We start from the raw sequence: 140766 nt of genomic DNA on the forward strand, positions 1-140766 counted from the left end.
TACTTCAGCGTGAGAGTTGTGAATTGGATTAGAACTAAAGCACAACAAGCAAGCAAACATATAATAGGTAGTAGGAGAAACCAATAGAAATATTGCCAACGGGTTTTTTCTTCCCCCGCTCTCTCTCTCTTCGCGCTCCTTTGACCGCCACTCAGTATTAAAAAGCAGTTTCTCCTATCAAAAGTCCGCACTTTTTTACCAAAAAAAAAAAAAAATGCTGTCATTTTCCACAGTAGGATAAGGCATCGGACTGGGCAGAGGGCGGATTCCCCAACTACACCGATTTGTGGAATAAGCAGGATGACCTGTGTAAGTGGCGATAAATTCATCCTGAATGTATTCAAGAAATCTTATTGGACTTCACTGAAACTAACTACTCCGTATTTAAGACGCGAGTGATCGAAATAAAGAAGATACTTTTCATAAAGAAGAGAACTGGGTGCAAATGCGGGGGCGCGGGGTTTCAACCAGCCGTTACAGGCGAGGTTATCTGGCCAGAGATTTGTTAAGTGCGCTTATAACAGGCTGCGTTCCCATGGTCAGTTTTTGGGTAAACTGGTCAGTTTAAATGGAAACCATTTCAAACTTGCGTTATTTCCAGGACTTGTGTTTTAAAAGAGATAAAGGCAGGGAAGAAATTGGCTGGGATGAGTTAGAAAAAAATTCAAATAGCATTTAATTAGGAAATGATTTGCATAACTATTAGATTAGGTCACATATTCGGGGCGGGGGGGGGGAGAAATGTGACTTGTTCTTCTAGAAGAAATTATCTCAACTTTTTCTCCCCCCACCCCACCCCAGCTTTGCAGGAAGCCCCTCTCAGTCGGTTCCCTGGGTGCCCAGACCAGATGCAGCTGAGAAACTGTTTATTCTGATGTTGGCCGCGCCATTTGTAAATGGAAAATGTAATGTAGAGATGATGTCAGCTGTACACACATTGACTAAATGCCAATGGGGAGAGAGAGGAAAATAATTCCGAAAACGTGCTGTTGTGAATCAAAGGGTTCCAGGGGTGTGCCCCTCCCCCGCGCACTTTCAAAGTGGACAGTCTGGTTAGAGAAGTTTGTTTTGGGAGAATGCCTCTCTCATTCTCGCCCCCTTTCTTGGGTTGCTTAAATCCATAGGGTCATCATGACCTGCCCTTCTTATTCCATGTAGCAACGACTGGTGAATCAGTCCCGAGACGGGGCTGATCTGGAAAGCCTCAACTGAAGTCGGAGCGCAGGTTTCGCGCACATTTGAAAGGCAGCCGAGTGTTTTTTCTACCTTAGAAAGCTCGTTTGCCTTGTGAGCTCATTATTTTGATTCCCATTCGCAGTATCCTGTCCCAGGCCAGTCCCGCATTTCTAGACACCTCACAAAAATGGCCTCATTATCACCCAACGAAAACTGCTGATCTCAAGCCCTCTTCGAGTGTAGCGGGCACTGTCCGGCAACGGGAGACTCCAGCACATGGTGGAAAGCTTGCAGACCATCGCTGGCAACTTGCGATGATAGTAGCCAAAAAAAGCAAAGAAACGGGGCGCTGAAGAGGATGAATCGAAATGAGAAGGCGCGATCCAGCCACAGTTCAGCACTTTTGAGCCCTACTGATTTCAAAGGAAGAGTATTCATGAGGGCTGGAGGGAGCACTCCCAAGGGTGCGGATTGCATCTTTTAAGGCCTGACTTTGTCTGGATCGCCCTCATAGCACGAAATCGTCTTTCTTACTCACACTTCTGGGGAGGAATGGATGTAGGTTACACAAACACCTTGATCCCATAACGCATAAATCCAAGTAAGCATTTGCAGGGTTGCAGCTTGAATGCGTGGGTATGGAAACAGTATTCTGTTCTGATATTTGTATTACTATTACAGGAATATCTCCGAATGTGAAAGGTTTCCAAACGGTGTGCAATTAAGTGAAAAGAAAAGAAAAGATGGAATTCAGCTGAGTAGAAGAAAGAATAATCCTCCTCCCCCCTCCTTTACTGATGCCCTTAGTAACCACTTCCTAATTACCGATTGGTTTACACGTCCTGGAAACAAATAGGAACTGGGTTAAGAGAGGAGCGAACTGCGTGACCTTTGTCAGTTTCACTCACTGGCCTGCTCAGTTGATTAGGGACGATTGGTAGTAAGTTAAGTAAGCGATCAAGGCAAATGAACGTGAACTTGTGTTTGTTGCCGGCCTCTTGCTGTTGTCGTTATTGGCACTGCTTTGTCATTCCTCACTCTGTTCTAAGAAACTGCCAAGTGTTATTAGGAAGACGACAAACCACTAAGAAAAGACCTGCTATTATCCGGGAGGCAGGGTTTTGTTTTGTTTTTGTGTTTTGCTACCGTTTCGTCCCCCAGGACTGAGAAGGCCCGGCTGAAAGTTTCTCCTGTTGCGCAGCGACACCGCAGCACCCTCGGTACGAGTTCCATTTGGATCCGAAATCGAACCGGATATTAATCTCCTAGCAGGGAAGCACCCCCGCCCCCATCTTTTCTCAGTCCCCTTAAGTGTCTCAGCCTGCCTGCTTGGATTTATCACGCCTCTTTCCCAGTTAGAGGGAGAGGAATCATATCTGTATCATCGCAGTGGTTTTAAAGACTTTATAAAGGACTTGGCCGTGTAGATAGAGAAAATAGAATGTTTTTACACACACACACACACACACACACACACATTCTGGGATTCTTTCTTTCAGTTTTATGTCCAGCTGTTAACTACTAAAGTGAAAAAGTCCATACATCAGAGGAAATATGAATATACAAAAAGTTTTCTCCGAATCTAGGCACTTCTCTTCAAGTCCCAATTTCAATACCCTGGCGTTTCTCTGCTTCGAAGGATGTCCCAGCGATACCAGGGAAACTCGCCACCTAGGAAATGGACGTAGGATCTCCTCTAAAAGGTGGCGAACTCCGGTTCCAGGCCAGACCGAACTTGCTCGAGGGTTGAACTCACTGGGAGATAGCCGCGAGATAGGGTCACATTGCATGACTACAATCTGGAGCAATCAATGGGACCAGCAGCCCGATGGGGGGGGGGGCAAGTCCCATGGGGGATTATAGCCTTTCTTTCTGAGGAAATACAGTTAGGATGGAAGTATAACCCCTTTTGATTTTAAAGAGCCCTTGCTCGCTTACGCAGCTGAAATAAACTGCAAAGTCTAGCAGTGAAATGTCTGAAATGTCACCTCTGAAATGTCGCACGGATTTGTTCTACCTTTTCAGAGCACCAAAGTCTATGCGCCAATATGAAGGTTTGCCACATGCTAGAATATTCACCCGTCCGAAAGCGAGGCAGAACAAACTGCCCGGCTCGGTAGAGCGACCTTAAGTGGAAAACCAAAGGAAGTTATTTGGGGAGGGGGCGGACGCATGAATCGCGGCACTGATGGCTAATACTTAGGCCAGAGGTATATCTTCTATTACATGGGTCTGCGTGCCTGCATTAATTATGACAGCAGTGTTCCATAGAGATTTGGGTGAACGGAGATGGGGGATACCACCTCTTCTCACTCACGTTCACATTCTTAACCGTTAACTTCTGCTCTAGCCCGAAGGTTCATGACTTGAAAGTAATTAGTGAAACCAGGAAGCGTTGGCAAAAATAAATAAAATCACTGGGGCTTCCTTCGGTGTGTAAATGGGGACAAAGCATAGAATGGACAACTTAGATGGTTGTGCACCCGTGTATGAGGGAAAGGGAGGCTTCGGGACCTCTAGAGCTGACGCCACATGGAATTGTTTCCGTCCAAGTCTCAGAGCTTGGACTAGGACGACGGGGCTGTGATTTCCGATTATCGCGTGGCCCGATGAGAAACCACCTGGAGCTGCACGAGCGTAACAAAAGCGTCCAGAGGAAGCTCAAAGGAAGCTGCAGGGTTTTCTCTCCTGTCTCAATTTCCTTCTTATCAATATATTCTCTCTTCCTTTTTCCCTGTCACTTTTTTTTTTGGGGGGGGGGAGGTCTGTTTGCCTTGCAGAAGAACCACCAGTTCTTCTGAGGTGGTACGCAGGGCTGAAAGGTGAAGCGCGTATGTTTGCGCGTGTGCGTGGACGCGCGCGCGCGCCCCCGCCTGTATATAGGGTCCAAAACTGAAGTGTTTGGGGTCGGCTTCTTTCATTTCTTCCTACGATCTGGTTCGAAATGTATGTCACTCCCTCGGTCCGAGCTTTTCAGAGAGAGGTGGGGGAGGGGCGTATATATTTATATCTTCCTATTTCCCCCTCCCTCTTTTTCAAAATTTCTTTAAAAAAAAAAAAATCCAAAACTTGTGCAACTCTGTCGGAATAGTCTCGTAGAGCTACGTAGGAAATAAAGTTGAGAGGGGGAGGGAAGCGAGGCGGGCAAGAGTCTCTCTCTCTCTCTCTCTCTCTCTCTCTCTCGCTGGCTCAGTTTCCCGGTGGCCGGGTCAGGGTCACGTGGGCGGCGGCGGCCAATGCGGGCCCCGGCTGGGCTCCCTGCGAAGCCAGGCGCCTCTCGCCCCCCACCCCCTCCCGCCACCCCTCCCGGCGTGGCCTTGGTTTTTATAAACCATCCCGGGCGCCCGGAGAGGGAGGCCGCCGCCAGTCAAGCCCGCCGCCCGGCCCGCCGCCCCTTCGGTCTGCACGCCATGAGCGCCTGTGGGCCGCCGCTGGGCCACGCCGGGGCGGAGGAAGGCCGGCAGCAGCGCCAGCAGCAGCAGCGCCAGCGCCGGGGCTCCGTGGAGCGGGAAGCATGAGCCGAGCAGCGGGCGGCTGGGAGATGGAGGCGCTGCGGGGAGGAGACGGCGGCGGCGGCGGCGGCGGAGCGGCAGGCGGCGGCGGCGGGCAGTGCCGCAGCTTTCTGTCCCCGCCGGTCTTCGGGGCGGCGCCGTCGGGCCGCCCTGCAAGCTCGACGGCCGCGGGCTTCGCCTACGAGCGCTCGGGCTCCGCGGCGGCCGCGGGGGCCCGCTCTTCCTCGTCGTCGTCCGAGGCGGCCCCCTCCAAGGACTGCTCCGCCGCCGCCGCTGGAGGCAGCGGCGGCGGCCCCCCGACGGCGCCGCCCTCGGCCACCGCCGCGGCCGCCGCGGCCGCCGCGCTGGGCTACCACCCGGGCTACCACCCTTTCGGTAATGGCTACTACAGCTGCCGCATGGCGCACGGCGTGGGGCTGCAGCAGAACGCGGCGCTCAAGGCCTCGCCGCACGCCGCCTTCCCCGTGGAGAAGTACATGGACGTGGCCAGCCTGGCGAGCACCAGCGTACCCTCCGGCAGCGATGTCTCCTCGCGGGCCAAGGAGGTCTCCTTCTACCAGGGCTACGCCGCGGCCGCCGCCGGCCCCTACCAGCACGTGCCCGCCGGCTACCTGGACGTGGTGTCCACCTTCGGCTCGGCGGCGGCCGCGGCGGCCGCGGCCGGCGAGCCCCGGCACGAGACCTACATCTCCATGGAGGGCTACCAGTCGTGGACTCTAGCCAATGGCTGGAACGGCCAGGTGTACTGCGCCAAAGACCAGGCCCAGGGCTCCCACTTCTGGAAGTCGTCCTTCCCAGGTACGCACCGGCCAGGTGGCGACCACCACCACGAGGAGAAGGAGGAGGTCAACTGGACAGGAAGCGGACATTTGGGCGAAGGAGCTGCCCACTTAAACCACAAGGGGGGGGGAGGGGAGTTCCTCCAGCTGGTTAGATCCATACATCCCAGACCTGCCAGGACTCGGAGAATGGGCTGCCATGTTTTGCCCTGCTTTGGAATAAGACACCCAGACCCTGAAATGCTCAAGGTGAAAAGAAGCCCCATAGAAAGCCATGGGGCTTGCTTACACCTTGAACGGTCCCTGTCGGGTCTTTGCTCTTGGGGCTCTAGTCCTCAGCGCCCTTGTTCTGCAACCCTTCACTCCGCCCTATTACTAGTGAAAGAACCTTCTTCTTTCAAGCCAGAGTGCTTAATATTTCCCGCTGGGGCTGCCGTCCTAAAGCGACGCTAACCAGGCGGGAAGTTCCACTCAGCTCCCGGCAAGGCCGCTTTACCATCGGCTGCCTGGTAGAGAGGTTCCATCGAATTCTGTGGGACTTAATTCTGCATAACCTGTCGAGGTGTAATCAGGTCCCCCTACCCACCCACCCCCACCCGCAAATCAGGCTGCGTTCATCAAACACGAGCATCTCTCAAGTCCTCGAAAGGCATCCAGCCCTCATTGCTTTGGCATGAGCTTACTTCCCAGAAAGGTCCTAGACACCTTTACTAGCAAGTAAGATCCACTCAAATACAAGCAGCGTATTTATGAGCAGAGTTGGCCAGGATCTCAGCTCCGCAGCCCGATCCTACGCATGTTTCCTCTGAAGTTGTGAGATGGGGGAGGGGATTCGCTCCAAAGAAAATATCCCCACTGCTGCCTTCTTTCCTTTCAAGTTACGTCTGCTGGAAGCAATCGGAGGAACGTAAACTTCAGAGGAACAGAGCCGAGGATCAGGTTGCCTGCTTTAATGAAGGGAGGCCTCTCCGAAGCTTGTTGTGATTGTTTTATTATTGTTTGCTGTTCCAAAGTTGCCCCAGAGCGCTCGCGCCCCCGAGAGCGCTGAATACCCCAACTTGCCCATCGCAAACCACATGCAAGTCACCCTAGGCAGACTCCCGCAGAGATTACACAAGTGTAGGTCGGAAGCCGAGGTGCACCATCTACATTCATTCCAGTAATTTGCAGCACAATCCTAGGCACGTCTACTCAGAAGTAAGCCCCATTGAATTCCATGGGATTTACTCCCGGGTAAGTGTGTATAGGACTGCAGCCTTATTTTCTTTGGAACAATATGCAAAGGAGAAGGCAGGGCAAATAATAATAATAATAATGTCCCGTCTTTTGGAAACTTTACAGAGAGCTTTGGCTATTTGGAGGTACAGAAATTGAATGAATATATGAATAGTCCTGAACTGATGCCGCTTATTCCAAAAGGCCTTTAGCTAAGGTTGAAGAGAGCCGTGTCATCAAATGCTAACTTGCCACTTCATGTCTTTTGCCGTAGGGGACGTTGCACTAAACCAGCCGGACATGTGTGTCTACCGGCGTGGGCGAAAGAAACGAGTGCCTTACACAAAACTGCAACTGAAGGAACTGGAGAGTGAATACGCCGTTAACAAATTCATAAACAAAGACAAGCGGCGAAGGATATCTGCGGCCACTAACCTCTCTGAGAGACAAGTCACGATTTGGTTTCAGAATCGCAGAGTCAAAGACAAGAAAATAGTCTCCAAGCTGAAGGACAATGTCTCCTGATCGGGGCCCAAGTCTGTTGGGAATATATATTCATTACAAGCCATTCACTATCAGCTCAAAAGACGTTTGGAAAGACTTGAAACATATTTAATATTTTCCCCTCACCCTTCTAGTAAGGGGCGAAATTTTGTGAAGTGCTTTTAGCAAAGGTTCGCAATTTCTTCTTGGATTTAATGGAATACTGCCGGTTTTAACTTCCTTCCTTTCTTTTTTTTTTTTCTTTTTTTTTAAATATTATCTTTCCTTGTATTTTGGTAGGTTCTCTCCCCCTCCCCCTCCCCAACCAGGCCTATATACTGTGGAGCTGTTAGTGGTCATGAACTTCTTAAAACTACAAACTATACTAAGAATAAAGGTGCTAAAATGAGATGGGATTTTGTGTGTGTGTGTGTGTGTGTGTACACCCACCAGAGAGCTCCTGCGAGAGACACACACACACACACACACACACTTGTATCAACAAACTCCTGAATTTGGTAATGTATCCGAAGACAATAATTTGTACAATGTAGCTGTGACGATGACGTCATTGCCCAGGTAAATGAAGTCGGGGCTGCAACTGACCTCTTACTCAGTAAGATTTGCTGTAATGTGAAATACTTTGAAAATGAGTCACTTCTCCTGCAACCTCCTCCAAAACTGCTTCCACTTTGATTAATTCTGAATTAGTGGTTCCAGTTTTTGAGGCCTGCCCTTCTAGTCTTAAACACAGTGCCTTACAGTGCGATCCTATAAATGTCTACTCAGAAGTAAATCCTGCTGAGTTCATTAAGGCTCACTCTCAGGTAAGTGGGTATAAGAGCACAGCTACAGTCTTATACACACTTACTTGGGAGTAAGTCCTACTGAACTCAATGACACTTCTGAACAAACATGATCAGGGTTGCGCTGTTAGAAGCAAGCTCTATTGAAATAAGTATGACTTACTCCCATGTAAACATGTTCTGAGTCAGGTTGTCTACTTACAAGTAACTCCTATTTTATTTTACTTTACTTCATTGTTAGTGCTATTTGAGGTTGGAATTGGGTTGCCTGCATTCCACATCTTGCTCCTACGAGTAATCTCTTGCTTCATGTACTGTTTAAGAGATTCATTTCTCTGCAGTAGAGATTAAAGACATGATCTGGCCAAAAATTAACTCTGTGTTCCCTGAATCCTGTGCACGTTTACTGGCAATTAGATCCCACTGAGTTCAGTGTGACTTACCCCCAAATAAGTGTGCACTGGATTGGAGTTAAGAGCATCCTGGAATCTGTATTGGAGTCGTGGGGGTTTACAAGAGCTTCATTTTGGCTGGATCCCGCCTCCGGGGTTTTTGTTGTTCTACCACACAGGATAGACAGCATCAGGTTGACACTTTGGTGCATTCACAAGCTCTTTTTCCGGATTGTTGTACTGAGAGCTGGGACGCCTCATGAATCAGCAGCCTAGTACGAAAAACCACAGTGGCCTGGTGGACTGCAGGGGTTTAAAGCCGACTGTGCCTGTATGTTTAGTTGTATAAAGGTGTGTATAAATCGATGTGTATTTTTGTATAAGTATTGGGCACCCTGTTGTTCTTTTGTCTCCCCAGCGATCACAAATGCCTTCATTAACCCTTTCTGGCATTGGGGGGTAGGGGACAGAACAAAAAACACCTCTGGCCGAAGGCGTGAACATTGTTGATAGCTTTCGTTACTAAATGAAACGGGTGTTGGTGAAAGAAGCAATAAATGCCAAAGACGTCCCACTTTAACTACCCCAAGAGTTTGCTGTTTTATTTCCGCGCCCTTCTATAATGTTAGTGTGCATGTTATTCAGTAAGAATTAAAACACCCACGCCCCATTGAAGACAATGGCAAGAGATCTGTTCCAGGGAAATAGCAACTTCGTTTTGTTGTAGCAGATTCAACAAAGCCTCTTCTGGCTACAAGGTAAAGACTAAGGGTAGCATCCAGAGTTAGTCCTAGGTAGGGTAGACCCATTGAAATGAATGGGACTTCAGTTAGTCATGACTTCAGTGGGTTTTTTCTATGCAGGACTAACACTGCAATCCTATACCCACTTACTGGGAATAAGCCCTATTGAACTCAATGGGACTTACGTCTGAATAGACATGTATAGGTTTGTGCTATAAAGCTGGAATCCTATACACATTTAAGCCCCACTTAATTCAAAGGGATTTACTTCTCAGTAGACATGCGTGCAATCCTACACATGTTTATTCAAAAGTGTGTCCCACTGAGTTCCCAAGTAAGCTGGACACGTTTATAATTGCATGTTTGAGGGCCAGGGAGAGTACCCTCGATTGGGTAGATGCAAAAGGTATTTTGTGGCATTTAATCTGAATCCCAACTACTTACTTTGTTCTCACCTCCTCAGGTCACTGCTTTGAGTACGAAACTTGCATGCAACGAACTTGCATGCAACTTTTTGTCGTGATTCTCTGAGACTTCTAAAAACTGCCTCTTTTTCTTTACTCTTTATTTATCATGATACCCATTGACGGCCAGTTCTGCTGAAGAAAACACACAGGGTGTGATCCAGCTAAAGCAAATGTAATTGATTCAAATAGGCGAGATATAATCATATGCTTAGGACTACCATTCTTTGCACTCTTGTTTGGCCAGTAAACTCCATGGAGTCCAAGTATAAGTGTCAAGCATCAGGCTCTGCCCATAAAATCAATGGGACAAAAGTACTTAACTTGGTCTTATTTATTCCGTTCGCACAAAATATTCTCTCACCCTCACGTGCAAATTCTTGTTTAACTGTTAACTTTTCTTTTCCTTTTTCCCTTTTTACTTTCATCTCTGTTTGTCAAAAAGCTTGATCTTACAAGGTGTTAACGATTCCTCCCCCCACCCCCCATTACTTCTAAGCAGCCTCGAATAAAGCATTTATTTTGAAGGACAAGAATTGAATTAAATGTCCTGTATAAGTAAAGTTCTGTATATGTAAGAGTCATCTTAAAAAAAAAAAGCTGTTTTTTATCATAGGAGGGCTTTTAGAAGGCATGAAGAGTAATGTATATATGAAGTGAAAAGTTCGTAAAGAGTTCAACTCAGAGACAAGGTAAATCTATTTCAAGGGAGGAAGCTGCGAAGGATTTTTCTTTCAGCCTTCCATTTATGTTGAGATTTTGATGACTCAGATCATATACAAAGCACATGAAATGCGAGTATTACATATCAAACACCCTGTTCCTGAATTTTAATCCATTACAATTTTCAGTTGTTGGAGGAATTCCAAGATCATTGAGAATCCACAGTGTCTATGTGTTCTTGTTCTTTCTTCCCTGTGGATCTGTTGGAATAGATGTAATATCTCTCCCAATATTTCAGGGGTGGGAAATGACCACCACGCACTTTTATGCAGCCTTCTCTTCCTTTTCTCCCTAGATTTGAAAGCCTACTTTTCAGTTTAAAAGCAGACACATATACAAGGATTGAATGGTAGGTTCCAGGATGGCCTGAATGGACAAATGTATAATAATAATAATTTGCAGAAAGGTAAACATACAGATTGGCCTGATATGAGGTGTTTTTTTTCCCTGAAAAAATCACACTGTAAATAGCATAAGAATGTTTTATTATACTTTAAACATATAATACTAAATGTTACAACAATAGAAAATAATATAGGGCAGATACAGCCTCAGTTAAGCACAGAGAGCTTTGGCTATTGGGTGGTATAGAAATGAAATGAATAAATAAATAAATAAATAGCACTTCAAAGACAACTAAGTAGGACTTTGCATGGATCGTGTCCATATCAGGTAGTAGTGGTGGTGGTAAGGGTAACCATTGGTAGTGAAAGTTAAATATGGCAGAACTTTTTCTTTCCCTGCCTCCTCCTTTGCTTGTCTAACACTGCCCCCCCTTTTTTACATTCTAAGCCCCCAGCTTTTAACAAAACAAACCTTCCTAACGTTTTCAAATGGGAAAAAAAAAACTCCTGTGGATTCAGCTTTAGTGATGCCTGGCTCTTATTTTTTATTATTTTATTTTATCCAGACGTCATTTGTTCTAGCCAGTTTTCCTTCCTCCATCTAGGTCCTAGTCACAATTACGTGGAAAGAAGCTCCGCCAAAGCCAAGGGAACTTACTTTCACACAAGTCTGCTGGGTGCTAAACTGACTTTCCCCCTCGCTACTTGGGTGCGGGTGGGGCAGGCCTATGACTGAAACAGGAACGGTCGCTGCGGCCCTAAAATCGCCTACTCAAGAATCATCCTGCACCAGTCTTCGGGACGACTCCCGAGTAAACAGACGGCACCAACCTTTGCCTTCTGCTGCGAAAGTAAGGAGGGACCTCTGGGGAGTGAACTTTGAACTGGCTGCTGAATCAACATCCTAGAAGAGGCTCGTGCACCCGACTCGTCTTTCCTCGTAACTGAACCCAAAGTGTAGAAAACGCCGGGTTTAATTATAAGAACAGCAGGAGAGGGAGCGGGAGCGCGCACCAACGGGTTAAATCGAGCCCCTATATGAACGGTGTAGAAAGCCTAGGGCCCCTTCCGAATAGACGACGCTGCAGCTGGAGAGGGACGTGTAACCGCAGCCCATACCACGCTTACTCCACGGCAATTCCTTTGGCTTGAATAAGATCACAGGTGGACTAAGCCTTAAAGAGCAAAGCGGATGCGTTGAGGCCAACGAGAGGAGGGCGCCGCGAAAGTCCACCATCTTTCTTCGGTTCTTTGACCACACCGGCACCATTTCCAGATCCTTGAAAGCTGGCTCAGCTCGTATTATTCGGGAATATGGCGTTTTGTGTTAAGTGCCTGGGCCGTTAGCACCTCGCCACCCCCAAAAAAGTTCCTGAAATGCTTGGTAGTTATCAACGGCGTCGGGGAATACGCTGGGGCGCGATTACACAAAGGCGGCCATCGTAGTTGAGGGTCGCTCCGGCTTTCTCCTAGCAGCAGAGAGAGAGAGGCTGCGCAATGCGTAGATCAATACTGCCATCTGCTGGAAAAACCGCACCTCAGACCTTGGAGCCGCGGAGAAATCCCCGCCGCAACATTCCAGAAATGCATTCATTTAATGAACAACTTTTATCTTGTAATTGAAAGGATATGTCAATAAAGGGAAAGGGTAAAGATCTATTCATGTGGAATGTTCGCTCTTTGTTTCCTCTTGGAACCATATTTTAAAAGACAGTATTAATAAACACTCTTAACACCCAATTATGAGAATCTTTAATCTAAAGCAAGCCCCGCAGAAACCACCAAAGCTTTTAGGCACCCGGAGAAATTTGGAGAGGAATGAGATGGTTACAGATGATCTGGCCACGATCCTAAGCAGATTTGTTTTCATTGGAAAGTAAACTGGCTTTCTTCACATGCATGGTGTTTACGTTGAGAGTTCCAGCCTAATTCTCTAATCTGGGTTTGCACATTTTGCTGCTGTTTCCAACTATACTTAATGTTTCAGTATTGTCGATGGCCCAAAAGTGGTTCAAATAACTCCTTAGGCTTTCCTCATAAACAGTCCCAACAGTGAGTCCCATTGAACATACTTTTGAGTAGACTTGTATAGGATTGTATGGTCAATCTTTCTTTCTTTCTTTCTTACATTTTTTTTTAAAAATCTGAGTTCTTAACTAAAAGTTTATTGAAACTTTAAGGCTTATGCTTTTGTAGGCCCATAAAAAGATAGTTGGAAGAGTGAGTCACTTATCTTCCTGATAAGTGAGTCCATTGTGTACTGAAAATTTTCGTTTTATTTATTTAATATATGTTGATACCACCCAAAAGCCGAAGTTCGAGCTACTCACACGTACACACACACACAAGGAAGAAAAGAAAGGAAAGGAAAGGAAAGGAATGGAAAAGAAAAGAAAATCTCTCCTTCTCTCCTCCTATGTCTTAGGCACCCACTATCTGTCCACTGAACTTGGAACCTAATTAATTAATATGGAACAAGGCACGCTGATAGCACTGGGAAGTATTTTCACATGAACATATCTGAGACCATACCTCAGGATTGACAGCCAGAGCCTAAACATGGGTAATGGGATCTAAACCCTACTGAATGGGACGTACTCACTAGTACACGTTTCCAACTGCAGCCTAAGGTTGAAATCCTAGGGAGTAAGGTCCTCCGAAGTCAGGGGACTTATTTCTCAGAAAATATGCACCGGATTGTACTGCACATCCGTGATTCAATGCCCTATGATTTGGAAATGAGTGACATAAAAAGCAAGGTGATTTCTTTCCTGGTAGCTATAAGAACCTCTGTCCAGCTATGCAAGCTTGCCAGTCATACAGGACTCTTCATAAGGCAGAACCGGAACTTGCCATTTCTCAGCTGCCAAGAGCAGGATCTATTCGTACTCACTTCTGATGCACCTCCACCCCACCCCCACCATCAGATCTCTTTCCTTCCTTCCCCACACTCTGCACACGTCTGTGTGTGTGTGTGTGTGAGAGAGAGAGAGAGGGGGGATGCAATCCTACTCGCATTTACTTGTGAGTAATACCAGTTACTGGGGAACACTAGCGCGGGGGCTGCTCTTGAGCGCATGTCCTGCTATGGGCTCTGCAGAGGCACCTGGCTGGCCATTATGTGACCAGAATGCTGGACTAGGGAGGCCTTTGGTCTGATCTAACATGTGATCCAGCATTCTGAGTGAACGTGTTTAGTACTCCAGTGTTAATGTGGAATAGTACAGTATATATTCCTGTTCTCCGAGTTTTCAACCGTGGCGGAAGTAATCGGTCCTGAATTAGAGTTCTCTTCTGCCAAAGGATTCATCAGTATTTTTTATAGAAAATCTCCTCAGAATTCTGAAGTCTCATTGATTTCAATGGGAGGATATCTTAATGGGGATTCTTAGGGAAGTGCTCAACTTTGCTTCAATCTGTCCCCAAATCTTCAACAAACGCATCAGCTATAAAGTTGGCCGGCTGTTCATTAATTCTGATTAGCTTAAAGTTTATGCTTTAAGCAAGGATGTGTTGTCGAAGCATAAGACGGGTGTCTGCGTGCACATGCATCCCTAGAATCTTAATTTCACAGCTAAGCAACATGGGCCATTTATTGTTGGGAAAGCATCTTAAATGCACTTCAGGGGTCCATAAAGCCATGGACACCTGACACTTCTTGGCAGGAAGGGGCACTGATGTGAACTACATTTGCAGACCTATCCAATACATGTCTACTCAGAAGCAAGTCCTCCTGATTGCGATAGGAAATGTAAATGTGCGTGGCAGGAAAGCCCAAGGCTGCAATGTTTTGAGAAGCCCTGTTGAATACATTCGGATTTACTTCTGAGGAACCATGCACGGAATTGGGCTGTGAATGTGCTAATCCTTTGAAATATGTCACATTGCATAAAGTGGGATTTACTCCAAGTATGCATGCAAAATAACAACTGCTCCAACACCATCGGGCTGTAGGATTTAAAGATCTATAGTACTTTCCTATCGAGGCACAGAGAATATGACTTGTCACAGAACAATTTCTTTTAAACCGCGCAATATTAATAAGTGGGCGTAGTAGAAGCCGGTGTCAGAAACTTTTCCTGACCGTTCGGTGAAACCTGCTGGAGAAAGGCAAAGGCCCGACTTAATAAGGGACTCTCAATTGGTAGACATAAGTCAAACAATAATAATTAAACCTAGTGGTGAGCAATATCCTCCGGCGGTGCTTGTGTGGTCCCCAGGATCATGTGGAGAATAATGATTTAAAGATTTCTTTCAAAGCCAAGAGATTTTTTTTGTTTGTTTTGTTGTTCCTCGCAGGGAACATTGGGCGGGGGACAGGGTCGGGAAGCGTTGCCATTAAAGAGAAAAGGGCCCGCGTCTCCGATTGCCAAGATGAAAACCCAAGACTGCGAAACACAAGGAAGGAGGAGAATGAAACCTTCGATGTTCACCATATTAGGTCATTTCGAATGTCACCCGGATGCAGGCTCTCTCCTGCCTCAGCCTGGAAAGGAGACCGAGGCTGCAATCCTGTACACACTTTCCCGGGAGTAATCACTATTGAATACAGTGGCCTTTGTTGTTGTTGTTCAGTCGTTCAGTCGTGTCCGACTCTTCGTGACCCCCTGGACCATAACACGCCAGGCCTTCCTGTCCTGCGCTCTCTCCCGGAGCGTGCTCAAGTTCATATTCATTGCATCGGTGATGCTATCTAGCCATCTCAACCTCTGCCGTCCCCTTCTCCTTTTGCCCTCAGTCTTTCCCAGCATCAGGGTCTTTTCCAGAGAGTTTTCTCTTCGCATTAGGTGGCCAAAATATTGGAGCTTCAGTATCTGTCCTTCCAATGAGCAGTCAGGGTTGATTTCCTTTAGGATGGACTGATCTGACCTCCTTGCAGTCCAGGGGACTCGTAAGAGTCTTCTCCAGCTCCACAGTGGCGTTTATTTCTGAGTAAATATGAATGGGATCGCGGTGCGAATGTACTGAGTGTTTGAAATGCGTAACACCGGCGGGAGGGATGGCTGCATCTCAGCCGATGTTACTCCAACAAATCGAGGCGGACAGCAGAACTGCGGGTAGCGCGGTGAGCAGATTCGCTGGCCTGGCCAAATGATTTTGAAGCCGATGTTAATCCTTGAGCAGGGACCACCCCAGCTCATTGCGGTGGCCGAGGCCAACCAAATAACTATGTGCAATTCGTTAATAGGGCCCGAAAAGTGTTGCGTCTGCCTCAAGAAACGGAAGACCCTGGCTCCCCCGTCCTCCCATCGCAGAGATTTCGGTTTAGAATCCGTTCACACGCCCCGCCGAACAGACCCCACGAAGCCCCAAGCGCTGGAATCTTCTTTTCTACGGTCCCATTGAGTCCAGTGGCACTGGGTGGCGGCAAGGTTGTTTATACTCAGGTCTTTTGAGGGCAGTCTCCTCGTCCCACAGCTCAGCACCCTGAAATGTAAACGCGAAGAGCCTGGTGCCAAAGGCGGTTGCAAGCGGCTCGCCGAGGATTTAAGAAGCTGTCCAAAGCAAACCTCGTCTGTGTTAAGGAGCCAGTCACAAGACAAGCTTCTCTTTTTTGATTTCTAAAGACGTGTTATTGTCATTGGTACGATCATCTGTATTCTGATGATCTCTGCTTAAAAACGCTAATTAATAAGGCATTGAGGCCAGTTGAGTAAAATTGTCCTTCCAGCACCAGCTTGGGTGCAGTCCATAAAATCATTAACCATGCAATCCTACACGTGTCTACTCAGAAGTAAACACCATTCAGTTCAATACGTCTTACTCCCAGGTAAGTGTGCATAGGATTGGAGCCTTAATATACTTCAGGAGTGTGACTTGAGGCTGGGCAGACAGTGAGAAAGAGAGAAATGTTCTGCCTTTTTCAAGACTTTGGCAAGAAAGTTTCTCCCCCACACACACAATTTTTATTGGCTTTGTCCGCAAAAGAAAACCAGTCCAAAGGTTCTTTCCATCTCCCCGCTGACTAGACAGGATTTACTAATTCTGGGGGTGGGATTGCCATGGAAATTAGTTAAGTCAATTAGGGGGTCATTACTGAAGGCTCGCGATAGCCGTTGTTAACCGTCCTCAGACCCATTTGCCAAACCTTTTAAGCTTTTCCTGGATACTAGTATTAAGTCGCTTTCAAAACAAGTAGGCCCCGATCTTGACGGAAATCGCCCCGCTACTGGCCTTGTCTTTTGGATGCTACGGCTGCAATCCTAGACACCCACTTACCTGGGTGCAAACGCCACTGAAAATAGTGGGACTTACTTCTGAGTAGACACAGATAGCGAGGCGCCCGCTTTCTCATCTACAAACTAGCTGCAACGAAACCGAGGCACGGCGCCTCCAAGTAAATCCCACTTTTATCTATACACGACGCATGGAAATTTGGTGTGTAGGTTTCAAAGGGAGTTTGCGCTTGTGAGCCTGGATGTGTGTTTCAGTAAAATAATTTTCTGGGAACTGATTTTTAAAGGGAGATTTGGAAGGGCTTAAAAAATTAATAAAGCACATCGAATTTGTTGTAAAGAATGATGCCCAATGAGTCAGGCAAAACGACCATACATCACTTTTAATGGAAGTCCTGGAAGAAAGAGGCGAAAAGTTGCAATTGTAAGTAGGGAGGCATCTCCAAGTTATGGTGCGATCCTATAGTGTCTACTCCGCAGTGAGTCCCATTAAGTTCAATGGAACTTACTCCTAGATAACATGAGTATAGGGACTGAAGTTAATGTATAAAGAAATGTGTTAGGATTTGTAATCTCCATCTACCTTGTCCCTAAGTAGGTAGGAATATGTTCCATTCAAATAAGTAGAACTTATTTCCACCTAATATGTACAGAATCGGGATGATTGTCTATAGACAATAGACAGATAGGTGGACAGAGTATTTGCATGCATGGGGAATGCTGATAGTATGCATTTCTGTGTGTTATACATTCGAGATATATGTAATACATACATTGCAAGATATGCAAACTATAAAAAGTGTTAATTCTCATGCCGGATCTACCACATAAGAACTGTTGAAATAGCGTTTGTCCTTGAGCACAGGTAGAACCTGCGGTCCTCCACACACTTACCTGGGAGAGAGCCCCTTTAAAGTCCCTATATCTCACTTTTGCAAAAACATGCATGAGGTCGCACTCCACGTTTATGTTTACACCAATACATTTGAGTCAAGTTCAAATCTTCACTGATCCAGACTGCCATTAATTCCCCTGACTTGCTGGACAAATAGAGATGCGCAATTCTGCTTATTGCACAACTCACAATAAATGGCGATGCAGAATTCTGCTTACTGCGCATCTCAAACAGAGGTGTGAGCACAAATCATACAGCAATCTCCTTGCCTGTGTGACACGACCCCATTTCTGTGCATATTACTGGCACAAATTTTATACAATGTTCGTATTATCCTTACCCCTTGTATATACATTCGTGTGTGTGTACTACTGGGGGGCGGGGGCGTCATACGTACATGCACACAGGCTTTTTTATACCGCCCAGTAGCCGAAGCTCTCTTTCTATATAGCTCTTTCTCTCTCTATAGGCCTGCAGATCACTAGGACTTAACTAACTCTTGGAAGAATTAAGGATCACGAGGGAAGCCATGATGGAGGCAGAAATGTAGAACCAATCTTAATCGACTCTGACAAGGGAGGGAGCAGGAAACGGCTCTGCAGGTTGAAGTCTTCAAATGGGGGGAGAGGAGGGGGGTCTTCTAAAACTTTGCCACCAGGGCATTCCCCGTCCAGTTGCCCTCGGTGTTCCGTGACTAGAGACTATCCCTTTCTCTCCCCCTCCTCTTCTTCCTCCTCCTCCTCTTGCTGTATGCGCTGGGTCTCCCTCCGTATTTCGAGAAGTTCTCCTTCTAGCTGGGCTGGAGACGACGGCGGCGCTGCTGGAAATGCCGGCCTTTGAAGAACGGGCGGCGGGCAAAGGAGCCGGCCTCGTCCGGGCGACTCAGGCGCCTGGGCTCGATTCCCGCTCGTAATGCAGGACCGACGTGAAGCCCCTCGGCTGGAGATGTGCGATCGGAGCCTCTGTCGGCCCGGTTACGTGGGCTCCCTCTTGAACTTGCCCTCGGCCGCGACGGACTCCTTTTACTTCCCCACCCTGCGGGCGAACGGCAGCCCTCGGCTGGCGGCCTCTTTGGCGGGCCTCCCCTACCCGAGGAGCTCCCTGGCCTGGCCTTGCGCCCCGTCCTGCCCGGCTCAGCCGGCGGCCAGCCACGCGTTCAGCGGCTCCTCGCAGCCTCCGCCTTACCTCGCGGCAGCGGGCTCCCTTCCCAGCAGCAGCAGCAACGGGCCCTTGGAGGGCCACCCCACGCACTACGCCCACGAAGCCGCTTCCAAGCCGGATGAGCGAGGCCGGCAGCGGCAGAGCAGCCGGGAGGCCGCCCTGGGCGACGAGCCCGGCGGGATGACGCCGACGCTGCTGCCGCCTCGGACCAAAGCGCTCAAGTGCGAGCCGAGGAGGCGCTCGCCAGGCGCGCCCTCAACTGCCCCCTTGGACGCGGATCCTGGCGGCGCCCGGGGCTTTAAGGAGGATCTGAAGCTCGCCGTCAACTTGAACCTGACACTGCCGCCCGCGGCAGCCCCGCTCAGCCTCAGAGCTTCCCTGCAGGACGGTATGCCTTAGAGCTGTGTGCGCCCTCGAGCCAATCAGCCCCAAGCCCGGGCTTCTGACAGACGCCAGGAAGACTCCCCCGAACCCTTTCCACGGGATCCAGGCTGCAGGCTCGCCAAAGAGTAAGCCCCGGACACGCTCAGCGGGACTTGCCTCCGCGGAAAGAGCTTTCAGACGGGCCGCGTGTCCTGCTGATTTCATGGGGGCTCGCTTCGAAGGCAGCCTTCCCCAACCTGCGGCCCTCCAGATGTTTTGGAGGACAACTCCCATCATTCTCAATCCTTGGCCATGCTGGCTGGGGCTGGTGGGAGTCGTAGCCCGTAACACCTGGAGAGCGCCAGACTGTTCCAAAGAAATAAGGCTTAGATCCCCGCCCCACCATCCGATCCCTTATATGTTTAGTGGGGAGAAAGTCCCGCTGGGATTTGCTCCTAAAGGAAGCGCGTTTAGGGGTCGCGGCGGATCACCCAACTGGGCTAACTTGGGTCACACGCCTTGATCGTCTTCCTAATCCACTTTCCCAAACTAGGCTGCCTCCCTCCCCGCAACCCCTTCCCCTGGCCGAAAGCGGCTCCTTCGGGGCTTGCTCGTGGCTCCCTGAACCCACCCAAGAGCAGCGGAAGGCCAGCTCTGTCCAAAGCAAAACAACAGTCTCGCCGTGTCTGTTGCAGGTTTGCCTTGGTGCCCTACGCAAGGGAGATCGAGGAAGAAACGGAAGCCTTACACGAAACAACAGATCGCCGAACTGGAAAGCGAATTTCTCCTCAGTGAGTTTATTAATAGGCAGAAGAGGAAAGAATTGTCCAACAGACTGAATCTGAGCGACCAACAAGTGAAGATTTGGTTCCAGAACCGACGGATGAAAAAGAAACGGGCGGTGATGCGGGACCAGGCGCTCTCCCTCTACTAAGAGACACCGCCCGAGGGAGGGAAGGGGCTGCGGGGCTGGGGGGCTTTTCCTCCTTTTTAATCATGAACTTGCATCTGTATGTCTGGATTGCAAAGGGGCAACAACAAAAGCTGGATTCCAGGGGAAAGCTCAGGCACAGTCTGGCGGGGGAGTTCTGAAAGGGGTCCAGTCCGAACGATCAGATTTCCCTCATAAACCTTCTGGGGCTTTGTCAATGGGGAAGACGCTTCCTTCTTGGCTGAAGGGGTAGGAAAATAAGACTCGGAGAAATAACGCTCCAGTCCTATACACACCCACCTGGGAGTAAGCCCCATTGAACTCAGTGGAGCGTACTTCTGAGTAGACATGTACAGGATTGACTTCGATTTTTTGCTCTTTATCATCCGCTTTCTATCCCGCCTTTGGTCTTCAGGAGAAAAGGCGCTCAGCTGCCTCGAACTGTCTAGAAATATCCATTTGCAAAAGGATTGTGTGTGTGACACGGGTTTGATGGGAGATGCCCTAAGATCGTGCCATTGCCACTTAATCCTTATTTGTGTCCAGTCCGTTTGCAGTTGTCTCCGTGTGTGTCCGTGTCAGTGTCCGTGTGTATGTGTGTGTGTGTGTGATGTAGTTAACAACAACAAGGTTAAGACAAAAAAGAATCTTAAAGACTAACACATTTATTTTGGCATAATCTTTCGTGGACTATATAGTCCACTTCATCAGATTCATTTGATGTAGTGGACTGTAGTCCATGGAAGATTATAAAATAAATGAGTTCGATGTTAAGGTGCCACAAGACTCTTGTTTTTTTCTGCTGCGAGACACTAACATGACTATCCAAAAAAAAAAAAAAAAACCCAAGAACGAAAAGAAAAGAAAGATAGTGGGGACCAAACTTCTTTTTTTAAACGTTTCACAAATAAAATGTATTTTAAAAAATAACAGTGTCTTAGTTTATTTATATTTTTTAAATCTGCCTTCATTTCAGAGAAGGTACATGACCTTTCATTCAAGGTTTGGCTTTAATCTGCCTCCATTACTTCTCAAGGGCACCCAAGAGTTTTCGCAGCCTTGCCTGTGTCTTCAGTATGAGCATGACCCCCTGCGATTGATTTTCAGTTGCTCCAACGAATCTCCCTTCTAGAGACTTAAGGGTTGTGCCTTAAAACGGGGGGGGGGGGAGAGAGAGAGAGAGAGAAGTAGAAGGAATAGAAGGTATCTCTTCAGTAGAGAGTGGCTGTAGAAAAGCCTTCCCCAACCCGGAGCTCTCCAGATGTGCTGGAACACACTCCACAACCCCCGTGCTGCCTGGGGGATAATGGAAGTTGCAGTCCCTGAACGGTGGCCAATATTTATTTTTAAAATAAATAAATTAAATAAGTACATCTGGAGGGCAATAGGTTGGGGAAGGCTGGTGCAGAAGATGGAGAAGACTCTGGGACTTTCTCCCAGCACTCAGTGGAAGCAGAACCTCTCACTAGTCAACCCTATGTTTGTCTGCGCAGAAGCAAGAAGCCCCTTTGAATGGAAAACGCGCTTGGGTTTTGGCTGCTGCGATCCAGCCCGATCCCCGGACTATTATCTGTCACACCAATGCCCTGGCGTTGAAGCTGAGTGGCATCCATGGAACCTACGAGTAGATCTTTCGAAGATGGGGATCGGAAATGCGCTGGACGGGGTGTGGGGTGGGTGAAGGCCCTTTGCCTCGTGGGACCCGTTGAGGGGGGTCTTTGTCCCCTTGTTAACTACGAACTTCTTTTCCACTCCTGCCTCTGGAATCTGTCCCCAAAAGAGGCCCACGTGAGGGCTTTTTGGGTTTCCCACTGCCCGCAGCTGCGTTCAAAACGGAAGGAGCCTCTGGCAGAAGTAAATTGGGGGGGGGCAGTAAAGGACATCTCTATGTGCCTCCCGCCATTCTTGACAAGGAAGAAGCCTCCAAAAAAGAGGCCTTTTCCTTCGAGTCCAAGTGCAGGAGGCTCTTGTCTCTTTCTCTTGTAAGGAGGACACTAAAAGCTCCCTGATTGTTGTGTTGTGTCTGTGCGTGGCGTGCCTTCCATTGAACAGCCGCCCCCTCACCGCCAAACGCGAATCCAATCTCCTCTCCTCCACCGACCCACACCCCGCTGACTGCCAAGGGGGTCCCGCCGTTTGTTTCTCTGCAAATCGCCTCTAGCTTTCATTGCTGCCCTTGGCTCTGCGCTCCCTCTCCTCTGTTTCCAGCCTTCCCTCGTGTTTAGCTTGACTTTGGCCTTGCCCAAACGCAAATTAAAGGACGAATGGCACAAAAAGACCAAGGGCGCGACTGAGTCGAACGTCCTCTAGTTTCACGGTCGCCTCTCTCTGCAAATCCCCACCGCCACCTCCAAGTGAACAGCTTAAAACACCATTGGCCAAGAATCTAGTTGGGGATGCCTTTCGTTTGCATCTTTACTCTAGGCACACAGAAACCAACCAGGATTCATAGCAACGGGGTTCTGGTGGATATTCGTATTCCTTTCATAAACTTGTAGACAACTCTGTATCATTTTCTAAGAGAGAGAAGCACAACGATAAGATTTTTTACAAAGCAAATACCCCTAATCAAAACTAGCTTTCTCGTTAAGGAGAAATTAAGATGTTGAGCCATATGATTTCATCCCCAGCCCTACAGTGTTCAAATAAGCATTTGTTCAAGAATTATTTTGATCTCATCTGCTCCTAAAATGGGAAATTGTCATCATAACCTATGAAAACTGAGAAATTAGAATGGAGCTTTTGTTTAATCTCTGAATGGTGAGCGTTAATGGCAACACTGGCTTTAATTTTACATTTTAAATCCAAGTCAAGAGGTTTCTCAAATATGGTTTTGTGATGATGTTATTTAAATGTCATTTAACTGTAAATTATTATTATATAATAATGCTAATTTACAGTTAAATAACATATTATCACACAACCATATCTGAGAAACCTCTTGAGTTGGATTTAAAATGAAATAATAATAATTTCAAACATGAAAACTATTTCTATATTTTAAGGAAGAATTATAGCATTCAGACTATAAAAGTTCAGTTTGTTGCCTTAAAAATGAGTATCTAAAAATCCAATTATTCTAACCCAAAAAAATGAGTCTTAATGTAAACAATAACCATTTTTAAAAGACGTGAAAGTGGCTGGAGATAATCACTTAAGAGATCAGCTTTTTATTTCTTGTCATCATTATATGATATATATATATTTCATGATTCTTCAAAATATTTTTTTTAAAAACTAGGCTTGGAAGGTGATGGATATATTTTTCAAGGATAAGGCAGAAGTAACATGTAAAAAAGCAGACTAGTTTTGTTTCCATTCTCTATTATAAAATTTTATCTTCCATAATTAAGGACACACACTAATAAAAGGTAATAACAAGGAATCTTGGGACACTTTAAAGACTAACATATTTAACCAAGGGTGTAATATAAAAAAAATAGGTGGAAACTAGTAAATAAATCTTCAAAAGTTAGTTTGAATTTATTAAAACAATACAAACAAAACAAATTTTATTTCATATTAAGATTCTTCTCCATAACATCAGCAAACAATTTATCTATCAAATAATATTTATGTCCAAAAGTGAACAGCAAAAAGAAAAAGCCTGGTTTTATATCTCTTCTTCATCCCCCCCTTACTATTTTACCTTCTCTTTTGCTGATTTTTTTCAAGTGTTCAGTTATTTGGTTTTGCAATATTAAAGCATGCCAGTTGAAAATGAAGAAATGGCAATGCATTATTTATTAAGTTCAATTACTGTGCAATTGTGAATTATTGCGGACTTACAGTTTCATCACTGTGAAAAGAAATAGAATGAGAGGGGTGGGAAGGAGGGAGAACCTATAGCTAGTATATACATATAGTCACTACATTGTAGTGTATCTGTGTGTGTGTAAACTATGTTAGCAAATGAACAGTCTTTATGTGTTCAAAAATTCGATAATTTTAAGGGGTTCAAACATACAATACATACAGAGGCAGGTAAACTGTTGTACATATATAGTTGTTTTCGATAACTGTACTGCCACGAATGCTACTCGTCTCTGATACTACTCATCTCTTAGTGTAGTCTCTTGGTATAACTACTATAGGTAGACTAAATCAAATGTAATTGTAGTTAGATAAAAGATAATAAGGGGTAGGTTGGAGGTAACCTGGAGATCAAGATAGACATATACAGATTATATATAGAGAGAGACAGAGACAGAGACAGAGACAGAGAAAGGTCAGCCTCTCCACTATATTTGGAATGGTTATGGTTATTCTGTAACTGTGAACAAAAACGAAACGTTTTAACAAAATATACACAACTATTCTGTGGAATGCCATACATACACACATTTGAATCCATATATCTGCACATCTGCATATATATGTGGATGCTGTCCACACACGTTTGGAACCCATGGCAATCCTCCTCTCCCCCCCCCCCCATTAATTTTGAATACTTTTGCACTCAGTTTCTATAGCAAATATATTTATTTGGGAGTAAGTCCTCTTACAGCTCGATCTAATGCATGTATACTCAGATGTAAGACCCATTATAGTCAATAGGGCTTCCTCCCAGGTGCCAAGGATGCATTGGAACTTGACCCTGAGTTTAATTTGCGTAGCTTCACCTCCGCTTTCTCCGTGAATCTCCGCATACGTGATGCCCAAACGTTAAGATGTTCGCTATAATATAGAAAGAAAGACGGGTGTAAGCCGATGTTGCTACAAAATGACTCTCATCGATGCTCCTGAGTGAGTGAGTGAGTGAGTGAGTGTGTGTGTGTGTGTGAGAGAGAGAGAGAGAGAGAGAGCCCTCTGTGTGTCTATAAAGTGCTTTCTTTCTCTCTCGCTCTCTCACACAGTCTCTCTCACACAAAAACACGCCCAGCCATGATCGCACGGCTTCATTAGGGACACACACACATGTACACACATCTTCTTCCTGGAGTCAATCCCAAATGCGCATTTTGTTGGCGTCGGGGACCGGTCCTTCGCTCTGATAGGCTAAGCCGGGGCGCTTTTGCAGTGCCTGCGAGTTTGATAAGGCAAAAGGAACGTCCCTCTGATTGTTTTTAACGGCTCCAGGCGCTTTTGTGTTTCCTTAAAGAGCATAAATAATTAAAGTTTGGCAGGGAGGAAAAGCTTTCTTGCAGAACTGTAGTGGCAATAAATGAAATGACTCAGAATCGCTTCTCCAGTCAGTTTTTACGAGAGCTGCCAGACAGTGTCTGTTCACGTTCTCCAGATACTAGGGGCGCCATAACAAAGTTAAGGTCAAGTTAGTGTCTTATCTTGGGTGGCACAAAAATACCGCACCTTCTCCGGTCGGACCAGGCATATTTACTCTCTCTCCCTCCGAATGCTCCGCGAGTCGTCCTAATTTTCCACGAAGGCTTTTGGGGATGTCACTTGGAGCAGAAAACCCGCTCCGTCAAGGAGGCAAAGACTGCGGCAGACCTTACAAGACGCCAAACGGTAAAGTCACCGGATGATGTTGGGCATTGCGAGTCGTGTTTTACAGCGAAGGCAGCGGATAGGATAGGATATCTATATTTTGATAGGTCGTGCACATATATTGAAAAGTCCAAAATTCTATTAGCCTCTTATTCCAGCTAGGAATGATTGACCAAGCAGAGAACCCCAGATTCGGCGGTTTTGCCAGCAAAACCCCTATTCGTATTGGGGTCCGTTTAAGAGGCATTTCCAGGATGTGAGTGGTCTTTTGCAAGCATAGTGGAAACTATCCCTCCCTCCTTTCCTGTATTAACAAATGGTCGTTGCGTCCTTGAACTTGAAATGGTGGAAACGAGAGGACTCCTACCCAAATACGAAGTTGATTCGAGGGGTTCTGCAAAGGAGAGGGACCACCAGGATGCTGGTTGTTAGCTTTATGTTGGTTTCCTGTGGTGTGGTTACTAGGCGGGCGGGGGGGGGGGGGGAGAGAAGAAGAAAGAACGGTGTTAGAAGGGTCTGTTCTTCTCCAGGATCATTCCTCGCTTGGTCTGTATAGTTCTTGGGGGCACCATCCAAACTAATGTCTTTCCTCGCTTCCATTGCGACAGGAGACACAGGGGCCATTTTAGCTGCGCAGTCAACGTTTGGGAGGGAGGGAGCCCATTCACTGCAGCAAAAGCAGAAACGAGAACAAGCCAAGAATGAACATTCCAAAGAAAGGAGGTGACACTGTATTTCCTTCGTTGTTATGGGTGGGATGGCTGGTGAATGATCCGATCTGATTGTGTTCATTCGATGTTAGTTTGATGTTTTTCTTGACCGCGCCCTAAGGCAACCATGGTCAAATGGTAGACCCTTTAAGGAGGTCTGGATAGTCTTTGGGTTTATGATCTTTTCCCTCCTTCCTTTTCGAAACCAGGAAAGGAGGCTCAGATCTGGAATTCGGGTTGGTTAGACTTAGGTGAAGGTATCTTGCAAGCAGCGATGCTCTGCCTTCTGCGGTCCCTTCCTAGAGCTGAGTACAAAACATAGTGCGTTGGTCACTGCGATGCCAACTCAGATGCACCCCCCCCACACACACACACACACACACACACTGCATACCATATACTAGGTCATTCTCGATTATCTGCGACAGCAAATGATTCCGTGTTTTTTATATGTTGATAACTCGATATAATTAATATAATGTAATTAATATAATCTCTTGTTCTCTCTTCCCCTTCGTGTGTGTACGTATCTTGAATTTTCATACATACATTTTAAGCTGCAACTTCGCACATTTAACCAACTAGGAATCCTATTGATTTCAATACGACTTTTAGAGCAGTCTAACTATGAGCAGGACTGCAACCTTAACGTTTTAAGCCGCAGTCAAATTGGCAAAAAAAATCTTTTAGACGTTAGAAGGCCACACAGATAATGTTTTGTTTTTTCTTCTTTCCTCCTGAAGTTCACATATGTGGTCTTGAAACCCACGTTTTCCTTTCTTTGATCTCTCCCCACCCCCTTTCCTGGATACTGTTCATAAAATAAGAGCAAGAAGCGATCCCATGGTACTTTCAGTATTCTGGGTAATAAAATGGAATGTCTTATTTTGTTTTGTCTTATATTACTGTATTAACTGGATCCTGTAGTGGGGGCTGGGGAGAAAGAAACGTGAATTATCAGCTTGTTGTCTTTAGAAAAATGTCGTGTTTGGCACCAAGTGTGTTTTAGATTGAGAGGAGAATCAAAGTCTTGGGGTTAAACTTGACATTGTAGTGATGGGAGAAAGAAACAGACTTCCAGAGACTAGATGTTTGAATGTTACCTGTTGTCAGAAGGAATTTGTCTGTTCTTGCTTGATTGGATATTCTCGATGTGTATCTTATTTACTTATTTTTTTTGACGCTTATTCCATGTGCCTTGAATGTATGGTTGAAGGAGCATCAGCGGGGCGAGGGCTGGGAGGGTGGGAGATTAAACCATTTCAAACACACAAGTGTGAGGCTAAGGTGGGATGTGTGGCTTCTGTGTTCAGAATTTGAAATAACTCTCAAATATTGTCTTTCCCGCCCCTTCCCCTCCAAATGACATTGATGATAGCTACTCAGAGTGTGTCTCTGATCAGATCTTCGGCTTCCAGAAACAAATCGCTATGCTTTTGGTTTAGTACGCTCCACCCTAAGATGTCTGATATTATGGTGTGTATTCTGCCAGCCCAAATGCGCTCATAAAGGAGCTCCATTTGGTGAAAAGGAAAGTGATACATAGACTCTGGGTCTAATCAGCTTCCCATCTCTCTCTCTCTCTCTCTCTCTCTCACACACACACACACACACTAATTTGTACAGTGCTTGTAATCTAGGAAAGCTCCCTCACCCCCTCAATTGCGTCCAAGAGTTTGGAGATGAAAAAACAAAACAAATGGATTTTTAAAATCAAGTAGGAAGAAACTCATATGAGGGAGCAAATGCCTTTCAGTCGTGAGGGCGTTGAGAAAGGTCCTCGTTTTGTTCCATGAACATTTGCCAAATAGCCATGATGTGTGTGTGTGTGTGTGTGAGAGAGAGAGAGAGAGAGAGAGAAGGTGGGGTGAGAGCCAGAGCGAAGCCACAAGCCAGGAGATGTTGCTTCTAATAAGGAGGAAGGATACCTTAATCATGGCAAATATTGGAGGTGGCCTTGAAGAGCGGGGAGGGGAGAGGATTCTGCTCCCTAAGACCTTCCTGGCCCTTAAGGCTTCCTGGCCGCATTTCCGGTGAACTGCTTACATTTTAAACACACACACACAAAATTCCTAGTTGTGTCTGAAAGGAAGGGATGGTAGCACAAGCTTTGCTCCCCTTTTCTCTCCACCCCACCCCACCCCTCTGCCTGCCTTGGACGATTCTGCTGGGAGGATACTGGGGCATTTCGAGCAGTGCGTGTCTAGGAATCCGGGCAGAGATGGCATTCCCAGGTGACTCACCTCCCTGCCTATAGCTCATCATCTCTCCTGGTTGGGAAAGAGGGGGGTTAAGGCGGGGAGGAGAAGGAGGGGAATCAGGAGTGGGGGGGGGGGACGCTAGAAATGGTCTATTTGTCCAAACGTGTGCCTGGTGTGTAAGTGCGTGCGTGCGTGTGAACTGGGAGGCTCAAACTGGAAGGGCTTTTGGAGAGAACCTTTGGCGACGGCGAGCACGGCGGGCGGGCGGGCGAGGGGAAGCTGATCTCGATATCGAGACATTTCTCCGTCGCCTCCGTCACGTGACATAATCACCTCTCGAATCAATCAAGATGAATTGCACGTCAGCACGCGGCGGGGCTTTTCCCCCCTTCCGCGGGGCTGCTCCTGCCCAAAGCTTCTCCTCGTGCAAATAGATGGGGATCCCATGCGCCCGGCTTGGCTGCTGCTGCTGCCTGCTCGCGATCGCCCGAAGGCGGCGGCGGCGGCGGCGGCGGCGGCAGGAAGGAGGGAAGACATGAGCGACTTCGACGACTGCGGCAGCCACGGGGCCTCCAGCATGTACCTCCCCGGGTGCGCCGCCGCCGCCGCCGCCTATTACGTGTCCCCCTCGGATTTCTCCAGCAAGCCCCCGTTCCTGCCCCAGTCGCCTTCCTGCCAAATGGCCTTCCCCTACGCCTCCAATCTGCCTCCCCGTGTGCAGCCGGTGCGCGACGTGGCGGCGTTCCGGGACTACGCGGGAGGCGGCGGCGGCGAGTGGCCCTACCGGGGCAGCTACGCGCCCAGTTACTACGAGGAGGTGATGCAGGGCAGGGACTTCCTGCCGCCGGCCACCCGCCGGAGCGACGTGCTCTTCAAGAGCGACCCCGCGTGCGGCGCCCAGCACGGGGCCGCCGCCGCCGCCGCCAACTTCTACGGCGCGGTGGGCAGGAACGGCATCCTCCCGCAAGGCTTCGACCAGTTTTACGAGACGGCCCGCGGCGGCGGCCCCGCGTACCCGGAGCAGCCGCCGGGCGGCAAGGGCGACCACACGCCCCCGGGCAGCGCTTGCAGCAAAGCCTCGCCCCTGCCCAGCCAAGAGAAGAAAGTGACAAGCGAGGGCGGCGCGGAGTCCCCTTCGGGGCAGGCCGGCCCGGAGAAGGACAGCAGCGCAGGTAAGAAAGAGGCGTCCGCCCCGGGACCCCGGCGCCGCCGCTTTTTCTTCCTCTCTTTCGTTTGAAGGGAGATGTGGAAGCCAAACACTGAGAAGGGTGGAGTGAAGGGAGAGAACGAGAGAACACAAGGGCCACCACTTTGTCAAGCCCCGGGCTGTGTGTGTGTGTGTGTGTGTTTTTATGTGCGATTTTATAAGCATCCAAAGGGCTTTTATATATCCTATAAGGTTTCCTTTGCCGTTATAAAGCGTGTTTACGATAGGAAACCCATTGAGGTGGGCTTAAAGGTATTCTTGGAGGAGGATATTAATTGTGACGAAATGGTTGATTGGGAGGCGGGGGGGGGGGTTGCCATGTGTTGCGGGAGGCGTTCCAAGCAATTGAAAGAAGTTCAGATAATGTATTTCCTTGTTAAATGGGGATCCTGTCTGCTTGGGTTTGGGGATTATTTTGAGAGAGGGGTAGGATTCTTTCCCAAGGAATTTAACTACAAAATGGGGGGGGGTCCCATTTGGATGGTCCTAGGGGTGTTTTCGGAGCGTAGTTTCAAACCATTCAAAACACCTTTCTCTTAGTACTGCAAATGGGGTGTATCTTTCAAGGAGAATGTGGAATTACGTTTCTTTGGTTTTTCATTTTATTTTCTGGTTTCTCTTCCCAAACCACCTTACCAAAGTTATCTCGAGTGAGGGGGAAACTCCATGGATCTTCTCAGAGTTTGGGGGGAAGAAGGAGGCAGTTTTTCACTGAATAAGGGTGGACTCCGGTACACGTCCTTATTATTGAACATGTTTGAGTGAGTTCGGTCAGCTTCGTTCTTCTTCTTTTCCTTCTTTTCTGAATTTTCAGCACTTCCCCAACGGTCCCGGAAAAAGAGATGCCCCTACACCAAATACCAGATAAGAGAACTGGAACGGGAGTTTTTCTTCAACGTATACATAAACAAAGAGAAAAGACTCCAGTTGTCTAGAATGCTGAACCTCACAGATCGACAAGTTAAAATATGGTTCCAAAATCGACGGATGAAAGAAAAGAAACTGAACAGGGATCGTCTGCAATACTTTACGGGGAACCCCTTGTTTTGAGAGGACAAACAGGGAGTGGGGGGAAGGAAGGAAAGATCTCCCTTTCTGTCCAACCTGCCATCTGATTGCAAACATCAAGAGGTTTACAGGACATCCACCCTGCGGACATAGCAAGTTTCTATTTTTTCATGTTCAACCATTCTGGTTCCTCCCAACCGCCCTTGTCTACAGGAAGCCTCGGGGCTTGCCAGAGCAGAATCGTCCTAAGGGGAAATAGGGTAAATCCAACAGTCCATTCTAATGTTATTGTGTGTTGTTGTTGTGCGTGCTTCTTTTTTTTTTTTAAAGGAAAACCATCCATGGCGTTGCTTTCCCTCCCTTGCCCCTTTTTCATGGTTGACCACTGGACCTCAAATGTATAGGGTAGTTTAAAATGAAGCGCGTTGTTTGCTCTCCCTTATCCTCTTGTTAGTTCTGAGATGGGAGTCGCCTTCTCTCCCATTTTGTTGAAAAGGTGGTAATGTATGTTGGATATATAACTATACACAGGTATAGATATATCCCTTCTTTCTATTGCCATATAAAAGCATGGGGCACTGTCTTGTTCATGTGAATAAATGGTTGCTAGTAAAGTTAAAGTTGTACCTTCCGTGTGCATTATCTGTAAGGCCATCTCTGAAGAATCACAAGGTTGTCCCTGCTAGTGCGAAGTGAAATAGACGAACAGCAGCGCATGGGTCAGGCCTCCATTATTCTCCATACATTTTCAAGAAGGACCAGTTAGTTCATGTGTCTTAACTTTAATAACCCTTAAACAGGGATAAACTCCACTGCAGATTTATCCACTTTTTAGGGGAAACTTTAAAAGCACCACTTCAATCCATCCCAAAGTAAGTCCCATTTCAGACTGGGGGAGTTAAACATGTGCATAGATCCATCCCATTGTAATCAATGAGAATTAAAACAGTTTGACTGTCTGGATCTTACCCTAAGAAAAGGACTCATTAAAATATTCTGATCAGAGTTCCAGCATGTAGCCATAACATAAAATCCCATTCTAGTCTGAAGTTTGAATGAACAGAAAAGGCAAACCAGGTTGTGGACTTTGTACCGTTCCAGTAAGAGGAACTTCCCCCTCCAAAACTTGAACTTATTTAAGGGTGGGTGAGGGGAATAAGGCTAAAGAGAGCTGATGTTTTAAAAGTCACTTCTTCTTATTCCATATTATATATACACACAGACAAACCAATGGAAAAAATCTAATTAGCCACTGAGTTGCAACTCTGCATTTTTCCAAGAAAAATTTGGTGGAGTTGTTCTCTTCACTTTATGCTGCGTGACCTGGCTAAGCTGTTTACAAAACCTTGAACTGTCTAGACAACACCATAAAAGCTCAGGGTCTAAACAGCTTAATTGGGTTATATTGTACACCTTCTGGTGGGCAAAAAAGAGATTTCCGCAATGTGCAATAAAGGAGACGAGTGAGAAAAGAATTTGGCTTTTAAAAAGCAAAGAAAAAGAAGTGGGTCTCATTCTCTTTGCATCCATTAAAGGTCAAACTGGAGGAATCAAGTGAGGGGGAAACATACAACATAAGCCTTAAATCCAGAGACTTTAGGTAGGTATGGACAAAAATTTAAATTTGAAACTTTTAAGCAAGAAAAACATAAGTGTATGCCTTTGAACTTCCAAAATGTCAAGGTCATCACCTTTAACCTTTCTGAATAATTAGGACCCTTAAAGGTTCCTCTCTTATTTTCAACCACCACCCACTCTCTTTGCTTCTTTCCCCCTGTTTCTCACTTCCCGCTTTACCCTCCCTTCTCTTTCTGACACACACACACACACACACAGAGGAACCAGGCATGCACACACACAAACACACTTCTTACTGCATAGCAATCCACATCAGTGAATCAATCACATAGTCCTTAGAACACACATTTCAGCTTTCATTATGATTGTCTTCCTTTTATAAATACTTGCCTATAAGGATAGTATCAGAATGTTCCCTCATTTAACAGGTTATTTATTGTGAAACCTTTTCTAATTCATCTTTAAACCAATTATTTTATATATATATAATTCTTCCCACTCACCTCTGAAAGCATAAAAGATTATTCTTTCCAATAGGATTGTTCTTTCTCATTCAGTTTGGCAGTAAAATACAAAAATAAAAATAAAGTAAAAAGCGACCCTGCTCCATTAGAATAAATGACAATTAATTCATGGATTTCAATGGGATGTGGATTACACAAAAATGACATGTCTAAGTACTGATGTTGGTCTAGGTCTCATAGGCAATCCAAATAATGCAAGTTCTTGTATTAAGACATGGGGGTGGGGGAGCCTCAACTCTTTATATTAAGAAAAAGATCTCGAACTTCTCCAATGCCTTAAACAATTGTGAAAAAAAGAGTGATTTCTCTATCAGATAGATGCAGTAATGGTAGATTTCAGCAGTACTGGTAGATTTCATCTACCAGTAGTATAGTTATTCTTCAATCAGGAAAGGACCAGAAGTATTCGTACTAAAAAATAAAATAAATCAAAAATTTTCCCACTATAGTTATTGCTTTTTATTTCTGTTTCTAAACTTGTTTTCTTTCAAAGAACAGAATAATGTATCAGAAATGCAAAAAGGATGCAGACAGGATTTCCTTTTTTAAAAAAAAAAATCCGTAAATACTTTACTGCTAAATACCACAAGAGGGCGCGCTCATATTCCAGAATGGGTAATTGTCCTGATGTTCAAGTGTATTTCCCTCCTAATAATCCTGCTACTAATAAAATATCTAATATATAAGAAACTATAAGATTTCAGGGCTTGGAAAATGAGAAAATAGAGCATAAATAAGATTTATTAAATAAGTAACTCATACCCATATGAACCAGACATATTTCATTAAAATATATATTTTGGATGATAATATTTTACAACAACATGCATAGGACTTTTTTTTTTAAGTTATCATTTTAAGAAAGGGGTTCGTTTATTTTCTGAATTTCCTCAAGGTAACGAAATTCTTATAGTTTCTTCTTAAGTGCAATCGCAACATCCAAAGAACACCAAATGCTATCAAAGACACCTCATATTTAGGTCTTTTCTTGAGGAAACGAATGCGGGCAGATAACCCAGTTTCAAAGAATATATTCTCTTAATCAGTGGCAAAATGAGCGGCTGAGTTTTTGGGGAGTGTTTTTCTCTGACAATACCATGATTTACCAGTGAGGAGAAGAGGATTTTTTTTCTTTGTTCCTTTCTATATAGTCATCTTAACCAGTTATTTAGAATCTAAATGTAATTCTCATAGAAAGAACAGAGTGGTATGTTTTTAAAGGACACCTCTAAAAAAAAAATCTTTTTCATTTCCCTCCGAAATTGTCTGCTGATCTGGCAAATCTTAGTCTTCTCTAAAAGCACTTTTAAGTAAAAACACCAAAGATCAGAGGTGGATTTTCTCTGCCTTTCCTTTCTACAGAATAACGACTGATAATTAGCCAATGTATAACCCAATAAACGGAATACATTCAAAGTCATCCCTGTTAAATGAGAGAAGGGGATTTTCTTTTCCAGGAGATCTCGCTGGCTTCCCAGCTCTCGCTCTCTTTTTAGAAGTTCATTGTTACTCCAGTTACCTAGAATAGTATTTCAGCCTTGAAATAAATACAGGGATACTCCAGAAAGAATGTGAGATTTTGGAAGATAAAGGAAATGATCATTTGCCAATTCAAATCCAGAATAAACGGGGCCGTATAATATGAATCTATTTTGAGAAATAATAATGTAGAAAAGGTTTCATGTGTGTTTGTTTGTTTGATTTGGTTTAGTTTGGGTCTTCCCCCCCCCCGCTTCCCTCCCCCCCAGCTAAATTAACGCACCTCGAATGATGACGGAACTACACTGTTAGATTTTATTCCACCACCACCAACCTCCCCTCCCATTTATATAAAGGCCTTGTTCAAAGAAATGTAACGTTGTGGTTGGAGCTATATACGTACTATATATACTCCGCTCATTAAATTAGCTGAATATTTAAGATGTTTGCTTTGTCCTTTTTGGAGCCTTAAAGCATGTGTGATGGTTCTGGGGAGACTTACCGGATCTGAGTTATGTATTCATTTATGTATTTATCTCAGCAGTTCTCAAATTCTTTTGGTTAGTGAGTTTTTAAATGGCCCAGAAAAGACATGCGGCCATCCATCCATCCATACATCCATACATCCATCCATCCATCCATACATCCATCCATCGATCAGAAGCAGGCTGTAATCTAGGGAAGATTATGTTGGCTATTGGTACGTGCTTCAAAAGCTGTTTCTGGATCCATATTTTAAACAACTGTAACCTAAGGCTACCCCAGTGCTATTATATGCTATCTCTCAAGAGCTTCTGATGAATTGAGAGACTGAGGGATTTGTACTATAAGGGACATTAACCTGGCCAGACCCTTCCTCCTAACGGCTTGTAGTGTCTGAAATTGCATGGCCGTGCAAAAAAGACCTCTGATAAACACTAGGCAAAAACGTGAATCCTCAGAGGGGAATTTCGTTAGGACATAACATTTCATTTATGGATATACACACACCGAGAAAAATTAAAACAGAACGCAGTTGAATTATCCTACAGATGTTATCCAGCCATTGTTAATAATAATTAAGTTATGCTGTGCATGCTATCAAACGTTATGATAACATAATGATACGGTTATGATAACATAGTAATGCTTGATAACACTGATCTTTCTCCCACTTTTAATCCAAACATTTTGGACATTGAATAAGAATGTGAGGCACAGAAAGTGGAATAATTGAATTGTTATGTTGCTGAGAGAAGAAAAGCCACAATATTGTATGGAATTATGTCACGTTCTTAATTAAAAGGAATTCCCATACGCCAGCTCTACAGCGGGTGAAATGAAATACAGGGAATCTCCTTGTAAGTGCCTCCTAGATTAAATGCTTAAATGAACCGACCAAGGCAATATTTATAAAGTGTTCCAGGATGTCTCTCTGTTTCTCAAAAATGCCACTCTTTTAAGCAATATTTTCGGGTGCAATATTTTAAGTTTTGTTCAGTTTAGTGTTTCCACAATTTAGTGTCTCCCACTTTTGGGTAGCCTCTTTCCACTCCCCCATCTCCTTAATAAGAGGCAAAAATAAAACAGATTGCAGTAAGAATAGTAAAGGGTGGGAGAAATATCTTTAACAACAACAAGGACAACAACAGCAAGTCACCCAGTCACTAAGTGTGGAATACATTGAAGGATTAAAATTAAAGTTTAACGACTTTCCTCCAAGGTTTAATTTTCTATTATTTATTAAGACAGAAAAGGATAGTGTCAACATATATTTTACTGCAAATAGTAATCGAGTTATAAATGGAGGGGTTTGGGGGAGGGTCCACCCCCTTTGGAGAAAAAATATGGGACAGTAAAGAGAAAAACCTTTCAGTAACGTAGAATGTATATCTCATTTATGACACAATATTGATTTATTTGTTAATGTTAATTACTACAATTCCATCTTAATATGATTTAAAACTGAAGTGGCATTAAGCACAGAGGTCTAAGTGACCCATTTCCCAAAGAGATGTTTATTTAATCTCTAGATGTGTCACACAAATTTTAAAGTTTGGTTTTCATCTCCCTCCCCCTCCTTTTTAAACATCTATTCTTGTTCAAATCCTTTTTTTTAAAGTACTGATTGGTTATGATCAATGGGTTCCTTCGAAACTGTAGTGGATTGGCCCTGTAGCGAAATAATTAGAGATCATAGATATCTGCCACCTCAAATCTAGCAAAAAATCCTACCTAAAGGGAGTTTTCCCGAGTCAGTTCATCAAACAATGGAGAGACCCCTGGGATGTAAAGCAGGGGGAGTCTGGCTTATTGTTTTAAGGTTACAACTGGGCGACCCACACACCCATACAATAAAATAAAATAAAGCTCGGAAGATGTTACTATTGGGATATTTCTAGGACACTCCTTAAAGTGTAAATAAGGATTATGAAAGGCTATTTGATGGGAATAAAATCCCTGATTAGATTTCACGGTTAAGTCTCAAACTGCAGACCAGGGGGGGAAATAGTATTGGGTTGCTTTAAACTCGGTGGGTTGTCTGGCGTCTTGTTTTGAGGGGAGAGGGAAGGGGGGAGGTGGGGGAGAAAGGGAAATTGCTGGAAAGCACATAAAAAGCCGGCCCCCAAAGAGGGTGCATCATGACCTCCACTTTTGTTTGTTTCCCAGCTCAGACAAAATCTTAGCAATGGCTCTGATAATGATCTTAAATAGGAGGAGGGGGGACAAAAATCCTCTCTCTCTCCCCCTCTCACGCGCTCGCGCGCGCACACACACACACACACTACGACCACCAACAATAACAAGAACCTTCTTGTGGCATCCCTTATTTATAAGCCCACATCCACGAGGAGGGTGAGGATATACCCAGGATTTAAAGGGGTTCAGAAAAATCTGGGGTGTGAGTGTATGGAGGGGGAATGTTACGAAGGTAAGATTTAAACACTCCAGCAGCAACACAGAAACTGGAGAGGGAGACTGGAGCCGTAAAAGCCACTGGCTCTCTTAACCTGACAATGATGTTGTATTTGAACAGCTGCGATAAGCTTTTAAAAGGTCTGTCTCATTGCCACCGCGAGATTTTTTGAACAGGGGAATTGTTTTCAACAAAAGGATATGGAAACAATCTTCTTTTTTAAAGGGGAACATCCCCTCCCCCTCGCCAAGTGCCAAAGATACGGTATGAGAATGAAAAAAAAAATAATGCTGGCTAAGTTGTCCTTTCCCAACAATAGCACGGGTAACAGGGTGCTATTTAAAACATCCTTTATATGATTTGTTTTGGGTTTCCTGAGGTTTTCTTTTAAAGGGGAGAAGGAGAGAAGAAGGATGAGGTAATAGGGGAAAACTCGAAATCCCAAATAAATAGACGAATCTAAAGCAACATTTAGCCACAAGTACATGACGTGTGTGTCTGAAAATCCCTTAATAAGAGAGATATTTGAAAAGAAAAACAAACCTGACAAAAAGAGGGGGACAGGCGAGGAATCTAAATTTTTAATAATTTTTTAAAAACAGTCAGTACTTTCACACTCACTTGAGTTTTAACAAAAGTTGGTGATACGGAGGTAAGCATAAGGAGAAAGCGAAAGAGAAAACACTAAACTGAGGAAATATATCCTAAAAGAAATATCCGAATTTCCACATAGGCAGTAATACTGTTGATGTCTATGTTCATGAATTTGGGATGGTTGTATTCATGTATTCATCACTCTTTTTAATATATAAAGTTGGGTCATTGACAAATGTAGCAAGAACTACCTATTCTATTATGTATGCATGTGTCTATTTTTTAAAATGTTCAACAATATTATATAAGAAAACTTCACCTTTTTCCTGCTTCCATGTTTGTGGACAAAGAAATTTTCTTCATATGTATAGTAAGAGAAAGGGCTGTGAAAAATTTGGGAGGGGGCGGGTCTTGCATAACTATAAAACTAAACTTATGACAAAGTCTAGGTTTTAATATTTGACAATTTGTATTAAAACAAAAATTGACCTTCTTGGTTAGTGGCAAAGAGGAAAAATCAATAGTATAATTTTCAATAATTCATAACGCGAACACCATTATGCTAAATCTTAACTATTAATCTTATCCTTTACAAAGTCTCGATTGATTTGTTAATAAAATATCTTCCCGTGTGTGGCAACAGAGGGTATAACTCTTGAAAAAGCTTCAGAAGCAAGAAAATTACCAAGTGGCCCAAGAATGTAGATGAGAATTTTATTGATCGCCCTGATTCTTCTTAATCTGTATTAATAAATTGCACAACCTTTTGTACCTTGCACTTGTCAGGAACCAATGCTTTTACAAAATCCATAAAAGGAAAACATTATTTCCCTCCCTTTGTATCCTCCCCAAATTATGAACACTTTCGGAGATCACAGGCACAATCAGCTGTGTATGTGTCCCCCAAAACTTTTTGGAGACTATTATTGGATGCTGTTTCTTTAAAAAGAGTTTGATTATGATGGGAAGGGGGGGGGGAGAAAGAGAGAAGGATGCATTTTCCTGGGCTGAGCTTTAGGAACTGTTATTCTAGGGACACAATTGCTGCCAATTAATGAAACTGAAGAGAATGTTGGTCAGTCATGAGGCTGGAGGGGGAAAGACGTTTATTATTATTATTATTATTATTATTATTTACAGGTGGGGGAAATGAGAAGAACGCCCCACTTTGCATTGTATGATGCATGCTTCTGTGTGTGCGTTGTGCGTGCGCGCGTGTGTCCCGCTCCCTTCCCTCACTTTAGCCTAGCAAGGTTTTTGCCGAAGTACCCGTCTTAGATTTCTGGAGCAAAAGAGCAGGAGCGGCTTTCAAGATCAGGCTGAGTTCGGACAGTAACTCGCTTACGGCGTTTCTTTTATTTTCTTTTTAAAGAGGGTGTGTGAGAGAGGGGCAGATGAGTTCCATGCATTTCCTTGTTTTAAATCAGCGCAGTGCGCCAGGACTGGCTTTTGCACACACAAAAAGGGAAAAAGAACGGTGGGGGGGTTGGTCCTGCCGCTGCCGCTGCCGCTGCCGCTGCTCGTGCTGGAGGAGCGCGCGCGCTTTCTCCTGGAAGTCCTAGATGTCGCTGTTGACCACCTTTGCGCGGCAGTCCGGAGTGTGCCGGGGAGCACGTGACCGGCGGGGAGGTAGCGGCTCAAGGCCATTTTCAAATCTCATTGGCTCGGCTGTCATGTGGTTGTGCAGAGGCATCCACAATTACACAGGGAATGTTTTCGTAGAGATGTCAGCCTACAAAGGACACAATCTCTCTTCTTCAAATTCCTCCCCAAAATGTCCTTTCCCAACAGCTCTCCTGCCGCTAATACTTTTTTAGTCGATTCCTTGATCAGTGCCTGCAGGAGCGATAGCTTCTATTCCAACAGCGCCAGCATGTACATGCCACCCAGCACAGAGATTGGGACTTATGGGATGCAAACGTGTGGACTGCTACCGTCTCTGGCAAAAAGAGAAGTGAATCATCAGAGTGTGGGTATGAATGTTCATCCTTATATACCTCAAGTAGACAACTGGACAGATGCAAACAGGTCCTGCCGAATAGAGCAACCTGTTAGTCAGCAGGTCCCCACTTGCTCCTTTACTGCCAGTATCAAGGAAGAAACCAATTGCTGCATGTATTCCGATAAGAGGTCGAAGCTGGTGTCTTCCTCCGAAGTTCCTTCCTACCAGAGGCTGGTCTCTGACTCGTGTCCCATTGAAAACCCCGAGGTGCCCGTCCCAGGCTATTTCAGGCTGAGCCAGACCTACGCCACGGGGAAAGCCCAAGAGTACAATAACAGCCCCGAGACGAGTTCGACAGTCATGTTACAGCTCAACCCTCGCGGCGCTTCCAAACCGCAGATAGCTGCCCAACTTCCGATGGAGAAGAAAATGAATGAAAACCCCAGCAGCAGCAGCAGCAGCAGCAGCCACCACCACCACCCCCCTCACCCAGACAACTCCGCCAAAGTCTCTCAAGTGGAAAGTCCCGAAGCCAAGTCCACGCTGCAAGACGACAGGAGCTGCCTGGCGGAAGCGTCGGTGTCCAGCCCAGAAGCCCAAGAAAAAGAAAGCAAAGGTCGGTATCGTTACGAAGCTGGGAGATGCTAACGTGGTGGCAGGCTCACTTGGGCACTAGTCTCGTAAACCACAGGAGCTCCGGCTTAAGCGCAGCCATAACTGCTCAGCAGAAAGGGCTCTCTCTCCCCTCCCGGCTCCCTCCTTCCCCCTGTTCGCGCTGCAGGTGCTAGGCTCTCTGCAGCTTCCAGGCAAAGACCCGCGTGTCTAGGATCTTGCCCACGGTGCTTACTGTATCCATCTTTTCCACACCCTTGGAGGCATCCAAAGCTCGATGCATGCAATAGGTGCTTTCGTTTCCCTTTGCCAGACTGCTACATGCCCTGCCCAGTAGTCCCTTCCAGGGGGCTTTTTCCATTAGAGGTTGTTAAACTGCCGCCAGTTCCCCTTCCCCTCGGTCAGGTTGAGATCAAATGGTTCGTGTGGCTCCTCTCCGTGTCTAAACGCATCAGTTACTAAACACGATGATCAGTTACTAAACATGATAAGTTTGTGTTATTTTATTTACTTTATTGTTTTGTTTTGTTTTTAAAGGAGGTGCCGCAGAGCTATATAAAGTTTGAAGGAGATGGACAATAGGAAACGGGCCTCTCTTTCATAGATCAAGGGATCTAAAATGGGGATTTGGTGCCTTAGACAACCTAGTTTAGGTTTCCAAAGGTTTACTACGATTTGGAGGTTGCTATGAAATAACTGAAGGGTGTGTGTGTGCATGTTTATTTCATTGTCCTTTAAAGGGGATAGGGGCGCAAAGGGGCTTCGTTTGGAGAGGGGCTAAGATGGTGGAACATCAAAACCAGAAAACCAAAACTGGAAACCTGCCTTTATTTTTTTTAAAAAAAAAAATAAGTTGGTATCCTCTGGTGTAAATTTGACCTTAATTGTGTATATACCAAGTGTAGAACATTTGCAGGCAATCAGTATTAAGCCTAGGTCAAAATTTGCCTGTGATGGGTAAAAATCCTAAAAGGGGAATGAAAAATGTCATTGCTGTGAGATATTCATATCCCCCCCTTCAAATCTTGGTGTTAGTCGAAGGTAAAAAGGCCATCTTTGTTTTCCTGGCTGTTTAATGGCATGAGTGATGTAGATGAATCTCCTTCGAAATGCATGGGGATAATGCTGTTTTTAAGCGTGGCATTTTCTGAGCAAGTGGCTGATAAGGTTTGGGTTAGTTTCTACAATTCAGGTCCAGTAAAATGTGACCACTGGAAAGTTACCAAGATTTTTAGAAAAATGTCCCAGATGTCCTCCACTAGTTGAAATCTGCATATTAACACATAGCATGTATGAAGATAATGTATCGAAAACCTACAGAAATAATCCAGAGTATGGTATGCGGTGTTGCTTGGCATTGTTTAATTCGACTCTGGAAACCATTTTTTTTAACCCACCCCATTTCAGTGTGTACACCTCTCTTTAGCAATGTTTAATACCCACAAGCCACCATATCTGCCAGACACAATGGAGGTGGGTTCATGGCCAAGGCTACACTATAACAGACTGAGGTGTTTTTTCTTTCTTTTATTTTGTTTTTGTCTTCCTTCCTTCCTTTCTTCTCCTTTGATTTTGCTAGAGGAAATCAAGTCTGATACTCCAACCAGCAATTGGTTAACTGCAAAGAGTGGGAGAAAGAAGAGGTGTCCATACACTAAACATCAAACACTGGAATTAGAGAAAGAGTTCTTATTCAATATGTATCTCACTCGAGAGCGCCGCCTAGAGATCAGTAAGAGTGTAAACCTCACTGACAGGCAGGTGAAGATATGGTTTCAAAACCGCAGAATGAAACTCAAGAAGATGAGCAGGGAGAACCGAATCCGAGAACTGACCGCTAACCTGACCTTCTCTTAAACCAGTTAACCTGCGGGTTGGCCGCAATAACTGAGATATAGGCTCAGTTACTACCAGTTGCTATGTATGTAGGAAAGACTTTGTGGGGAAAGAGGGAAAATAAAGTACACCCCTTCATTTTCCATTTTTTTTTTAATTTCTGATAGAATGTGACCTTTTGTCATTCTTTTTAGTGCTGCAAGTGTCTCTATGTATGTTCCTATGATGAGTATATATACATATATATATATATATATTAAAAAAAAGTCTAGCACGTGTAATTTATTTTTTTTCTCATCGTAATGCAGGGTAAACTCTAATTGAATATGATCATTTGGTCTTAACTTATTGGAGCTGTCAAACATCCAGACAATGTGACTTTTCATGTTTTTAACTAACCACGTGGTATTTATGTGGGGGCTATTACACGGGCCATAACATTTTGAATATATAAAATACTTTAAGAATTAAAAGAAAAGGAAAAAAAAAGAACCTTTTTCGGGGGTGGGGAGGCAATTTTTTTAAAAAGAAAGAACAAAAGCACATTTTACGATGTAACTATCCACTCTCCCGTGTGCATTAGACTTGTCCTTGGTGCAATGGAATCTTTCATCCTCAACTGTAGACATTTTTTCCCCTTGTGGTGCATACGTGGAATCGTAGTGGTATAACAAGCAATATGTCTTCTTCTTTGTGCATGTCCTATTCGCATGTATAATGCAATAAACTCTGTAAAGTCACGAGGTTCCTTTGGTCTTTCAAGAACAAAACGAAACCAGAAACATCACAACAGACTACTGTTTTGCACGTCTTTCCTTTATGCTCAAGGTTCTTTCTTTCCCCCTGGAGTGGGACCATGTGGAATCCAAACGGAAAGGGAGAAAAGTTTGTGTCAGTCTGGTTAGTTAAAATAAAAACCCAAACCAAACAACTGTTCACTGTAAGGTCGTGAGGAAAGAGTAAAATATTGTGCGTAAGGGTCGCTGGAGTCTGATGAACTAGCGCTAAAACGCTAGTAAAACATCACGACCTACGCGGGATACCCTCAACCCATCCACCCATAAATGGTAAGTCGACTCGTTTCTGGGGGGAAAACAAGAGCAAAACCATAATAACTACAACTCTAGGGCCGAAACTGTCAGGATAAACATGCTGTTTCTTAGCTTTTTATTGCTTGTTGCAAACCTAAGTATGTGAGCGGAATATAATTGGTATGTGCGTTTTAATTTCGCCTTATTTTCCTTGAATACATTCAGCCAAATGCAACACACACACACTTTTACATATGATGTAAGATATAGATAGATGTTTTAAATAAAAATGAAAATGAAAATCCCCGCATTGGCTCTTACTTAAGAATCTTCTGAAAATAAGAGAGGCCATTTTGCCACCTATATGTGGCCGGGGCCTTCTCCTTTTTCACCTCGGAAAAACTCCCCCTTTGCGCTACAGGGTCAAAATCCAAGCCTATTCGGTTCCCCCACAATTCTGTGTTGTTGTTGTTGTTGTTCCCTTTCTTAGTAGCAGATATCAAGGTAATGAAGTTCACGACTCTTAACCCTCCCCCCGCCCCCGCGCCCGGACATAGCTGCGAAATATTGCCAACAGCCACTTTATCTTGAAAGAGGAGTCGGGAATGTGTGTGAGGGTTGGGGGGGGGGGCGAGGGGGAGGGGGAGGAAAGGAAGAAGAGACCCGGGGAAAAATTCGCAGCAGAAACTGTTAAAAGGGGGTTTGCAAATGAACATGACTCCCAGATGAAGTCCAAATGCTTGGAAATTGCTTTCACCTTCAAAAAGGGCTAGAAAGCGATGGGAAGCCGCCGACCTCGCTTCTTGAGAAGTGGACTCCTAACTAACCGCAAAACGCCCCTTCTTGGCTGCTAAATCAGGAAATTGCTTTTAACATGCTGAAAATGTTTGCTTGCCTAACGACACCCAGGCAGTTCATAAAGGAAACAGTGACATCACATTCCCCCCCCCATTGTTCTTTTAGATGAATGCTTGTATGGATACGTATCAATAGTTAGTAAACTGTGTGTGTATCTATACGCAGGGTGTGTATATATGGAAGGCGCCTGGATTACACATTTATATTTAAAAATATGTGGGTCAGTGTGTGTGTGTGTGAGTGATCCGTCTCTGTTTATCTGTGCTTACACCACATCATGGGGCATTGTGAAATGGGTAGAAGACGATTATGGGTGTGTGTGGAGGGGAAATGTCTGCTTTTGTTTTGTTTTTGTTTTTTGTGGGGGTGGCGGTGGTAGTATCAATCGGTTCAGTCTCTTCACTACTATGCAAACTACACATATTTGGATCGATTTTTGAAAAGAAGGGTTCCCGTTCACCACCCAAAGATGTTGCCACTAGGAAATGGCATTGTAAGGCTGCTGTTCTAACCCATGTCACTTTGAAAGTGAATTCTGCTAGAACCTAGGAGTAATGGTTTTCGCATGGTTATACTGGTTAAGATGGGGGGGGTATGAATAATGTGTAGGTGTGTGTGTGCACTGTGTATACACACACACACATATGTGAACATGTAACGAACAGGGCGTATGTTTCTTTGGACATAAAGACCGTCGTGTGTGTGTTACAGCAAATAAAACCTTAACATACTAATGTAAAAGATATGGTTTCCAGAAAATCTGCGAAAGGAGCGTTAAGAGAGCAATCAATCATGAAATAACTAGGAATTTCAGCCTTTCTCTGGTAAAGCTCTGCTTAGGAAGTCATGTCTTTGCCCTGTGTGTGTGTATTGCAAGCAGAGATCTGGATTTGAACTAACCCTGTGTACATTCTCTCCACATTCAAGCACACCCATTTCTAAGCCTGTCTGAAGACCAAACAGCAATACAAGAAGACCAATAAATGGGTCAATTAGCTTTCAATAACGGCGGGATGTTTGCTCCAGGTCCAAAACCCACGCCGGAAACTTGGCCTTTGCAAGTAGATAATAAAGGTGGTAAAAGCAGATTGGATCTCCTTGACTCATTTGGGGGGGTGGGAAGGAGCAGGGGGAGGAAATGTTTGTAAGGGATTGGAAGCATCCTGGAAGTTTAAAAAGAAAGTGAAGGGCGAGAGACTGCAGGGGTGTCTGTCCTGTTTGTTACAGAATATTTGCAAAGGAGTCTTGATTTAAACTACTGTTTTCCAACGGGCTGCGTTGAAGCCGCCCGGAGCGCGTTCAGTCCTTCCTTTTATTCATTCATTTTATTTCCCCGCTCGGCAAACACGCACACACACACACACACCCCTCTGAAGTGCCTGGCAGTGATTCAGACCTCCGGGTTTGAATCCAAAAGTTTCAAGCCCTCTGCTAGTGCGGACTGCTGCTCAGCTTCACGTCAGTCGTGGAGGCGAGAAGGTGGCGGGGGGAGGGGGGAGGAAGGCTTCTTCTCGTGTGCCATCAGTCCATTTTATTAGAAGGACACATTAATCTATAATCAAATGCACCTCATAAAATTTTTATTGAAAGGCATAAAATCATTGCAGAGGTCTTCCACCTGTTTTGAAACAACGCAATGGGCAGCTCTTTCCTTTTCCGCTCGCCCCCTCTCCCTCTTCTCTGCTCCTTTCTTTTTCAGTCATTCTTATTCTGCCCTATTTTTATTTTTAAAAGGAAACGACCCCCCAGCCTTCCTCTGGAAAGATGGCAGTCTCCGCACTGTGGGCTTTTACTGTTAACATTTCCCTGTTTTATGAGGAGTCGTCGCACACTCCCAGCTTTTGGCAGTGTTTGTTTTCACAGGCAAGGATCTCCCATTGGGTGGTGGTGTGTTTCCCTCCCACCCCCACCCGCGTTTCCCTCCTTCTCTCTTTCTTGCAGTGGGGTGTTCTCCGCTGTTTTCAGGGGCAAGGACCGGCCAAAGCCTGCCAGAACTTCCCTGCGTGTGGCTGGTTGCAGAAATGAATGGCAGAAATCACTCAAAGAAGGTGAAGAAATAGTCCTCCAACTTGGGGCTGCTGCTGTGCTACTGAGCCACGCCCGCTTGGAGTCTTGGCAAGGCAGAAGGGGGGGAAGGTTTTTCTCCCCCCCCCCCCCGTGCATACTATTACATTTTGGGTTTAAAAGAATTGAGATGGGGCGGATTTGTTGCCCTTGTTTGTGGTTGAGGTTTTCTTTTTACATCACACCAACCCCAGCCCCCCAACCTCACAGTTTAGCGGATTGATTTACTCCAAGTATTGGTAAATACGATCACGTGGGCGGAGGGACCAATGGTAGGAGCTGGCAGTCTGCAAAAATACTACGATTGTTCTCCGAGCAGGGCGCTCCTCTACAGTTAAGCAGAGTAACCTTTTTTGCCTTCCCCCCCTTATGCCCTGCTACGGAGGGAGCCTGCGAAAAATGTCGTCGAGCGGCGCCCTCAGTAACTACTATGTCGATTCTCTCATAGGCCACGACAGCGAGGAAGTGTACGGCGGCGGCGGCGGCGGCGGCGCTGGCCGGTTCCTGCAGGGAGGGCACCATTCGTCCCCCAGGCCACCTTCAGGTGTGGTGGCCGAGGGCTCGGATTTCGCCTCCTGCAGCTTCGCGCCCAAGTCCGCCGTCTTCTCCGCCTCGTGGTCCGCCGTCCACCCGCAGCCGTCGGCGGCGCCCATGCCCGCCCTCTACCACCCGTACCTGCCCCAGCCCCACTTAGGGGGGCCGGGCGAGGGCGGCGGCGGCGGCGGCGGTGGCAGATACGTGCGCTCCTGGATCGAGCCCTTCGCCTCCTTCCCCAACAGCCCCAGCAGCGCAGGCACCAACAGCGCCAACCTCGCCGCCGCCGCCGCCGCCCTCGCTCCCGCCGGCTCAGGCGCCTCCGCCGGACGCCACTACGGGATCATCAAGCCCGAGACCGGAGCCGCCGCCGCCGCTTCCGCGGCCCCTTCCTCCTCCTCCTCTGCCGCCGCCGCGTCTCCTTCCACAAGGACTGAGTGTTCCTCGTCCCGGGAGCCCCCCGGGATCGCTGGGTCCGAGTACACGTGCAGCCCCTTCCTGGCAGAGCCCCGCGAGAAGGCGGCGGCGGCGGCGGCGAGCAACGGGGCTCAGCCCCTCGCCAGCGCCGCCGCCACTGTCGCCGCCGCCGCCGCCGCCGCCGCCGCCGCCAGCAGCAGCGCCAACCCGGCCCGGCCCGCGTCTGGCTGCAGCCGCAATCCCAGCCCGAGCGGCGATCTGAAGGAGGAGAAGCAGCAGCAGCAGCAACTTGACCCAAGTAAGTCTTTTTCAAAGCGCGGGAGAGGGAGAGAAAGAAAAGAAATTGCAGCCCGCTTTGATTTATTGCCCAAACCTGTAAGGCTCCAATGTGCAAAACTGATAGTTTTACTAACCTATAAAAACGTCTAGACGCCTACCCGAGCTCAAGCAGCAGCAAGCACCCATAAAAAAGGGCTCCCCATAACCACCTACCACTATCAAGAAGACATCATTTGTACAGTAAACAGACTGGGCCATTCAAGCTTTTATGATAATTCCGCCTCGATCGTGAAAAGAGCAGGCATCCTTCGTTAAATTAATTTAACGACCTTTCTCCTCCCTCCCCGCTACCCCCCTTCGGCGTCTGCCCCTCTTCCCCCTCCAAACCCTAACCTTCCCCCTTCTTTTCTCCCCTCTCTTATGTTTTTCCCCCCTTTTCCAGATAATCCTGCCGCAAACTGGATTCATGCTCGTTCCACGAGGAAAAAGCGATGCCCTTACACAAAATTCCAAACTCTGGAACTGGAAAAGGAATTCCTCTTTAATATGTACCTCACCCGAGATCGCCGTTACGAAGTGGCTAGGATTTTAAACCTTACAGAGAGACAGGTCAAAATATGGTTCCAGAACCGAAGAATGAAAATGAAAAAGATGAACAAGGAGAAAGGCAATAAAGGGGACTAGCGCCTTAGTGTGTGTGTGTGTGTGTGTGCGCGCGCGCGCGCGTGTGGAAATGCACTGGGATTTCTATTAAAACACTCATACATACATACAAAATTATAGCTACTAATTATTGTTAATATTGTTAATATTATTATTATTTTCCCAGGTGCATTGACCCAGAACTTTCAGTCCAGCTGGTGGGGTTTTGTTGTTTTAGATACCAGTGAATGTGGTCTGTTGTCAGGATATTTTGGAGAGGAAAATATGTGGGGGGAGTCCTTTTCTCGCTGGAGAATGTGTTACTTCTTTCCCCTCACCTCCTGTTTGGTTTTAAGATATTGTGAGTGTACGTCTAGTTTGGGGGTCTTTATCTAAATATTAAATGTTTGACATGCTCCTTCCAAATGATCTAGTCTAGAGAAGGAGAAGGAGATAGAGAGGCGGGGAAGGAGATAATTTCCCAGAGTGAAGTCAGAAAAATTCGCTTTTTTCAGAATAAAGGGAAAGGCGACTTTTTGAATGATTAGGAGCCTCCCAACGGTAAAGGCTCGCATATCCCAGACATGCAAAAGAAAACCCAGCCGCTGTCCATCTCCCTCCTCCTGCCCGTTTTGCTTGGCAAGAAACGTGCCAGTTAGAGGGGTTTCCTTCTTCGGCGAACTGTATTAAGAGTGGTACTTGAAACAGTATTCACTTTCGTAGGCCCAGCGTTCTTCGACTTAACAGTCCTCAGCATCCGTCCATATTGACTTTCGCCTGTGACAGTACCTAAGGACTTTCGTGTGTGTGTAATTGTCATAGGTTATGTAATAAAGACTGACCTGATCATGTGAAAGTCCCCGAGTTTAGAAGAAGAGGGGAAAGGGGGTGCGTGGGAATGAGCTTGTGCTGCGTGTCTGCATGCGCGCGCGTCCTCAGGCCTTTGACTTCTCTTTGCATGGCTAGATATTTACCTTTCAAACCATCCTAAAAGTCACTGCTCCTAATACTCTCTTCTGTAGGACACACCACACAACTCGCAGGAAGTCCCTATAGAGACAGGGCAAGGGCTCTCCAGCCATAAAGGCTTATCTTCCACTCCTGAGTACTGTACAAATCGGATCCGACACAGGAAGGATTCAAGCAGATCTTCTAAGCGTATTGCAGGTGTACTGTGAGCATGTAGGTTCCCACCCCCACCTCAGATGAGATCTTTCATATTTGAACCTGACGTGTCTGCCCGTCCACAGCAGCGGAGCAGCAGAACAATCTAAGGCAACACGATAAATGTGGAGATGCAGCGTCCCAGTAATTACCCAGAGAGTCTAGTCCGAGATCATAGCCTGCGACCTTCTCTTCTGAGAAGGACACCGTGAGCTGCGATAGGAATTGTACATTGTGGATACGCCTAGTTTACGGCCGCTGGAGGTATAAGGTTGGTTTCCTTTCTAAAAATAAAACAAAATAAAAATAAACATCTGAATAACAAACAATCCGTTTCGCAATCTCATCTCAGTGACATGTGGGGGGCTCGTAAGACAAACCGAGCTATCCATAAAGAGGACTGAAGTTGACTTATTTATCATTGTTGCCTCTGTCTCCATGTCCCCCATTCAAACTCATGCGCGTTTGGAAAACTCGAAAATGAAAATACGTTTGAAATAGATAGATTCCACTTTGGCATGATCAGCTCTGCGCCAGTGTTAGCGTGTAGTTATTTAACAATAGCGCCCCCCCCCCCGTTGATCAAACGTCAATCGAAATGGCTTTATATGAATGCGTGTATGTGTGTCACATACATATACAAATATATCTAGGCTAAGTACTTTTTCAGAACGATTTTGAAGTCCCATTGGCTGATTCTGAAGTCCGTTGATTTCGGTGGGAGAAGTTTAAGCACATGCGTAACTATGTAATTGCAATGAATGCAACTTCGAGCTGTTAAAGTTTGACTGGATCCTACCTTGTGTACAGGCACACACCCTACACAAAGTAGTTTATATATAGTAGGGGGAGAGAGAGGATTCTGGAATCTTTTAAAGAAGGAGAAGGAGATCATTGTTCTGATGTGAGAAAGCATTTAAATTCAGAATCTAGAAATAAACGTGGCCTCTTGAGCAATTTTAAAAGATTTAAGATGATGGAAGTCGCAGAGACACATGTGTGTGTGTGTGTGTGTGTGTGTATGTTGGGTCTGTAGATGTTTGTTAGGTCACTTCCCCCTTCCTCCCCCCTCCCCCCCAAAGACGCATAGCGATAAAGGCCTAGGAAAAGGTGCTGCATTTCGTCTCCATTCATTTTCAACCCTATACCTATAATTCGTTTTTAAAACAGGAAGAGCAGAGGTATAATAAAGCCATTAAGAAGGCTAGACGTCTGGACCTAATGAGTTTACGATTTGCACTGGCGCTTTTTTCTTTGAGACCATCTTATTTTGATGTTTGTGTTTGTTAGGGTAAAACACCAATGCAGACAAAACCAGGCCTTAAAATCCTGGACTATAAACGTCAACAGGTCACCCGATGAAGGGAGACAACAGGTTTAGACAGCGAAGTCTGAGGACGGGAGACGATGAAAATGGATGAAAATGAATTTGGTTGTGTTTGCCGGTGGACGTGGATCAGAAGCCATTAAAAAAAAATCTAGGGATCCTATTGGAAGAGACACGGACGGTGTGAGCATTTGTGTACAGAACTACTGGGTTTGGGTTGCAGACCTGGAAAAAGGCACACCTTCCTGCAGGAGAACCTTTGATTCCAGTCCCTTTGGCTAGGATGGAACAGAATCTAAACTTGCCATGGTCTGACCCAAGTCCATGTTTATTCATTTCAAAATGGCACCACAACCGAGGTACGTGGCTTGAACTCCTTGGAAAAAATATGAACCAGCACTCCCTTTCAATCAGCAGGTTAATATTTGTTAAAAGTCCAGTTGTTTTTGTTTGTTTGGTTGGTTATGTTAAGTTTCTCAATAAAACAAAAACATTTGATATTAAAAACCCAAGTGTAAGCGTGATAAACGAAATTGACCAGTTCTCCAACAAGGGCAGTGTGAGAAATAATGAAATAGACAAGTTCAAGGCAGAATGGTTATGAACATGAAAACAAAACATACCCCCCAAAAAGCCTAGATGAAAGGTTTGATTTCATACAATCTCCATCAAAACAGCCATGGACTTCTTCTGTCATTTTAATATATTATTCCAACTTCATTAGGCTAGAAGAAAACATCTGTTTGGTGAAGGAAAATCACCTATGAATTAAATAAGCCTATCCTCTTGCTAAGAAAAGGCAAGATTGTACATTCATTGAAATGATTTCCCCTTCACTCAAGATGTAGGACTGCGCATATATGCAATGGCCCCTTCTTATTGGTGAATATGAAGATTCTTCTTTGAAAAATACTGATCATTCTTTGTAATAATTGCACGCTCCTTGGATTTTAATTTTTATTTGCATGACTTTAGTAATCTTTAGCCAACGGAAAACATACTTGTGGGCGGCGGCGGCGGGGGGGGGGGGATCTATAATTTATGGAAATTAAAAGCCAATACATTTCTTTCACAGTCATTGTAGAAAAAGCATAAACATGTGACATGAACCTGGATTGCTGGCCAAGCTTTCATTCCACCACTAGAGGGCGGTGTTGCTCCATTCTCTGATAATTTTCTGTATCTGACCAGGATTATGTATTTATTAAAATATGTATAGGCTGTGGTTGTTGTTTTTAAATCCATAGATTTGGTGTTTGTAGCCAAAAATAAATGAACATGACCATTCTTTACAATGATCGAACTAATTACACTGGGAGTTCTATGCAGTCACCACCTCTAAAAGTATACACCATGTCACCCAACTTAATTATTACATAGATGTGTAAAAGAAAAATCTGTGTCTTCTGGTGAGTTCTGGTGATTCTGTTATATTTAAAATTCCAACAGGAAGTCCTTGGGAAACCCCATATATAGATAGATAGATAGATAGATAGATAATCTCCTACAGGTTTTATATAACACGAAGGATTCATGTTGTTCCAACATCTGATGGAAACAACAGGAAACAACTTAATTTTGGGTTGTTGTTTTTACCATCAGAAAATATTCTACCTTGGTTTTCAATGTGTCTAGCTATTTCTCCTCTGTTCCTGTGATCAGTTTTCAAACTCAGAAAATATAAAGTCTTATATAAACTGTTAGACAAACATTAGACTCAGGACTAACCCAAAGTAAGAGGAGAATCATCATAAAGGCCTCTCTGTGAATGTGGAAACTGTATTTGGGGGTTCTATTTTTTTCTTAAAGGGGTTCACAAGAGACAAAAATCCTCTTTTGCATTGCCATTAACCTTGTATTTGACAGCCCATCCCCACTTCTGGGTCCTACATGAGAGTCAGAGTAAAAATGAACACACCAGAGGGCTGCTACTAACTATGGTTAATAAACAGAAAGGGACTTGCTTTAATAGCTAGGTTTAATGTATTTATTATTCAATCCTATGCATGTGTACTCAGCAGTAAATCCCATTTTCAGTTAGGCTTATTCTCAGATAAATGGGGCTAGAATTGCAGTCTTAGTCAACCCAGAAAAGCACATTCTCTGAAGATAGTGGAGGAATCATATATTCCAGGAAACCATTCTAAGAAGGTGCTGTGTTGGGTCTTCAGTTGTGTTTCTCGGTTCTTACGGATTTTAGAGTTTGGCCAGAAATATCCCAGTTGTTATTGCACTGGAGCAGTCTGTCAACAGTGGGGAAAAGTTTATAAAGCTGAGGACTGCGTCTGCAGATTAAAAAACAAAGAAACTCACATTCACTCTGAGTCTGGAGCATGCCAATTTTACTGCACAGAGGAACCATACTTTGAGCAATGCAAGTGGCATGGTTTGGTGGTCAATCGAACCGTGTCACAGCATTGAGGAGCAAGACGGCGAGCTGCAGACACGCTTGGTGGTCCTCTGTGGTCTTCAAAAGCTGGAGGGAGGGGTGGGGAAGTTTCCCAGATACCTTATCTACCTCCCCCACCCCAACACTGCGTTTCAATATTTTCCTTCCCTCGGAAAGATTCTCCCTTGCAAGCCCGCGTCTTTCCTTAGTAATTCGAATCCTCCTTAAAGGAAGCCACAGAATAAATTTTATGCCACGGGAAATTCAGTTGGGTTACCCAAACAAAAGTGTCGGGGGGGGGGGGGGTGTAAAAAAAAAAAAGCCGAGGAAGCGAGAGGAATTGATGTGGGATGGAGAGAGAAAGAGAGAGAGAGAGAGAAAGGAAGAAAGGAAGAAAAAAGAAAGAAACGTGAGGTTCTGTTGTGTAGCCACAAATACTGTATGTGACTCACGCCAGACTGCCTAGCATGCTTTTCTATTTGACTTTTTGTTATAATTTACCCATATCGTTTTTGTAGTGGAGCCAGATCGGACTGGAATTGATTACATGTAATCTGAAGGTTGGAACGGCCGCCCGCCCGCCCCCGCAAAAATAAATGCATAACCCTCCACCACCACTTTTCCAGCGATGGAAGGCAAACTCTGTTAGTGGATTGCACTTCGGAACCTGTCTAGATCACTGCAGTCCACGCGGGGCCACGGCTTCCCTCTTCAGCCGTTGTTCTGACCACGGGGACCCCGCGCATGCAACCTAGGGACGTCTACTCTGAAGCCCTGTGGAGCGGCTGGGATCCTCGGGATCCCTTCCACGACGGGATCCACCCGTCTGCCTCAAAAGCCCGGGCCAAGGCGGAGAGCCCCTCCCTAGCCGCTGCCTCCCCGGACAGAACAGCGACGCCAGCCTGGGCCCAAGCCCGCCTTGCTTTCGGAGAGGACAGGCACCGCAGAGAGGGCAACGGCGCGTACGGAGCAGCCAGCAGTGCAAAAGGACGGCGCGATCCTGCGGCGCCTCCCCGCTCCGCCTCCCTCGGGGGCGGGGGGACGCAAGCCTCGGTTTTGGATTCCGAGCTGCAGCTATCCCAGGGCTGCTCAGCCAGCCGCTCTCGCTCCGACCCCCGGCCCGCTCCCCTCCCCTCCCCTCCCCTCCCCTCCCCTCCCGCTCGCTCGCTTGGCTTAGCTAATGACGTCCACCGAGAGTGAAATGATGGAAAGCATATTCATGGGCATGACTTCCATTAAGTATCAATTAATCCGGGATCTGCAGCCAGGCTCGCGCTGCGTCAAGGGTAAATGGGCATTTCATTTGCAATCGGCCTACTAACCGGAGACCCACTTCCGAGGCCCCGATTTGACTTGGTTTGATTTGCACTTCCCCATTCCAACCGCCTCCCCAGCTCTTATGGGGAAATACGTCGCAGCACACGGCGGTTGGACAGGAGCAAGGCAGCCTGTTGCGCGCACTGCCCGGCTGACGTCCGCACGCCGCTGAAATCAGCCGCAAACGGCCACTGAGTTCCCCGAGATGCGGACTGAGCCGACGTCGCTGTCACTCCCCTCTGCTTTCCCTGCCCCCCCCCCCCGCTGCCCTTGTCCCCTTTGATGGTTTATGACCTTCTGGGCCTGCACTTTACCCGCACCATTGGATTTGAGCGCGGGAAACTGCACCCTCCCCCCTCCAATGCCGCTGGTTAATGTGCTTTTTAAGAAAATCTCCCCAGACCACCACAACAAACCAGTGTCACCGCTCCAGCTTGCCTGAAAGTCATGCCCTTTGATCCGGAAGCGGAGGCCCTCTTCCCTGATCCCACATGCGAGGGGGAGTTGGTCGACACTTTTCACATGTTCAGAGGCACTGGCTTCTTTAGGAGGCCTTCATGTTTCCGTGATGTTAGGATCTAAGGATCGCTTAACCCTTGGCCTAGAAATCGGCTCAGACAAAACCGACAACCATTCCTGTCTCCCTCCCAAGCTTCCGCCACTGGTTGTCCCCAAAACACCTCTCTTGCGCTCGGGAAAGTTCTCTCTCCCTCTCCGCCTCCCCCTCATAAACTTGGGCTTTACTCTGGCTTTCCTGGCCAGCAGCTCAAACGGCACCCTTTATCTGCCCAGATCTCTGTCTCTCTCTCTCTTTCTGCTCCGTGAGTTCCAGAGAAATATGCGCTTCCCAATCAGCGCTCGCACCGCCGGGGGGAATGGCGCGGGCGCGGGCGCGGGCGGGGGCGGCTGCTTGGCGGAGCAGCCGCTGGGCAGCTTCGGCGGCTTGGCTGGCTGGGGTCTTCCTTTCCTTCCTTCCTTCCTTCCTTCCTTCCTTCCTTACGCATTCCGGGGCCCCGTTTTGCGCCTCGGGAGGTGCGCGCGCCAAGCGAGGCCGACCAGCCCTCCCGCTGCCTTGCCCTGAACTCCGGCCCCCGTGAGTGCGTGGCGGCGGGGCGGCCTGAGTGCGCCTAATAGGAAATAGTGAAAGCACTGAGGCAGGTCAGTCGCGAGCGGTCCGAGCCCAGCTCTGGTCGCCAGCAGCGCGTCCGCCGAGGCAGCCGCCGGAGCGAGCCGGGCCCAGCAGCCGGGGAGCGGCCGCGGCGGGCAGCGGTTCCGCGGGCCTCCCCTGGCCCGGCGGCGGCGGCGGCTCCTCCTCCCGCGGCGGCTGCTCCTGGTGGCTCCTCCGCTCGCCCCCCGCCCTCCGATGAGTTCCTACTTCGTCAATCCGCTCTACTCCAAGTACAAGGCGGCGGCGGCGGCGGCGGCGGCGGGAGGGGGCGAGCCGCCCATCAACCCCGCTTACTACGACTGTCATTTTGCGCCCGCCGCGGCCGCGGCCGCCGCCGCCGCCCTGCTCTACGGGAATAGCGCCGCCGCCGCCGCCGCCGCCGCCGCCGCCTCGGGCTTCCCGCCGCCGCCGCCGCCGTCAGCGCCCGGCTCGGGGGGCAGCGGGCCGGAATACTACCACTCGCCCCACCAGCACCACCTGGCTGCGGGCAGCCCCTCCGCCTACCCGCCGCCGCCGCCGCCGCCGCTGGTCCCGCAGGCCCCTTGCGCCGGCCTGCCTTGTCCTGGGGACCCGGCCAAGTTTTACGGATACGATAACTTACAGGGACAGCCGATCTTTACGACGCAGCAAGAGGCCGAGCTGGTCCAGTATCCTGACTGTAAATCGTCCAGTGCTAATATTGGCGACGACCCAGAGCACTTAAGTCAGGGCGCGTCTCCGTCTCCAATGTTTCCCTGGATGAGACCACAAGGTTGGGCGCAGGCGAAATTCCCTTCCCCTCGCTTCGCTTCTCGCGGCTGCGGCGACCCAGGGCTCCTTTCACTTTCCTTCCCTTCCCTTCCGTCTTTCTTTCTTCTTTTCTTTCGCTCGATCTTTCTCCCTTTCTGTTCGTTGAAATCCTATGTGTGTGGGATTCATGTTTCCTCCACAATAAGACACAATCTACTAGCCATCAATTCAATTTCTCTTTCTTTGCCTTTCTTTCCTTCTTTATTCTTCCTTCCTTCCTTCCTTTCTCCTCCCTTCCCTCGATTCTTTCTTCCTCGCCTATAGTTGCACAATATTACTCCTGTTGTTATTATTTCCCGTTAACAACACACTTGATACAAATCTTTCCACCTCTCCGATTAATATTATTTCACGATTTACCGGACAGCCCAAGCCACGAATGTTTTGAACGGGGTGGGTGTGGGTGGGGATTGAACAAACCATCGAACAGATAATAATACTGCAGAAGTAGAATTAAGCTATTCGAGCTGGGTGTTAGAGTGGCTTGGGCTCAAGCACCCCTTCTGGTCTACTTGGGTTTAAACCGACTTGGCCTCAGTTAAATTTCTTAGCTGAAAAACAAGTAGGCTTTGAAGAGACCGGCCCAAGCCTATGTTTGTGCACTGGAAACTGTGTCCAGTGAGACTTATTCCCTCGTGCCTCAGAAAGATCCTCTGGGACTTGTTTCCAGTAAATAAGTTTAGGATGTTCTGCAGATCTCTAAGCACCCGGGATAGTGCGCTGGGGGGTGCGCGTGCGTGTTGTTGTCTGCTGTTGTGGTTAAGAATTGCTGCACTTTTTGTTCCAACAGCAGCTCCAGGTAGGAGGAGAGGGAGACAAACATACAGTCGCTTCCAAACTCTAGAGCTGGAAAAGGAGTTCCTCTTTAATCCCTACCTGACCAGGAAAAGGAGGATCGAGGTCTCCCACGCGCTAGGACTCACCGAGAGGCAGGTAAAGATCTGGTTTCAGAACAGGAGGATGAAATGGAAAAAAGAGAACAACAAGGACAAATTCCCAGCTGCCAGGCCAGAGGGAAAGGAAGGAGAGGACGGCAAAAAGGAAACCCGCGGGGATCTAGAAGGAAGAGTGGAAGGCCCAACGAACTAAGGTTCTCCTCAGAACCTTGGCGAAAGACAATGGAGCATCCCAAGGCGCTTCTCCGGGCCTCCTTCACTACTATTACTACTACTGCTACTCAGGCACCTTTGTTGCAAGGGTCCGACCTTGTCTTTTAAGCTACCTTACGACATTTCTGTACTAGGTGAGAGTCTATTTTACTTGTTACTGCACGGGGCACCCTAGGTGGAGTCCCACTTAGTGGCTGCTGCATCTTTTCCCCCTGGCCTTCACCTGGAATGTGATAGTGGGGCAATTTTGTGCCTGGGCTTTCTGGGGGGTGGGGGTTCTTTTCTGTTTCAAAGACAAACAGCTCAGACCTATCCAGTGCTTCAGGAATCAAATCAACCAAGTGCACTTGTAATATCTCTGAAATTTTCCTTCCCCTTTATTTCTTGTAAAGTAAATTAAGAAATTGAATGAAAAAAATGGGGTGTAGAAGGAAAAAAATAATTAAACATTGATCTTTAATTATCAGGAATTGAAATAAAAAAAAATTCCAATGTTATATTCATGTTCAGGTTTCTTCCCTCGCCTCTGCCTCTCACGCAGAACTATTAATGGGGTCAAACTGACCTCCTGGAGCCCAGAATTCAGAGTGACAGCTGGGAGACTTGGCCCAAGTTTCTCCAGTTGAGTTAGACACAGTTTTGTTAAGTGAGTGGCCAAATAACCGAGAGACTATGTTGTGGAAGCATTCAAGGATATAGTTTCTCATCTTCCCATTGATAGTTCTAGGATTTTGCCTTCGACATTCAGAGTACAGAATCTAGATACAACCCGAGTGCACAGACTCATCTACATATCTGCGGTAGAATTCCTTGAATGCCCCTAACTGTACCTTATGGGAGTTGGCTCCTCTACTGAAAAAATAACAATAATAATGTTCAATTACATACTTTGAAAGGCTGACGCGATCGGCCTTGGGAAACCCAGTCCTGTAGACATTTACCTGGAAACGGAATCCTATTGGTTTCAATGTACTTTACTTCCATATCACATGTCTTTTGGATATGGAGACTGTGGGTCACCCTTCAACAGCCCATCTTTTGAGTAAAGGTGTTTAGGTCTAAACCTGGGAAATGGATGCACACTTAATGCAGAATGAAAGCAGGATCAGGTCATGAAAGCATCTGATGCCCGTATTCATGATACAGCATGGCCCAGATCCAGGGGAAGGGACTCACCCTTACATCCAAAAGAAAATGTTAGGTAACTATTGATTTTCATGGCATGTATGGGTGACATGATTTTCAGCCTCTTGGAGCACAAGGGCTGCAAGCTTGTGGCTACCCATATTGATGGCTTGAAAAGGGGATTGGACAAATTCCTGGAGAAGGCTGTCAGTGGGCTACTGGTCCTGATGGCTGTGTGTTACCACCAGTCTCAGAGGCAGTATGCCTACGTACTCCACTTGCTGGGGAACATGGGCAGGAGAGTGCTGTTGCTCTCATGTCCTGCTTGTGGGTTTCCCAGGAGCAGCTGGTCAGCCGCTGTGCAAACACAATGCTGGACTGGATGGAGCCTTGGTCTGATCCAGCAGGGCTCTCCTTGTATTCTATGGACACTTGGGAATAATGAAGCCACTGTGAACATAGTGGGCCTTACTTCCCCGTAAACATGGAAGGTGTTGGGCTGCACCAGCAAACCCATTAAAATGACTGGGACTTCGCAGTCAGCCAGATGTTCAAGATCTCGCTCTGCAATAATGGAGCCTCTGTAACCAGGAGCTGTAGATCCCCAATACTACCTTACTAGACAAGCATCAAGTGCTGCCTCTCTCCCTCATATCCTTGCTTGACTGACCACTCTTGGAGACAGAATGCAGGACTGGCTAGTTCCAGCAAGGCAATCCATCTATCCTTCCAATGTGCTAACATGCTGCCTAGTTCATAAAGCCTGTGTGCATGTGTGTAGTTTGGGTTAAAGATAAAGTGGAAGCATAGCGAGGAACCTTCTTTTTCAGCTGCCAGTCTAAACTTCAAGGATTTTCCAGAAATGCTGGTGCTATATTTATAAACAGAATCATTAGTCATCCTTGCTACTAATGCTGCTGCTGCTGCTGCAATAGTTTTTAATTATTTTGGCAGCAATATTTTACTTGTATTCCCTAGGTGCGATTTCTCATCTCCATCTTGGCCAAACTTCAGTCAGTTCAGATAAAGCTAATTATACAAATCAGAAGAATTATTCAGATGAGTAGAGCTGTGGCAGATAATAAGAACAATAGCCGTACTGTTGGTGGTGCTGATAACATTAGCAGTAGTAGCAACACACCGTATATCCACACAACATCCCTGCAAGACAGGCCACAATGGGGGGCAGTGTCCCCCCCCCCTGTTCATAGGGTGATCAGGTTTTGCATTTCTCGCTCTTCCCCACTGCCCCCTGCCCCCATGTAAGTAGCAAACTCTAAAAACCCTTGCTGATGGGCGGAAGTGAAAAAACAAGGAGACAATCTGTGTTCATTAGTTCATAGCAGCCACAGATCTTGGAGACCTATACAGAGTTAATGGCTATGGATCTTCAATCAAGGGGTATAACAGTGCCTGATTCTCCCCTGGATGACCACTTGTGGGTTATGGGCAACAGCTTCCTTGATTTCACAGCAGGGGTTTCGCGGTGCCTACATTTCTCTAGGGTGTGTCCAGTGCCTGTGTCAGTTTTTTGTTTTGTTTTTGCTAAGGATGTAAGCAGAAAACAGATTTTAGAAAAATATCAAAACAGAAAAATACTATAGAGAATTGAAAACATACCATGGAGGGATAGAAAAATAACCAAAGTCATTACAGGGACTGTCATTCTCAATAACACGTGAAATCCTGTTTTTGCTGGCTTGTACATGTATACACACCAACCGCTTAGTTTTACTTTATTCTCTGTAAGATTTTTTTCTGCAAAAAAGGCACACAGACACGCGCACACACACTCATTAAATGAGTGACAAATAATGAGAAGGGATTTTCTTCTTTAGTTTTCAAGCAATCTTGCCTGCAGTTAATTCTATTAAATCCCATTCACTTCAATGGGATGTATTAAGCAGCCTAACCCAACCCTGGTTTGCAGGCTTTTACTCATCTCCACATCATAGTACAAGGAAACGACCAGAATTCTCCTGGCAATTTTAAAGAGGTGGCTCATTCTTAAATCATGCAGATCATGAAAATAAAAAAGATACTTCCCTGGCAAGCCTCCGGTTGACTGTTTTGATGGAAACAATACCCTTCAGATGCTGTTGTTTTTCACACACGCGTCTACTCCAGGAAAACTGTGTATGAAAATGGCCCAGAGGAGGACATACTCCAAAAAGAAAGAAAAAGTCTAAAACTGCCTTCCTATACCCGTTTACCTGGGACTTGAATTTCATGGTACTTACTTCTGTGTAGACATGCATAGAATGGTACCGTAAATGACTTCCATCCCTTTGAAATCAATGGCATTTCGGTGGTTCGGACTAATTCCTACTCAATTGTTTACCATGGGAGTAAATCGGGGGGGGGATTTTTGCTGGGTGGGGCCCAGAGTGGGCAGAAGCCTTGAAAGACGCCCCCCCCCCCAGCAAGAAGAGAACAACTTCTTAACATGCATTATATATATATATATATATATATATATATATATACACGCACACAGTGATATCACTATATATTCCCCTTCTCCCCCTGCTCTTCCTCTCAGGTTGCACTGCCCTTCGCTGTCTTTTATCACTGGAAAACATTGCTGCATTTGCTATACATCACCTGGCCAAAATTAAGCCCCTTTAAGTCTTATGGATTTCAATGGGGTGGTAAATCAGTAGCACTCAGAAGTGCTTAATTCCCGCTGAATCCTGCCCCTTGTCATCATTTATTCCTAGTACTGGCGGCGGCCAGTGGTTTGTTTGCTCGTCTCAAACCCCTTGAAGCAACCTGACGGCCATCCTGCTCCCATGCTCTGAACAGGAAGCCGACGGGGACGCAGAATAACGCTTTAGTAAGGAAATATACTAGGTCGAAGTCTGTTCTCACTTAACCAGAATTAAATCTGAAGGATCTCTTCTTAACCAGTGTTTCCCCCCACCCCGCCGCCGCTTTTGTTTTGTTTCTTTTAAAAAAACACGCACACACGGTCCGTTCGAATTATTTTCTTAATCTATAGCCACACTTCAGCAGTTATGAAATACAGTTGTGAAATACAGCAGCTTAGAAAAGAGCAGAATCATATCTCAGCAACTCCTGTAATTGTCGAGGCTCTTTTCGAACAATCCCCCCGCCCCCCGTCCAAAACACATCCCTCGATTGCATTCCGTTGCCCGCGCCCTAGTGGGCTGGGACTTCGTTCACGTTGTAGACGAGGGACTGCGGCAAAAACCCTGAACCAAACAATTTGGTGCATGAATTTGCATAAATGCGGCAAAACGTGGCAGTGGTCAGCCTGTGATTAGTTCTGCAGATCTAAGACAGGCGAATCTCCAGAGCCCATATAAGGGAGGGGTTGTGATCCCCTCGTCCACCCCCATGTAAAGATATTTAAACCCCTTAAATATCTTTACAAAAACTCGATAAAACACCATTGCAATGAAAGGCAAGTCTTAGTTGACTTACAGTGCCACCCTAGGCCTGTCTATTCAAAAGGAAGTCCTATTGAGTTCAGTGGAACTTACCCGCAGGTAAGTGCGCATAGGATTGCAGCCTTAAGGCTACACAAAGCTCTTCCTAGGTGAGGGAGAGGATATTCTGAAGCGTCTTTCAAAACAGACCAACGCTCCCACTACAAAAGAGAGAGAGAGAGAAGACCCGGTATTATGCAGTGTTGATTCGAAAACTGAGTTAATACTTCTGAAGACATATGCGCTTTTGGAGGAGGGAAGCCTCTATGTTTGGTCCACACATGTTCTTAAGAAATGTATAAGCGCAGTTTATACCGTATTTAATCAATAGAGTCACCCACAAATCGTTGCTTCTCCTCGATTCCAAGTCTAATTAATGCCATCAAACGTCACACCGCCTAGAAGCTGTCGGTTTTGTTTATTTCTAAGAAAGCGGCCATTTTGGGAACGGGTTGAAATTCGGCGCCGTGCTGTTTGGTCTACGTTCCTTTAAGGCAACGAACCGGAACTGTAGACATTCAAACCGATCCTAATCACATTACTGAATTGGAAACAAATTCCAAGCAAGTCTGAACCTGACAGAACCCATCCCTTTAAAACAAAACGCACTTCCAAACTAATCCCATAATATGGCCCATAATCATCCAATCCCCCGCCGTTTTTAAAGGAGACCGTTGGTTTATACGGAAAGGCAGCAAAAAATCAGGTAAAGGAGATTTTGCTCTCTTGTTTTCCTGGACCTAGGGGCGAGTAAAAATATCCCTGGATCCTACTAACCCCCATCTTAACATCCCTTCGTAATATCTTCCTTGGAAGAAAGTGTCATCGATTTCACACTTTAACGTCCAAATATAGTACCTGGGTTGAAATAACTCTGGGGTGGTTTTTCGCACAGAAAACCAAGGGCCATCAGCAAATGTCCAGGGCGTGATCTTACACGCGTTGACTCAGTTGCAAGTCGCGGCTCGGAGTTCAACGGGACTTCTTCAGAACGATGAGGGTTGCAAGTGCTGTGTAAGATGAATAAACCGGGATCGTGTCCCTGGTGCGGGTAGAGAGATACAGCGCACTGGGTGCACGTCTCTCGGCTGAGGCTTGTGAGGCCGCAAGCTAAAAGTTGGGAAGAGTCAGTTTTAACTTTTGAACTGACGGTTTGTCTCCCGACACCGACACCCCCGCCCCGCCCTTTCCAGGCGTAGATCCAGTTCAGCGTGGTTACTTCTTGGGAACGCAGAGTTCTACTTTTGCACATCAATGGACTCCAGCCAAGGCGGGTCCTTGGTCCTGCTCTTCAGATTCCAGCCGCAGAGTCAGAAGATCTTGCAGGAGGGCTTTTTCTGCAACGAGGGAGAGATACCCAGAAAGGTGGCGGGTTTATTTGCTCGTCCGAACCGAGTCGTGAAACAACACGGTGACATGTAGATACGAACAGAACGATTAGAAACAGCCCTTCGCGAAAACCATGTCATGAGAACCCTTCCACGAGCGACCTCTGCCATTACAAATGAGGCTAAACGTGAGATTTCGCCAAGGTGGTGTTGGTTTGTTTTTTAAATTGAATCACCCAGCCGCGCCTACCTAGAAAACTGGGCAGAGACGATCAGAATGAGGCAGGCCACAATTCTAACTCGGGGGCCTAGAAGCAATGTGGAAATAACACGTCGAGAAGTGGGCAGCGGCGGGGGGGGGGGCGTGCTCGTCCTTTTGTTCTGCTCCAAATAGGCTTACACACTTCGGGGTAGGTTTTGCGCACACGCAGACCCGGGCTGTCGTGCTTGGGCCGGGCTAGGAGAATAACCTCAGACTCGCATTGCGGGCCTGTCTCTTCCGCCGTTACGTGTCTCCCCACCCGCCTCTCTAGAAACGTCTCCCCTGGGGAATTTTTTGACTTCATAACTCGACCAAATTCAACAGATACTCTAGGTCAGGTCGAGGAAAATGAACGGCGATGGTGCTGAGGCTGATAATGTGGAAAGAGAAAGCGGGGTGGACGGAGGGGAGAGAGAAACACACGGGGGAGGGGCAGTGCGTTTGTATCCGTCTGTGTAAAAAAAAAAAAAAAATCCGCAAGGAATTGCAGTAAATTCCTTTTTGTTTGAAGAAAATTTACAACTCGGTAATAGACCTTTTATGACCTATTTGGGCACGTCATTGGCTGCGCCTAGTCATGTGGCAGCGCTGAAGGCTCGCACGGCCTCCCTGCCGCCCCCCAATCTTTCCCCTGCCTGATTTCCCTGGCGACTTTCCCCTCTGCATTCTGCCTTTCCCAGAGCCTCGACCGTTCTTTTTCTAACCTTTGTCTCCGATGAGGTGCATGACGCTCGCTAGGATGTTTGGGTACCGACCCATTCGAGTCCAAGGGTCGTAGAAACCGCACACTCACACGCGCGCGCCCACACGCGCGCCCGCTGCCTTGTCAGTTTCCAGTTGTAACAGAGCGGTGGGCGGGGAGGGGGAGGAGGGAGGGGGGGCAGAGCTTCCTTGTCTTGGCCAGCGAGGCAGTTTGTTTATCTATCTGGCGAGCTCGAGTTCCTGCAAGCCCTACCTGCCCCGTCGCCTTTTGCTTCTCTGATGGGGAAGGGACTCGGACCGCCACTCGCTATGGATTACCGGGATGCGTCCGGCCGCCTCGCCCTTCCACCGAGGCAACGAACGGGTAAGGAGTTTCCTTCCATTTCTATTCCCGGCTCGCCTTCATCGCTGCAGGGCTGCCCTTTCGCCTAGGCGCCGGATACGGGACTCCAGAAGTCATAAAAGCCAGTGAGGACGAGGACGCCCGTCGTAAGCGCAAGCAGGCTGCGGGGCGCGGGGGGGCGCGGGGCAGGGGAGGTCCTGCAGAGCTCCCGGGCCACCTGTTTGACCGCTGGGGCTGCCATGCCGTTCAGCCCAAGGCGGAGGGCCACTGCGCAGAAGGCGCTTGGCGGGGAAAAGTGGCTGTTTCAAGACCCTGAGGGAGGAGAGGTGTCGAAGAAGTCCAAGCATCCTCTCCTCCTTAGAATAGCCCAAACGAACCGAAACACCAGCAGAATCATTTGAGCGGAGATGTCACTCCGTTTCTAGCGGCGCTCCCATCATTAGACCCCCTCCCTCCATCCCTCCGTGGTCGAATTCCACCCGCACGCCGCTAATTACCAACAGGTGGCTTTTCCTCCCTCATCCGGGTCATTAATAATGAGCGCCGCTACACCCAGGTTTGCTGCAGGGCGCGTCTGTGGGTTCTATGCGAGGGGGAATAAACACCCCTTTGCGTGCTAACGCGCAGGGATGCGAGCTTGGTAGCCGGTCCCTTCCCGTCTGCCTAACCACGCCAAGATGTCTGCACAGACCGAGCCTGCTTTGAATTTTCGTTGCCAGCCAGACAGAGAGACCAAAGGTTTGCAGTGATCAAAGCATACGGGTCTCGTTAAGCCTCTCCTTTGGGGGAGGGGGGCGCGCGCTTGTGTGCTTCTCTCCGACCATGTAACGTTTCGGGGATGTCTCGCGTGATTCCTCGCCAGTTTTTATATTGTGACAGATCTTATTTTGCTTTATTTTTTAAGCAGGGCGATTAAAATGTAGTGTCCATTGTTCTAACGGACAGATGCATGTGAACGTGTTCTGGCGGCAGCTAATGCGTGTACCATCTGAACAGACAGCAATATGGCTGCAATGGAACAGGCACTGATACTCTGATAGTAATATAACTGATTTTGGAATAAATGCTCTGTGCGTTACTGTAGTCTAGCGGGAGGAAGTAGTTGTGACACATCAGATTAGTGCTCAGGCATTTTGTTTATCTTAATAGCAATAATTCTTGCGGGGGGGGGGAGAACATTCTTTCTGCTTACTTCTATGCATGTTTACTTGGCAGTGAGTAAATTATTTCAGCGAGACTTACTGTTAGGTATGCTAAAATGGCAGACTATATATGTATATATAATCTTTTTGAGGTATAGTGCCTTAGCTTTAACATTCTTCATTTCTTGCAATTTAAAACATGACTCGCCATTATTCTCAGTAAGAAAAGGACAGTAGACACATTTATTAAAAAGAAAACTATCTGTTTCAGGAAGGTCTGTTATTTTATTATCTCACTGAAAATGGATTTGCATAACGTGGTAGATAAAAATGTCTATGTTGCTTCTGTACCCATTTTGTGTGGTTATTCCTACATAAGATATTGTAAATTATGGAGTGGTCAAAGAAGTTATTGGAGATAGGATTATGTCTCCATCTTGTTAGTACATTCAAAAATTATGCTGAAAAGGAGTGGATACTTCATTCTGTCTTTCTCATGAGGTATAAGTCATCATATAATCGTTTGAGCCCCACTTTTAATATTTTTCAGTCATCTCTACAGAATGCATGTCTCTTAATTATTAGCAACCAGTATAAATGGGAGTGTAAAACACCGCTACCCAAGACTGCAAAGTGTTTGAATGACTACAGTTTAATGGCTACAGTTTAGAATAGAAAGTCGCAAAACATTCCAAACAAAAATATTCATATCACTGAAGTCCGCCCACTTTTTCCTCTAGTCTACTGTGTCTCCCCTCCCCCGAAACTGTAGCCATTATACTACGTTTATTATTGCTAAGTTGGAAGCACATTGCAGACTGTAGATAGGTGTGTTTGAATTCTTAAAATCTTACTTTTCACACCTGTTTCACAACAGGATTTATTCAACTGCATGTCCATCCCTATCCATAGCCCAATTAAGATAAAGTACTTGGATGTAAAGGTGTTTTTTTTTTAAATCCCCTATACAAATCTAAGTGATTGAAACAGAATATATCGAAGTTATTAGGCTTAAGTGAGTAGAGAACTGGATTGAAAAAACCCTGTGCCTAGCATCCTTTTTCTGAATACATTCCATTCGTTGAAAGAAAGTTTCGTTGATTTCAAGACAATATTTTTCCAGCTTAGACCTCAATCCTAAACACACTTATAGTCTGGCCATCTTGCGTACATTCACTAGGAATTAAGTACCCCCAGTTCAATGGTACTTCCAAGCTCCACTGAAAACCCACTGAATTTGCGCAAGGGTCGGGGTTCTTCTGTGTGCTAAACTCATTTCATTTTTAAAAGGGGATTCATAAAATTAACGCATCAACTCAAACCCCGTAGGACCCAGTTTTACTCATCCAGTAAGGGAAATGTTCCCAAGGACCAACGGGAATAGTTTAACTCCTCCATTAAAATGGAAAATAAGGCAACAGCTTGTGTAAGGGAAACATAGCCAACATGTTGAGGGTAATTTCACTGGTGGAAAACCACAAATTCATGTGCTGATTATGTGTTCTGCAGATCCTTTGCATATAACGGGGATAATGCTCAATGCTATATATATATATATATACACACACACACACTCACATATATATATATTCCTCAAAGCTCTGGCATATTTTTAAAAAAAGTTCACTGTGTTTATTATTTAACTGCGTTGTGTGTGTGTGTGTGTGTTTTTCCCAGTGAACTATATTTCTTATGGGCTGCTTTATGAGGTCCTGGAGCTGGGGGTGGGAGAGAGAATCTGAACAAAGACAGTATTTCACTCCTTGGCTGGCAGGCAGCTGTTAAAGGTATTTACAGCTCTGCTGCATTGCGGCACTGAATGCTCTCACTGCCAGTGTTAGAGCTAAAAACAGGAAGTGAAGGGGGGAAAGGAACCACCATAAACGTTTCGTCTGGTCTAGGGGGTAGAGCTTCAAGACAGAGCAGCCCATCAACCTAGAGATAATATCTAATTAAGATGCCTCGCCCTGAGCCACTTCTGAAAACGTGCCTGTCTCTAAAAAGGAACTATCATCAAATAGCTAGTTTAATAGGATGGATGGAGGCTGGTGTCTTCCTGCTCCAAACCTTTCAAATAGAAGCAAGACAGGCAGTCTCCAAGAAACACTTGTGAATTGGAGGAGGATCTATCTACTTGGAGCAACAGGGGCTTCTTCCAGCTGTCATGGGGAAAGGGGAAATAAGGGGGGACGGTTGAGGAGCTTGCAAAATAGTGGAAAGAGGAGGAGTGTCAGGTACTTAGGAGAAGGAAAAACTACCATGGTTTCAGAGCTCTTTCTGATGAGGTCACGTTACCATTATTGTCCCACAGTTTTCTCTTGTTTACATATATAGAGTGAAGGATGGATGGATGTAAAAATCGAGGTTGGGGGTGGGTGGGTTTGGGTTAGGATTAGCTTCTTGGATAGTCAATAAATCTGCCCAGCGAGCTGACAAAAATCTATATTTTCTGAATGAATTAGCCAAACTGTGGGATTTTAAGATGATGACGATAAATATGATATCCTTTTATGCCAGTCCATTTCAAAGCATCATACGGGGATCCTGGCACTGATGGGGATGAGGTTTAGAACAAAGACATGCTGCAGCCCTTTCATGGTTTTTGAAGTCCCTGTCAGTAGGATTTCCCAGCATGCAGGTGGGTTTGACGCTGCAGCAGCAGCCCCTGACCACAATCCCGTGTAGTCAGACCTGGTTTAGTGCGAATGGCACTGGATTATGACTCTTAGCTTGGAGGAGTGACTACTTCCTGCCCACAAATGTGGGCTTCTGTGTTGTTTGCTGTATCAGTTCTTTGGTTCTCTGTCAGACTGCATTTTAAAGGCTAATCTGCCCCTTTGGCCCATTTCAAGAGTCAGAGAAGGGCAGACAAATAGGCCTTCGTTCGCTCTGAGTAGAACAGAGGAGTGTTGCTGGTGGAGTGTTCTTGAAGTCAATGGCACTGCTCTAGGGGCCAGCAAAGGACCAGTCAGGATGTCAGAGTGTGGTGACATGTCTTGATTGGAGTTAGAGGCCCGTTTTGCCTCTAGACCGGCACCCGCGTTTCCTGCCTTCCTGTTTGCTCCGTCATATATTCCTCCTTTTATTGTGTCCCTTTGCAGTCCTGTGTTGGACGCAGCGTGGCCAGGGTGAGGGCAGCTCAGTGCACCCGCAGCTCTACATGCCTACCTTCAGTCCTACCCCCGCCCCCATGTCGCCCTTAATAATCGCAGCTGCATTTTTTCAGAACCTCAGCGGGGCATCAGGGTATCAAGGAACACAACCACTCACCAATGCGTTTCCTGCTCAACACTCTGTTGGAGCAAACCTATTCAAAGGAGAAGCGGGCGTGTCTTTTAGTGAACTGACTCCTCTCTTTCAACAGTAAATAGTATTATTTCAAGTTATATGTATGTACTTTTCCTTTTTACCTAAAAGGGAGGCTGAGGGCAAGGGCGGGGTGGGGGAAGAGATCCCTTGAGTGTTAATGCTGCCGTTCTGCACACAGACACATATGACTGGGCTCAGGATGGTAGCTTTTTTTTTTACTCTGAAGTGACAGTCTAATCACCAATCTTCTGAAGACACTGATTTCTCTAGACAGCCTTCCCCAACCTGGTGCCCTCTAGATGAGTTGAGGGGGCACAATTCCCATCATCCCCAGCGATTGGTCGTGCTGTCTGGAGGTGATGGGAGTTGCAGTCCAAAGCATCTGGAGGGCGCCAGGTCGTGAGGAAAGCCGGTCTAAGAAGCCCTAGACTCGAACGCAGTTTCATCCTCGAGCTCCTACTTATTTCCCAGATGGGATTCCCTCCTGTCTCTAACAATCGCCCGTTTCCTTGTTTCCTTTCGTCTCCCCTCCCCTCTAATCCTGTTACATCTGATTTGGGAACCTGTCGCAAGGAGACTTTCCCTGTCACCGCCACTGCCTTCCCACCCACCACCCACCCCGCCCACTCCTGAGTGTGGTCGGGCCACTCGTCCAGGAGAAGGCGCTGTAGGACAAGCCTCGCAGCTCTTGTGTCTTAAGACCCTGCCCTCAGACGCAGAGCGAGATCTTTCACAATGCAGGGACCCACCGTCTTTATGACGGTAGGCAGAGCATTACTGTCAAGGACATGGACTCCCCCTGGAAGCCTCTCTCCCTCCCTGTCTCAACTTTTCAGCTGCTTCAAAGAAGAAATTGACGTGAAACCATAGATCTCTGGACTAGAGGACTTCCTTCTCTCTCTCTCTCCCTCCCTCCCCACTCCCCAACCAAGGGTCACAGAGTTCAAAATGGGCGAATTTTGGAAAGATGGTCCCTCTTTCTGGTCAGAGTAGTCGCTTGCTTGCTTAAGCTACCATTTTAAACAGTTACAAACCTGGGAATGCTGGGAGTTGTAGTTCCATGAACAGGCTGGGACTTCCCTAGCGTTCTCAGAGAACTACCGTTCCCACACTCCTTTTGGGGGAAGGGGAAAAGCCTAAGCAGATGAAACTAAAGTCAAAACATTCTACTTTTCTTGGTTCTGATCTGGAGAAAGTTACTGCGGCTGCAATCCTACATACATTTATCTGGGCGTGTCGTATTGAATTCTAAAAGTAAAGATACCCGTGCTGGTCTATGAGGGGGGGAAACCACAAAATCCACAGTGAGGCAATACCTTTATTAGGACCAGCCAAAATTTCACAAAAATGTGTAAGCTTTTGAATTCTCCAAAACTCTTAGTCAGGCCAAAAGGGGCTTTTGGTACCTTCCCCAACTTGGTGCCCTCCAGATGTTTTGGGCTACAGTTCCCAGCATTCCTGAATATTGGCCAGTCTGGCTAGGGCTGATAGGAGTCAAAGTTCAAATATCTGAAGGGTAGGTTGGGGAAAGCTGATCTAGCCTGATGAAGCGTTCTGGAGAACTTTGAAAGCCTGCACATTTTTGCAGAATTCTGGCTGGTCCTAATAAAGTGCCCAACTGTGGATTTTGGATTATTGAACTCTGTGGGATTTACTTCCGAGTACACATGCACAGGATTGTGCAGCAAGTCTCATTGATATTGATAGAACTTACTTCCGAGAAAACATGCATAAGATCATGCAAGGTTGCCATCCTGTGTAACCCTCCTTTGGGAGCAAATCCCAACTGAAATCAGTGGAACCTCCTCCTCCAAATCAATGTGACAGGGTTTGCCTGCACATTCTTTGGACAGAGTTCGCAGGGTAGATCTGCCAAGGCCACCCTGTTGAGGTCAATAAGGACTGCACCTCCGTTCATCTGCCAAGCCTTTAGGAACTTCACAGCCTCATCTTTAAAAGCAAATCCCATTGACTTCAGTAGGACTTGCAAGTTGCATGCAGCTGCGCATAGGACTGCCACATCACTCCTGGTGCTTCTCCACCCACCTGCCTGCGGGTGTAGCGCAAAGACCTCGGTAGACCAGATGAAGGGTGGATTACAGCTACCCATAAAACTCATCATTGGAATGGGCCCTAATCCCACACTCCTCCCAGGTTCTCCCACTGACCCAGTGCCCAGAGAGCCAGCCTCCTCCACCCTCAAGTGCAGCCCATTTATGAGGCTGTATAGATGGCCTTTTGTGCCGTGGCAAACAAGTGGTCACAGCTAGTTACTCCACTGGGTCATAATCTGTCTGGGCTTTGATGTTGTTCTGCTCCTGCTTCCTTTGCTTTCTCTTTGATCTCTGTTGGACCCCGAAATGGCAGCCATTCCTCTCAAAAGTTTCTTTTTCCACACTGTTGAAAGGCTCCTGGTCCGTTGGCTTGCGGTCTCCCCAAAAGGAGGTGATAAAAACAAATTGCCCACCTAGCCTTTCTTTTCCGTCTGTCTCCCCACCCGAACCTCATTCATGTGACTCTTTCAAGGTTCACCTTCCACAGTCATGACACAAGTACTTGTCCGAGAGTGACCTTCTGTGCCACACAGCCATCCTGTCCTTTCTCTACCTCTTCCTTTCTTCTGCTTAAGCAAGTACCATTTGTACCTGCAACGCCTGTTCTTCGCCATCCCTTGCAACGTTTCCTCTCCTCTCCTGGGTCAGAGCATCTGACTTCAGGATCTTAATAACCACACATCCCGTGCTGCTAGCTTTACTTTCGGGCTTCATTTTTAGGTTCTCTGAGTAGGTCAGGCATAGCTATATTTCTCAAACACCAAGCATAGAGTTAACATACCTCTGAGTGTCAACTGCTGGAGAAGTTCCTGAGGGACAGTCTGCCCCCGACCTGGTGCCCTCCAGATGTGTTGGACTACAACTCCCATCTTCTCCAGCCAGCATGGGCATGCTAGCTGAGGATGATGGGACTTATAGTCCAACAACACACCCAGAAGGCACCAGGTTGAGGAAGACTGCTGGAACATAGGAAGGCCATCACTCCCATGCCCTGATTGTAAGTTTTCAGAGCCTAGAGTTATATCCAGTGTTACTCCTACTTAGAGTAAACCCATTTAAATGAATGGGGCTAACATTGATCTGTTGGAGCCAGAATGCTAGTCTAGCCTTCCCCAACCTGGTGCACTCCAGATGCTTTGGACTTCAACTCCCATCAGCCTCTGCCAGCATTGCCAGTGGTTAGGAATGCTGGGAATTGTAGTCCAAGCAGCCAGTTTGTTCTCATAAAGTGGTCTTGGTCGATACAAATGCTGCTGCCGCCATCAAGCATATGAATCAATAGGATCCACATTCCAAAAGAAATGCCAGTTTTTATTAGAAACACAAAATGGGACCATCAGAGCAAATGTCTGTTGATCAAAGACGATACTTTTGGGAGCTCTACCCGGATCTCATCACTAGCTCTTGGAATGAGGAAGAGCTTTGTGAAACTCGAAACCTGGCTAGCATTTCCCAACGGAATTTCGTCCAATATGAAATCGACGTACCTATTGCCTGTCTCCTGCTACAGAACCATGTCCGATCAATCCTGCACCTTTCATCAGAGGCGAGCCCGATTGATTTCGCTGGAGCTTATTTCCAAGGAATGGCAGTCGTGGGAACATTCCTCAGAAAAAAGCCCCAATGAGTTCAACGGGATTTACTCCCTAGTAATTGTGAGCAGGATTGTGGTCTTAAGTCTATCGAGTGAATGTGTATATCTGTAAAACTGGATGAAATTAAATGACCCAGTTTAAAGTAGGCGGGTGACAGATCCTGATTGGGGGGCAGCGGCGGCGGGGAACAATGCTACAAAGGAAATCTAAAGAAATAAAACAGACTCAGCAGATTATGGACACACACACACACACACACACACTCGTAGCAGTTGTGCAGGGAATACACCAGATTTCCAGAATGTAGATTTTGGGTCTGTAGTTTCTCTTCAGGCTGTGATCCAGAAGCATCGGTGCCATGAAGCAGTTTGTACTGAAAACAATTGTCCTTACTTCCAAGTCAATGTCTATATCAGCCTTCCCCAGCCTGTCTTACACCCGACTTTGATCATTGGTCATGCTGGCTAGGATTGATGGGAGTTGTAGTCCAAAAGCATCTGGAGGGCACCAGGCTGGTGAAGGTATTGCCTTGCTGACACACTTCCTCAGCTTTGAATCCCGTTTGCATTAACCCAAAGAGTTCAACCGCTTGATTTTTTACTTGATCTCCTTTTTCGAGGGTTTCGCTTTTGTTCAGCCCCTTTGGAGGGAAGCGGAATAAAAACGCAGTTGTCCTGTCCTTTGCACGTGCCTTCTCGGCGGCCGGCCCTTTTTAAGGCTTTTCAGTACACAATTCGCTTTGAACCGAACCATTTTTCAAAGCTCTAATTTTTCACCTGAGAACTCTCTGCGTTTCCTCTCCGCTGATGTATTCTTGACCACATTAATGAAAGGCCACGTCATCTCCTCCCACAGCTCATTTGCCTTATTTCCTCCTTTTGTGGTTTCGGAGCATTAAACCTCTTGCCAATTTCCACTGGAGGCATTTATCCTGAATTGTGTGGCTTAGTGCAAAGGAGCTGAACTGACTTCTTATGCACTCATCGTTTTGAGAAATAACCAAGTAATTTGTGCTGGCATTCTGATCACGACCTAGTACGAGTTTATTTTGATTTAGCAGAAAGCTTGCGCAGAGAAAAAACAAAATCTCCTTCCTAGCACCTTTCTTTCCGCCTCTCAAAGGAAGCTTCTGAATTGGATCTCAATTCTCAACGTCCTTTGTGTACCTGTGAGTGGTCCCCTCTTCTACTCTGCATCTCATACTTTTAATCTGAATTTCTTACTACTGATTAGATTTACACTCCCGCCTTTCCTCCAAAGAACTCAACTCTGTGTACACGGTTCGCCCCAGCCCACCCCACACTCTGTTTTATCCTCACAATAGCCCTGTGGGGTAGGTGAGGCTAAAAGACTATGGCTGGCTCAGGGTCACCACGTAAGTGACTGAAAGTAGGAATTTGAACCTGGGAACTCCCACTTCACCGCTCTGTCTCTTCTGTGAAAATCGTCATTACCGAACCCCAGGATGTTACCTTTGGTGGCTGCTTAGTTCATGGCTCCTCACTTCCCCAATTGTAGCCCTTTTTTAAAAAAAAAAGACAGATAAAAATCAAATTTTTAGTGTCTTCCTCTAGAAGGCAGAGATACAACTAGCACCTATTCCATATTCACAAAGCATTGCAGTGAAGTGCATTTTAGGCAGAAATCAACAGGGATGACCAGTGGAATTTGTTTGTTATGCCAAGAGTCGGGAAAATAGAGACACTCTGAACATGTACAGAGTGCCTTTTCCTCATTGCTGGGTACCAAAGTCCCTAGTGCACATCTGAGATCAGGGGGAAGTGATTGCAATGAAAGGGCAGCAAATCACTTGTTATTTTATTATATTTTTACTGCCAGAGATGGGGAGAGGTGCTCATCAAAGTTTCTGTCTCAGGTGCCAAAATAACCTGGCTGGCTTTGGGTACTATGCATCTTGACTTTGGGGGAGGGGGGGATTTTCTGCTCTGTGTCAGCCAGCATAATGTCTTGGGCCAACCCTAAATTAAGACATTCTACTGCGACCTATATGAAAAGTGTATGAAGGTGAGATCGCAAGTCTAAATGCTCACCTTGTGCAAAAACAGGAGACAGACAGGCAATTTGAGGTGCAGAAGGGAGTGTATGCTAGATGGTGCATCCTACTGGTTCTGCATCTCAAAGCACCAGTGGCAAACTTTCTTGGCTGTTCAGTTTCAGAGACTGCATGATAGAATGCACCTTCCTACCAACAGAATTCCCGGCATTAAACAAACAAACAAACAAACACTAGATGTCATGGAGAAGGGTTCTAGATCAACTATTTAAATTCATATATGCAGGATTTTTAACATTTTATTTTGGCTGGAGGAGGAGCTTTCAGTCATGTGACTGGGACAACAAAGTGGTACCTTGGTGACAACTAGGCCAATAAGGCAGGAGCCAAGCACCTCTCTTGAGTCTTGTTAGCATGGAGAGTTTACATGTCCACATACAACAGTTTTCCCCAACCTGGCACCTTCCAAATGTTTGGGGCTATGACTCCTAGGATTCCCATGCTGAATGGGGCTGATGGGAATTGTAGTCCAAAATTTCTGGAGGGCACCATGTTGGGGAAAACTGGCCTAGAACTCTGATGTCATTGAACCTGGGGACCACTCCCAGAAAGTCCTCTGGCCGTTTTTTCTCTGAGTCGAAGGACCTTTGCCGAGGGGTTGCTACACAATAGACTCATCTCCAAATGAAGATCCGAAAGGGTCACTCACTGCAGAACAGCCTTCCCCAATGTGGTGCCTTCCATATGTGTGCAATGCACACATATGCAACCCCCATCGTCCCCGATCATTGGCCATGCTGGCTGGGGATAATGGGAGTTGTAGTCCAAAACATCTGGAGGGTGCCATGTTTGGCAAGGCTGCTTCTGAACATATTCAAAGGGTGGCATCCAATGTTAGTCTAACTTAAGTCCCATTCATTTCAATGGGTTTGCTCTAAATAGGAGTAACATCGGGTACAATCCAAAAGTGCTAGTGCTGGGAGTATGTCCCCAGGATTCAGTGTCGTAGTCCTCAGGATCAACAACCCAGTTAAGTGGAAGTACTTGGACTGAAACCAATTTTTATGGGTGTGTCATGGAAGCAAGCCACATTGAGAGCCGTGAGAGATAACGTCCAAGCCTGGAATCCTGCATGGTGTCCAATTGCAGCTTTCCAGCCTAAAAGTGTTTCCAGATCCTGCTACAAGTCCCACTGAATTCAATGGAGTCAAACTACTGCTGTAAATCCTGTGGGTTGGATCCCCCATATGCCATGCATATGAGGGGGTAATAGATCCTTCCATGTGCACCTTTGAGCCTTCCTACCACGTGTGAGTGCTGTCCATGCAAGATAGTGGAAAGGGAATATTCCAGTGTATTTTAGCCATTTGTTTTAGATTTAGTTTAAAACTATTTAAACCTCACGTGTGTGGTGGGGGGGGAAGCTCCAGGATCCTAGTCTTATCTTGAGATCATTCTAATATGATGTTCCTTGTTGTTGTTGCTGTTGTTCTTTTTGCGGGGGTCGGGCGCACAGGTCACAAAAATAATCCCTTTCACAAACTAGTTAATCCAGAGTGGATTTTCAGCAGGTTTAGCTTCTATTAAATTTGTTGGCTGAAAAAAGCTACTGTAACTAGACAGACGATCCCGTAAGCTTATCTGAAAGTACAACTCTGATTCCATACAACTCTAGTCAAATCGATCAGTGTCAGTCAATCCACATAAAGTGGATCGTGTTTCAACGGGCTTTAACGCAAGTAGTATTCCAGATTATTAACTGTATAGGTCACAGTGTACCAACGGTCTCGCTTACTACACAGCTTCGTTACAGTTTCCTGTTCCGAATCCATGCCCCAGGAAGATTGGTTTGTATTTGGGCTTTTGTGTTCCCAGTTGCTTGGGAAATTTTCTTCGATCTTCAGTTTTGCATTGTTTGAATCTTCATTTCCTTAGACAGGTTCTTTTATTCGAAAATAATGTTATTTGATCATCTTGCAAAACATGTAGAAAGAAACCCAACATAGCCAGGCTTCTGAGCATTTATTCCGCAGTATTCCTGAAGGTGTCTCACAGAATAAAATGGGATATGAGAGGGTCTACTTAAGAGTAAGCGGCTGATGGACTGGAACCTGCCTTCTCTTCATTGAAAACGGTTATACTTGGGTTTAGAGCCAGAGCCAGGCATCTTTTAAAGTCAAATATTTGGACCAAACCTGGGTTCTGTACACATGGGGTTGTAGCCAGACGTGGTTGCGCTTAAAGTAGACCCATTAAAATCATGACTAACGTAAGTCCCAAGCATGACAACGTCTGGATACGAGCCATTACAGGAAAGTAACACCCCTGCCCCCTTGATGTTAGTTCACTTGCTTCCATTGGAACTTTTGAGTAATGTGTCCACGATGGCTGAGTGGGTGTTCCTTTAAACGAGGAGTAGACAGCCTTCAGCCCTCCAGATTTGTGGACTACAACTCCCATCACCCCAGCCAGCACTGCCAATGATCGGGGTTATGGGAACTGTAGTCCAAAACATCTGGAAGGTACCAGGTTGGCTACCCCAGTCTAAAATATGTCAACCTCCACACATTTTCAAGTGGTTCCCGGGATCCAATGCTTGTCAAGTGAACCTTTAAAAGAAGTCAGTGTTGCTATCAGGTGAAAGTCAGCCCTGAGTGACCGTTGATGCTTGTCCTGTATTCAGTCCTGACCTCCGCTGTGAGTGTTGACAAAAGTCCCGCTCACCTAAATGGTCCCTCTGAGCTTAAGCTTTATAGCTATGCATCTATTCTACATCCGTACTTGGAATAATGTTCATAAATCATTTTTCTGATTCATGGGGAAGTCATTTCCCAAATAACGAGATCAATTCACGTGACAAGAGCGGGAAGAGGGTGCGGGATCTTCTCCAAACTTTTAGCCAGTGTGGTGTAGTGGTTAGAATGTTGGACTGGGACTCGGGAGTTCCCGGTTCTAGTCCCCACTAGGCCACGAAGCTCACTGGGTGACTTTGAGCCTATCACTGATTTTCAGCCTAACCTCCCTCACAGGGTTGTTGTGAGGTTAAACAGGAGAGGAGGAGGCCTATGTAAGCCGCCTTGGGTTCCTTGCAAAAAGAAAAAAGGCAGGATATAAGTGTAATAGTAGTAGTAATACTTCTGTCCGCTCTTTTTAAATTACAGAAGGCTCTTGTGAGGGTTTAAAAAAATGTTTTGAAGTATTATTGACATGAATTCAGTCAATATTGCCTATGGACCTACACAACTGGAGAATCATTTACCACTATTTTAAGTAAATAAACCAATTAGCAAAGCTTTTCAAGCAAAAGGTTGATCTCGCAGGGACATTTGACTTGCTCTGTTTTAGAAAGAAGGCTCTTTAAAATCCGCTTTGGCTCGCTGACCCCTCCTTCTCGCTCCCCCCCCCCCCGCCGCCCTACCTTTCTGTTCACACCAGACTTCTTTTATTGCTTTATAACCCTCCTTAAAGTTTCAGCCATCAAAGTTTTCGGGAGGAGGGGTAGGGGTAGGGGTGGCGACAGGAATCGGGCTTCGCCATCTTGCCACTTTTACAAGTCCTGTTCCCCCCGCCCCGCGCGCGCTTTGAAACAGTTTGGTCTGTTGGGGAAAGCCCAGAAGAGGCGATCTACAATAAGAACCTCAAAACTGGTTTGCGAGATCCCTGTCGATCAATATTCTGCTCCCAACAGCGGCCAGCCAGATCCCTTCAGGATGCTGCCCAGGCAGGGAAGTGACAGCCTCCCTCCCGCTTGCACCTACCCAGGGTTTACTGTTCAGACAGATACACTGCCTCTGAACATGGCGGTTCCAATACCTGCTTCATCGTTTTTTCCTTCCTCTGAGGGACCCACTTTCAGCAGTTGCTTAGGAAACAGAAATCTGCACGCTCTGCCCGCCTCAGCAAGCCACGAACCGTTCACACCACAACCATTAAAAATCATCATCATCATCCTATAGACTTGAATGTGGTCATTTTCGAGTAATCAGAGTGTGCATCACAGCCCCCTAGACTTCCAGCCAAAGTGTCCAAGGCCTGACAGTAGGAAAAAGTGGGGTGGCGGGCGGCTGAGAGGATCTCACAGATTTGATGGACTTTCAGGGTTACTTAAAATGTCCTCCCCCCTCCCATACGTATTCATCCAAATAAACTTTGAATCGGTACTCACTCACAGTGGAATTCACACGTTTCTTTCCTCAAATGCAATTAAGGGGCGAGTTAGACTGCCAGTTTGGCTGCTTTCTTCACACAACTATTTTTAAAAGCCTGGCCTAACCGCTACACACGCACGCCCACACTCATGTCTCCCGTGCATGATCCTTGCTATTTTGGACTACTGAAATCCCGTAGAACACAGAGTCGTCACCCCCCCCCCCTTTCTCTTTTTCTTCCAGGCCCTCTTTATTTAAGTGAATAAAAGTTTAAAGCTGGAGGTTATTTATTGTTCCGTCGAGATAAGTCCTGAGTGGCTCTTTCGAAGCACGTGATTCCAATAAACTTTGTTTTATGGCTTGAGAGTTGACAAGCCAAAATATAATTCCCACCATAAATTAGTTTAAGAGCATACAAGTGCAGATGCTTTAGTTCCTGGAAGGCAGTGACAGGGAAAGTGCTAGGCAAGAGCCCTCTGCCTGAATCCAAGCGTCAGGAGGTCCTTTTCTTCTCTCGGGCTCCTTCCTCTTCCCTTTGGGAAAGCTTACAGTAAGTCTCTTCTTCCTCTCAATCGTGAGCTAGTTTCCCCAGTGACTTTGCTGTGCTTTTGATACATGAAGGATTAGAGCAGGGAATATTATAGGAATAGCTTTGAATCGGATTTGCTCCATGCAAAACTCCAGACACGGTTCAATTGCTTAAGCTAAGAGTTGCGTTGTTGTTGTTGTTGTTATTACCAACCCGCTAGATCATTATTCAATGTTTCACTGTAGAGATTTCCCCCTTAATGGCCCTGTTATTCTAGAAAGAAGCTGAAGGAAGGCAGGGGAGGGGAAACCCTTGAGACAAGAAGGTACAACAAATTATGGAATTATGGCTACCCACTTAAACTATCCTGTGTGTTTATACAGCCCTTCTCAAAGAGAATGCAAGCCACACAATGGATGTTATAAAGGAAATGGTTTTTTAAATGAATAAATTAATTAACTTGGTAATACTGTTTGAAAACTTTTTTAAAAAAAAGAGTATGTCTGCCTCCACATAGGTGATTATGTAGAACTTACTTGTTTTTGAAAAGAAAAACACACAAAGAGAAAAGGAAGTCCTATTTAAGTAAGCCTTATAATTAAATATATAATTATAGGGTCATGTTAAGAAAATTGTGTTGACTTTTAGGGCATGAATCTTAAAGTAATCGAGATACGTGAATTGATAGGTGGTTATGAGGCTTCAGGAATTCTGTACACTAGAAAGGGTAAGATTTCTATCATGTTGGGATGAAGCCAGTGAAGATGGCCCTGTGAAGGCTGACTGCCACAGATATAATGTTCTGTAGAAGTAGAGATGAAATTGATAGTCAAAAAGATCCTTTGAAATAATATGATATATTTGACTAAGACATTTAATTTGGCTGGTTCCTTTCATATCCCTCTCCTCATCATTATCAAAATAATAAGTAAACATAAACAGAAGGGGAGAGTCACCAATGAGAAAATGTGTGCTAATTTTTTGCCTTTAAAGGCAGTGCCTCTGTTCTCAAAATTGCTCATGGATACATGGAGAGAGAGCTGCAAAATACAGGTTTTCCAAATCACAATCAATATCCTCAATACACGAAATAAAACACTATCAAAAATGGGTGTCTTCAATTTATTTTCTCTCTTTTTAATTGCAACAGGTTCGGAACGATGGAAGGACATCTACAGTAAGTGAACTCTTTCCTTTTTGCAGAATTTGCTGGGCTTCCAAACATTACTTTGGAAACACTGAGTTTGTAAACAGAGACCATTTTATTCTTGATGTTCCTATGTGGTTGTTGGTACTGGATGGCTCTTGGGGCTTCAGCTTGCTTTCTTCCATCCTTCTCCATGTCTACAACTACAAATAGCAGCAAACGCTGATCGTACAGTTTCTAGGGAGATAATTACAGGACTGAACAGGTGCAAGTTGTCATATTCTGCCTCTCACAAGCACTTTCCAACTAATGAGCAGGATTAGCATTTTAACAGGATAAAGTTATGCTGTGTCTCCCTGTGCAAATGTTGAATCTATCATGTATAGAACTGTTGGCCGCCTTTTTCCTGTAGATTCAAAATGCAGTTCTTATTTGTGGTCTGATCCTACAGCCTGTGAGAATGAATGGATGTTCTAATGGTGCGTCATGGTCTAGAGATGTTTGTTTATCTCCTCCCTTCAGCCTAAACAAGTTTATTTGGGAATAAAGGCCCGTTTGTTTCAATGAAGGTATCTTCCAAGCAAATAGGCGTAGGATCGCAACCAAGGTGTTATAATGATGACATTGCTACTCTGATTCAATGATCTTTTCCAGAGATCGAGTGGCTGACATTTATATGAATTGTAGGAGGAAAGGGGATAGTATTACCATCTGAACACAGGGGAAGTGGATTAATTGTGAGTTATTTTGGAGGAAGAAATAATTTGGGAGATAGAGGGAAGGAGGGAGGTGGTTCCATTTCAACAAAGGAGAGAGAGAGGAGAGAATACAACTAGTTCAATGGTTGTGACTTTCTATGGCACAATAATATGTATTAATGTATTTTAGCCTGATGTTTTCGAATACAATGTATTACTTTCCTATTTAGAAAATGAAAACCACTGGCTTGTTAAGTTCCTCAGCCCTCTAAATGCGATTCTTTTCAGCAAAGCTTCTCTCTCCTTCCCTGCACCTCCCACCTTCCTCTTGCTCTCTGAGAAACTTCTCTTGCTACCTTTACGTTCCAGGCTGATATATCGATCTCTGTTTAAAATTGCAATATTGCTTGTGTATGGTTTTTTGATGGCTTTAAACCACTAAGGAGAAGACAGGATTTCTCACATCTTCTTTCCTAGATAAACCCCTATGCTCTTGGCTCTTGATTCAGCTTTCTTTGGCCAGCCCTTAAAACTCTCTTAAAGAAAAACCCACCCTTTCTTTTCTATTCTTTCTACTTCTTTTTTTAAAAAAGGAAAAAAAAATCTTCCTTAAACTTAGCTCTAGCATACTGATTATGAACCAGAATACAAAAAGGCCTGCTGGATCAAAAGAATTTGTATGGGCAGTTGAGCAGGAGGTGAATATTTAACGCTTTTGTTCATCAATAACTCCTTTGGCTTTGACCTGTCTGAGCAAGTCCCGCAATAAGGTGAAACACAGGTCACAGCGTCTCACAAATATGAAAATCTGTGCTATTGCACAAAATATTGGGGTGATTTTTATTTTATTTTTTTTGCTCCCTTGGACGACTCCTGCTCCATGCATTCATGGTTCTCCCCCACCCGGAAAGTAACATATTTTGCTAAACCTCCCCAGAAAGAGTATCATCTGTAGAGTAGGCTGCTTGGGTACATTCAGCATTTCTTGGTTAAATACTTATTAATCAAAAGGAACAAGGGTGTCTAATTAGAAATTATCCTTCTAATTAGAAATTATAACACCCCTTCAGTAAACTCAGAAAATACGTATGGAACGGATTCCGAAATTTCTTAAAGAGAGCCACTTGCTTTCCTCTTTTTGCCATAAGATGCAAACGCCACCCGCCTTCCAAGGAAAGGAGCAGTTCTCTTTTTAAGAAGCTATTTACTCACAAATGCTTAATGTCCTACACTCTCTCTCTCTCTCTCTCTCTCAAGGTTTGTTGGTTAGAACGGTAGAGGGAGGGATCTGACCACAAGACAGTACACAGGAATCGGGTCCGCCACAATGAATGAACTTCTGGATTCTACTGTGTTGTTGTTGACAGAGTAGAAATATGAAAAAAATGGGATGTTTGTCAATGATTTAGAATGACCTCCCGCCCTGCCCTTCACCATAAACGCTACTGCATGAAAAACAGAAGATGGTGCTTAAGGTTTAGATACTCCCTGCTTTTAGGAGTTATAGCTTAAAGCTAGTGGCATAAAAGTAAAAGTCTGTTTTTTAAAGAAAACGAATAGTTCTCTTTCTCCTGGAAGAGACAGTCACTTTGTACCAGAACTTTTATTTTGGTGTTGAAAGATGATTATTTTACAAAAATTAGTTGAAATCCCTTCCTTTTCTTGCAAGTAAACCCCTAGCATTTGAAATGTTAAGTGCAATTTCATTTCCTTGAGTACACATTATTTAAATGCTGAAGCATCCAGAGCATTTCTCGCACAGGCTCTCAGCAATCCGTTGTTAGAAATCTTGAGACACCGTGATAGAGATCAATGTCACAATAACACTTTTAATTTTTTGGTTTGTTTTCCTATGAAATCGTTACATTCTTCCAATCCATAATTTTCAGACCTTTACCCCAACAGAGAGTAGTATGCATTTCTTCGGAGAGTCAGAGGAATCCCAACCTTACAGTGATGCTGCCTTTGTTCCCTCTGTAGATGAAAACAGAATGTTATTACGTTGTCTATATATACCCTGTAGAACCGAATTTGTGTGGTATTTACATAGTCACAGATTCGATTCTAGGGGAATATATGGGCGATGCAAAAACTTCACCTTTCTGCAAATGGTTAGAAGTGTTAAAGGTAGAAGATATCCAAAGAAACATGTATGCTGGATTATATTGCCTTACACTGGTATACTATGACAATTTTTCATAGTTCCTTGTTTGTTGTTTAGTAATGCATCCCATCACAAACCTGTTCATAAAAAAATAATTAGTACAAAGAATCTGGAAAGAAAATGCTAGTTGGCCAGTGAAAATGCTTGGTAAAAAAAAGGATGATGATAATGATAGTAATAATTAATAATAATACAGTGGGTGGCCAGAATAACTGTGATATAAGTGATCCCCCACACACTTAATTTCCCATGCTCCAATGTTCTCCAGATTTTAAGGCTAACATTGGATGTCCCTGGAAACAGTAACATCGTTTTAATTGTTACAAACAATTGGCTATTGGAATGATCTGATTAAACTTGATTTTTTTAATGCCTTTTTAAAAAGAAAAGTTGAACTTCACAGTTCTATGTTTCTTGTTATCTGTGTGTTTTTTAAAACAACAACGTTTGTTTTGACACTTACAAAGCAAATTCGAACCTAGTTACTCATTGCCTAACTTTATTCTGCCCAACTAGATTCTGGTAACTTTTGGTTGACCCCTACCAAACAATGGCAGGGCCGATCTATTGTACGTCCTATTGCCTCCTATTGCCGTCTTGTTTGATGTCTTCTTCTGGTTTCCTATCCTTTCCGTGATGTTTAATGCTTGCTTCACCCTTGCTGCTTTCATCTCTTTGGCACTTCTTTTGCTGAAATGTAACCCACTAATGTTTTCATACGATTGCCAAAAATGTAAGCTAAAGGGCATCAAAGGTTAGAAAAGTCAGGGGAGACAAAAGGCTTTGATTTACCTGGGGGAGGGGGGGAAGAGGGCAGATGGGGTGGGGTGGGCTGGGGGCTGGGGATGTCACTGAACGGGCCATCATTTGATGAATCGTGTTTTATGGCATTCATATCTCCTTTGGAAGGAGGGGGGGGCACGATTCGGATAGCATGTGGGTCCGTTTGATTACCCGTATATTATTTAGTGAAATTTGTGGAAATTATGAGGTGCACACACAAATCCAGTGAAAAACCTCCCTGCCTCCGGATTGGCTGAGGCGGTCACGTGGCTGCCTAACTTTATTCAGTTGACAGCAAGTAGGAGGGCTCTGTGGAAGGAGAAAAAAAGACAACACGAGAAAAATTAGTATTTTCCACCTTCCGAAATTAATGGCCATGAGTTCGTATATGGTAAACTCTAAGTATGTGGACCCCAAATTTCCCCCTTGCGAGGAATATCTGCAGAACAGCTACCTAGCTGAGCAGGGCTCAGACTATTACGGGGCTTCCCAAGGCTCAGACTTCCCGCATCAGGGAATCTATCCACGGCCAACCTACAGCGAGCAGCCCTACAGTTGTAGCAATGCCCAGGGCTCTGCAGTGCAGCCGCGGGGTCACGGGCAGGAGCAATCCGACCCAGCGAGCCACTTTCCCGGGCAAGCTGAGCACTGCCCGCCGCCTCCAGTGCCGGCCACGAGGACCTGCAACCCGCAGCCGAACCTCAAAAGCCCCAGCGGGTCACCCGCGGCAGCAGCAGGAGCGGCAGCAGCAGCAATTAAGCCGCCAGCGGTGGTTTATCCCTGGATGAAGAAAGTCCACGTTAACTCGGGTAAGCCGCAGCTTCTTGTGTCCATCTCTTCCTCCCCAGGCACCCGACACACACCTCTTACCCGCCCCCGCTCCCTCCCCACCGGCCCGAAGTCTTCTCCAGATTCCACGATGAGAGATATGGAGTTTAAATCGAGGTAGCCAATTACACTCGCCATAAATTTTTATGACTGAGGAAATAGGCCTCTCGGCCATGTGGCTGAAATAGAAGGAGATTCCATTTCAGAAAAATCCTGGTGATTTTTTTAAAGTCCACCATGTGAGCGAGTGAATGAATGAGAGAGAGAGAGAGAGAGAGAGAGAGAAGGAAAGAAGGCAAGCCCATCTGTTATAAGCAGCAAATGTAATGGTGTATATAATGGCTTCATAGTCGCTCGTGGGTCTCATTTTGCTTTCGCAGTGTCTAGTGAGCAAGTCAAGATAGCTTGTGAGTTTTTTGGGGGGTCGCTGTTAAGTCCTGCCTATTATTTTTCTCTCCCTCAGTGAATCCTAATTACACCGGAGGAGAACCTAAACGCTCCAGAACAGCCTACACGAGGCAGCAAGTCCTTGAACTGGAAAAGGAATTCCATTTTAACCGGTACTTGACTAGGCGCCGCCGGATTGAAATAGCTCACACTTTGTGTCTTTCTGAACGCCAGATCAAGATCTGGTTTCAGAACAGGAGGATGAAGTGGAAAAAAGACCACAAACTGCCCAACACGAAAGGCCGATCCTCTAGTTCTTCCTCTGCCTCCAGCCAACACTTACAGACGGTTTCCAAGGAGCATCAGACTTGACAACTTTGTAGAAAACTTGAAAATGGTCTGTTTCAGTGATTTGAGTCGGAATTAAACTGCCCAGGACGCACACGGACGGGGACACACACACACACACACACACACACACACACACGATACAGCTACCCAAACACAGAGAGCTACAGAAACACACAGGCTGGCTAAGCAGAAATCTGCATGTAGCAGCTAACTCCCAAAGTGTCCTGCTCTTACTTTAAGATACTGGAGACAAACCCAACGTTCTTATGGACCTCAGTAGGAAAAACGCAAAACTGCACAACCATGCAAACAAACTTTGCATCCAGGTGGTGAGAAAGTGATATCTATATCTCTCTCTATATATATCTATATATAAATATAGTATTTTTAAAAAATAAAAGTCCTTTGTTGAGACACCATTGCAAACCAATCAGGCATTTGGTGCTGCGCCTGAAATCTGCAAGGGAAGATTTGGGTGCTTGATTCCGAGTTGTTTTCTTGTTTCCCCATTCTGTGCCATTCCGGGTTGTGGATTTGGGTAAGTCCAAATCTGGAGTCTGCGCTGAAAAACATGTGAACTCTGCCCCACCGCTGCATTATCATTAAAATAAAATTAAAAGTTTACCCGTTCCTCTAACTTTTTTCAGAAATATTTTAAAACTATGAAGTGAAACGGGTTGTTTTTTTATTGTATTAGTGTATTTATTTATTTGTTGGTTAGGTAAAGTAAAAGAAAAGGGTTAGAGAAGAGTCAAACCAAAAATACAAAAGAGGATGAAAGCGAGTATTCCCCCCACCCCTCCACCCAATGTTTCTGAGATGTGGTTTATGAAAGCAGAGAACTTTATCTCCTTCCTCTCTTCCTCCTTGCCTTACCCCGTTTTCGGATTGTTCTGTATATAGGAAAACGTTTTCTAGCTTTTAGAGATGAGCAGGAACCATGAACCTTTTGAAATTGAATGGAATAAAAACGTTTCCTTTTGTTCATGAGTTGTTCTTTGAGCCAAGGGGCGGGGGAGAAAATAAATTGTAAACAAAGAAGGAAAGAAAACAAACAAAAATTGTAGTGAATATTCCAAGTGATCTGTGACATCAAAGAAAATTATTTTCTAATCAGACTAGGTGATGTGTTTTACTTTACATATATTTTGAATTCAACTGTTGTGTTAGTTTAAAAACGTAATGGACTGGATGTTTTGGCTGGAAAGGATTGAGTTTCTTTTGATTCAAACCCTAATGTGAAAACTCGGATATATCTTAAGGTAATTTCTGAGAAACGGGAAATCCTTGGTGAGGGAAGACTAGGTCCTGATATAGTTTGGCATAAACCCCCATGCCTCTTGGACCGATGTGTAAGGGTGTGTGTTTATTATTTGTTTTTAAACAGCAACCAGGATTTGCGGAGAGTATGTTAACCGATCAGATCGTAAAGGAAGCTAAAAGAGTAGTTCCTTCCAATTACACTTTGGGAAAGGTGCCAAACCAAGATTCCACCCCCCACCCCACCCCCACACACTTGCTGCCCAAACACATAGGCAAAGCTTCTAGCAACTGGAAAAGCTGGAAGGAGGCGATGGGTTCGTTTGTTAAGTCCGCATTCCCCTCAGATTTATAGTCCACGTTTACTCGGAAGTAAATCACCTCATTTCGATGGCACTTCGTCCATAGTGCGTGTGCCTAGGGTTTGCAGTTTTCAAGTGCATTCTGAATTCCAAGTACGGAAATATCTGGACCCCAGGAATGGAATGTAGCATCCTCTGTGTTGGTTTTCAAAGGGCAAAATCGCGTCATTGGATTCGTCTTATAGTAGACCAAGTTCTGAAGGCTTTCCTCGATCTAAAAAGAGAAATGGGCGGTGGTGGTGAGGAGGAGGGGGGGGATCTGTGTTTCTACTTTCTGCACAATACTACCAGGGATTCATAGCCTAGCAGCTCGTTCTGGCCGCTGTGTTTTCCCTGAGGTAAGGATGCTTATTTGGAAGTCAGGCCCGAGGATCGGGACCTCCGAAGACGGGTCCTTTTGTGTCAGGCCTTGGAGCTCCTTCTTTGTTCTCCACCTCCTTCTCAGGCTCAGACCCGTCCAGGGCTTCCCTTGAATATCCGCCCGTCGTGATATTAAAGATGGATATTCCTGCATTCTCCGCGTCATTGTCTCTATGACAAAAAAGCGCCGGGTTCATACATAGTGAAGGCATCTTCTTTTCTGACGCCTTCACGTTGAGAGGCTGAAAAGGTGTTTTTTCCCCCCGCTGTATTTTTTTTTTCTTTTTACTGAAGTTCGGCTAAATTGTAGGACCAGGTTCATCCAGAGGACAAATTTTCTATTCGATTAGCTGTATTTCAGCCTGGAGGAATGACCTCTAAACCCTTAACCTCTTGGACCTGGAGGAGTCCCCTTTGCCTTTTCTGCAGCACAGAAAAGCAGCGAGAGGCAGCCATCGGGAAGCCCGGGCCTCAGATGCTGAGATTAAAAACCCTAAAGTCCTTTTAAAAGAAAAAGCAAAAGTACAAGCACCAGTCTAACCCCGGATGGATGTTCACTATGCTCAGATTTCATCTAGTCCCTGTCAAGAACCTTGTCTCAACAGAAGCTCTGGATTAGTTTGTTTTAAGAAAAGGGAAGCCAGCCCTTGCTGACTTAAGGCATGTGTTGAGTCGTTTGTGTCCCTGGCAGCATGTCGTTTTGGAGGGGAAGCCAGCAGTCCTGGCTTCCTTACAGCCATTGAATCGCCTCCTACAACATCCTCACTAGGATGCCCGCCCTACTAAATTCGTTGGGGTTCAGTTAAGTGCCTGTTCCTATTCCATATTTATTCGGAAGTTCAATGGGCATTCCCTAGTAAGTGTGCATAGGATGCCAGACCAATATCTTGGAGGGGGGGGGGCAGCAGCACGGCGCTCAGAATCTGCCAGGGGATAAGGCAAGAAAGGAGAATTTCCCTTTGTGTGTTCAGCATTCTCTCCATCCTGAGCATATTCAGTAGGAAGTTATAGTCCAGCGACTTCAAGGGACCTGACTTGTAACTTCAAATGTGTTTGGGACTGAAGACATGAAGCCTAGTCGATAGATAGATAGACAGACAGACAGACAGAAGCAGATCTATCTATCATCTCCAGAAGTAAGTCCCGCTGATTTCAGTGGCATTTAGGCTATGGGAAGGGTGGGCAGCTGAATAATGTTTGGGGTAAGAGAAAGGCTAAAATGCTAAATGCACTTACAAGGAAATAATCCCCCATTGAGCCCAGTGGCCCTTACTTCTGAGTAAACATGTTTCGAATGGGGCTGCCAATGGGACAAATTTGACTTCACAACGTGCGAAGAAAACAGAACTGGCCCAAGGTCCTTTTGTAATGTTAATCTCCTCTGGACAAATGTTGGGTTCAAACTCTTAAAAGTCGTGTGGGGTGGGTGGAGGAGAATTCCCTTGGCGGGGGAGCGGGTTGTTTTCTTTTTTTGAAAGTCTTAAATCTTCATTGCATTTATGTTGGTCAACCCTTGAAAGAGAATGATGGAAGTGGCAGAGTATCAAAGGGTTTCTATTTGATAGGTCTGAGATGTAAACATTTGGCCAAAAATGAATTAGAACACACCTACCCACACCACATCACCCCCTTCACTTCCTACCATCTTTTCCCACATGTAGGGGGAGGGAAATGACTACTATGATGGTAATGATAATTCTAATTATACTTGTTCTCAGCTATGCTGAAAGTGGGGTGGGGGGTATCTTCCCCCCCTTACAGATACAAAGTTGTATATTCCTATGACTTTTGTGATGAAGCTGCATTGTCCAACGGCAGTTCTCTGTGGTTACCCTGAGATGTTTTATAGACTTTGCCAATGTTTTTGCTGCCTCTGATTAAAGAACTATTTATACAAATTATTTTGGTCTAAGTCCTCCATATGTGTACATGTTTTTGACACAATAAAAAGCGTAAAGATTGATATTCTATTTCTTGACTGGAACAAGGTAGAATGGATACCTACCAAAGATCATTCATAACATAGAATATCCTCCCTTATATAAAAAAGGAAGAGACATGTTTGCCATCTCAGAGATTAAGTCCACATATCCAATTGTGAAAAGAACAGATTATTATTCTCTGGAGTGTTGCTGTCTGTATTTCAAGGCCCTGTTCAGTTTGCAGGCAGATCCTATGCATGGCTACTGAGATGGAAGTCCCGCTGATTTCAAGTGAGGGTGCAAAGGATTGCAGCTTTACGCTCTACTCCAAGGGATGTTGACTTGGAACCAACTGAGATCCATAGGCTTATTCCCAAGTGAACTTGCATAGGATTCACTTGGGGGTTGGACTTGATGGTCTTATATGCCCCTTCCAACCCTACTATTCTATGATTCTAGGATTGTACCTTTATATTTCAGACCTCAACATATGTATTACTCAGAAGTACATTCCAATAATCTCAGCCGCAGTTACTTCCAACTAGATTAGCATAACAGCCAGATTTGGAATTAAGACTTCAGTCCTCTTCAGACTTACCTGCAAGTAAGAGCCAATGACCACAGTGGGACTTGCTTTGGAATCAACATGAATAGGATATTGCTCTAAGTCCCACTGACTTCAGTGGAGCTTATTCCTGAGTAAATGTGACCAGGATCAAGGGCTGTGTGCGTGAAAAGTAAAAAGAGACAAGGCACTGATATGCATGTCTTTATTTTAAAGATGTCTCTGTTGCCCTTCAGCGAAGCTTTCAGGGCGGTATACCAAACAAAAAACAAAAAACCAGGATACAAACTCAAATAACATGTAATCGGTTACAGAGCATGTCACAATATGCTGTGGTATTACTCATTTGCTTTGCCTGATATCACTTATTTTCACTCTTTTTTGGTGAACCTTTAATACGAACTTAAGCATTTTATACATGCCTTAATTCCTGACCCTTGAAGTCATGATTTGGCAGTGTCCCACTCATTTCCATGGGACTTACGCCCCCAGTTTTGGCCAGGATCCAAAGAATCTTGTCACTAATTCTGTCCAAGTAGAGCTTTGGTCGCTTTCTTGGGCAGCAGATCCCTTCAGATCTCTCATGATAAACTGGTTTAGAAATGGAGAGGAGTTTCCAAGGCAGTGTGTTATGGCGCGCGCACGTGTGTCCACCCCCAGGTTAAAACAACAACTACAATCCCACTGGGTTCAGCAAACGCTTGGATGGGATTAAAGTAGTTCTTTGGATCCAGGCCAACTTTGAAGGTCAGGGTGCCAAACAATTATTAACCAAAGCCTTTAGTCAGTTTTTAGTGAGTTTGTGTGCTTGAAAACTACAGAACAATATCAAGCAGTCTATTATATACAGCATTTTAGAGAGTTCACATATATTACCCCAGTTCTTACAACAAGCCTGTAAAGTAGGCCAATATTATTCCCATATTACAGAAGGGAGAGGGGAGGGGGTTGGTGTCATGCCTAAGGCCTCCTGGTGAGTTTCATGGCTGAGATGAGATCTGATAGTTACACCACTCATGGCTATGCTATATTCAGTGGAGGCTGGTGGTTCCCATTTCAGTGGGGCTGTGAATCCATTCTGGGTTTCAGTCAGAACCAGCCAGAACTCTAAAGAAGCTATCCAAGGTGCTGAACCCATTTTGGGACTAGGGTTCAGCACCTTGGATAGCTCCTTTAGAGTTCTGGATAATTCTGACTAAATGCCAGCCCCACCCAAAAGGAACCACCAGCCTCCACTGGCCTAAGGCCTCCTGGTGAGTTCTACTCATGGCTATACTACACTTCTCATATTTGATGTTAAATGCTGCCCTGATAGACACAAGCATACACAAACACACACTAGACCACGACCAACCCATCTACAGGGAGAAATCTCCCCCCCCCCCACGCAGTAAAGTTGTCCATCCCTGCTTTCCCCCACCCACCGACCCACCCTCAGAAAGACACTATCATGTCACTATCATATGCATTTTTTATTCTCTGGTAACTGAGTTCAATGGACTTGCTGCTTCCACCAGGGAAGTATGTTAAGGCCGACTTCCTACACACACTTACTTGGGAATATGTCTGATTGAACTAAATGGAACTCATTTGGTTGAGAATAAACATGCATAGCATGTATCAGGACTGCATCCAGAGCTCCATCTGTTATGTATTTACTCTGAATTTTTACACATTTAGCCACTGATTTTGATGGGATTTACTTCCAAGTTTCTTAGGATTGCAGGCTTAGCCAAAAATCCACAAAACCTTGAGATGTAATCCACATCCCACTGAAATCTACTGCAAAATTCCCATTGGTTTTAAGGGAGCAGGGTTGCATCCTTTGTCTGGAGTAGTCCCACTCACGTGATTAGTGCAATAATTCCAGCATGAATGTGCACTGGACTGCAGCCTAAGGTTGTACTGGAAGTACAGGAGCCATGATGCCACATGGAGAGCTCCAATACATTGTACTGGATGGCCTTCTATATTAGGTCTTCCACCACCACCACCATCACCATAATGATGATGAGGGATCCAGACAGTCATACTTATTGATTTCTAAGTATATATAAGTCTGGATCCAACCTACTACTATCGTGATGAGGAGGAGAAGGAGGAGGACGAAAATAAGGTCAATTACAATCAATAAGAGTTGTTTCCAGGGGAATGTCTTTGGGATCAGGGTATTATTGTATACATCATAATCAGTATGTGGGAGAATCACATTCTAGACTTGGTGCTCCAGATCAGAGGTGGGCAGAGTTTATTTACATGATCGAACTGGAGCCTAGTGGAAAGGACATAACACTTAGAATAAAAGAATTCTCAGTCCAGGAATTTGTTCTGAGTACCAGAACTGAATAGAACTCACAGTCCTTCCACATAAAAACCCACTCCTAGTTACTCTAAACTTTCTTCACCTCAGCAGTACAAATAATGTGTGTGTGTGTGTGGGGGGGTGTATTTTGTTGGTACTACTGTTAATCAAATGGGAGTAAAAAATCCTTGGTGATCTACTGAACCCCCCTCCCGAGATCTACCAGTAGGTCCCGATCTACCTTCTGCCCAGCCCTGCTCCAGACTCTAAAAGAAGGCGAGCCATTATCTTCTGTTGTCAGTCATTATCTTCGTAGGACTCAAGACACAGTGAGGAGGACAGCTAGAGTTTCTGTAGACTTTTACTAAGAATCTTTTACCAAGAAAGACTCCTCCTTCCTTCCGACATAAACACCTCTGACAGCAATAAAACATTTCTCTTTCCACGAGGTCGATGGCGCTATTTTTATCGGAGATATTTTGATTCTCTCCCCCCGCCACTCCCCCTCTCCACTCCACTCCGCTTTGCACATAGTAGCTTGTATTTTCTTGAAGAGCAGCCAAGGCTGAAGTCAAAACCAAAAGGATCCTGTCTGAGAACGGAACCCCATCAACATATGGACACGAGACATGATCTCCCTTTTATACAAGAGAGGCTGAGGAGGGATTCGTGTGTGTGTGTGTGTGTGTGTGTTTGTCAGTACAGCAGCAGCAGCAGCAGCAGCAACAACAACACAGCCACGTCTGATAAAGATGCGGGACACATTTTATGATGAGGGGCTTCCAAGGTCTTCTGCTAAACAGCTCCTCCCGTTCCCAGCAATCCCATTTTGTATATTGCATCGCCGCTAATAGTTATTGTGAGGACGAGGAGGCGAAAGGCAGAATCAAGAACAAATTCTCCTTCCACTTGTACAGTACAGTAAAGAGGGACTTTTAAATGGAGCGCCTCGAATAGCTTTCAACGGCCATGTTTGCCACACCGTCTCCCTGATTTTCTTTTATTTTCTTCCTGGGGGGGGGGGTGTATGTGTGATGGTGGTGGTGGTGGAGGAGGTGGTAGAGGAGGAGAGGGTTAAATATAACCATGTAGACCCAAATAATCTTGCTAGGGAAGAGTCACAGCAGACAGCAGACAGCCTCTCAAAGTGCAAGGAAGATGATAAGAATAGATTTTTCTCCAAGTCCTGACCACGTGATGGGCGAAATAATTAATTCAGCGCGTCCCTTAAGAAACACGGAGTCGTCATTAATCTGCCAAGCAAAGGACTCTATCAGACTTGAAAACTGAAGAGATCCCAAGAATATAATATACAAAGGGGCGCAGGCTCCTTCTATGCACACCTAGCAATTTGGCTACAGCCGAAGGGGGGAAAATTACCAATAATAAAAGAAAGAAAGAAAGCGGACCTTGGTATGTACACATTTTCTTTCTTTTCTTTTATATTTCGAAATCCTTAATGAACTTAGCTGTCAAATGTTTGACAAATAGGGCCCCTTCCCTTCCTGATTTGTAACTCTGCCCTAGTCAGAAGCTGTTCTAGGCATGGGGGGGGCCCCCCCAATGTTTACTCTTTATTGTGAGATATTATGGGACTGTGTAAGGTACGGATCCTTCTGTGTTCCAGCGCTGGAAGAGAGAGAAAGGGGAAGGTTTGACCAAAAGCTGCATGTGTGGGGAAATGGGTGAAGATTTACTGGTTGTTTATATCTTACTGGGAACAATGCTAGCTGTCAGGGCATCTGCTGCCCATTCTTAACTGGTGAGAAAAGGGCCCTGAACTTCTTTTCAAGCGAGGGTCGTAAATTTTTCTTTGCGTCATAATGAAAGGCTATAAAACGGAGTTGAAATTTTACCCAAGGCAGACTTTAACCAATAGATAATGAATTCTAAGGGTACTTCACCAACACCCCCCACCCCCGCGCGCTCCAGACCCTGCTAGGTTGTAGTGCGGTATATCCACTATACAAAGACGTAGTGATTTTGGATATTCCGTTTTATAATATATTTGTGGCGGGGGGGGGGGGAGACGGAGGTCTGAAACGAGAGACGGAGGAAATACCTGTGAAAGGGATATCCCACTGGAGTCAGCATTCAATTCATTTTGTAGAAGACACAAACAACCCTTTTTTATTTGAAACTGGCTTAGTGAAACGGGAATTTTGAACTGCAATGTATGTGTATTGTCTGTGCACTCGTGAGTGTGTGAGTGTATGTGTGTGAATGGATATAGATATACATAAATGCATAGACACACATCTATATACGTGTGTGTGTATCGCAAACCTATGAAACTTTCCTTGTAAGTCTCTGGCTCCTTGGACATTTTTGTTTTGTTTTGTTTTGTTTTTGCAAACTGTGTTGTCTTTTTTAAAGCCTCAGTTGGAGACCTTTCTTTAAAACACACACACCCAATCAGATTGTTGTTTTTATTACTTCCATGGCATGTCAGGACATAAACAGAGTTTTCTCCGCTATGAATTATACATTCAAACAACAACACATTAATTCAATTATTTAAAGATGGCAAATGCTTATCGTTTGGAATAGTGGCTAAGAAACAGAATCCGCATACACGGATTCTTTCAGAATCCGTACACAGAGACACACAGTTTGCAATCTTTCGGCTTACCCTGGCTCCCCAAAAGAACCCAAAACTGCATGAGAGAGAGAGAGAGAGAGAGAGAGGAGAGAGAGAGAGAAACTCCAAACCTAAAAGGAAAAGTTCCTTTAATGATAACGCTGATTCCTGCATATCGCCCCGAATATTTTATCAGTTTGACAATTGCCGGGTTTGTGGTTATAAATCATCGTAAGTAATTCCTGGAAGGGTGCGAGGCTGCTCGGTGGTGTGTGTGTGAGAGAGAGGGTGATGGAGGGGTCGGGTGTGGAGGGAGAGAAACAGAGGGAAGGAGGCCCTCCAAGGACTGTAAATCTTTCTATTTTATTGCTCTATGAACATATGTTTAGACCGAGAAAGCCTTAGATCCTTTCCCGAGACGCATCTCGGCCAAACCGGGAGATCCACGCCCTCGCCTACCTTCACACTTGGCTCCAGCATTTCCAGTCTTATTACTCGCTTGTTTGCTTGTTTGTTTTTTGTTTTAAAGTTAAACACACAGTTTATAGGTGGCCCTCCCGGGAATGCGCGATTTCCTTTTTCTCCCGCCACCCACCCCAGAGACCTTTACAAGTTCTTTCTCTGTGGAGGGGTATCTGACTTCTTCCTTCTCTCCTTCCTTGATCTTTCCTGGATTGGTTGTGGTACGCTTTTCAGGGTCTGGCCGAAAGAATGAGGAAAAGACATGTATGTATATTCCGCCTCCCCCCCGCCCCCAAATGTTACATTTCGCACAGAATCGCCCCCTTCGCTTTCCGACGGCGAAAGGTTTGACTGACAGGAGACTGCAAACCGGGAAGGACCAGAAGGAGCAGAATATTCCCCACACGCTTAACTCCCATTGAAATCCGTTGGATCAATGGGATGCGATCCTCCTAAACCCATGTAGGCTGCGATCCTACGAACACTTACCCAGGAGTAAGGTCTACTGAACACAGTGGGGTTTACTTCTGAGTAATCATTATAGGATTGAATTTGGGAGTAAGCTCCACATGCAAAGGGGCTTACTCCCCTGGAAGTATGCATATAGTCAGACTACAAAAGAGCTGAATCTTGGCTGGATCGTGCTCCCGCAGGTTTCACGTTTACAGAAACACCACCAAAAGTTACAGATCTCCGAATGAGAGTTCCTCCCTGAACTTCGATAACTGGACTGCAATCTTCTTCCACACACCCTGCCTCAATCCCCGTGTTTTAATGACCCGTTTGCAAAGTCAGGAGAAAGCAGAGTAATTTAGATAAATGCAACCACACAGTTATGGGGAGTATTGTAAGGCAATACATTACTGTCAGATCTCCATGCTTTGGATAGTAATGAAATCTTAGGAGATTCTAGATTAGCTTGGACGCTTTTAGAGCTCCAACTTACTTTAGAGACATCAAACCAAGCGGGCGGGGAGCTGCAACAGTAAGGCTGTGCCGAATCTGACTTGCTTGGGATATTATTTTTGTGAACAACTCGCGCGGTTCTTGTATGTGAAGATGGTTTGTATTCAGAGTCCTACAAGGGGGCGTTGCGATAAAGAAGGGACAGAAAGAAAGCATTCTCAAGCACCTGGCTAGATGCAGAAGTGTTAACACGGTTGTTCTTTCCTCTCCAGTGCTGGCCAAAGCCAACTTTACCTAATTCTTTTTTCCCCTCACACACGCGCGCGCGCACAGAGAGAGAGAGAGAGATTATTCCATGCTGCAAGGCTCAGGCAGAACTGGAGCCATCCCATATTGTCAACGGATTGTACAGAAATCGATTGTTCACGAGCAAGACTTCATAAACTACAGCGCAATCCACATTTCTTCCATCTTTCATCGTGAAGCTTTAAAGTAATAATTATTTTGAGGAGCAATGGGAGAGAAGCCCCTCCCCTGCCATTAACACAACACACACACCCCCACTCCAACACACCACACCACCCTATTTGTTCTACCCACGGATTATTATTCTAATCCTATAGAGATTCTTGAGCCAATTTTATTGAGGTGGTTTAATTTGTCGCGCATGCACGGCGAAGTCGGCCACCGCCACCCCACCACCTACCCTGTGAAATATTTTGCTAAGGTGATCGAGCCAAATGGACTTGTACGGATTTGGAAAGAACTGTGGAACCCTGCGCTGCGATGCCCCTTGGCAATGGACTATGAACTGACACTTTTAATGGACTAGGTTGTTACGGTACTCTTTTAAAGACATTTATCCATAGGAAGTTTTGTGGGTGCCTTTGGTGGGTGCCCTGAGTTAGTCCATCCCAACTCCACAGACAACTAGACTAAGGATACCGAGGGAGGGTTTTCAGAGTAACCCCAGTGAAAGTTCCAGCCTTAATCAAAACCATCTCCTCTCTCAAGATCACGTGAACCAATATGCTTGTATTTTAAGGCAGCGCCTCTATTTCTTATGACAGAAGGCTTCCTCTATTGCTCTTTATATATATATATATATACACACACACACACACACACGCACGCACGCGCGCACACACACACACACACACACACACGGTATAATTATAAAGATGATGGGTAGACAGCCTCCTCGCTTGTTATTTACAAGCAAAGCAACACCATAAGTTGACCAATTGGCGTCTTTTATTCTGTGAAGTTGATCGTGAAGGATTTTAAATTTACTGTTGTTGTTGTTGTTGTTGTTGTTGTTGTTATTCCAAACGATCTCAGAATCCATTCGCCCTCTTTTGTTGGAGCTCGACTCTTGGTTTTTTTATTCTGTCGGGAATACTGGTCTATGGAAATGCCTGGGCAAACCCGCAAGATCAGAGTTAGGCGTGTATTGTCTGCAGAACAAAGGAGGAAGGATATATCCTCAAACCTGCAAACCCCCAGTTTATGACCGAGAAGGACACTTTTAGGATAAGCAGGGATCCAGGTAAGCAACTTCATGAGCTTTAACCAAGATGCGGAATCTTGAATCCAAGCCCCCGCCCCCCCCCCACTATAATGGGAAATGAAATAAGAGTCTGTAGAACAGGGACATGTGGGTATAGACATGTATCTTTGGAGATTGCCTGAAGTAGTAAGATGTTGCTGCTACTGCTGCTGCTGCTGCTGGAAACTCAGGGCTTTCCCAAACTGTAATTCCTCCCCCCCCCCCCACACACACACACACACACACCTGTGTTGGGGTGAACTGGGGAAGGAAAGCGGGGGAAGGATTTGGCATTATGAATGAATTAATGAATTGCACAATTGGAAAGAGAGAAAAGGAGCACACCGTTGTGTTTAAGCAAAGCTCTTTGGGTACAAGCCATGTCCCATTGAGTTCTATGGCCAAACTCCTTTGTATCTTAATAGCTCTGCCCTCTTTGGCTTGGATAGGCGGGCTGAGTGTAACTCAGTATACTATATATCTATGCAGTCGTATTTAAAGCACACCCAGTGGAAAAGGTGTCACTGCCTATTGTTTCTGGGGGACTCTTTCTGGAAACAGTAGCTTTCCCTTTATCCTTTCTTTTGCCTGTTTGTTTCACTCTGAATCTCCCTTCTTCTCTGAACTGCTTCACCGCCACCGCCAACAAATGAAAAATGCTGACAAAACACACTGTCTTGTCATAGTTCCAATGTATTTGCATGGATATATCAAAAAGGCAAGTTGTGTTAGGGTCTATGTATCTGCGTGCGTTTGAGCCTCTCCATAAATAAAGAAGTAGCCACAATCCAACAGAGTTAAGACATATTTACTCCCACTGATTTTCATGTGCTATGCAGCCTGATCTTTTGCATGTTCCCTCGAAGTATGCCCCACTGAGTTCAATGAGACTTACTCCCTAGTAAAGGTGTTTAGGATTACAACACGGGTATGCCTAATTCTGCGCTGGACTGTGGCCAATGATCACGTAATTTAAAATGTGTGGCAGCTAAATATCATCTTAGTACGTTTTCGCTTACATCAAGGCATCTGAACAAAGCCTGTTTAAAGGACGGGGCGTTAAAAGCCACCCCGATTTTAAATACACTTCCTTGGGAGTAAATACAGAGGTTTTCAGCGGAAATCATTACTGTGACTACCACAGGGGTGTTACTGAATCCGGAGTACGTTTTCCTTGAAAGTAAAACGATCTGATTTCAACTGAACTCAGTACCATGGGACTGAAGTGGTCATGCAGTCGGATCCACGTATTTACTCGGGAAGTGAAGTCCCACTAAGTTCAATGGAGCTGATTCCCTGGTAAGTATTGGATAGGTTTCAGCACGGAGTCTAACGTCTATATAGCTCTGGGGCTTGGAAGAGAGGAATTTATATCCAGATTATTATCATCAGATTTCCTTAATTCTGCACATTGTACTAAACTCGCATGGCCCTTATGTTATGCTCTTATTTTCGCCGAATAATGGGAAGGAAGGAGCGAGATGAACCTGCCCTTTGGTCAGTGTCTTGCGCTGGTCTCGATCGGAAGAAGCCTCTCAGCAAGCCACCAACTCGCCCCCCGCCCCCGCTCCGATTTTCCTTTAGCTCTCATGCCTCCAAGCTGCGGGCCTGACAAGTTAGTCAGCTGAATCCAATTACGGCAAGCGGCATTTCATTTCGTTCCGCGACGGGGAACGCTCTTGGTTGGGACTTCACCTAAAATTTCAATCATCTCTCTGTGTCTTGGGGCCCGGGCCTGAAGAATCCTCCAGGCTTGGCCCTCGGGTCTCAGTCAATCCCTGACAAGCCTTTTGGAAGCGCTCCGGCTGAGTTCCAGCAAGCGGTTCCCGCGGAGGATGCATGGCGGAAGGCGAGATCCGGAAGAACGCCCGCAACCTGGGTGACTTTTGCATCCAAATACGGATCCTAGCCCAAACCGGCTTGAAAAACATTCGGATTCATTTGGTTGTTATTATATTCGGGGTTTGGAGGGGGGGAGGGTGTCTTGTTTTTCATATTTCTAATCAGCATTTCCCTGCCTTGTCGTCCTGCTGCTGCAGAAGGATTCAGAAGTCGATAATTAATTAGACACAAAATGAAAACTTACCACGTTAATCAACAGCGGGTAACAATGACTGGCTTTTGCAAATAATGATCCTTCCGCTCAGGCGCTTCTAGGATGCTCCCCGTCGCCTCCTGCCCCCTCCCCACGCCCCAACTTAAGCTTTCTTCTTACACTCTACGCAGGGCTTATTTCTGAGGAACTCGTTTTTATTTTGTTTTTTAATGGGCCGAAAAAATAAATAAAACCACTTAAAATTGACGTAGGCCCACGTGAATCTAGTATATAAGTCGTTTGGTGAGACAGGCCTAGGAGGACCTGGGTAGAGCATCGTGTGTGACCAGCCAGCTCCGCTTCCCCAAACTCCACAGTGCCAACATAAATTAAAGGTGGCTCGGAAGAGGGAAGGAAACAAGGGCTGCGTCCCAGCTGGGCTTTGGATAGGGATATAAGAGGAGAAAGTTGGAAGCTCGTCTCGCCACCAGCTATTGGAGGGGCTTCCGTGGGTTGTTCATTAAGTGGTGAGTTATAGCTGTGCGAGCCAAAGGTCATTTCGAAGGCTTATGCTTGTTAGATATTCTCTTTATAATGACCCAGGCTTCATTGTGGGGAGATTCCCCCCACCCCCCAGCACCAGTTTTGTTAATGTCCTAAAAGTTCTGAGTTAGCAGATTCTGATGTGAAATGGTGAAGATCTCCCCCCAAAAAGAGAGGGAGCTGATTTGGGGGGAGGCGGAGGATATTATTCCATGTTGTCTTAAATAAAAATGTAAGAAGTCTGACTGTCTGCCTCGAGTACCCCTGACGTGAAATCCGAAGGTGGGCTACCAAAATACGGGAGGGGGGGCTGCGATTTGCTGGACTTTTCTCGGTGAGACATGGCTAACCACAGCTATACATAATGCATGAGCCTCGGGGTCCAGCGCGGGGGTCTCCGCTCGTTTTCCATTCTTCTGAGTCAAACGGGGCACCTTGAATCTAAAGTTGCTTGTCTGAATATGCCAGATGCTTGTGGCTATCGCAGGCTACAGGGTTAGATTCAGTCAACCCCCCCTTTTGTGGGGGGGGGAGTTACCTCTCACCACAACTACCGTTTTTGTATTCCGCCCCGCCCCCGTGTCCGCCAGAACCACACTGGCTGCAAACCTTCTTCTTAGAAATGTGATGCCGGCATGTGTGTGAGATTTTTAAAACAATGATTTCTGTCCAGGTGTGGGACTTTTGCAATGAATACTTGTTTCCCTAAGTGGTTAAATATTAGGAGGGGGAGGGGTGTGCGTGCTTCTATCTGATTGTGTGGATTCACATATACTGTATATGTTCAAAGACGATCAAGTCGCCCTAATATTTCACGCAAATCAAGTGACTTGTTTTCGGTGAAGAAGGAAGCAAACTCTTATACCAGACAAGGCGGCAATCCTATACACACCTACCTTGGAGTAAATCCCATTGTATTATGGATGTAAGAAAAAAATAGCTATACTTAGCTTATACATTATTTATTAAGCCCATGGCTCAAACCTGGGGAAAATAATAATACTTCCACTGAGTTTCCCCCTTTGTTCCAGGTTCATCTCATCGTTTTATTCAAAGGAATCTGAAGATCCTACCAAAAGTGTTACAGATAAAATTCAAGAAAAAACTTAATTGTGGTGAGTTTTTTTCCCCTTTTAAGAAGTGTTTTGTTTACATTCATTGCGTCTCTTTCTCCACGTGGAGTTTACCAACAGATAATGTATTTTAAATGGAGGAGGGAAGAAATATCATGGCAGCTGATTCCCCTAGGAGCCGTAATATACATGATATAATGTAACTGACAATCGATTTTCAAAAATTTGTTAATATTCAGTGGCCTTAAACAAATACTTGGGAGTACACAAATAAAAGGATATTACTATGAAGGTTATTTTTGTCTAAGCAGAACTGATATCCTATCACGCCACTTCAGTAGATCATTATTAAAGGGGGAGCAGGGACAGCAAAAACCTTTAATGAAGCAATGCCACAATGATCCCTGTTTGCCCCACAAAATGTAGATGCTAATATTCTTTCAGTGACCATCGAATAATGTCAAATCAAACGCTGAAGGACTGATATAGCCACAGTCCCTCACTTGTTAAGCAGTTTCAGGCCCCCTGGATTCCACTGGGGAGAATGGAGCAAGGACTTAAATCCCTGCCACTTCCGAAGCCCACTGGACTGAAAGGTGCTTAATGAAATTTACTCCTCCGAGTAAATTTACTAAGAGCGTAACTGCGTTGTAAAGTAAGAGTGCGAGTTGTTAAGCGGGAGAGAAAGGGAGAGCCTCCCTATAGACAACAATCGCAGGCTCCTGCCTAAGAGCTCATAACGCCGAATATACACAATGCTTCTGCCAACGTGGCAGTGATCGCCAATTGATACAGTACAGCGGTGATAGAATGTGGCAGTTATGGTCCATTTACATCCATCACCTATTTCTCCCCCGAAGGAATCGCTCATTTCCTGCGGCTCCTTCCTGAAGGCTGCAGCCGTCTGCCTCCTATGTGCCTGTAGTCCAGCAAAGACTCGGAGACTCCTTCCGTCCGTGGAAAGCCCTTCTTCCCGGGCTCAAAAGACAGGCTAGCTAACAGGCTTCCAGGGGGCGAATCTCAGCCTTGCTTTAGAAGCCGGGAAAGTGCTCAAGGGAGGACCGCGCAGCCCTTTATATACAGTTCCCCGCTTGCAGGCTGCAAGGAAGGGGACATTTTTTGCGGACTGGGGCATTCTTTTGCCGGTCTCCCTCCCACGCAGCCTTGTTTTACACTCAGCTGTGCCCAGGCCTTTTCTTCTTCTTCCCCCCTTCTTTTTATCATTCCTTCCCCCCTTTCATTCCTTACTGAAGCGTTTACTGCCCGAGCGCCAGCAGTCATAAATTTTGCTACACACCACCATGACAGGTGCATTGATATGCGCTGTGAGAACTCCGGCTGCTTAATAACCACTCCTCCGGCCCTCTCTTACTGCCTTTTATTTATTCGGTATCATATTAGATATTGATCCTCCGCAGAATTAAGTGTAGTGGACGCATTAGTAGAGAACTTGCTTCATATGAATACGTGGGGTTGGGGTATCGGATCGATCACAATTGTGAGCGCCGGGGAACTTGTCAGGAGAACAGGAGCCGGGTCTGTTGTTCCTCTCGGTGGCACGCGGTGTGTTGTGTGTGTATGTGTGCGTGTGATGGTGGTGGGGGCGAGATAAGAAAAAGAGAGGGAGGGGAGGTGGTTAAGCCTCATATTCCTCCCCCACACCCCCAGACACTTTGATTTCTAGAGATTATTCTTCGCAATAGATTGAGAGTAGTGAGGGAACAAAGGGATCTATTACTCTGCCTAATGGCACAGCGGTTCAGACAAGGTTAACCTCTCCAGATACTTGGGAAGGAAATTCGAAACACAGACATGGATACTTCGTGGCTTCCTTAGACTCCGAGTGAATTCTCCTCAGCCTCCCACGTCGATTTCTAAACAAGTTGGGCCAAACCACCAAGTGGATAAGTAGCGCTTTGGCCTTACCTACAAAAAACACTGCTTTAAGCGCCTGACATTCTTGCAAAGCCAAAACGTGTTAGGGGTTTGAGAAAAGAAGGAAAGCAAGGGGAAAGTGTGCGGGGGGGGGGGGGGAGATCTAAAAGATGAACCACCAAACAGTAGAGCATTGTCCATGTGATTTATGGCCCTTTGCCTCCTTTTTAGGTTCAAGCAGAGTTCACAAGCAGTTGGTATTTCAGAAAAGAAATAAAGCTTCTCGGTTTTGCTGCAATATTCTTTCAGAAGGCGTCCTGCCTTGTTTGGGAGAACCTGGTTTTGGCGAATGAAGCAGGGGGGCAGTGGCGGTGCTAGGTTGGAATAAACAAGAACCTTTGAGAGCAGGCCACCAGCAAATGGCTGGGAGCAGGAACTTTATGTTTATGGATTACCATTTGTGAATAAATAAGCGTTTAGACACTATTAATGTATAGATAAATTGAAGGTAATCGTGGACCTCCTGTTGGTCAATTTTATTTATTTTTGCTTCTTAACAGAATCTTTCTCCTGCCATCTCATGACCATTTGTCCCTACTGTATCTTTCACTGCATGTGTGTGTCTGTGCGCGTGCGCGCGCATGCGCATTCACATGCACAGGTACATATTTCTGCCAACTGAGGACAACATTTCATGGATGAGCTCTAGTCCAGAAAAGTTCATGCCACAATAAATCTGTAAGACTTCAAGGAGTCACAAGACTTTCTTGCTTTTGCTCCCACAGACTTAACGCTGCAACCCCTTCTTATAATATTTTAGTTTTCTAAGGGTGCATGTTGAAACTGACATACCAAACATGCAACCCTTTCCCTGTCTAATTATCTGAACATTTATGTTATTTTAAATGGTTTTGTTTTTATAAACACCTTAAGGAACCTTTACTTGAACAAACAAAATGTGATGAAAGACTCTATTGTTCTTCTATTTAAAATGCAGAGTGAACATTTGCAAACATGCCAGGAAGGTGGAATATTTTGTAGATTAAATTGAGAGGAGCAAATTATGACAGAGATGGGAAAATATAGCAAATTAAGAATATTTTCAAGATATGAAAATAGTTTTATGTAAATTAAGTCACAGCCATGATGTCCATAAGTGATTACTGGGGAGGCAGCAAACTTATAAAGTGAAAAGATACCATATTGGTACCACTACCTATAGCAATGCAAAAGATGGTAGTCACAGGGAGTATCTGATTGTGGTTACTGATTGTGGTATCATTTTCAAAAGAGTTTAAATGAGTGGGTTCTATGACCCAAAATGGATTTATTTCACCGTAAGCACTCAAAGATTCACCAGCAGCCAATCAACCCCCTTCTCCTTTGACTTTAATAGCATCTATTCATGGACTTATTTAGGTGCCCAAAGTCTAGTGGTCTAAGCTGTAACATAGAATAAAATAAATGGAAAATATGCCTTTAAACTAAATGGATTTTGGATTACACTCTTCATAAAGTAGAACCACTGGCTGGAGAGACAATCCCTTCATAGCATCATGAATGGGCAACTTTCTGATTGTGATCCCCAAAAAGCAATCCTATGCACACTTCAGTTAGAACTCAGTGGAATCAGGAGGCTTAGAGAATTGGACTGTTTGTCACTTGCTTGGAAGTAAATTTAATTGCATCTTTCTTCAAAAGAAATTATTTTTATTTAGGAGCGAAGTGTTAGGAACCTAGTTATGACTGATTGCCAATACCACTTTTCTGGTTAGATTAGGCTTTTCAGAGAATATTGGCTGGGCAGCTCAGTCCTGAGCACTTTGGTTAGAAGTTAAATTCCATGAATTTGGCCTGTAAAGAAATGTACTGTGCATGCAATACAACCCAAATACAGATTTGTTATGAATTTATCTATCTACAGATTAATGTATTGGATTTGAATTCTGCTCTTCCTCCAAGGTCAGGGTGACATACAGCCCCCTCTTTTGAACCTCACAAGGTAGCTTAGGTTTAGATATAGTGAGTAACCCAAGATCACCTTGTGAGCTTTTGTCTGAGTGGAGATGGGAACCCTAGACCTTGCCATTCTATGTCCATAACTGTACCCACTACATAGCACATGTAATTTATAATTTAATATCTTGGCCCAAGTGGAGCTAAGGAGGTCTGGAGGGATCTATAAGAATTAGGAGAGAAAACCACCTAGTCTCTTTCTAGCATTGAGGGAAGGATCCTTCAACATCTAGAAAATGCAGGCTTATGTTCAGGAATATATTAAGGAACTAGCACAATGTATAGCACTAACACTATATAGTGTATTATTAGTAACAGAGAGGGGGAAACCTCTCTTTTGTGTATGTCAATCTTTCCTGAGCCAGGAATCTTTTCTGCATGGTAATCAACAAGCAGAAGAGCTTTTCCATATCATGGAAATAACCTCCTGTACTTTAGATAGCTTTAAAGTCAAAATTAACCCTAACTAAGGTAGTTGACCTATGTATTTCTTCTTTATATTGCAAATCAAAATTACTGAATGCCCTTAGTTACACTTTAACTTCTTAGAAATCTTCCCAGGAAAAAACAAAACATCAAGAGACAGGATTTACAATAGAGATGGAATTTTCACTGGTTTTTCAGGTTCCAGTTCTGGTTCAATCCATCATGTCACTCCAGGCTCACAAATACTGGTGCGCATGCGTGACTTGGGGTGGGGGGGGACAAAGGTTGGGGGAGGAAAAGAAAAAGGCAACAACAACAAATGTTGGTTAATATTTATACCAAGAAATTGTACAGAGATCAAACAGCAACGATATAGAAATGCTTGCCTAAAACAATAAAATAAATAATAATGTGGTGGAAGAGACAGAGTTTAGGGTGTGTGTTTTTTACAATACTTCTAAAAAATGTCAAAACATAAAAAACAGTTTATGAATTTATTGATAAACTGTGAGCAGTCAAATAAATGTTGACTTTTTAACAGCTGGTTCAGGGTAGTTTAACAAGCCAAGCTCCCATAACAACTCATTCTTGTTTGACAGAGGACTGTTCCTTCTTTCTTTTTTTAAAAAACTCTTTATATTGGGATGACTGATTTAGCATTCCATCAAAGTAAGGGATACTACTACCAAGTTCTAAAAAGTCATGCTTAAAAATTCTGTTTTCAGGAGAGCAGCGATAAACTTTTGATAACTTCTCAACAAAAGGGAGACGATAATGCCCATAAAAATTGCACAGAAGGACCTGCATCTTTCTGCTAATCTGAGATTTGTTAATTTAATGCTGAATTAGGCTTGGGTGGTTACGTCCTTTGATTTCATTATAGTCACTTACATTGCCACCTTACACACTTTAGTTGTTCTAGAGTTGTACACTTCCAGTGGAAGGTGCTTGGCATCCAGAGGTGAGAATACAGCATTAATGTCACTAATGGCTCTCCCAATATACCCCTATTCTCAACACATACAGCTGGAAGAGAAGAAACCCTATGATTTTAATAGAAATTGCGTCCCAATGAATTGTGTTTAGGATTGGGATGTGAGGTATTAATGGCTGACTGTCTTGTGCTTCTGAGAGAGAAAAGGGACGTGAAAGAGAAGGCTGGCTGCATGCAATTGAGGCCAAAAGTGAAATGTGTGAAACGTGTGAAAGAGACTATGCGAACTGGCAGGCGAGGCCAGCCATATATAGGTGAGCATTACTTTCTTGCTGTGGTGGAAGGAAAAACAGTGATGAGGAAGAGTGGACTCAAATGTTAGTCTGGACCATGTGGGATTTGTGAGAATAAGGGAAGAAACAGAAGAGGCAATGTAAGGATTTCTGCTGTTCGAGATAATGCATGTTTGCCATGTTGTGCACGTGTGAAAGAAGCATTGGGGATGTTTGTTAGGAACTGTGTGCAGAAATTGCCATAACAGGCCATCCCATAGTGTGTTTCTTTCATTGCATTTATGATGGGGCCATGTGTGTTGAATAGTAGTCCATGGCTATACAAAGATAGATAGGTGTATGTGTGTGAGAGAGACGAAACTGGACCCTAGCTATGAGTCCTCTTCTCTGGATGTTAGGCTGTAGTGTTGTATGAGAGGATTGGTATGGAAAGAAGTGTGGCCTGTAACTGTGTGTGTTAGGAGCTGGTTCGATTGGCAGAACACGGAACAATGGAGATCTTACGTCCTGTGTGTGTGAGAGAGGGAGAGAACCAGGAGCTGAGAGCCTGGCCACATTTCCCTGGGCTTGACTTTTGCGTGCATGGGTATGCTTGAGAAATCCCTTAAAAGTCAATTCACGTGTACGCCTGTGACTTTCCCGTGGTGTGGTTACGAGTGAAATGTCAAACCATGGCGGATTTTGAGCTGCTTGTCCCAGTGTGGGTCATGATGAGTGTGTGAGCGCCTGCCACGGGTGGCCATGCACCTGTGTGGCTGTCATCTTGTGAACATCTGATTAGCAGCTGTGTGTGTAGGTTGGGGTGGATGCGGAGAGCGCCTGCTCCTGAGCCCGAGGGGAACTAGAGAGGCGGAACGCGGGCCAACGCGCGAGGAACGCTATCGGGGCCAGAGTGTCCCAGTTGGCCCGCCGCTGGGTCCCACACGTGCGCGCCCGCCTTGGTTTCTTCCCTCCGCATGTGACTCCTTTCTCCTTATCTCTGTGGCCTCCCCTCTGTTCTCCAGGTGGTTCCGTGGGCGGCGGCAGCAGCAGCAGCGACTGGCCGGAGCCCAAGACGTGAGGAAGCCAAGGCCGCGCGCGGGGGGCGGCGGCGGTCAATGTTATTTGAGCGGGCTCCCGAGGCCTTGGCGAGCGACGAGCCCACGATGCAGAAAACCGCCTACTACGACAACGCGGCGCTCTTCGGGGGCTACGGCGGCTACGGCAAAGCGGACGCCTACGCCTACACCACCGGCCCGCCGCAGTCCTACGCCCAGCCGGCTCTGGACACCGACTACCCGGGCTCCGCTTGCTCCCTCCAGGGCGCCGCCCCCATCCGGGCGCCGCCGGCCCACAAGGGCGCCGACCTCAGCGGCAGCTGCATGCGCCCCGGCGGAGGCAGCCAGCCCGCCGCCCCGCCGCCCCCGGGCCTGGCCGAGCAGCAGCCGCCGCCGCAGCCACAGGCGCCGCCCCCTGCGCTGCCCTCGCCCTCCCCGCCCACCAGCAACCCCGCCCACGCGGCTCCCGCCAAAAAGGGCAAAGGCGGGCCCCACTCGTCGAGCGGCTCCGCGGCCACCATTAGCAAGCAGATCTTCCCCTGGATGAAGGAGTCCCGCCAGAACGCCAAGCAGAAAAACAGCTGCGCCCCCGCAGGTACCCGGCCCCCCGACCTGGGGCGCCAGCCCCTCCCGCCTCGGGTCTCTCGTACAGGGCGCCGCTCTTTCTCTGCCCCTCCGCCCTCGCCGAGCAGCGTCTCTTGGCCCTCCAGTGGCCTGGCCTACAGCTGCCGACAGCCCTAGTCGGCGTAGCCCACGGCGAGGGAGGCTGGGACTTGTAGGCCGCGAGATCTGGAGGGCCGCAAGTTGCTGTAGAGCGAGACGTATAATAATGCCGTTGAACATAAGGCGCTCAGAGGAGAGGCCTGCCATTCTAGGCCCCCATCCTGTTTCCCGCCGGACAACCAGATGACTGGGAAGGTGGGGCACGAAGGCAATAGCCCTCCCCAGGAGCTGGGTTGCAGCTTGGAGGCTTCCTGTAGCCATCATGACTAGTAGCTATTGACAGCCTTTTACTCCCATGAATTTGTCTATTCTCTCCTTTAAAGCCATCTCCGGGTCTTGTAGTAGCGAATTCTGCCCATCACGGGTCGGGAATGTGTGGTCCACCAGATAATGTTGGATAACAGCGCCCCTCAGCCCTGACCATTGGCCATGCTAGCTGGGGCTGATGGGAGTTGAAGTCCAAACAACACCTGGAGGGCTACATGTTCCCCACTCCTGCTATATATTAAGTGGTATGGAAAGTTCAGGAGGCAAGAGCTGGAATCGCACAGGACTGTTTCCCCGCTGAATTTTGAAGGGAGCTGAGTGAGTGTGTGTGTGTGTGTGTGTGAGAAACCCAGCTCTGTACAATGTCATAAGCAACTCATGACTTTTACCCAGCTCTCCCAGATCTGCAAAACAGAGGAAGAGAACTGGAGATGGCTATTTCTCCCTTTTCTTTTAATCTGCCCCCTTGAACACTCAGCCTGAGTAAGAATTATGTGAGAGTTCAAAGCTTACATTCTAAATTTCATAGGAAATTACACCCAATTTAAAGAGTCTATCTTTCTGCTTTGCTTCCTGTTCTTTAACACACATGCACACAGAGAGAGGGGAGTGGGGGGTCAGATTAATTAGAGGTCATATCTTTTACTGGCCCTACTTGCTGAATTTATTTTAAAAGTAAAAATAAAGAGCTGGCTCTTTAGAGCTGGCTCAAGCTCTAGAAATGGAGCAAACTAGAAACTGAAACAAATGTACACATAAATACATTGCGTACACACAGAGCAAGGCATACTTCTGAACCCACACGAGTTTATTAGGTGTAAGTCCTATTGAAAGTAGTGTGACTACCCCAGGATATTTAAGGGTCTCTCTGAATGTAAAACTTTGATCCTAAGAATCTGTGCTTGGAAATGTCTCTTTTAAACTGATGGGATTTGCTTCCCAGTTTTCTGCTGGGGTTGTAAGTTGTTATGAAAAGAAACAAAGGGGGGGGGGTTGGTATGGAAATGTTTGCCCCCCTTTGTCATGTCATTGTTATACAAGGTGTTAGTTTTTCAATGCCCTTTATTATAAGAGATACCTTATAATAAGCACATCATAGCCCCATAGAGAATTTAGGTATGCCACTTGTTTCCACAGTTCTTCCCCATTTAGAACTCGAAAGCATCAGTGTCCCCTCTTGCTTTTCTCTCTCTCTCAATTGATCTGGTGAATCTAAGAGACCATGTAATCACCCACAAATACCAAGTAGCCCCGAGGGAGTGGGAGAGAGAGAAAATACCCATCTCTAATGATTCTAGCAAGCCTGTCTTTCCCTGAGTCCCATATCCAAAGTAAAGGTTCTGTGTCCCGAAATGTCTGTGGTCTGCTTTGGATTACTCTATCTCCTCTGAAACCATCTTGGTGGGAAGATTTCTAACAAGGAGGAGCAAATACTGGAAGGTCGATATGGTGGCCTTCATATTCCTCCCCTTATTCAAAATCGCCTCACGTGCAGAAAAAGGGATGAGTGGTGACAAATCTAACAATGTTCTGCCTTATGGCTAGCCTTCCTTGGTTTTGTAATGGCTGCCTACTTTGGAGAGGAAGAGCACGCGCGCTGTAATCCCTGGTCTTTCTGAAGCTCTTCCTATGAGAATCCCCACTCTGCTGTCCTCTCATGACTTAGAGCTTCGCCTCAGAGAGATAATAAACGTGCCTGGTTTACTCTTGTTAGCAGCTGCAGCAGCAGCTTCATTGTCTTCAAAGTTTTGAGGCCTGGGCCTTGTTCTTGTTTGGGACCAGTCAAGAGAACCTTCCTGGGCTTTGTCAGGGATCGATCGATTCTTCCAATTAAATTCGATGATTTACAACTCTCCTGCCTGGAACTGTAACTTTCCTATCCCTCTGAGAACCCCAGAGCTGAGGCTCAACCTTGGTTCCCTCCCAACAGGGTGAGAGATCCAATGAAGTCCTCATTTTACACATGGTGCGGGTGGGGTAGGGGTAGCTGAGTGAGAACCTCAGAAGTCAGCATTGGCTCAAAAATATTTTTTTTTAATTTAAAAAAAATCCAATGAGATCGAAGGATTTGGTGAAAGTGTCACTTTGTTTACCCTGTTCCTTATTACCCTCCTGCCAGTGTGGATATGAGGCAGTGATCTTCACTAATGTATTGAAGTGGTGCAAGGCGCTGAGCTTTGCAGTCCCTTTCCAGTTTCACTTCACTTTGAATTCTAAACTTCAGCTTTCTCAAAAGGCTGTAATGGGTTGGGGGGAGCAGCTTTAGAATTGCAGGGGGAGAATACAACCCAGCTAAAAGGGGATTGTTAATTGCTAAACTGCCCAATGAGACTCTACAAAGGCAGAGTAATATCACTTTAGACAGATCACGCAGGGTGTAAATAGCTTGATTCGAACTGGGTGATAATAGCGATTTGTGTACATTTTTCAAATTGGCACCCACTCCTCCAGAATGCCCAAGCATCCCTCCCCTCCTTGCCACCGCACTGGTAATGCTATCAAGCTTTGTAAATGAACCAGCCACCCAACCAACCTCCTCCTGCTCCTTTCTCTCCTTTTTTTCGACAGGAGAAAACTGCGAAGATAAAAGCCCCCCAGGCCCTGCGTCCAAACGGGTCCGCACCGCCTATACCAGCGCGCAGCTGGTGGAGTTGGAGAAAGAGTTCCATTTCAACCGCTATCTCTGTCGCCCACGCCGTGTCGAAATGGCCAATCTGCTGAACCTGACAGAGCGTCAGATCAAGATCTGGTTTCAAAATCGGAGGATGAAGTACAAAAAAGACCAGAAAGCCAAAGGGATTATGCACTCCCCGGTGGGGCAGTCCCCTGACCGAAGCCCGCCTTTAAGCGGCCCAAACCACGTAGGATACTCCAGCCAGCTTCCCACCGTCAGTAGCTTGAACTATGATGCTCCGTCGCCAACATCCTTTGCCAAATCGCAGCAAAACATGTACGGGCTGGCAGCTTACACGGCCCCTCTCAGCAGCTGCTTGCCCCAGCAGAAAAGGTACCCGGGAGCAGAGTATGACCATCACACCATGCAAAGCAACGGCGGCTTTGCCAACCCCAATTTGCAGGGCAGCCCCGTGTATGTTGGAGGGAACTTCGTTGATTCCATGCCAGCCTCTGGCCCGATGTTCAACATCAGCCATCTTTCTCATCCTTCATCTGCCAGCGTGGACTACAGCTGCGCTGCTCAGATCCCGGGCAACCATCACCATGGACCTTGTGACCCCCATCCTACATACACAGATCTTACTTCTCATCACACATCTCAGGGAAGGATTCAGGAAGCGCCCAAACTAACGCATCTGTAGTAGACTGGAATGGATTCAGAAAGAGAGACAGAGAAAGAGATTTAATGTACTCGCGTTTAAATTACCTCACTTTTTTCCTGATGTTACAGTATAATTACTTTGAGTACTCTGAGTATTAGTGGATTTCTGTGTCCCCAGTAGCAGCTACATTATTTTGTTTATTTCTCTGGCAACTCCTAAGTCCATGAAAATTATTTTTTCTTCTAATTTTTGTTTTAACAGTTTAAAAGCATGACAGTGCAATATCTTCATTTAAAAAAGAAAACATTCCCACAAGGGAGTAATAATTGGTAATGATGTACTGGAAGGTAAGTTGTAGAAATCCATTAGTATCAGCAACCAGGGAGTCCTGATGAGGAGTTTACAACTATTGGGACCAAAATGGGGACTTGTTTCGGAGAAGTTAATTTATAGGAGCCTTCAGCAATGTAAAATATTGCTTTGGACTTAAATAAGGTGTATTTATGATTTTAAGAGAAACTTTTTTTGTATCATTGATTATTTAATCCTGGTCTTCAATGTATTTATGTGGATATTTGTAGAGTTTCTTCACCCCCCTCCCCAACCTCGGAAGATTGATTCAGGTCTTTGGTGACTATACATTTTCACCTATTTAGTATATTTGGTCTGAAATAGAAAAAGTAGTTTTGAACAGTTGTAACAGTGGCTGGTGTTTGTAGTTTATGTAAGGATTAAGCAAATTGTAAGTCAAGTCATAGATTAATACAAAACTGAAGCATTACCACAAAGAGCCATTATGTTTTTTTAAAAAAATCTAAAAACACATTAATTTATTTCAGATTCTTTGGTATCATTTTAGTTAGAATTAAAAATGACCCTCCTTAGATTGGAAGTGTATCTCATTTACTGGTAGCATTTACTCTGTTGTGGCACTGGGCTATGTCATTTTTTTTTTTGGCCAATTTCTACATGCATAAAACCTCCAAGAAATTGGCAACTTGAATCCTATTCATGTCTACTCAGAAGTAAGCCTCACTGAATTCAATGGGACTTACTCCCTGTTAAGTTTGTCTAGGATTGCAGCCTTACTATGCATTACACAAACAGTTTTGTCTGGCTGTTGTTATTTATTAAGTCTAAAATAAGCAAAAACTTCTATCTAGAGATTAGGAACAATATAATTATTAAATCCTAATTGATGTAATTAGGATTTCTATAGCAGTTCAGGCTAAAAAGCTATCTGTTTCAGTTATTGTTGTTATTATCATTGTTGCTGTTGTTATTATTTATATGATATTTATGCTAACCATAAATCAATTTTATACACGTCACTGGAAACATGATCTTACTTTTGCTGAATAAGGAGGGGTAAAAGAAGAAGAAAAAACTTCGAAATAATGACAATCAAGTATATACAAAGGAAATACTGCGTTAGGGTGTAGGAGAAGAAATCCTTCTGAAATGCTCGGAATGGATTTTGAGGTAGGAAATTACTAGATCTATCAATATTTAATATAGTCTTCTGTAGCAGACATTGGTACAATCCTTGTGTAAACAAATGTTTCTGCCCGGAGCCTAAAAGGGACAAGAAACACAAACATCCTTTTTCAATCCCCCCAGCCCACTCTTCCTCTTTATTTATATGTTGCATTTAATCTCTTACCAGATTTATAAAGCTATTCTCAACGTTAAAGTGGCATTAGGTACATGTTAGAAGCGATACATGCCCATTAATTCAGCAGGAAGTGTTCCTTATCGCTTTAAAAAGCGCTCAGTTAAGATTCAGATCTTCTGAACTCCCACAACAGAACTGTAGCTAAACCCCACTTTTCAGTTTGACTAATAATGCAACTCCATCTCTCCATGTCCTAATGGCAACTCCTGCAATTCTTTTTGTGTGAGAGGTTTTTACTCCTACATTTGTGTCTGGCTGAACTACCGTTTTGGGGGTTGTTTGTTTTTAAAAATGCCATGTTAATAATGAGAGAAGGCGGGAAATGTATCCTTTTGTTAAATCTCACTTTTATCCAAGTGTTGTAGATCTGTAAACAAAACAGAATAAACAGCTTCAAATGAAGAAATATTTTAACCACACCCGGATCTGAAGTGGCTTTCTATGACAATCCGTTTCGTCAAGCATTTTTTTATTTAAAAAGTCACATTAAAATAACTTATACTATGTACAATCAGTGAGCTATAACAACAATATGATTTCTAGTAGGTCTTCCAGAAAAACCCGGTCATAGAATTGATAAGTAAATAGTGCATGTAGATTTTATTTTATGTTCCTCATGCAAGCGCATATTTCACTTTCCACTCCTATAAATCAAAACAATGCATAAGGAGTCCAACCCTGGGTAGGCCCTTTATGGTATGGTATGTCACTCAATAGGCATCTGCTGAGTCTGAAGGATTGGGAGGCCCAAGTGTTACCCACAGCTTAATGTTTTATGGGCATGACTTCAAATGGTGTCTGGGCTGTTTTGCTTTATTATTCCCTCTTCCAACCATGTAAAGGGGATGCCATAATTTATATATGAGGGGTGGATGAGAGCAGGGAGAGGTTGGGAACTTGCTTTACAATTTAAAAAAAAAATATTGTTGCAACAAAGCACTGGAGTAGCCATACCTTAATAACAATAAAAATAAAAATATGAATTTCTTAGTTTCCTTTCTCTCAAAAAAGACCCAAGGTGACAAAATGTAATTCCTTGTAAACAAATTCCTTTTAAATAGCAAAATATAATAAAACAAAGCATCAGTATAGACCATAACCATTCACAACATTACATGGGCAATGCTTGTGAATCATGGTTGCCATTCTAGTTCCTATTTCCAGAAGGGTAGCTGCATTAGTCTATTGCAGCCAAAACAACGACAAGTCTTGTGGCACCTTAAAGGCCACAAGACAACAAAACAAAAATCTGGCATAAGCTTTTGTGGACTATAGCTTACTTTGATGGAAGTGGGCTATAGCTCATGAAAGGTTATTCTAGTCAACGGGATTTAAGCAGCCTGTGACCAGGATCAGCATAAAGTTTTGTGTTATTCTATTTTATTTTCAGATAAAAGTTATTTTAAGTCACCCTGGTAAGCGAGTCTCAGAAAATCATATTTTTCAGGGCTGCTGCTGGTGTATACTGTTGGAGATGAGATCGGCCTCTATTTAACCATAACCCAATTATTAGAAACAAATGTCTTGCCTTCGCTCAGTCTCTGTTTTTTTGCCTTTATGCAGGAGGCCAGCCACAGAACACGTCAAGGCTAAACAAATTACTTGGCAAGAAAATCCCTATTGATTTCAGTGGATCTTACTTCTAAGTAAACAGGTGTGGGATCTGTGCCCACACACAGTGAGAGATGGGGAAGAGGGAGGATGCATATTTCATAGGAGTCAATGGCAAAACTCCCAAAGATTTTAATGGTGCTGCTTTATGCTCAGACATTTCTGGCACAAGGTTTCTTTTGCTTTGGCCCGCCACTCAGATTGTCATAAATTATAAACAACTGGTTTTCACACCTAACATCTGCTTCACCTAGCTTCCTGAACCATTGGGTTATCTGAATAAAGTAGGACATGTAAGCAGGTCCAGGATTTCACTCCCCCCCCCCTCCACCTTTGTAAAGAGCCTGTAGCTCTTAGCCTTCCCCAGAATATCCAAGCCCATGGCTTCTTTGGAGCTTTTCAGGAGGAGAAATCAGAAAGGAGGATGCAGGGGCTTGCATTTAAATTTAGCTTGGCATAATTTTAGTAACCTCAGATCAATGCTCAAGATGAATTTCTTGAGGACGCCACACTATCCCAACCTTCAATATTCTAAGCTTCATTCATTCGAAGCAATTTTATCCCACTCTTCAACCAAAGCTCCCAGAACAGCTCACAAAGATCAGAAGTAAGACAGTTCCTGCCCCAGCTTTACAATCTAAGAGACAGGACACAAAAGGAAAGGGGATTGGGAGGGAGGAGGGGAAAAAGAGCAAATTTAGGCACTTAATTCTTAGCTAAGGGCAAGCAGAGGGACTGGGCTGCCTTAAGTAGCTGTTTCAAGTCTAATCCTTTTAATCCTGTAGTCGAAGAAGGCAAGGAAGATACCTGATTTTGAACGTGCTGTTATCTCTGTTATCTCTAGTTTTACTCAATGGCACCAATTTTATTTAGAATTACCTGCTGTATCCCAAGGTCTCAAGGTGAACTCTTATTACTAATTTTTGTTGCTTCCCGTGGCATGTAGGGTGTGAGAGAGAAACTAAGAGAAAGATGTGTGTGTGTTGTGTGTGTAAGAAACCACATTTCTAAAGCCCATCTCGCTAGGTCCGCAATCCTAAACATGGTTTCTACGCACGCAAAAAGGTCTCAGTAAAGTCAGTAGAGCTTAAGACGTCACCAAATGGAGCCAATTTTTCTTCTCCATTCTCTTCGCAGCGGCAGGGCCCCTCCCACCTATCCCTATCCACACACATTCCCCAGCCATTGCCTAGCATTCTCCAAACTGGAAGCTGTTTTCTTCACACATACTCCTGCATATTCCAATCCAGATGGTAGATGATAACAAGAATAATGTGCTTACAAATAGAACTTTACCAGCGTACAAAAAGAAAGCCTAGAATATCTTTTCTTCCTTCCTAAGATATGCTATGCTATGCTATGCTATCCTATCCTTCCCTTCCTTTCCAAATTATCTGAGGGTGCCTAGCCGCTCAAGTTTTGAGCGCCCGAGGTAGCTGATAACTACCCAGTCGAACCCAGAAGCAGAATCCCCATCGACTGCCCAAATAGTAACAAGGGGCGCTGTTCTGAAAAGAGGAGTGGAGGGGGTGGGGGATGAGCAAACGTCGGGGGCGCCCCTCAAAGGAGACTTCGCGCCCCTCCCAGGGCCAATAATGCGCCCCTCCGAAAGGCAGCGGGGCCTTTCAGCTCTCAGCGGAGCTCCCCCGCAGCGGAGGGAGGTGTTCGGCTGCCCACTCCGTGCCCTGACGGCAGTCTAGCCCCCGCCCTTCGCCTAAGCTCCGAGAGACGGCATCCTCCTCGGGCCTCCCTCCTCACTGGCTTGGCGTAAAGGCTGTAGCTAAGCAACCTCCGCCGGATAGGGCACCGGCCGGCGGGGGATACGCTTTGCTGGAGATCTTTGCAAGGCTGCGGAGAGGGATGCGGCAGCCTCCCGCCTCGCGCGGCTTGCCTGTCTCCTCTCCCGCCCCTCCCCCCACTCCTCCGTCCTCTCGTCTGTAGCAGCGCCGTGTGCAAACAAAGGGGTCCCGGTAGCCATTTTTCTGCCCAGGAAGAATGCGGGGGTTGCCAGACAGGAGGAGAAACAAAGCGAGAGGCGCCTCTGGAGAGGGTCGACCGGCGTAGGCTCGCTGGAAGCAAAACGTGGGGGTGCGGATCTGCGGTGTAATTCTGAGGAATTAGGAGACGCGCGGAAGCAGTAAGATCGTAGTAAAATCAAAGAGGACAAACCGCCGATGAAAGTAATTTGAAACACAGAAGTAGTGCACCCCCAGAGCCCCTCCAATCCCCCGCCCCCACCCCCAAAATGGCCCCTACCCTGGAGTGCCTCGCAACAGCAAAGGCGCAATCGGAGGAGTCTCTAAGGCGGCGAGCTTATACTCTTCCCTGGCTGAGAGCAAGTCCCATGGAGCCCAATGTGGCTTACTTCTGAGTAGGCGTGTATTTATTTGCTGATTACATTTCTATACCCCGCAATAGCCGAAGCTCTATAAGGCTGCCGTTTGAGGCACACTTACCTGAGAGTAAGCCTCATTGGAAAAAATGGGACTGACTTCCGAATAAACCTGTCTCGGGAGGTGCCCTGAGGCTGCGTGCCTCCTTGGGCGCCTTTTCTTTCGAACAGGACGCGGCGCCCCATTGAACACGTGCATCGACTTGGCTGCACCAGGCATTTCAGATGCTTGCCTGCACTGGGAAGTCACCCCTTTTTTGTTTCATGAAGGCTGCGATCCTATGAACGCTTACTTAGGAGCAAGTCCACTAAGTGGAATTTCTTTCCACCCCAAGGAAAGGCGCAGGATCGAGCTACGATAGTAAATGACCGGCATGAAATCCCGAAGGGTTCGGGGGGAGGGGAAGAGTTGTATGCGGCCCTACATTTTGAATTCCTCTCCCCCAGCGGGTGAACGGTGAGATAAAATCTGTTGAAGACGGTGATTCTATTACTGAGTATGATCCAGGCAAAGTTGCGCTCTCCTTTCCTACTGGTTTCAGATTAATAGCCACGGTGCAGTCCAATCCTATATATGTTCACTCAAAAGGGTCCCCTTGTTTTCTGTTGGAGCTGACTTCCAAGTAAAATATGCATAGTAAGGCCCATTGAACATACCATGCATAAGTTAGTTGGCTGGTTATTGATTAGCTTTCTCCAATAATAAACAAATCACGGTACACTCCTGTGCATGTTTACTCAGAAGTAAATCGAACTGTGTTCAGTTCCAGAAAATAAACGACTGACAGCACAATCCTATCCTACACGTTTACTCAAAAGTTCAATGGGGCTTACTCCCAAGGAAGTGGGTATAGGATTGCGGGCTAAGCCTTCTCTTCAAGAAGGAAGGTGTGTTAAACCTTTCTGAAATTTCACACCGATGTAATGATAGGCTTGTAGCATTTTCTCTGCCATTTCAGACGTATTGTTTCTTTTTGTGAAGCAGTCCTGCTTAAATAAACCTTGCAGTGCTTCCTCGCTATTTCCCCGAGTTATTCGGCTTGTCAGGTGGTCGTCCTCTAGGAAAGGAAGACAACATGAGGAAACTAGGGCGGGCAGAGAAATCGCTTTTAAAACCCGTCCGGATCCACCACCGAGATAAGCAGTAGTTGAACTGAAGAGAATTGACATCCCGATCAGGACGTTTCACCAAAATCAAAGAGGCACTTTTTTCGAAGGAAATATGGTTAGGATTGGAATGTCACTGAGTTCAGGAGATCATGGTTCCGAGTGACCCATATCCAGCCAGCTCAAGAAAAACATCAATGAGGCTGCAATCCTGTACATAGTTGCCTGGGAGTAAGTCTCATTGAACTCAATGGGACTTACTCAGTAGAGACTGGTGGCTCCGATGTCAGTGGGGCAGTGAATCCGCTCCAGGTTCCAGTCAGAACTCTAAAGGAGCTATCTAAGATGCAGAGCAGAACTTCTTTAGAGTTCTGACTGGTTCTTACTGAAACCTGAAGTAGATGCACCACCTCACTGACACTGGAGCTACCAGCCTCCACTGCACTTCTGCGTAGACATGCCAAGGACTGCACTGTTAGTGAAGTATAATGGTGCAGCGTCCCGAGTATTCATACTTTATATTGCTAAACTGAACCTTCCTCACCCTCTGTAGCTAAAATTAGTTTTCTGCAAAGAGTTTAATGGTTTTAAACCAGTAATATTATTTCCAAATGTAGGAGATTAGGACTGGAGATAATAATCAGCTACATGCTAGTTACCTGCTATGAGCCAGTAGTAGATGCTGCTGCTGCTAAAAACACTAACACCATCTCGGGCTACGTCATGAATAGTTCCTGCTTCATTCAGCACTGGTCAGGCTGCATTTGGAGTACTGTGTCCAGTTCCAATAGCTACATTTTAAGAAGGACACTGACAAATGGGAGCATGTCCAGAGAAGGGAGGCCAGGATGGTGAGGGGTCTGGAAATTAAATCTTATGAGGAATGGTTGAAAGAGCTGGGCATGTTTAACCTGGAGAAGAGAAGCTGAAGGCAAGGCAGTCATACAAAAGCTGGAGCAGAGTAGTTGACTGTTGCTCCAGGGGGCAAGACTAGAACCAATGGGTGGAAATTTTAGGGAAACATTAGCAGAAACCACCTATTAGGAGAAACCTATTTGCAAGAGCTGTTTGACAGTGGAGCAGGTTTTTGCCTCAGGAGATGGTGGGCTCTCCTTCCTGGAAGTATTTAAACAGAGGCTGGACAGTTCCCACATTGAGCTGAGGGTTGGACTACATGGCCTCCAAGGTCCTCCTCCAACTCCTTGATTCTAACTGATCACTGAAATCACTAATTGCAGATTACATGTAGACTTCTATCCAGGACTTGGGTCCACCTGAAAGTGCAGCTAGCAGTGTTCTAAACAATCCTATACATAGAATTGTAGACTTGGGAGAGTACTCAAAGGTCGCCTAGTCCAACTCCTTGCTGATGCAAGAAACCTGAGAGGTGGGCATCCAGCCTCTGTTTAAAAACCTTTCATGAAGGAGAATCTGCTGGCTTCTCAGGCAGTCTGTTCTACTGTGCAACTGCTCGTGCTGTCAGGAAGGTCCTCCTAATGTTTAACATAAATCCCTTTTCTTGTAATTGGAGAACCCACCAGTTGAGCTCCTACCCTCTGGAGAAACAGAAAGCAAATTTGTTCCATCATCTATGTGACAACTGTTCAGATATTTGAAGATGGCTATTATTTAGCTAGTTTCTCAGTCACCTCTTCCCCAGGCTACATATACCAACTCCTTCAGCCTTTCCCATAGAGCTTGTTCCCTAGGCCCCTCGTCTGAACTGCACACACACACACAAAATTACATCCCATCCTTTATTTACTTACTTTTTTATTTATAGAACTCCTATACCTTTCTCAAACCAACCAAAGCAGTTTACAAAAAGTCCAGAACATAAAACCCACAATCAAATGAAAATAAAGTAAAACATTAAGAACAACAATATTCAACGCCATTAAAAACCATAACAATGATTTAACTTAGGAGGAAGTTTAGTCCCATGAATTCCAACAGGGCTTCTGACTTCCCAGTCAGTATATTCAGGAGCCAGGAGAGGTCAAGCCAGATTTCCTACTTGACTGGCCTTCTGCCATCCCCCAGTCTGCTCGGTCTGCTTTGTAATACCATCTAGCTTGCAAGCTGTTTCTGTTCTTCTCTCTTCTAAAGCCTCTGTGGAACTGGCAGAACCACTGGTGGTGTTTGGAACAGTTTCGGCTCCTGCTGCAACAGATTTGGCGAGGGCTTCAAGGACCAGGGGATGGATGGACACAAGTTTGAGCAACTGGGGAGCAGATAGCAGAAGAAGATAAATCCCAATTAAGCACAGTCATTCAACAGCAATAGTCCCTGGGAAGGAGGCTGCCTTTGCCAACCTGGCTTTGAACGGCATGCATTCAGACTATGCCTGAGGGGGTTAGTCAAAGCTGGAGGACTGAATGGGCAAATCATTGCAAGCCTTCTCGTAAAGTTATTTACAGAGGAGAAGGGAAGGGGGTCTCACTGTGCACCCCATCTTTAAATCCTCGAAGTGAATGATTTGTCTCTAAAGGCGCAATCCTATACCTGTTTAGACCACACACACAAAAAGTCCTACAGCTCCCAGCATTCCCCAGCTAGCAGTGCTGGCTGGGGACTGCTGAGAGCTGTAGGACTTTTTTCTGTCTAAACATGCGTAGGATTCTGCCCTAAATGGAGTTCGAGTAATGAGAGATGGGAGGTTTCTTCTCCATAGCTTTGCTCCATTTTATACATTCCACAGAGTCAAGGGATAAAACTTTCCCTAGGCTGTACTACTTCAGGTGGTGGTGGCTGCAAGTTTGAGTGACTCCCCACCCCCACCCCACCCTGTGGTAGAGTCCAGGACAAGCGCTGGCACTTCATCCTGCTGAATGTATAAACTGGTCCTTACTCTTTCTCTGCCCCATCCTGGGCACATGAGCATACCGTGACACAATCCTACGCGTGTTTATTTGGAAATAATTCCTACCTCATTTAATGGAGCTCACTTCTGGATAAGAATGCATGGAATTGCAGCCTCCACTCCTAGAGTAATTTACCTGTTGCAATCTTAAACATTGTGTTGTTCCCTCAATTGGGGTGACAAACAGTTTGATTCCCCCTCCCCTACATACTCATCCAGCCTCTCATTGTATGCCTGGTGAAGGTTCTGTGTTGGGCTCTCATGGCATTTTTCCAGATTAATGAACGTGCAGTACCCCACTCTAGTAATTTTTGTGGTGCACAAGTGCAGATCTCTTTACTCTGGGATACCACACTATCACATCTACGTCTTTCATTTTGGAAGTATCCCTGAGATGGAACCCCACCTATTCGGATCACCATAAAATAAGTATGAGAGTCAACTTACAATCAAAAACAGATGAGATCTTGATGCTAGATCCTTTCATTTAAAACACAAAGCAGTCAACTATGCTAGTCTGTTGTCACAAACATAAAAATTAAAAAATGGCTATGTCCTTCCATGCAGTGTTAGGCTCCTTAACTGGCATTAAATTTGTGTGTCTCATACCACATTCTCCTCAAATCTACCACACTACTGCCAAACAGGTCCTGGGGCACCTTAAAGACTAACAGATTTTTTGTGGCATAAAAAGCTTATGCCACAATAAATCCATTGGCTGTAAAATGGCACAAGACTCTTGTTATTTTTTAAACTACACTTTGGGGGCATTTTATTAATAAATGACCACTGGCTTTTTCACAGCATAATTCGTTTTTCAGGTCACACAAAAAGCAAAGGTAGGCTGTTGGCCAAAGAACATTCCAAAATCGGTATCTCCATAATACTGTTGCTAGGCCAAGTCAAAGGTCACAAAATACTGTGCAAGCTTTCGAATTCTTCAGAACTCTTCATCAGGCAGGATGGAAAACAAAGTACACCCTTCCTTCTCCCATTTTAAAGGAAGAGAGGATCAAGGATGAATGGTTTACAAGCATTGTCACACAGGGCATTAAGTAAAAAGCATCTTTAAACCTCTCCAGGGTACTATCTGTGTGTGCAGATGTTCTTAAGATGGTGCAGAAAGCGGAAGAAGGGCATTTTGAAATCCAGTGGATGTTCTAGCCAATGTATGTTGTGCAAGGATATTTCAGAACACCAAAATGTCACTTTAGGTTGCAAGCCTATGGACATTTACTTAGGATAGGAGGAGCGGGCAAATTGTAGACCTCCAGATGTTTTGGCCTATAACTCTCATCAGCCTTAGCCAACGCAGCCAATAGTGAGGAATGATGGGAGTTGTGGGCCAAAACATCTGAAGGCCACAAGTTGCCCACCCCTGACTTAGGAGTGAACCTTACCGGGACGTTTCCAAATAAACCTTCAGAGGATCACTACAATGCAAACACTTGCAGAATGTATCATGCTTTAAGTCTTGCCCAAGGCCATCCAGAGAGTGCATAGCTAGGATGGGATTTGTAAGTATTCATCCCTACAAACTACACTGATAGAAATATTGCAGTTGTTGAAAGGCAGCTGCTCTTTGTTCATTTATTCTATTACAGTTATCTACATGCCTCCTTTCAGGATGAAAATCCTACCAAGGCGGCTTGGATTCCCAGCGTTCACCAGCGGTGCCAAAGCAACCAGGGCGGCAGCCTCTCGGGACGCTCCTCACGCATCCGGCGCTGGCGAGGGAACAGCAGCACGAGGAGAGGCGCCCCTCCACTCTCGCGTCACCGCGTGGCCCCGGGGCAGTCCGCGGAGCGCCTTTGTGCGACCGCGTGGCAGGCGCGGCGCGCCTTCATCCAGCCAAACGAGCCTTGGAAAGGGCGCCAGATTGTAGCCAGCAGGCCCGAGGTGAATCACCGAGCGAGCAACGCAGCTCTTCCTTATCACTGAGGGAAGCGGGTTTTTTTTTTCTAGTGGGGAAAGAAGGCGAGAAAGGCGGGAGGAGGGAGGGGAGGAGGGCGGGAGGCGTGTTCCTTGCTGGGAGCAGGCCCGCCGGGGGAGGCAGGAGGGCGAACGGGGGATCGGTTCTATTAAGAGTTCATCAATCACGCCGCGTGTGCACTTTTCACTCGACAGTGGTCCCTCCTCCTTCCGCTCCAGTCCCGGGCCAGCTGGGATTCGACCAGAAAGCACAGCCAGCCAGGGCTAGGCGGAATTTACCTCTAATATTTACGGACTAACCGCTGGGCTGCCAGCAGAGAAGCTGCAACCGGATCCTCCTGCTAACACAAAACAACGGGGAAATGGGCGAGAGGGGAGAAAAGATCTGCTCGTTAACAGGCCTTGCCAGCTTCGTCTGAGCGCTCTCATCTTTCACCCGCGAAACTCGCCACCACTGTAAAAAGCAAACCCCGGGCAGCCCACTGGGACTGGGAGGCCCTTATCAGGAAAAGGAAGACTTACAATGCAATCCTATGCATATTTAGACAGAACAAAGTCCCCCAACTCCCAGTATGCCCCATCTAGCATGGCTGGCTGGTGCTTGCTGGGAGTTGTAGGGCTTTGTTCTGCCTAAATATGCATGGGATTGCACCTTTACAGTGCAATCCTATGCATACCTATTCAGAAGTATGTCCCATTGAATTCAATGGGACTTACTTCCAGGTAAATGTGTATAGGACTGCTGCCTTAAAATTAGTGTTGGCCTCTTATAGGCATCTAATCTTTCTACACCTACATTCCCCCGACATTAAGTCCCATTGATTTAAATAGGTCGATTCTAAGTATAGCTAAATCTGGACCCGATGCCTGAATTTTCCTAAAGCTGTATAGAAAATTAAGGTACCAGGAACCATCGTGTGATGTTCCCTGTGCCCAAGTAACAGAGGAGCAACTGCTTGAACTTCTTTTTCCTGCTCTGCAATTCCTAACAGGAGGAGGAACAGCCTAGGTGACCGCGATTGCTGCAGTACCTGAGTTCACACACTGGGAGTGCTAGATAGTCACTCCTTTCGCAAAGTTCCAAATTCTGTATTTTGGCAATACCTTTGTTGGGCCAACTAAAAAATGAAAAAAAGCGTGCAAGCTTTCGAGTAATCTGGAATTGTTCATCAGGCAACATGGTAAACCATATACAATATCACACTGGGACTGCAGGAGGTTTGCTGTTGATAGAAAAAACAATATCAAAGATTCCACCAGACATTACCAAGGCCTTGGGGATGCCTGAAATAACTTTGGCAGTCTTCACCATTGAGTTAAGTGGATTTGGAATATATTTTTAACCTACACATCAGGAAAAATGTGCAGACTCCAAGAGCAGCTCAGTAGTGGAATACTGTGCTAAAGGCAGGAGTAGACAGACTTCAGGCTTGCAGGACCTACTTTGTTTTTTACTAGAACCCCAAAATCCACCAACTGGATGGAGCCTGGTGCAAAAGAAGACATACCCTTAGAATTAAAGAATTTTGAGCTCAGGAATTTGTTTTCAGTACCAAAACTGGAGCTCACAATCCTTCCACATGCACCAATCTACTCCCTGGTTACCCCAAGCTTTCTTCATTTCAGCAGTACAATTTAGGGCTGGAGGGGAGTCGTATTGTTACTATTAGTATTAAATAATTGGGAGTCAGAAATCCTCACTGATACTGCAAATCACTCAGAGGTTTACTAGTAGAACCAGAGATATAGTCTAGGGAACTTAAAACATTTCCTTCCCTGGAGATCTTCAAGGAAAGCCTAGACTGGAATGTTCTGAGAATGCTGAAACATCAGGTATCACGCTTAAGACACGATGTTAGGCTACATACCTATTGAGTTTCCCCCTCTGTGAAACTCTAGTCTCATTCTCAGATGTCACATTTTCCATCTGAGATCCAACATTGGATAAGTAAATGCTGAAGGATGAGATGACAATTAGCATTTTAATTTCCCTCCAGCCAATACTTGAAAATAAATATATTACATTTTGCAGAACTGAATCTTTTCCAAACTATGGGAGAGAATGAGAAAAAGAATAATTGAGCTCTAGAGATAAAGCTCAAAAGAAATATTGCTAGCGTAAGTAATCCAGGCCCAGTTCCACTGTTTAAAAATAAGTCCCTTGTTTAGTTTACATGTCCATGGTAGTAAATGGTGCTTGCATTTTGCAAGCATGCATACATTCATTCCTAGCTTCTTCTGGAAATATGCCATCAATCCAATAATAAATGTCAGTGTGTGAAGTGGGACCCGTCAAACCTTTCCATTTTGTCACAAGCATGAGTTGCCCTGGTGTCACAGTGCTGTCCAGCTAGCACAGCAAATTCCCCTTCTCCAATACAAGGCTAGTTTAAAGGTGTGAATGGGGAACTTCCACACACATGGTTTGACCTTCTGCTACAGTGAGGGCAGTGCTGATGATATACCAAGTAACGTTTCCGCCTTTAAAGAGTCAATATAGTCTATTTATTATACAGCTGTAGGCAGAACAGAGTTCAAGCCTTACCTTTTTTTTTGTATCATTGTAGAGCCTGGGGTAAGCCACCTTCTCTCTGCCAGTTGTAAAATGTGTGTGTATGTTGTAGGGGAGTAACCCTGATGTACCTTATAGGGTTATTTCAAAGGTAAACCATGGTAAGGTCTATGGTGCACTTTAAAAAATAAGAGTGTTATGTTCTTTAATATTATTAATACAAAAGAAGACATACCAAGCCCATTAAGTAGGTTGGGCTATTAATTCCTAAAACATTGTTACAAATAATTTTAAAAAGTAGCCGTGTTTGTAGGCTGTAGCAAAAGCATCAAACACTCTTGGGTATCTCAAAGACTAACAGACTGGTAAGGCTGATTCCATTAGCATGGTGGCCCTAACATTAGGCAGAGTAACGTGGCCTCTTATATCTTGAAGAGGCACCTCGGGCAGCTGATCTGTAGTGTCATGAAAGAGTAGCAAATGTTTTGGTATAGAGGGTGCAATCCTATCGGGATAGGCAGCCGCCTCCGAACTCAGAGGCGACTGCCTATCCAATGCAGGGCAGGAGCAGCGTGGAGATCATCCCCTCCACGCTTCAGCCACCCTGCATTCACAGCTAGACAGCTGATTTCGGCTGTCTAGCCACGGGGAGGCATAGTGGGGAGTGGGGGGACGCTGGATGACGCACAGGAAGTGTCAGAACAGCACTTCCGCCTGCCCCCCCAGGAATGCCCCACTTTCATCACTCTACACCCCTCTTATGAGCGTGGAGCATGGGGCCGATCCACGCTGCCTACGAGGCAGCATGGTAGGGGGTGGAGGTCGGTTCTCGTAGAACCATCCTATCCTATGGCCGCTAGCTGTCGACTAGCGGCCATAGGATTGTGCCCTTAATTTATTGTTGTTGTATTTGTACTCCCAGGGAGAGTACTTATGGGTTCTGAAATAACTTGGCCAGCCTTGGTACTGTGCACCTTGACTTGGGGTTGTGGGGGAGCCATTTGTTGTTTTGCTTCAGACACCAAAATGTCTTGGGCTGATCCTGAGGTAAGGCTAATTACCCTGTTCATCCTCCAACATTGTGTAGGCCTTCAGTGCCCTTCTGTTATCTATATATGACAACTGGATCAGTTTTGTGCAAAGAAATAAGTGAACACAAATCTAACATAAGAAATGGTAACATTCAGACACCAGTGGGAGTACATTTCAGTCTACTGGGACAGTCTGAGGCTAACCTAAAAGTCACTATTCTTAAACAAAACAGAAAAGTCGGACTCCTATATCTATATGAAGCCATTGAGAGAGATCATTAGGAGTTTTGGGGTGGGGTGTCACCAGTACGCTGATGATGCTCAGCTCTTCTCCTTGTCATCAGAGTCAGCTGGGGCAGTGAAGGTGCTGGACCAGTGCCTGGAGGCTGTAATGGCCTGGATGAGGGCCAATAAACTGAAGCTGAATCCTGACAAGATGGAAGCTTTGTGGATTGGTGGGTCCCAAGTCTGGGAATTGGGTAAGTGACCTGTCCTGGATGGGGTTGCACTCCCCCTGAAGGAGCAGGTGCGTAGCTTGGGAGTACTCCTAGATGCATTCCTGTCTTTGGAGTCCCAGGTGGACTCCGTGGCTCAGAGTACTTGGGGCCAGCTTTGGCTGATCCTCCAGCTACAGCCTTTCCTGGACAGGGATAATCTAGCTACAGTAGTGCACACGCTGGTAACTTCCCAATTAGACTACTGCAATGCACTTTGCGTGGGGCTGCCCTTGAAGATGACTCAGAAGTTGCAGCTAATGCAAAATGCAGCAGCTAGACTGTTGACTGGAACATCTCATAAGGGTCATATAACACCAGTTTTAAAGGAATTGCACTGGCTGCCAATATGCTTCTGGTCAGAATTCAAGGTGATGACATTTAAAGCCCTAAGCAGCTTGGCACCTCGATATTTGAGGGAGCGCCTCTTCCTATATATGCCGGCCTGATGACTGAGATCTATTGGAGAGGCCCTCCTCTATGTCCCACCAGTGGAAGACATATACTACAGTGGGACATGGGAGAGGGCCTTCTCTGCTGTGGCACCCCAGTTGTGGAATGCCCTCCCCTTGGAGGCCCAATTGGCGCAGACATTGGTTTCATTTCAGCACCAAGTTAAAACATGGCTTTTCACCAAAGCATCTGAGGGCTAATTGAACTCCCTAAGTTACACACGCTTTTAACTGTTTGTTTTAGATTTTTAAATTGGTATTAGCTTGCTTAATGTTTTAATATGTTTTTAGCTGTTTAAATTATTTGTTTTATACTGTTTAAATTAATTTTATCAGTACACCGCCCTGAGATCTTAATATAAGGCAGGATGCAAAAGTTTTAAATAAATAAATAATAAATAAGTTTTAAAATGTCAATTTGGTTTTTTTTTTAAGGCCAATGTGTTCTTCAGTAAATTGAGCCTCTTTATAGGGTAATTACATTTCCAGTCCCTATGTTTCAACAAAACATAATTTTGATTTTTTTAAATTATGCTCCTGCTCATTAATTTTTTCTTTGATAAACATGTCTCAATCCCATTGGACTGATAATTTTTGGTTATTTGTTTGATGTGAGAATTAGGGCAGTGGGGAAAGACTGCTCTTGAAGACAGACATCAGGAACACAAAGAAAAGAACAACTGTTGCATACCCTTGCTCTTTGTGAGGTTCCCCGTTTGTGTTGGTATGTGTTTGTGTACGTTTGGGGGAGATTTTTTAAATTCTAGGTTTTTGCTTACACTCCATTTATTCTTTAGGAAGAGGTTTTGATTTTATATCATTTGTTTTAATTTCTACGAGTTCCTTTGAATATTTAATGCATGGACAGAGAAGATGCAAATTTATACACACACTCAAATGTAGATGCCTAATATTACGCCACATTACCAGAAGCATTCTGGGTTTTTGTTTTTAGCAAATAAGGCAGTATATACATGCTATAATAAATAAATCAGCAATGCCAGGGAAACAGATATGCTTCAGGTTGGCCTACAGCTATTCCAGCCCTCATTGCTTGCTCCAAATGTCAGAGCTGATCAGATGGCCCTGATCTACACATGTCATAGAACGAGGATGCAGAACTTCTTTCAGTCCGAAGGCGAAATTCCATTTCAGTGATGATTTGAGGGGGCTGCATTCCAGTAGTGGGCAGGGTCAAAGGCAAATGGGGTGCAGCCAAAACACCAGCATATTTTCCTTAAAGCTTTTACTGCCAGTACCTAACCCATAGGAGAGGCATTTCAACTTTTTAGAATGGGGAAAAAACTGCACAAAAGCCAGAAAACCATTAAACAATTGGTGGTTGGATGGGAAGGGTGTGTGGCCATCTGGGAACCCCAGGAGAGCAGGATATCTTGAGGTCCTGCACCCCTGCCATAGAATGAAGTGATGGAACAGAGTGTACTACATCAAGAGACAAGTTTGTGAGGGGTGTCACTTTTTTTTTATGTTCTCCCTTCTTAAAACACATACAAACAACCTCTCTGCAAGTAGAAAACTAGTGCAGCAGAGCATCAGTTGGACTAAAACCTTAATCTTAGTGGGGAGTGTTTTTTTAAAAATGGGAACATTAAAAAAAAATGACACATAACCCATTCTAGTCGACCCTGCCACCTCATTCCGCTGCACATGTAGAGCAGACCTGTGTGGCTCTCTTACATGGAATTCCACAGACGTTTTGTGCATTCCTTCCACTCCGTGGGGCTGTTCGCATGTAACGCCAAGCCATCGTGGATTTCCCCACTTAGCAGAGTGTGCCAGCTGCCATTTTGAATATGCAAGCGGTGGTGTGCTCACAGCAGGCCATGTTGTGCGGACCCGGTGTGGTGGGTTGTTTGAGGGGGTAGACAACCCTTGAATAAGCCATGGATTGTTTTAGGGTTATCTGAGGGTTATCTTCCCCCTCAAGCAATGCACCACACCAGGTTCACATGACATGGCAAACCATGACATACAGGGGCGCCCATGTGCGCCATGCAAAAAGGGTGCCTGTGCTGTGGGCACCTGATATGACCTCCCCGACAGCTAAATTAAGCCACGGTGGGCTGTCATGTCATTCAAATCAGGTCAAAGTCTGTTCTGAATTCCTGCCTATACAGCCTTGAGTGGGCCCGTCCTGCCTGAGCTCCTCTCTTCCCTTCTGTTCCTGTTCTGGGAACTTTCATGCTGTGACTTCTTCTGACTTCCAGATGGATTTGAATGATTCTTCACATATAAACGGCATGTTTTTGCAGTAGGACACATACGGATGGTCTTTCTGTTAGGCAGAGTGAGGTGGCTGCAGACTGCGGGAGCAGGAAGCAGCAGCAAGGTGTTGGAGGACAGAATTGTGTGTGTGTGTGTGTGTGTGTGTGCGCGCACGCATGCGCATGACTGCATGCCACGCAGCCTGCCCTGCACCCGTTAAGCTAGCTTGCTGCCCCCAGGTGCGGTGGAGGTCACTGTCATTGTACTAAGATTCAGCTGCACTCCAGCCAGCTTTGGTACATGAAGGGGGAGGAAGGACACCATGTTCTCTTCGCTTCAGGTAGCAAAAAGCCTTGGGCTCACCCCGAGGACACTGTGGTGACTCAGATGTTGTAGACAATCCAGGTGTCATTGTTCCTGCTGCTGCAAAAAAGAAATTTCACGTTTACATGTGCTAATATGGCAAAACTGGTTTGTTGGGGAAAAGAGATATCCCCCTCACCACCACCACCACCACCTCTAGCCCCTACTTCTACTTCTAGTTCCGTTTTTACTGTGCTTGTGACATCACTTGTGACACATTAATCCTCTTCCTTCAAACCATTTTGGATCTTTTTTAAAGCTTTTCTTTCTTACTGAGGCCTTGTTTTTACCACTGCAGGGAAAATATTAACCAATGGCTCCTTTTCCTCCCACTTCCCATCTCGGCAAGAACCACTCACCATTTGTACTTTTTCTTTAAAAAAAATTATATCCAAATCCTTCTCCAGCACCAAAATATCTGAGCTTCCTGTATTTAAAGAAAAGTTAGATCTGATCTAGCCCCCTGTAGAGTTTACATCCCTGCAGTCTTAAAGGAGAAAGAAATAATAATAATTTCTGACCTAAATATGCCACTAGTGAGATGCATCCAATTTTAAATCTAACACAATAACAATACCCATTACAAATGTATCAGAATTGGCATTAGAACTACATATGTTCTTCAATCCCACAAATTTAGTTAAAGACTGTTTTGGATTACCACTCTGACGATGGTTAGGATGGGAACTAATAAAAAATTTAAGAGAAAATTGCACCCATTTATCATACCCATTGTAAAGTTACAGCAAAGCCAGGGTTCACCCTGAACTATTTCTGGTGTGGTTAAGGATACAGTGTTTTCTGTCTCTAAGGGTGCAATCCTATGCATGTTTAGACAGAAAAATGTCCCACAACTCCTAACATTCCCCTGGGAATCCCATGGCATGGACTTTTTTCCGTCTAAACACACATGGAAATGTGCCCTAAAAGCTGTCAGAAATTAATGCTGGCCACATTACTATCCCCATAAAGAAAATATTACTATAGCCAACTATTTTATAGTCTTCTGTTCATTTTGTTAAAGCCTCATAATATTACTACAAACATTGCAAGTGATGGAAAAACCACAATTTGTGTGGCTTAATTTTAGCCAGGACTTTCTAGGATCCAGCCTCAGGAATTCTTTTTGGTGCCAGGATTCAGCCCCATGACAACTCTTAATAGAAGAGTTCAGACTAATAACTGCAGCCTGCCAAGCCACTTTTTGTGGTTCATCAGGCAGGCGCGCGCACTCACACACACCACCCAACTGTTGTCACCAAAAAAATCACAGTGGCACTGCCTGGTGTTAGCAGGGGAATCCCATCCTTATCCCATCTCTCATCAGATCTCCAATCTTTGATGAGAGACTGGAGATACAGGAAGGACTTGCTAGCACTAGCCAGGCTTGTATGTGTGCATGTGCAACCATGCGTGCATGTGCTGCAAACGCGCATGTGCAGCCTCCTGGCACCGCCCAGTGTGGCCCTCAGGTACCAAAAAGGTTTTGCAACACTAAGCCTTAGAGTATACGTCAATTGGATTTCCTGCATGATTAAAGTATTCCTGGGCAGGTGTAAAGTTCATTTTCCAATGAGTCAGAGAGTCCTCCCATATCAGGGATTAAAGGGAAGGGCTTCCAGATCAAAGGGTGCTTTTCCACAGAGAGATGAGCTCCAGACATTAAGTATTGATAGAAAGCAGTCCACAAACCATATTATGTTTTATTATCAAGTAGATAAAACTGGGCAGCTTGAAAAATATTTCAGCCTGAAGTGCCAACTTGTTTTTCACTGATTTAGTTAATTTATATTTATATAAATTAGAGCTGTGCACAAATGGCTTCTCAAAATTCTCCAGCCTATTTGTGGGCAGAGAAATTGGGGGGACAATTTCAATGACTTTCTCCTAGGGGAGGAGAGTTTCTCACAGATAGGGCTAACCATTGGCAGGGGTTGTAGCCCAGGTTCTTTCTTTTTTCCTAAGGGTTTTTGGTTTATTGCACTGCTTCTGCAAGTGGCAACAGCATCAAAACTTCCACTTTACTGAGGCAGCATTTTGAATTTCTTTTGCTGGTATTTTTGAGCTTACCGAATAACCGAGGGTGCTGTGTGTGTTTTCTCTCTCTATTACACATCTTTCCATTGTTCTGCAGCCTCCCAGGCCACCTGCACTTCCTGAACTGAAAAACCCCCATGCGAGGAATTGCCTCATGATGTCTTCCTCATGATGGCTTTAACTGATGTGCGGGAAGCCAAGGAGGCTACAGGCTGCCACAGAGATGACTGTATGATGATAGACAGGACACTCATGCACACTCCTCAGCCACCTCATAAGTAAGGTAAGCACAACAGCCCCAAATCCAACCCATGAGAATTTCTCTGAAATTTCTTCTCCTTTGAATTTCTTTTCAAAAGCAATTTCTTTTCTATCATATTGAATGAGAATGGTCGAAAAAAATATGGGAGAAATTTTAGGCACAGCACTAATATAAATATAAAATGATTTAGTCAATTTATATTTATATACCACTCATCCTCCTAAAGCAGTGTTGGGCAAATTGTGGCACTCCAGACTTTTGGCCTATAACTCCCTTCAGCACTCACCATTGGCTACGCTGCCTAAGGCTGTTGGATAGGCCAAAACATCTGGAGGGCCACAAGTTGCTGACCCCTGTCCTATGAGCTTATGGTGGCATGCATGAGTGGCTTTATTTCATTTTATCATCATGCAAACCCTGTGAAGTAAGTTAGGCTGAGAGACAGAGTGTCCAGTCCAAGATCACCCAGTCATCTCCCAAGTCTCAGTCCAATACTCTATTACACCACACTGATTCAAACTTTTGCTATATTTTTCTTCTCATTGGACAATTTCAGCCATAAACAAGTCAGGTAAACCAAAATTACCAAATTAAATTACATCAGTTTAACTTTTTGGTAGATCACAGGCTTATAGTAGTGGTGGGCAGCCACATCTGGCCCTCATGGGATCCTAATCCTGCTCTCTGGAGTTCCCCAGATGGCCCCATCCCCTTTCCTCCAACCACCAATCATTTGGTGGTTTCCCAGGTTTTGTGTAGTTTTTCCCCCCATTCTAAGAGGTTGAGATGCCACTCCTAAGGCTTAGCTGCTAACAGAGCATTAAATGAAAATATACTGGCATTTTTGGCCCCACCTCTTTAGCCTTAGGCCCTGCCCATGACTGGAATGCAACCCCCAAGAGCTTTTCTGAAATGGAATTTGGCCCTTGGGTTGGAAGAGTTTCCCCACCCCTGGTTTACAGCCTAATCCTATCTATGATTACTCAGAATCAAGTCCCACTGAATTAAATGAGGATTACTTCCATGTAAGTGTGCATAACACTTTAATCCTAGGGCTTAAATTGTGTGCACATTTACCTGGGGTGGGGAACAGGTCCCACTGAACATAGTGGGATTATTTCTGAGTGCACTTGTATAGGATGAGCTGCAAGCCTGTGTGCACTTACCTGGGAGTAAGTCTCATTGAAATAGTGGGGCAGTTCCAACCAAACTTGCACAGGATTAAGCTGTATAGGTTTTCAGTACACTGTGTCTTGGATTTTGACCCAACCCTCTTTTGGCATGATTAAAACTATCATTTTTAAACCACATAGGCCACATGATAGAGTTTTGTGGAATCTTAAAACTGAGGATCTGAATTTAGCCTCAAAGCAGAATTTTACCATTAGAAGTGCTGAAAGGTTTTCTGTTGGTTTGTGTATTTACTATTTACTGCCATTTACAAATTGCAGGAGAATGCAGCATGGTCTTACCTTGCTTCTCTCTGATACTCACGACAGAGAGTGCTCCAACAGCAGAAGCCACCTCCTGATCTATTTTGCAGCTTTGCTCACATTCTCACCTAGCCTGCTCTTTCCTGCATGGTAAAAGGGAAGGGAATTCCTTGGGGGAATCTGACTCGATGCCATTACATGCCACAAGCAATTTCTCTATCTAAATGCTCTCTATCTTGTGGCCTTTAGTTTCTTTTACTTGCATGACAGTTTGAATCTAGCTCTTTGAAAAACAAAACCCGGGGCACCAGAATGACAGCAGTGCCTGAAATGACAGAAGAGTTGTGTGAGACTTTGGGCCACGCTCCTCAACCCTCTAGATTCACTGGGCCTAGTGGGAATACTTGGAAGTAAGTAGCATCACTTGCAGTCTTAGTCATATAAAGAGTGTACCATATATTGACTTACAGCCTAACCCTAAACCTACTACTAAAAAATAAATCCTGACTGAGATAATTGGAAACCACTTCCTAGTAGAAAGGAAGTCAGGGCAGTATGCCAGCTAAAAGCTTGAGTAGCAGCTCAAAAAGTTGCTGTTTGAAAAAAAAAAAAAAGGCCTTAGGCAAGCCACTTTTGCTCCACTTCAGCACTGCATAAGCAACATGGGGGTGATAATACTGGTCTTATAGGGCTGTTGGAGGGGTTACAATGGACAGTATCCTACTTGTCACTTCGACTAATGTAAATTTTGTTGCGGTAGCATAAGTGACCTCCAGTGCAACACCAATAGCATTTGCTGGTGTGACAGGTTTTCCAGGGGAACCCATCACACCAGCAAGTGCTATTAGCATCGCTCTACAGGTTACTTATGCTAGTACAGGGTAATTTACATTAGTGGTAGTGTCAAATAGGATACTGCCCAATGATGTGAATCCTCTTAAGGCAGGGATGGGGGGGGGGGAACCTGGAGCCCTCCAGATATTGTTGGACTCCAATATGCTGGCTGAGGCTGATGGGAGTTGCAGTCCAACAACATATGGTAGGCCACAGGTTCTAAATGTTCTAAAGCATTATATGCATGCTAAATATTATTAGTATGGGTGCCCAGGATTGTAGCCTTATTTGCACGAAAAGAAGTCTAAAGCTATGATTGGCTCTTAGTGTAAGGTTGGCACCTTCCACTGCATCAGCATCCACAAATGATAAGTAATTATAATAGAGCTGAATGAGAATGGTCAAAAAAATGTGGGCGAAATTTTTGGCACAGCGCTAAATTATAATGACACGTCATCGTTCTATGCCTAAGACACTGTTAATTGACTGTCTGATCCTATGTTTACTCCAAAGGAAGTCCCACTATGCTCAATAGGGCTTGCTCCCAAGTAAGCATTAATAGGATGGTAGCTTTAAACTGAGACAGACTTCACCTGGGCTCAACAGCAGAACCTGGCAATATCAGAGCTCAGCCTGGAATGTGTGAAATAATAACAGAGAGCCTCTGAGCATATTTGGAGTACAGTACCATCCCTCACTATTGAAAAACTGCCAGTCCTCATGAGGGGAGGCTTTTAAGCAGGGTCCAGGACTTGCCTTTCAACCAGGCCTGACCTGTGGCAGGCCTCTTTTCCTTAAATTAATAACTGATGATGACTTCTCCAAGTACAAACTTACTCCTGGCTCACCTGCAGAGGCACCTGGATTCCAACAGGCCTCAAAAGAAGTGGTTAAGCATCAGAATTATCCTTTGGAAAAGGCTTTGTTATGATTTAGAACAGGGGTGCAGAGCCTCAGGCCCAGGGCCAAATCCGGCCCTCCTGTAGTCTCAATTTGGCCCTCCAGGGTTCCCCAGATGGCCATGCCCCATTCTCCTGGCCCCATCCTCCCCCACCCCAACCACCCATGAACTAGTGATTACAGGCTTCTGTGCAAGTTTTTCCCCATTCTAAACAGTTAGCATGCCACTCCTAAGGCTGAGGTGCTGGCAGGAAGAGCATTAAGCAAAATGTACTGGTATTTTTGCCCCTTTTGCCTTTGGTCCTGCCCACCACTGGAATGCAGCCCCCAAGAGCTTCTCTGAAACTGAACTTGAGCCCTTGGGCTGAAACAAGTTCAACACCCCTGATTTAGAAAACCAACCAGAATGGTTACTTGGGGGTTCCTTTGGTGGGGAGAGGAGAAAGATGGCATCTCAAAGTTTTCTTCTTTTGCAGGGAAAAAAGGGGCAAAGAGACACTTGAGCCATTTGAGAGTTTAGCAAATAAATGTATGATTTGTGATCCTGCTTCCTTCCTTTTCTACTATGCCAGCTGAAAGCAGTCATTAAGCTACAAGGCTGTTATTATTACCAAGGGAAACAAGGAAGCCCATTATCATCCTGAGGCCTCAAATTCACTTGTAAGGAGGACCCACAGAGCACTTACTGGCTGGCTGAGGACCATTAATAGCTACTCTACTTGGGATAGTAGTGTGCATTGTTGAAACCATCCTGCTTCTTCCGGATGCTTTTTAGGCCAGCTCAGAGTCCTTAGAAAGCACGGGGGGGGGGGGGGAGAGAGAGAGAAATGAAGTGCTTCTCAGAGCAAAGGCAGAACTAAAAGGCTGCAGCAACCCACCCTTTCTGACACTTCCTTGGGAGTAAGTTCTATTGAAAACAAACCATGGGGCTTCATTTCATGGAAAGATACTGAGCATCAAGGCTTAAGAGAGGGGGATTTCTTTTTTCCACTACCCCTGCAAATGGCTGTGCCTTCCCCACCTGCTTTACGATACCCAAGGCCAACCAAATTATTTTGACACCTGAGGCGGAAAACACCATGAACACATCTCCCCCTCCCTGGCAATAGAAATGCAATGGGTTGGATCCAGACTTAGTTCTGTAGAGTAGACCCACTGAAATCAATGAGACTTAGGTTAGACTCAAGCTGATTTCAATGGGTCTGCTCCAAGTCTGGATCCAAACCAGTAACAGTAAATAACTGACAAGTTTCTGTCTTTTTCGTGATACCAAAAGGCTGCTGTCTGAGGCTGCAGCCCAACTCTGCCTAATGGTAGGGTGGCCTTGGGCATGGAAACACCTCCTCCATCACCCAGAGAGTGCAAAGAACCATGAGTCCCATCCTAATGTACAAGCCCAGTAGGATGGCTCTTTGGATGCTGTTTCCTGGGAGCAAGCCTCATTGAATCCAACAGGACTTACTTTTGAGTAGACTTGGATAGGATCGTGCTGTCTTTTGGGAAGGAACTTGTTTAAAGAGCATTTGCAGTTGTGAGAGAGCACCAAGCTTATATTTGGAATGCAACGCAGGGCTGGGAGCCATGCATTGTTTGAGAACTTGCGGTGCAACCCTATTGGTGGAAATAAGTTCTATGGAGTTGAGTAGGAAGTGCCCCCCAAAAGGACACTGTGCATAAGACTGAGTAGTGGCCTCATTCTTGGAGGTGTTGGCAGGGAAGGCAGTAGATCTCACCAGACACCCAGCTGATGTTAACTATTATCATCCTTTTCAGAAGTGGTGCAGGAACTGTTACCAAATCATTCAGCCTCTCTGTCATTAGTTAGGGCAGTGGAGGCTGGTGGTTCCAACTTCAGTGAGGCTGTAAATGCATTCAGGGTTTCAACCAGAACCAGCCAGAACTCTAAAGAAGCTATCCAAAGTGCTGAACCTATTTTGTGGGCAGGGTTCAGCACCTTGGATAGCTCCTTGGGAGTTCTGGCTGGTGCTGACTGAAACCCAGAATGGGTTCACCGCCCCTCCCAAATCGAAACCACCCGCCTACACTGAGTTAGGGATGAGGAAGATTGCCTAAAACTCAGAGACAATGGAACAACAACAAAAAGCAAAGCTGGGGGTAGATTTTTTTCCCTTAGAACTTGTTGGTGTACCAAAGTGCCTTACAGCCCCATTCTATGCAGTTAGGCATTCCCAAGTGAGTCCATCAGCGAGCTCCCATTACAAATCAATCAGTCATAGCAATTCTTGTGAGTCGGGAGGTGTTGAGAGACCGTGACTTCCTCCAAGGTAACCCAGTGAAGGGATATTTTAGTCCGATCATGTTGTCCTATGATCTGGACCCGTTACTTAGTCGTGACTAATTTAAGTCCCATAGATTTCAATGGGTTTATTAAGTACGATCTCAGGAAAGTAAGTTTTGTAGTTTCATGAAATGCACTTTCAAGTAAGCAGGGTTGGAGCCTACATCTCTCTCTCTCATCTAAACTTAACACACACACACCCTGATATTTTATAGCTTGGAGCATCGATAGAGGCACTCATCTATAAGCTGGGGGGGGGGACATTAATGGAAGTGGTCTACTTGACACTATCCCCCCCCCCCCCGCCCCGGTTCACGTCTCCTGCCTTTAAGGTTTGTCTTACCCACCACCATGCGGGCTCCTCACTGTATAAGTGTCAATGCCCCGGGCATCGACCCAGTAAGGAAGAAGGCTCGCCCGATGAGCTTTGACGGCAATCCTATAGGCTTGGATGAAAGAGAACCACTTGCCCACAGTCAAGCTATGATCGGAGTCCCGGCTCCCACCCCTTAAAAGCAGAGAACTTCGGTCATCGGGAGGTCCTAACAACGTAAGAAATAAATAGAAACGAAATAAAGAGCCATCTCAGTCCAGCGCCAGCGAAACGAACAGGGTCCCCCCTTCAGGATCTGGAACTTACCACTCTTGCCGGGGTTTGTCCCTTTCTGGATCCCTCCGAGGTCGAGGCATGACTGGGCAGGTAAGTATGACTACGCACCTCCCTGCGGCGCCGCCGCCGCCGCCCCTTTGGCAAAGCTGGAGCTTGATAATGCCCTGGCCGGGCCGGGCCAGCTGCATCCCAGGTCGCGCGCCAAGGGCTCGCCTAACTCGAGGCCCCCATTGGCCAGCGCGCAAGCACGTGCCAGTCCCCCTGGCGCTATATTAGGGCAATATTTACCTCGCGGCCGGCCTTACAATGGTTGAGAGAGGAGGAGCGGGCCCAGAGCGCGAAGCGGGCGCCGCCGCCGCCGCCGCCGCTCCGTAGCTTCCCTCCCGCCGCCCCTTCTCCTCAGCCGCTGTCTCTCTCCCCTCAAGGGCGCGCCATGAACTCCTTCCTGGAGTACCTGGCGCGGGGCGGGGACGGCTTGAGCTTGTCGGGCAAGTTTGGCGGGGCAGAGCCCGGCGGGGTGGCGCTGCGGCCGCCCTGTCCCCTGTCAGCGCGCGGGGAGCGCGCCTACGCGGGGCCGGCGGCGGGAAGCCTGCCGGACTTCTCCCAGCGCCCGGCAGCGCAGCAGCCGCAGCAACAGCTGGCGCCTTGCGCGCTGGCGCCCAGCGCTTTCGCCGCCGCTGCCGAGCTCAGCTTGCTGCGTCCCGAGGCGCCCTTCGCAGCCCCCGCGGAAGCCGGCGCTCCCGTGCGCTACGCCGCCTCCGTCTTCTCGGGCGGCGGCGGCGCTTACCTCCCAGTGGACTACAGCGCGTTAGCCGAGAGCTTCCAGCCTTGCGCCAAGGATGCGCCGCCAGCGCCGCCCTCCGACTTCTGCCCCAAGGCCAGCTGCCCCCAGGCTGCGCTCAGCACTTTCGAGTGGATGAAAGTCAAGAGGAGCGCGCCCCCGAGAAGTAAGTGCCCGGCAGCTCTTCGGGCGCCCCTGAGATCCACTCCGAAGGACGGCAGTGATGGCCAGCGAGCTCAGGGGGAGACGCGCAGCGTGGGCGCTGACTCCGAAAGGGGGCAGCCCCATCCTGTGCGGCTGGTCAGCTCGGGAGTCAGCCCCGCAGAGCTCGGTGGGGCTTACTCCCAAGGAAATGGGCAAACGATGGCAGTCTGGAAACCAGTTCCATGGTTATCACAACGGGACTCTCGAAGGGAAAAAGGGGTTTAGATCGGGATCTAACTGGAGAGAAAGAGGAACCGACCGCGTTCAACTGTTTGTAAGGAGTCGACATTTGGCTGAACTTCCCCACTGGCTGGTCGGATGGGAAAGGCGTC

The 140766-nt window shown here is 45.6% G+C and overlaps 10 protein-coding genes and 1 long non-coding RNA gene across 15 annotated transcripts in view; 10 read left to right on the forward strand and 1 right to left on the reverse strand.

The window, feature by feature from the left end:
• Positions 1–4690: 4690 nt before the first annotated feature.
• Positions 4691–7207, forward strand: HOXD13 (homeobox D13). Its single transcript, XM_084829789.1, has 2 exons — positions 4691–5486; positions 6957–7207. Exons 1-2 carry the CDS (start codon positions 4691–4693, stop codon positions 7205–7207), a joined length of 1047 nt encoding a protein of 348 aa, XP_084685915.1.
• Positions 7208–18639: 11432 nt separating this feature from the next.
• On the forward strand, positions 18640–20166 carry HOXD12 (homeobox D12). Its single transcript, XM_084829799.1, has 2 exons — positions 18640–19257; positions 19928–20166. Exons 1-2 carry the CDS (start codon positions 18654–18656, stop codon positions 20164–20166), a joined length of 843 nt encoding a protein of 280 aa, XP_084685925.1. The 5' UTR covers positions 18640–18653.
• Positions 20167–28967: 8801 nt separating this feature from the next.
• On the forward strand, positions 28968–30779 carry HOXD11 (homeobox D11). The gene is made up of 2 exons (XM_084813608.1): positions 28968–29694; positions 30544–30779. Exons 1-2 carry the CDS (start codon positions 28968–28970, stop codon positions 30777–30779), a joined length of 963 nt encoding a protein of 320 aa, XP_084669734.1.
• Positions 30780–39532: 8753 nt separating this feature from the next.
• Positions 39533–42219, forward strand: HOXD10 (homeobox D10). Of its 2 annotated transcripts, XM_084813654.1 has the most exons (3): positions 39533–40201; positions 40244–40366; positions 41942–42219. In XM_084813654.1, the coding sequence occupies exons 1-3, from the start codon at positions 39583–39585 to the stop codon at positions 42217–42219; spliced, it is 1020 nt and encodes a 339-aa protein (XP_084669780.1). In that variant the 5' UTR covers positions 39533–39582. The 2 variants fall into 2 exon arrangements, with proteins under 2 accessions (XP_084669780.1, XP_084669771.1); XM_084813645.1 differs by having other exon boundaries at positions 39533–40366.
• Positions 42220–46520: 4301 nt separating this feature from the next.
• HOXD9 (homeobox D9) lies at positions 46521–51016 on the forward strand. Of its 2 annotated transcripts, none has more exons than XM_084813623.1 (3): positions 46521–47400; positions 47824–49458; positions 50478–51016. In XM_084813623.1, the coding sequence occupies exons 1-2, from the start codon at positions 46521–46523 to the stop codon at positions 48063–48065; spliced, it is 1122 nt and encodes a 373-aa protein (XP_084669749.1). In that variant the 3' UTR covers positions 48066–49458; positions 50478–51016. The 2 variants fall into 2 exon arrangements, with proteins under 2 accessions (XP_084669749.1, XP_084669755.1); XM_084813629.1 differs by lacking the exon at positions 50478–51016 and having other exon boundaries at positions 46551–47236; positions 47303–47400; positions 47824–48065.
• Positions 51017–55072: 4056 nt separating this feature from the next.
• On the forward strand, positions 55073–57782 carry HOXD8 (homeobox D8). 2 transcript variants are annotated; one of them, XM_084813667.1, is made up of 2 exons: positions 55073–56139; positions 56968–57782. In XM_084813667.1, the coding sequence occupies exons 1-2, from the start codon at positions 55584–55586 to the stop codon at positions 57264–57266; spliced, it is 855 nt and encodes a 284-aa protein (XP_084669793.1). In that variant the 5' UTR covers positions 55073–55583; the 3' UTR covers positions 57267–57782. The 2 variants fall into 2 exon arrangements, with proteins under 2 accessions (XP_084669793.1, XP_084669802.1); XM_084813676.1 differs by having other exon boundaries at positions 55584–56139; positions 56971–57782.
• Positions 57783–61384: 3602 nt separating this feature from the next.
• LOC146358549 (uncharacterized) lies at positions 61385–64294 on the reverse strand. The gene is made up of 3 exons (XR_014787105.1): positions 64158–64294; positions 62722–63200; positions 61385–62024 (listed from the first exon to the last, which is right to left on the reverse strand). It is a non-coding gene; the product is annotated as an uncharacterized LOC146358549 (long non-coding RNA).
• A 131-nt stretch (positions 64295–64425) lies between these two features.
• HOXD3 (homeobox D3) lies at positions 64426–115048 on the forward strand. Of its 2 annotated transcripts, XM_084813691.1 has the most exons (5): positions 64426–64519; positions 80440–80466; positions 101526–101609; positions 108116–108743; positions 111707–115048. In XM_084813691.1, exons 4-5 carry the CDS (start codon positions 108209–108211, stop codon positions 112453–112455), a joined length of 1284 nt encoding a protein of 427 aa, XP_084669817.1. In that variant the 5' UTR covers positions 64426–64519; positions 80440–80466; positions 101526–101609; positions 108116–108208; the 3' UTR covers positions 112456–115048. The 2 variants fall into 2 exon arrangements, with proteins under 2 accessions (XP_084669817.1, XP_084669826.1); XM_084813700.1 differs by lacking the exons at positions 64426–64519; positions 80440–80466; positions 101526–101609 and having other exon boundaries at positions 106215–108743.
• HOXD4 (homeobox D4) lies at positions 84452–85668 on the forward strand. Its single transcript, XM_084829811.1, has 2 exons — positions 84452–84890; positions 85373–85668. Exons 1-2 carry the CDS (start codon positions 84452–84454, stop codon positions 85666–85668), a joined length of 735 nt encoding a protein of 244 aa, XP_084685937.1.
• A 2640-nt stretch (positions 115049–117688) lies between the features above and the next one.
• LOC146358552 (uncharacterized) lies at positions 117689–126033 on the forward strand. Its single transcript, XM_084813727.1, has 3 exons — positions 117689–117882; positions 123691–123963; positions 124192–126033. The coding sequence occupies exons 1-3, from the start codon at positions 117877–117879 to the stop codon at positions 124279–124281; spliced, it is 369 nt and encodes a 122-aa protein (XP_084669853.1). The 5' UTR covers positions 117689–117876; the 3' UTR covers positions 124282–126033.
• Positions 126034–139577: 13544 nt separating this feature from the next.
• HOXD1 (homeobox D1) overlaps positions 139578–140766 on the forward strand; it is a 3530-nt gene continuing 2341 nt past the window's right edge. Inside the window, exon 1 of the mRNA XM_084813715.1 lies at positions 139578–140396. Within this exon, the coding sequence (XP_084669841.1) occupies positions 139883–140396 (514 nt within the window). The 5' untranslated portion in view covers positions 139578–139882. The remainder of the gene's footprint in view (positions 140397–140766) is intronic.

This window comes from Heloderma suspectum, chromosome 1, assembly GCF_057233095.1.
Source record: "Heloderma suspectum isolate Gila_16-S chromosome 1, 16-S_ref, whole genome shotgun sequence".
NCBI lineage: Eukaryota > Metazoa > Chordata > Lepidosauria > Squamata > Helodermatidae > Heloderma > Heloderma suspectum.

Bases quoted from the DNA above. Each gene is read 5' to 3' on its own strand.
- HOXD13 (XM_084829789.1), top strand. From the start codon at position 4,691: ATGAGCCGAGCAGCGGGCGGCTGGGAGATGGAGGCGCTGCGGGGAGGA. The intron at 5,487-6,956 runs GTACGCACCGGC...CTTTTGCCGTAG, and splicing joins CTGGAAGTCGTCCTTCCCAG to GGGACGTTGCACTAAACCAG.
- HOXD12 (XM_084829799.1), top strand. From the start codon at position 18,654: ATGTGCGATCGGAGCCTCTGTCGGCCCGGTTACGTGGGCTCCCTCTTG. The intron at 19,258-19,927 runs GTATGCCTTAGA...TGTCTGTTGCAG, and splicing joins CAGAGCTTCCCTGCAGGACG to GTTTGCCTTGGTGCCCTACG.
- HOXD11 (XM_084813608.1), top strand. From the start codon at position 28,968: ATGCGCCCGGCTTGGCTGCTGCTGCTGCCTGCTCGCGATCGCCCGAAG. The intron at 29,695-30,543 runs GTAAGAAAGAGG...CTGAATTTTCAG, and splicing joins GGAGAAGGACAGCAGCGCAG to CACTTCCCCAACGGTCCCGG.
- HOXD10 (XM_084813645.1), top strand. From the start codon at position 39,583: ATGTCCTTTCCCAACAGCTCTCCTGCCGCTAATACTTTTTTAGTCGAT. The intron at 40,367-41,941 runs GTCGGTATCGTT...TGATTTTGCTAG, and splicing joins CCAAGAAAAAGAAAGCAAAG to AGGAAATCAAGTCTGATACT.
- HOXD9 (XM_084813623.1), top strand. From the start codon at position 46,521: ATGCCCTGCTACGGAGGGAGCCTGCGAAAAATGTCGTCGAGCGGCGCC. The intron at 47,401-47,823 runs GTAAGTCTTTTT...CCCCTTTTCCAG, and splicing joins GCAGCAGCAACTTGACCCAA to ATAATCCTGCCGCAAACTGG.
- HOXD8 (XM_084813667.1), top strand. From the start codon at position 55,584: ATGAGTTCCTACTTCGTCAATCCGCTCTACTCCAAGTACAAGGCGGCG. The intron at 56,140-56,967 runs GTTGGGCGCAGG...TTGTTCCAACAG, and splicing joins TCCCTGGATGAGACCACAAG to CAGCTCCAGGTAGGAGGAGA.
- HOXD4 (XM_084829811.1), top strand. From the start codon at position 84,452: ATGGCCATGAGTTCGTATATGGTAAACTCTAAGTATGTGGACCCCAAA. The intron at 84,891-85,372 runs GTAAGCCGCAGC...TCTCTCCCTCAG, and splicing joins GAAAGTCCACGTTAACTCGG to TGAATCCTAATTACACCGGA.
- HOXD3 (XM_084813691.1), top strand. From the start codon at position 108,209: ATGTTATTTGAGCGGGCTCCCGAGGCCTTGGCGAGCGACGAGCCCACG. The intron at 108,744-111,706 runs GTACCCGGCCCC...TTTTTTCGACAG, and splicing joins AAACAGCTGCGCCCCCGCAG to GAGAAAACTGCGAAGATAAA.
- LOC146358552 (XM_084813727.1), top strand. The intron at 123,964-124,191 runs GTGAATCACCGA...TTCACTCGACAG, and splicing joins TTGTAGCCAGCAGGCCCGAG to TGGTCCCTCCTCCTTCCGCT.